General features: G+C 39.8%; 7 protein-coding genes and 1 long non-coding RNA gene across 22 annotated transcripts; 6 read left to right on the top strand and 2 right to left on the bottom strand.

Annotated features, from left to right (window-relative positions):
• Positions 1 to 45,106: 45,106 nt before the first annotated feature.
• ift22 (intraflagellar transport 22 homolog (Chlamydomonas)) lies at positions 45,107 to 49,627 on the bottom strand. Of its 2 annotated transcripts, none has more exons than XM_086172633.1 (5): positions 49,353 to 49,627; positions 48,317 to 48,399; positions 48,034 to 48,117; positions 47,698 to 47,900; positions 45,107 to 47,615 (listed from the first exon to the last, which is right to left on the bottom strand). In XM_086172633.1, the coding sequence occupies exons 1-5, from the start codon at positions 49,389 to 49,391 to the stop codon at positions 47,467 to 47,469; spliced, it is 558 nt and encodes a 185-aa protein (XP_086028759.1). In that variant the 5' UTR covers positions 49,392 to 49,627; the 3' UTR covers positions 45,107 to 47,466. The 2 variants fall into 2 exon arrangements, with proteins under 2 accessions (XP_086028759.1, XP_086028760.1); XM_086172634.1 differs by having other exon boundaries at positions 49,250 to 49,627.
• A 13,708-nt stretch (positions 49,628 to 63,335) lies between these two features.
• Positions 63,336 to 65,579, top strand: bcl10 (BCL10 immune signaling adaptor). The gene is made up of 3 exons (XM_086172529.1): positions 63,336 to 63,659; positions 64,002 to 64,290; positions 64,398 to 65,579. The coding sequence occupies exons 1-3, from the start codon at positions 63,609 to 63,611 to the stop codon at positions 64,805 to 64,807; spliced, it is 750 nt and encodes a 249-aa protein (XP_086028655.1). The 5' UTR covers positions 63,336 to 63,608; the 3' UTR covers positions 64,808 to 65,579.
• A 190-nt stretch (positions 65,580 to 65,769) lies between these two features.
• mcoln3a (mucolipin TRP cation channel 3a) lies at positions 65,770 to 73,820 on the top strand. Of its 7 annotated transcripts, none has more exons than XM_086172523.1 (13): positions 65,770 to 66,549; positions 66,629 to 66,796; positions 66,897 to 67,050; positions 67,296 to 67,377; positions 67,461 to 67,584; positions 67,663 to 67,762; positions 68,713 to 68,825; positions 71,900 to 72,049; positions 72,199 to 72,300; positions 72,396 to 72,518; positions 72,908 to 72,966; positions 73,072 to 73,114; positions 73,211 to 73,820. In XM_086172523.1, exons 1-13 carry the CDS (start codon positions 66,325 to 66,327, stop codon positions 73,355 to 73,357), a joined length of 1,590 nt encoding a protein of 529 aa, XP_086028649.1. In that variant the 5' UTR covers positions 65,770 to 66,324; the 3' UTR covers positions 73,358 to 73,820. The 7 variants fall into 7 exon arrangements, with proteins under 7 accessions (XP_086028649.1, XP_086028652.1, XP_086028647.1 ...); XM_086172526.1 differs by having other exon boundaries at positions 65,770 to 65,904; positions 66,347 to 66,549; positions 66,714 to 66,796; positions 67,461 to 67,557; positions 72,908 to 73,114; XM_086172521.1 differs by having other exon boundaries at positions 72,908 to 73,114.
• LOC147218722 (uncharacterized) lies at positions 73,268 to 74,335 on the bottom strand. The gene is made up of 2 exons (XR_015108705.1): positions 74,197 to 74,335; positions 73,268 to 73,317 (listed from the first exon to the last, which is right to left on the bottom strand). It is a non-coding gene; the product is annotated as an uncharacterized LOC147218722 (long non-coding RNA).
• ssx2ipa (synovial sarcoma, X breakpoint 2 interacting protein a) lies at positions 74,137 to 81,960 on the top strand. Of its 5 annotated transcripts, none has more exons than XM_086172515.1 (13): positions 74,137 to 74,356; positions 75,488 to 75,654; positions 75,857 to 76,066; positions 77,268 to 77,378; positions 78,203 to 78,338; positions 78,433 to 78,508; positions 78,662 to 78,833; positions 79,560 to 79,707; positions 79,844 to 79,977; positions 80,192 to 80,365; positions 80,453 to 80,570; positions 81,052 to 81,214; positions 81,398 to 81,960. In XM_086172515.1, exons 2-13 carry the CDS (start codon positions 75,499 to 75,501, stop codon positions 81,540 to 81,542), a joined length of 1,743 nt encoding a protein of 580 aa, XP_086028641.1. In that variant the 5' UTR covers positions 74,137 to 74,356; positions 75,488 to 75,498; the 3' UTR covers positions 81,543 to 81,960. The 5 variants fall into 5 exon arrangements, with proteins under 5 accessions (XP_086028641.1, XP_086028643.1, XP_086028645.1 ...); XM_086172517.1 differs by having other exon boundaries at positions 81,052 to 81,206; XM_086172519.1 differs by having other exon boundaries at positions 78,662 to 78,704.
• Positions 81,961 to 82,037: 77 nt separating this feature from the next.
• Positions 82,038 to 84,396, top strand: LOC147218724 (guanine nucleotide-binding protein G(I)/G(S)/G(O) subunit gamma-5-like). The gene is made up of 3 exons (XM_086172530.1): positions 82,038 to 82,208; positions 83,072 to 83,214; positions 84,109 to 84,396. The coding sequence occupies exons 1-2, from the start codon at positions 82,128 to 82,130 to the stop codon at positions 83,195 to 83,197; spliced, it is 207 nt and encodes a 68-aa protein (XP_086028656.1). The 5' UTR covers positions 82,038 to 82,127; the 3' UTR covers positions 83,198 to 83,214; positions 84,109 to 84,396.
• A 690-nt stretch (positions 84,397 to 85,086) lies between these two features.
• On the top strand, positions 85,087 to 111,821 carry gpt (glutamic--pyruvic transaminase). 4 transcript variants are annotated; one of them, XM_086172734.1, is made up of 12 exons: positions 85,087 to 85,303; positions 89,578 to 89,764; positions 99,356 to 99,445; positions 99,629 to 99,737; positions 100,057 to 100,190; positions 101,246 to 101,489; positions 102,019 to 102,098; positions 103,006 to 103,142; positions 103,367 to 103,541; positions 105,182 to 105,337; positions 108,372 to 108,484; positions 111,239 to 111,821. In XM_086172734.1, the coding sequence occupies exons 1-12, from the start codon at positions 85,236 to 85,238 to the stop codon at positions 111,327 to 111,329; spliced, it is 1,584 nt and encodes a 527-aa protein (XP_086028860.1). In that variant the 5' UTR covers positions 85,087 to 85,235; the 3' UTR covers positions 111,330 to 111,821. The 4 variants fall into 4 exon arrangements, with proteins under 4 accessions (XP_086028860.1, XP_086028862.1, XP_086028861.1 ...); XM_086172736.1 differs by lacking the exon at positions 85,087 to 85,303 and adding an exon at positions 88,878 to 88,894; XM_086172733.1 differs by lacking the exon at positions 85,087 to 85,303 and having other exon boundaries at positions 89,263 to 89,764.
• Positions 85,314 to 87,785, top strand: fuz (fuzzy planar cell polarity protein). The gene has a single exon (XM_086172737.1). The coding sequence runs from the start codon at positions 85,560 to 85,562 to the stop codon at positions 86,856 to 86,858; it is 1,299 nt and encodes a 432-aa protein (XP_086028863.1). The 5' UTR covers positions 85,314 to 85,559; the 3' UTR covers positions 86,859 to 87,785.
• Positions 111,822 to 136,605: the final 24,784 nt, after the last annotated feature.

The raw sequence follows: 136,605 nt of genomic DNA on the forward strand, positions 1-136,605 counted from the left end.
TTTCAACAGCAGAAACCAGCTTGATGAAATTCATTAGTTATTTCCACTCCTAATCAAAAACGCTTCAACTCGGTGAGATAAGCACTTTTTGAACGAATGGCTAGATCTTTTGAACATGTGAAGGGATTTCACTAAATTTGACATATGTTGTGCAGAATCATGTCCTAAAAAACATATTTCGACAGCAGAAAGCAGCTTGATGAAATTCAAAAGTTATTTCCACTCCTAATCAAAAACACTTCAACTCGGTGAGATAAAGACTTTTTGACCCTATTGCTATATCTTTTAAACTTGTATGTGGATTACATTGAATTTGACATATATTGTGCAGAATCATGTCCTAAACAACATATTTCAACAGCAGAAACCAGCTGAATGAAATTCAAAAGTTATTATCACTCCTAATCAAAAACGCTTCAACTCGGTGAGATAAGCACTTTTTGAACGAATGGCTATATCTTTCAAACTTGTTGCTGGATTACACTGAATTTGACATATATTGTGCAGAATCATGTCCTGAACAACATATTTCAACAGCAGAAACCAGCTTGATGAAATTCAAAAGTTATTATCACTCCTCATCAAAAACGCTTCAACTCGGTGAGACAAGTACTTTTTGAACGAATGGCTATATCTTTCAAACTTGTTGCTGGATTACATTGAATTTGACTTATATTGTGGAGAATCATGTCCTAAACAACATATTTCAACAGCAGAAACCAGCTTGATGAAATTCAAAAGTTATTTCCACTCCTAATCAAAAACGCTTCAACTCGGTGAGATAAGCACTTTTTGAACGAATGGCCATATCTTGTGAACCTGTGAAGTAATTACACTAAATTTGACTTATATTGAGCAGAATCATGTCCTAAACAACATATTTCAATAGCAGAAACCAGCTTGATGAAATTCAAAAGTTATTATCACTCCTAATCAAAAACTATTCAACTCAGTGAGATAAGCACTTTTTTTACGAATGGCTATATCTTTTGTACTTGTGAAGGGATTACACTAAATTTGACATACATTGTGCAGAATCATGTCCTAAACAACATATTTCAACTGCAGACACCAGCTTGATGAAATTCAAAAGTTATTATTACTCCTAATCAAAAACGCTTCAACTCGGTGAGATAAGCACTTTTTTAACGAATGGCTATATCTTTCAAAATTGTTGCTGGATTACATTGAATTTGACTTATATTGTGCAGAATCATGTCCTAAACAACATATTTCAACAGCAGAAACCAGCTTGATGAAATTCAAAAGTTATTTCCACTCCTAATCAAAAACGCTTCAACTCGGTGAGATAAGCACTTTTTGAACGAATTGCCATATCTTGTGAACCTGTGAAGGAATTACACTGAATTTGACTTATATTGTGCAGAATCATGTCCTAAACAACATATTTCAATAGCAGAAACCAGCTCGATGAAATTCAAAAGTTATTTCCACTCCTAATCAAAAACACTTCAACTCGGTGAGATAAGCACTTTTTGACCCTATGGCTATATCTTTTAAACTTGTAGCTGGATTACATTGAATTTGACATATATTTTGCAGAATCATGTCCTAAACAACATATTTCAACAGCAGAAACCAGCTTGATGAAATTCAAAAGTTATTTCCACTCCTAATCAAAAACGCTTCAACTCGGTGAGATAAGCACTTTTTGAACGAATTGCCATATCTTGTGAACCTGTGAAGGAATTACACTGAATTTGACTTATATTGTGCAGAATCATGTCCTAAACAACATATTTCAATAGCAGAAACCAGCTCGATGAAATTCAAAAGTTATTTCCACTCCTAATCAAAAACACTTCAACTCGGTGAGATAAGCACTTTTTGACCCTATGGCTATATCTTTTAAACTTGTAGCTGGATTACATTGAATTTGACATATATTTTGCAGAATCATGTCCTAAACAACATATTTCAACAGCAGAAACAACCTTGATGAAATTCAAAAGTTTTTTCCACTCCTAATTAAAAAGGCTTCATCTCGGTGAGATAAGCACTTTTTGATCCTATGGCTATATCTTTTAAACTTGTAGCTGGATTACACTGAATTTGACATATATTGTGCAGAATCATGTCCTAAACAACATATTTCAACAGCAGATACCAGCTTGATGAAATTCAAAAGTTATTTCCACTCCTAATCAAAAACGCTTCAACTCGGTGAGTTAAGCACTTTTTGACCTTATGGCTATATCTTTTGAACTTGTAGCTGGATTACACTGAATTTGACATACATTGTGCAGAATCATGTCCTAAACAACATATTTCAACAGCAGAAACCAACTTGATGAAATTCATTAGTTATTTCCACTCCTAATCAAAAACGCTTCAACGCAATGAGATAAGCACTTTTTTACTGAATGGCTATATCTTTTGAACTTGTAACTGGATTGCACTGAATGTGATATATATTGTGCAGAATCATGTACTAAACAAAGTATTTCAAAAGCAGAAAACCAGCTTGATGAAATTCATTAGTTATTTCCACTCCTTATAAAAAACCCTTCAACTCAGTGAGTTAAGCACTTTTTCACTGAATGGCTATATCTTTTGAACTTCTAACTGGATTACACTGAATTTGACATATATTGTGCAGAATCATGTCCTAAACAACATATTTCAACAGCAGAAACCAGCTTGATAAAAATCATGAGATATTTCCACTCCTAATCAAAAACGCTTCAACTCGGTGAGATAAGCAATTTTTGAACGAATGGCTATATCTTTTGTAACTGTGAAGGGATTTCACTAATTTTGACATATGTTGTGCAGAATCATGTCCTAAACAACATATTTCAACAGCAGAAACCAGCTTGATGAAATTCAAAAGTTATTTCCACTCCTAATTGAAAAGGGTTCATCTCGGTGAGATAAGAACTTTTTGATCCTATGGCTATATCTTTTAAACTTGTAACTGGATTACACTGAATTTGACATATATTGTGCAGAATCATGTCCTAAACAACATATTTCAACAGCAGAAACCAGCTTGATGAAATTCAAAAGTTATTTCCACTCCTAATCAAAAACGCTTCATCTCGGTGAGATAAGAACTTTTTGATCCTATGGCTATATCTTTTTAACTTGTAGCTGGATTACACTGAATTTCACATATATTGTGCAGAATCATGTCCTAAACAACATATTTCAACAGCAGAAACCAGCTTGATGAAATTCATAAGTTATTTCCACTCCTAATCAAAAACGCTTCAACTCGGCGAGTTAAGCACTTTTTGACCTTATGGCTATATCTTTTGAACTTGTAGCTGGATTACACTGAATTTCACATATATTGTGCAGAATCATGTCCTAAACAACATATTTCAACAGTAGAAACCAGCCTCAAGAAATTCATTAGTTATTTCCACTCCTGATCAAAAACGCTTCAACTCGGTGAGATAAGAACTTTTTGAACGAATGGCTATATCTTTTGAAACTGTGAAGGGATGTCACTAAATTTGACATATATTGTGCAGAATCATGTCCTAAACAACATATTTCAACAGCAGAAACCAACTTGATGAAATTCATTAGTTATTTCCACTCCTAATCAAAAACGCTTCAACGCAATGAGATAAGCACTTTTTGACCCTATGGCTGTATCTTTTAAACTTGTTGCTGGATTACACTGATATTGACATATATTGTGCAGAATCATGTCCTAAACAACATATTTCAACAGCAGAAACCAGCTTGATGATATTCAAAAGTTATTATCATTCCTAATCAAAAACGCTTCAACTCGGTGAGATAAGCACTTTTTGAACGAATGGCTATATCTTTTGAACCTGTGAAGGGATTTCAATAAATTTGACATATACTGTGCAGAATCATGTCCTAAAAAACATATTTCAACAGCAGAAACCAACTTGATGAAATTCAAAAGTTATTATCACTCCTAATCAAAATCGGTTCAACGCAATGAGATAAGCACTTTTTTACTGAATGGCTATATCTTTTGAAACTGTAGCTGGATTACACTGAATTTGACATATATTGTGCAGAATCATGTCCTAAACAACATATTTCAACAGCAGAAAGCAGCTTGATGAAATTCAAAAGTTATTCTCACTCCTAATCAAAAACGCTTCAACTCGGTGAGATAAGCACTTTTTGAACGAATGGCTATATCTTTTGAACCTCTGAAGGGATTACACTAAATTTGACATATATTTTGCAGAATCATGTCCTAAACAACATATTTCAACAGTAGAAACCAGCCTCAAGAAATTCATTAGTTATTTCCACTCCTAATCAAAAACGCTTCAACTCGGTGAGATAAGAACTTTTTGAACGAATGGCTATATCTTTTGAAACTGTGAAGGGATGTCACTAAATTTGACATATATTGTGCAGAATCATGTCCTAAACAACATATTTCAACAGCAGAAACCAACTTGATGAAATTCATTAGTTATTTCCACTCCTAATCAAAAACGCTTCAACGCAATGAGATAAGCACTTTTTGACCCTATGGCTATATATTTTAAACTTGTGGCTGGATTACATTGAATTTGACATATATTGTGCAGAATCATGTCCTAAACAACATATTTCAACAACAGAAACCAGCTTGATGGAATTCAAAAATAATTATCACTCCTAATCAAAAACGCTTCAACTCAGTGAGATAAGCACTTTTTGAACGAATGGCTATATCTTTTGAAACTGTGAAGGGATTTCACTAATTTTGACATATGTTGTGCAGAATCATGTCCTAAACAACATATTTCAACAGCAGAAACCAACTTGATGAAATTCAAAAGTTATTTCCACTCCTAATCAAAAACACTTCAACTCGGTGAGATAAAGACTTTTTGACCCTATTGCTATATCTTTTAAACTTGTATGTGGATTACATTGAATTTGACATATATTGTGCAGAATCATGTCCTAAACAACATATTTCAACAGCAGAAACCAGCTTGGTGAAATTCAAAAGTTTTTTCCACTCCTAATCAAAAACACTTCAACTCGGTTAGATAAGCACTTTTTGACCCAATGGCTATATCTTTTAAACTTGTAGCTGGATTACACTGAATTTGACATATATTGTGCAGAATCATGTCCTAAACAACATATTTCAACAGCAGAAACCAGCTTGATGAAATTCATTAGTTATTTCCACTCCTAATCAAAAACGCTTCAACTCGGTGAGATAAGCACTTTTTGAACGAATGGCTAGATCTTTTGAACATGTGAAGGGATTTCACTAAATTTGACATATGTTGTGCAGAATCATGTCCTAAAAAACATATTTCGACAGCAGAAAGCAGCTTGATGAAATTCAAAAGTTATTTCCACTCCTAATCAAAACAGCTTCAACTCGGTGAGTTAAGCACTTTTTGACCTTATGGCTATATCTTTTGAACTTGTTGTGGATTACACCGAATTTGACATATATTGTGCAGAATCATGTCCTAAACAAAATATTTCAACATCAGAAAGTAGATTGATGAATTTCAAAAGTTATTATCACTCCTAATCAAAAACGCTTCAACTGGGTGAGATAAGCACTTTTTGAACGAATGTCTATATCTTTTGAAACTGTGAAGGGATGTCACTAAATTTGACATATATTGTGCAGAATCATGTCCTAAACAGCATATATCAACAGCAAAAAGCAGCTTGATGAAATTCAAAAGTTATTTCCACTCCTAATGAAAAAGGCTTCAACTCGGTCAGTTAAGCACTTTTTGACCCTATGGCTATATCTTTTGAACTTGTAGCTGGATTACACTGAATTTGACATATATTGTGCAGAATCATGTCCTAAACAAAATTATCAACAGCAGAAACCAGCGTGTTGAAATTCAAAAGTTATTTCCACTCCTAATCAAAAACGCTTCAACTCGGTGAGATAAGCACTTTTTGACCCTATTGCTATATCTTTTAAACTTGTAGCTGGATTACATTGAATTTGACATATATTGTGCAGAATCATGTCCTAAAAAACATATTTCAACAGCAGAAACCAGCTTGGTGAAATTCAAAAGTTTTTTCCACTCCTAATCAAAAACACTTCAACTCGGTTAGATAAGCACTTTTTGACCCAATGGCTATATCTTTTAAACTTGTAGCTGGATTACACTTAATTTGACATATATTGTGCAGAATCATGTCCTAAACAACATATTTCAACAGCAGAAACCAGCTTGATGAAATTCATTAGTTATTTCCACTCCTAATCAAAAACGCTTCAACTCGGTGAGATAAGAACTTTTTGAACGAATGTCTATATCTTTTGAAACTGTGAAGGGATGTCAGTAAATTTGACATATATTGTGCAGAATAATGTCCTAAACAACATATTTCAACAGCAGAAACCAACTTGATGAAATTCATTAGGTATTTCCACTCCTAATCAAAAACGCTTCAACGCAATTAGATAAGCACTTTTTGACCTTATGGCTATATCTTTTAAACTTGTTGCTGGATTACACTGAATTTGAAATATATTGTGCAGAATCATGTCCTAAACAACATATTTCAACAGCAGAAACCAGCTTGATGAAATTCAAAAGTTATTATCATTCATAATCAAAAAAGCTTCATCTCGGTGAGATAAGCACTTTTTGAACGAATGGCGAGATCTTTTGAACATGTGAAGGGATTTCACTAAATTTGACATATGTTGTGCAGAATCATGTCCTAAAAAACATATTTCAACATCAGAAAGCAGCTTGATGAAATTCAAAAGTTATTTCCACTCCTAATCAAAAACGCTTCAACTCGGTGAGTTAAGCACTTTTTGACCTTACGGCTATATCTTTTGAACTTGTAGCTGGATTACACCGAATTTGACATATATTGTGCAGAAACATGTCCTAAACAAAATATATTAACAGCAGAAACCAGCGTGATGAAATTCAAAAGTTATTTCCACTCCTAATCAAAAACGCTTCAACTCGGTGAGATAAGCACTTTTTGAACCTATGGCTATATCTTTTAAACATGTTGCTGGATTACACTGAATTTGACATATATTGTGCAGAATCATATCCTAAACAACATATTTCAACCACAGAAACCAGCTTGATGAAATTCAAATGTTATTATCACTCCTAATCAAAAACGCTTTAACTCGGTGAGATAAGCACTTTTTGAACGAATGGCTATATCTTTTGAACCTGTGAAGGGATTTCACTAGAATTGACATATATTGTGCAGAATCATGTCCTAAACAACATATTTCAACAGCAGAAACCAACTTGATGATATTCAAAAGTTATTTCCACTCCTAATTAAAAAGGCTTCATCTCGGTGAGATAAGCACTTTTTGATCCTATGGCTATATCTTTTAAACTTGTAGGTAGATTACACTGAATTTGACATATATTGTGCAAAAACATGTCCTAAACAAAATATATCAACAGCAGAAACCAGCTTGATGAAATTCAAAAGTTTTTTCCACTCCTAATTAAAAAGACTTCATCTCGGTGAGATAAGCACTTTTTGATCCTATGGCTATATCTTTTAAACTTGTAGCTAGATTACACTGAATTTGACATATATTGTGCAAAATCATGTCCTAAACAACATATTTCAACAGCAGAAACCAGCTTGATTAAATTCAAAAGTTATTTCCACTCCTAATCAAAAACGCTTCAACTCGGTGAGTTAAGCACTTTTTGACCTTATGGCTATATCTTTTGAACTTGTAGCTGGATTACACTGAATTTGACATATATTGTGCAGAATCATGTCCTAAACAACATATTTCAACAGCAGAAACCAACTTGATGAAATTCATTACTTATTTCGACTCCTAATCAAAAACGCTTCAACGCAATGAGATAAGCACTTTTTTACTGAATGGCTATATCTTTTGAACTTGTAACTGGATTACACTGAATGTGATATATATTGTGCAGAATCATGTACTAAACAAAGTATTTCAAAAGCAGAAAACCAGCTTGATGAAATTCATTAGTTATTTCCACTCCTTATCAAAAACGCTTCAACTCAGTGAGTTAAGCACTTATTTGTCCTTATGGCTATTTCTTTTGAACTTGTAGCTGGATTACACTGAATTTAACATGTGTTGTGCAGAATCATGTCTTAGACTAGATATTTCAACAGCAGAAACCAACTTGATGAAATTCATTAGTTATTTCCACTCCTAATGAAAAACGCTTCAACTCGGTGAGATAAGCAGTTTTTGACCGAATGGCTATATCTTTTGAACCTGTGATGGAATTACACCGAATTTGACATATATTGTGCAGAATCATGTCCTGAACAACATATTTTAACAACAGAAACCAACTTGATGAAATTCATTACTTATTTCCACTCCTAATCAAAAACGCTTCAACTCGATGAGATAAGCACTTTTTTACTGAATGGCTATATCTTTTGAACTTGTAACTGGATTACACTGAATTTGAAATATATTGTGCAGAATCATGTCATAAACAACATATCTCAAAAGCAGAAATCAACTTGATGAAATTCATTAGTTATTTCCATTTCATATCAAAAAAGCTTCAACTCGGTGAGGCAAGCACTTTTTGAATGAATGGCTATATCTTTTAAACCTGTGATGGGATTAAACTGAATTTGACATATATTGTGCAAAATCATGTCCTAAACAACGCTTTTCAACAGCAGAAACCAACTTGATGAAATTCATTAGTTATTTCCACACCTTATCAAAAAAGCTTCAACTCGGTGAGGCAAGCACTTTTTGAACGAAAGGCTATATCTTTTGAACCTGTGATGGGATTACACTGAATTTGACATATATAGTGCAGAATCATTTCCTAAACAACATATTTCAACAGCAGAAACCAGCTTGATAAAAATCATTAGTTATTTCCACTCCTAATCAAAAACGCTTCAACTCGGTTAGATAAGCACTTTTTGACCGAATGGCTACATCTTTTGAACCTGTGATGGGATTACACTGAATTTGACATCTGTTGTGCAGAATCATGTCCTAAACAACATATTTCAACAGCAGAAACCAGCTTCATAAAAATCATTAGTTATTTCCACTCCTAATCAAAAACGCTTCAACTCAGTGAGATAAGCACTTTTTGAACGAATGGCTATATCTTTTGAAACTGTGAAGGGATTTCACAAATTTTGACATATGTTAGGCAGAATCATGTCCTAAACAACATATATCAACAGCAGAAACCAGCTTGATGAAATTCAAAAGTTATTTCCACTCCTAATCAAAAACACTTCAACTCGGTGAGATAAGAACTTTTTGACCCTATGGCTATATCTTTTAAACTTGTAGCTGGATTAAATTGAATTTGACATATATTGTGCAGAATCATTTCCTAAAAAACATATTTATACAGCAGAAACCAGCTTGGTGAAATTCAAAAGTTTTTTCCACTCCTAATCAAAAACGCTTCAACTCGGTGAGATAAGCACTTTTTGAACGAATGGCTATATCTTTTGAAACTGTGAAGGGATGTCACTAAATTTGACATATATTGTGAAGAATAATGTCCTAAACAACATATTTCAACAGCAGAAACCAACTTGATGAAATTCATTAGTTATTTCCACTCCTAATCAAAAACGCTTAAACGCAATGAGATAAGCACTTTTTGACCCTATGGCTCTATCTTTTAAACTTGTTGCTGGATTACACTGAATTTGACATATATTGTGCAGAATCATGTCCTAAACAACATATTTCAACAGCAGAAACCAGCTTGATGAAATTCAAAAGTTATTATCATTCCGAAATCAAAAACGCTTCATCTCGGTGAGATAAGCACTTTTTGAACGAATGGCTATATCTTTTGAACCTGTGAAGGGTTTTCACTATATTTGACATATGTTGTGCAGAATCATGTCCTAAAAAACATATTTCAATAGCAGAAAGCATCTTGATGAAATTCAAAAGTTATTTCCACTCCTAATCAAAAAGGCTTCAACTCGGTGAGATAAGCACTTTTTGACCTTATGGCTATATCTTTTGAACTTGTTGCTGGATTACACTGAATTTGACATATATTGTGCAAAATCATGTCCTAAACAACATATTTCAACAGCACTAAGTAGCTTGATGAAATTCAAAAGTTATTATCACTCCTAATCAAAAACGCTTCAACTCGGTGAGATAAGCAATTTTTGAACGAATGGTTATATCTTTTGAACCTGTGAAGGGATTTCACTAAATTTGACATATATTGTGCAGAATCATGTCCTAAACAACATATTTCAACAGCAGTAACCAGCTTGATGAAATTCAAAAAATATTTCCACTCCTAATCAAGAACGCTTCAACTCGGTGAGATAAACACTTTTTGAACCTATGGCTATATCTTTTAAACATATTGCTGGATTAAACTGAATTTGACATATATTGTGCTGAATCATATCATAAACAACATTTTTAAACAGTAGAAACCAACTTGATGAAATTCATTAGTTATTTCCATTTCATATCAAAAAAGCTTCAACTCGGTGAGGCAAGCACTTTTTGAATAAATGGCTATATCTTTTAAACCTGTGATGGGATTAAACTGAATTTGACATATATTGTGCAGAATCATGTCCTAAACAACATATTTCAACAGCAGAAACCAAATTGATGAAATTCATTAGTTAATTCCACTCCTTATAGAAAAAGCTTCAACTCGGTGAGGCAAGCACTTTTTGAACGAAAGGCTATATCTTTTGAACCTGTGATGGAATTACACTGAATTTGACATATATAGTGCAGAATCATGTCCTAAACAACATATTTCAACAGCAAAAACCAGCTTGATGAAATTCAAAAGTTATTATCACTCCTAATCAAAAACGCTTCAACTCGGTGAGACAAGCACTTTTTGAACGAATGGCTATATCTTTCAAACTTGTTGCTGGATTACATTGAATTTGACTTATATTGTGCAGAATCATGTCCTAAACAACATATTTCAACAGCAGAAACCAGCTGAATGAAATTCAAAAGTTATTATCACTCCTAATCAAAAACGCTTCAACTCGGTGAGATAAGCACTTTTTGAACGAATGGCTATATCTTTCAAACTTGTTGCTGGATTACACTGAATTTGACATATATTGTGCAGAATCATGTCCTGAACAACATATTTCAACAGCAGAAACCAGCTTGATGAAATTCAAAAGTTATTATCACTCCTCATCAAAAACGCTTCAACTCGGTGAGACAAGCACTTTTTGAACGAATGGCTATATCTTTCAAACTTGTTGCTGGATTACATTGAATTTGACTTATATTGTGGAGAATCATGTCCTAAACAACATATTTCAACAGCAGAAACCAGCTTGATGAAATTCAAAAGTTATTTCCACTCCTAATCAAAAACGCTTCAACTCGGTGAGATAAGCACTTTTTGAACGAATGGCCATATCTTGTGAACCTGTGAAGGGATTACACTAAATTTGACATACATTGTGCAGAATCATGTCCTAAACAACATATTTCAACTGCAGACACCAGCTTGATGAAATTCAAAAGTTATTATTACTCCTAATCAAAAACGCTTCAACTCGGTGAGATAAGCACTTTTTGAACGAATGGCTATATCTTTCAAACTTGTTGCTGGATTACATTGAATTTGACTTATATTGTGCAGAATCATGTCCTAAACAACATATTTCAACAGCAGAAACCAGCTTGATGAAATTCAAAAGTTATTTCCACTCCTAATCAAAAACGCTTCAACTCGGTGAGATAAGCACTTTTTGAACGAATTGCCATATCTTGTGAACCTGTGAAGGAATTACACTGAATTTGACTTATATTGTGCAGAATCATGTCCTAAACAACATATTTCAATAGCAGAAACCAGCTCGATGAAATTCAAAAGTTATTTCCACTCCTAATCAAAAACACTTCAACTCGGTGAGATAAGCACTTTTTGACCCTATGGCTATATCTTTTAAACTTGTAGCTGGATTACATTGAATTTGACATATATTTTGCAGAATCATGTCCTAAACAACATATTTCAACAGCAGAAACAACCTTGATGAAATTCAAAAGTTTTTTCCACTCCTAATTAAAAAGGCTTCATCTCGGTGAGATAAGCACTTTTTGATCCTATGGCTATATCTTTTAAACTTGTAGCTGGATTACACTGAATTTGACATATATTGTGCAGAATCATGTCCTAAACAACATATTTCAACAGCAGATACCAGCTTGATGAAATTCAAAAGTTATTTCCACTCCTAATCAAAAACGCTTCAACTCGGTGAGTTAAGCACTTTTTGACCTTATGGCTATATCTTTTGAACTTGTAGCTGGATTACACTGAATTTGACATACATTGTGCAGAATCATGTCCTAAACAACATATTTCAACAGCAGAAACCAACTTGATGAAATTCATTAGTTATTTCCACTCCTAATCAAAAACGCTTCAACGCAATGAGATAAGCACTTTTTTACTGAATGGCTATATCTTTTGAACTTGTAACTGGATTGCACTGAATGTGATATATATTGTGCAGAATCATGTACTAAACAAAGTATTTCAAAAGCAGAAAACCAGCTTGATGAAATTCATTAGTTATTTCCACTCCTTATAAAAAACCCTTCAACTCAGTGAGTTAAGCACTTTTTCACTGAATGGCTATATCTTTTGAACTTCTAACTGGATTACACTGAATTTGACATATATTGTGCAGAATCATGTCCTAAACAACATATTTCAACAGCAGAAACCAGCTTGATAAAAATCATGAGATATTTCCACTCCTAATCAAAAACGCTTCAACTCGGTGAGATAAGCAATTTTTGAACGAATGGCTATATCTTTTGTAACTGTGAAGGGATTTCACTAATTTTGACATATGTTGTGCAGAATCATGTCCTAAACAACATATTTCAACAGCAGAAACCAGCTTGATGAAATTCAAAAGTTATTTCCACTCCTAATTGAAAAGGGTTCATCTCGGTGAGATAAGAACTTTTTGATCCTATGGCTATATCTTTTAAACTTGTAACTGGATTACACTGAATTTGACATATATTGTGCAGAATCATGTCCTAAACAACATATTTCAACAGCAGAAACCAGCTTGATGAAATTCAAAAGTTATTTCCACTCCTAATCAAAAACGCTTCATCTCGGTGAGATAAGAACTTTTTCATCCTATGGCTATATCTTTTTAACTTGTAGCTGGATTACACTGAATTTCACATATATTGTGCAGAATCATGTCCTAAACAACATATTTCAACAGTAGAAACCAGCCTCAAGAAATTCATTAGTTATTTCCACTCCTGATCAAAAACGCTTCAACTCGGTGAGATAAGAACTTTTTGAACGAATGGCTATATCTTTTGAAACTGTGAAGGGATGTCACTAAATTTGACATATATTGTGCAGAATCATGTCCTAAACAACATATTTCAACAGCAGAAACCAACTTGATGAAATTCATTAGTTATTTCCACTCCTAATCAAAAACGCTTCAACGCAATGAGATAAGCACTTTTTGACCCTATGGCTGTATCTTTTAAACTTGTTGCTGGATTACACTGATATTGACATATATTGTGCAGAATCATGTCCTAAACAACATATTTCAACAGCAGAAACCAGCTTGATGATATTCAAAAGTTATTATCATTCCTAATCAAAAACGCTTCAACTCGGTGAGATAAGCACTTTTTGAACGAATGGCTATATCTTTTGAACCTGTGAAGGGATTTCAATAAATTTGACATATATTGTGCAGAATCATGTCCTAAAAAACATATTTCAACAGCAGAAACCAACTTGATGAAATTCAAAAGTTATTATCACTCCTAATCAAAATCGGTTCAACGCAATGAGATAAGCACTTTTTTACTGAATGGCTATATCTTTTGAAACTGTAGCTGGATTACGCTGAATTTGACATATATTGTGCAGAATCATGTCCTAAACAACATATTTCAACAGCAGAAAGCAGCTTGATGAAATTCAAAAGTTATTCTCACTCCTAATCAAAAACGCTTCAACTCGGTGAGATAAGCACTTTTTGAACGAATGGCTATATCTTTTGAACCTGTGAAGGGATTACACTAAATTTGACATATATTTTGCAGAATCATGTCCTAAACAACATATTTCAACAGTAGAAACCAGCCTCAAGAAATTCATTAGTTATTTCCACTCCTAATCAAAAACGCTTCAACTCGGTGAGATAAGAACTTTTTGAACGAATGGCTATATCTTTTGAAACTGTGAAGGGATGTCACTAAATTTGACATATATTGTGCAGAATCATGTCCTAAACAACATATTTCAACAGCAGAAACCAACTTGATGAAATTCATTAGTTATTTCCACTCCTAATCAAAAACGCTTCAACGCAATGAGATAAGCACTTTTTGACCCTATGGCTATATATTTTAAACTTGTGGCTGGATTACATTGAATTTGACATATATTGTGCAGAATCATGTCCTAAACAACATATTTCAACAACAGAAACCAGCTTGATGGAATTCAAAAATAATTATCACTCCTAATCAAAAACGCTTCAACTCAGTGAGATAAGCACTTTTTGAACGAATGGCTATATCTTTTGAAACTGTGAAGGGATTTCACTAATTTTGACATATGTTGTGCAGAATCATGTCCTAAACAACATATTTCAACAGCAGAAACCAACTTGATGAAATTCAAAAGTTATTTCCACTCCTAATCAAAAACACTTCAACTCGGTGAGATGAAGACTTTTTGACCCTATTGCTATATCTTTTAAACTTGTATGTGGATTACATTGAATTTGACATATATTGTGCAGAATCATGTCCTAAACAACATATTTCAACAGCAGAAACCAGCTTGGTGAAATTCAAAAGTTTTTTCCACTCCTAATCAAAAACACTTCAACTCGGTTAGATAAGCACTTTTTGACCCAATGGCTATATCTTTTAAACTTGTAGCTGGATTACACTGAATTTGACATATATTGTGCAGAATCATGTCCTAAACAACATATTTCAACAGCAGAAACCAGCTTGATGAAATTCATTAGTTATTTCCACTCCTAATCAAAAACGCTTCAACTCGGTGAGATAAGCACTTTTTGAACGAATTGCTAGATCTTTTGAACATGTGAAGGGATTTCACTAAATTTGACATATGTTGTGCAGAATCATGTCCTAAAAAACATATTTCGACAGCAGAAAGCAGCTTGATGAAATTCAAAAGTTATTTCCACTCCTAATCAAAACAGCTTCAACTCGGTGAGTTAAGCACTTTTTGACCTTATGGCTATATCTTTTGAACTTGTTGTGGATTACACCGAATTTGACATATATTGTGCAGAATCATGTCCTAAACAAAATATTTCAACATCAGAAAGTAGATTGATGAATTTCAAAAGTTATTATCACTCCTAATCAAAAACGCTTCAACTGGGTGAGATAAGCACTTTTTGAACGAATGTCTATATCTTTTGAAACTGTGAAGGGATTTCACTAAATTTGACATATATTGTGCAGAATCATGTCCTAAACAGCATATATCAACAGCAAAAAGCAGCTTGATGAAATTCAAAAGTTATTTCCACTCCTAATGAAAAAGGCTTCAACTCGTTCAGTTAAGCACTTTTTGACCCTATGGCTATATCTTTTGAACTTGTAGCTGGATTACACTGAATTTGACATATATTGTGCAGAATCATGTCCTAAACAAAATTATCAACAGCAGAAACCAGCGTGTTGAAATTCAAAAGTTATTTCCACTCCTAATCAAAAACGCTTCAACTCGGTGAGATAAACACTTTTTGACCCTATTGCTATATCTTTTAAACTTGTAGCTGGATTACATTGAATTTGACATATATTGTGCAGAATCATGTCCTAAAAAACATATTTCAACAGCAGAAACCAGCTTGGTGAAATTCAAAAGTTTTTTCCACTCCTAATCAAAAACACTTCAACTCGGTTAGATAAGCACTTTTTGACCCAATGGCTATATCTTTTAAACTTGTAGCTGGATTACACTTAATTTGACATATATTGTGCAGAATCATGTCCTAAACAACATATTTCAACAGCAGAAACCAGCTTGATGAAATTCATTAGTTATTTCCACTCCTAATCAAAAACGCTTCAACTCGGTGAGATAAGAACTTTTTGAACGAATGGCTATATCTTTTGAAACTGTGAAGGGATGTCAGTAAATTTGACATATATTGTGCAGAATAATGTCCTAAACAACATATTTCAACAGCAGAAACCAACTTGATGAAATTCATTAGGTATTTCCACTCCTAATCAAAAACGCTTCAACGCAATTAGATAAGCACTTTTTGACCTTATGGCTATATCTTTTAAACTTGTTGCTGGATTACACTGAATTTGAAATATATTGTGCAGAATCATGTCCTAAACAACATATTTCAACAGCAGAAACCAGCTTGATGAAATTAAAAAGTTATTATCATTCATAATCAAAAAAGCTTCATCTCGGTGAGATAAGCACTTTTTGAACGAATGGCGAGATCTTTTGAACATGTGAAGGGATTTCACTAAATTTGACATATGTTGTGCAGAATCATGTCCTAAAAAACATATTTCAACATCAGAAAGCAGCTTGATGAAATTCAAAAGTTATTTCCACTCCTAATCAAAAACGCTTCAACTCGGTGAGTTAAGCACTTTTTGACCTTACGGCTATATCTTTTGAACTTGTAGCTGGATTACACCGAATTTGACATATATTGTGCAGAAACATGTCCTAAACAAAATATATTAACAGCAGAAACCAGCGTGATGAAATTCAAAAGTTATTTCCACTCCTAATCAAAAACGCTTCAACTCGGTGAGATAAGCACTTTTTGAACCTATGGCTATATCTTTTAAACATGTTGCTGGATTACACTGAATTTGACATATATTGTGCAGAATCATATCCTAAACAACATATTCCAACCACAGAAACCAGCTTGATGAAATTCAAATGTTATTATCACTCCTAATCAAAAACGCTTTAACTCGGTGAGATAAGCACTTTTTGAACGAATGGCTATATCTTTTGAACCTGTGAAGGGATTTCACTAGAATTGACATATATTGTGCAGAATCATGTCCTAAACAACATATTTCAACAGCAGAAACCAACTTGATGATATTCAAAAGTTATTTCCACTCCTAATTAAAAAGGCTTCATCTCGGTGAGATAAGCACTTTTTGATCCTATGGCTATATCTTTTAAACTTGTAGGTAGATTACACTGAATTTGACATATATTGTGCAAAAACATGTCCTAAACAAAATATATCAACAGCAGAAACCAGCTTGATGAAATTCAAAAGTTTTTTCCACTCCTAATTAAAAAGACTTCATCTCGGTGAGATAAGCACTTTTTGATCCTATGGCTATATCTTTTAAACTTGTAGCTAGATTACACTGAATTTGACATATATTGTGCAAAATCATGTCCTAAACAACATATTTCAACAGCAGAAACCAGCTTGATTAAATTCAAAAGTTATTTCCACTCCTAATCAAAAACGCTTCAACTCGGTGAGTTAAGCACTTTTTGACCTTATGGCTATATCTTTTGAACTTGTAGCTGGATTACACTGAATTTGACATATATTGTGCAGAATCATGTCCTAAACAACATATTTCAACAGCAGAAACCAACTTGATGAAATTCATTACTTATTTCGACTCCTAATCAAAAACGCTTCAACGCAATGAGATAAGCACTTTTTTACTGAATGGCTATATCTTTTGAACTTGTAACTGGATTACACTGAATGTGATATATATTGTGCAGAATCATGTACTAAACAAAGTATTTCAAAAGCAGAAAACCAGCTTGATGAAATTCATTAGTTATTTCCACTCCTTATCAAAAACGCTTCAACTCAGTGAGTTAAGCACTTATTTGTCCTTATGGCTATTTCTTTTGAACTTGTAGCTGGATTACACTGAATTTAACATGTGTTGTGCAGAATCATGTCTTAGACTAGATATTTCAACAGCAGAAACCAACTTGATGAAATTCATTAGTTATTTCCACTCCTAATGAAAAACGCTTCAACTCGGTAAGATAAGCAGTTTTTGACCGAATGGCTATATCTTTTGAACCTGTGATGGAATTACACCGAATTTGACATATATTGTGCAGAATCATGTCCTGAACAACATATTTTAACAACAGAAACCAACTTGATGAAATTCATTACTTATTTCCACTCCTAATCAAAAACGCTTCAACTCGATGAGATAAGCACTTTTTTACTGAATGGCTATATCTTTTGAACTTGTAACTGGATTACACTGAATTTGAAATATATTGTGCAGAATCATGTCATAAACAACATATCTCAAAAGCAGAAATCAACTTGATGAAATTCATTAGTTATTTCCATTTCATATCAAAAAAGCTTCAACTCGGTGAGGCAAGCACTTTTTGAATGAATGGCTATATCTTTTAAACCTGTGATGGGATTAAACTGAATTTGACATATATTGTGCAAAATCATGTCCTAAACAACACTTTTCAACAGCAGAAACCAACTTGATGAAATTCATTAGTTATTTCCACACCTTATCAAAAAAGCTTCAACTCGGTGAGGCAAGCACTTTTTGAACGAAAGGCTATATCTTTTGAACCTGTGATGGGATTACACTGAATTTGACATATATAGTGCAGAATCATTTCCTAAACAACATATTTCAACAGCAGAAACCAGCTTGATAAAAATCATTAGTTATTTCCACTCCTAATCAAAAACGCTTCAACTCGGTTAGATAAGCACTTTTTGACCGAATGGCTACATCTTTTGAACCTGTGATGGGATTACACTGAATTTGACATCTGTTGTGCAGAATCATGTCCTAAACAACATATTTCAACAGCAGAAACCAGCTTCATAAAAATCATTAGTTATTTCCACTCCTAATCAAAAACGCTTCAACTCAGTGAGATAAGCACTTTTTGAACGAATGGCTATATCTTTTGAAACTGTGAAGGGATTTCACAAATTTTGACATATGTTAGGCAGAATCATGTCCTAAACAACATATATCAACAGCAGAAACCAGCTTGATGAAATTCAAAAGTTATTTCCACTCCTAATCAAAAACACTTCAACTCGGTGAGATAAGAACTTTTTGACCCTATGGCTATATCTTTTAAACTTGTAGCTGGATTAAATTGAATTTGACATATATTGTGCAGAATCATTTCCTAAAAAACATATTTATACAGCAGAAACCAGCTTGGTGAAATTCAAAAGTTTTTTCCACTCCTAATCAAAAACGCTTCAACTCGGTGAGATAAGCACTTTTTGAACGAATGGCTATATCTTTTGAAACTGTGAAGGGATGTCACTAAATTTGACATATATTGTGAAGAATAATGTCCTAAACAACATATTTCAACAGCAGAAACCAACTTGATGAAATTCATTAGTTATTTCCACTCCTAATCAAAAACGCTTAAACGCAATGAGATAAGCACTTTTTGACCCTATGGCTCTATCTTTTAAACTTGTTGCTGGATTACACTGAATTTGACATATATTGTGCAGAATCATGTCCTAAACAACATATTTCAACAGCAGAAACCAGCTTGATGAAATTCAAAAGTTATTATCATTCCGAAATCAAAAACGCTTCATCTCGGTGAGATAAGCACTTTTTGAACGAATGGCTATATCTTTTGAACCTGTGAAGGGTTTTCACTATATTTGACATATGTTGTGCAGAATCATGTCCTAAAAAACATATTTCAATAGCAGAAAGCATCTTGATGAAATTCAAAAGTTATTTCCACTCCTAATCAAAAAGGCTTCAACTCGGTGAGATAAGCACTTTTTGACCTTATGGCTATATCTTTTGAACTTGTTGCTGGATTACACTGAATTTGACATATATTGTGCAAAATCATGTCCTAAACAACATATTTCAACAGCACTAAGTAGCTTGATGAAATTCAAAAGTTATTATCACTCCTAATCAAAAACGCTTCAACTCGGTGAGATAAGCAATTTTTGAACGAATGGTTATATCTTTTGAACCTGTGAAGGGATTTCACAAAATTTGACATATATTGTGCAGAATCATGTCCTAAACAACATATTTCAACAGCAGAAACCAACTTGATGAAATTCATTAGTTATTTCCACTCCTAATCAAAAACGCTTAAACGCAATGAGATAAGCACTTTTTGACCCTATGGCTCTATCTTTTAAACTTGTTGCTGGATTACACTGAATTTGACATATATTGTGCAGAATCATGTCCTAAACAACATATTTCAACAGCAGAAACCAGCTTGATGAAATTCAAAAGTTATTATCATTCCGAAATCAAAAACGCTTCATCTCGGTGAGATAAGCACTTTTTGAACGAATGGCTATATCTTTTGAACCTGTGAAGGGTTTTCACTATATTTGACATATGTTGTGCAGAATCATGTCCTAAAAAACATATTTCAATAGCAGAAAGCATCTTGATGAAATTCAAAAGTTATTTCCACTCCTAATCAAAAAGGCTTCAACTCGGTGAGATAAGCACTTTTTGACCTTATGGCTATATCTTTTGAACTTGTTGCTGGATTACACTGAATTTGACATATATTGTGCAAAATCATGTCCTAAACAACATATTTCAACAGCACTAAGTAGCTTGATGAAATTCAAAAGTTATTATCACTCCTAATCAAAAACGCTTCAACTCGGTGAGATAAGCAATTTTTGAACGAATGGTTATATCTTTTGAACCTGTGAAGGGATTTCACTAAATTTGACATATATTGTGCAGAATCATGTCCTAAACAACATATTTCAACAGCAGTAACCAGCTTGATGAAATTCAAAAAATATTTCCACTCCTAATCAAAAACGCTTCAACTCGGTGAGATAAACACTTTTTGAACCTATGGCTATATCTTTTAAACATATTGCTGGATTAAACTGAATTTGACATATATTGTGCTGAATCATATCATAAACAACATTTTTAAACAGTAGAAACCAACTTGATGAAATTCATTAGTTATTTCCATTTCATATCAAAAAAGCTTCAACTCGGTGAGGCAAGCACTTTTTGAATAAATGGCTATATCTTTTAAACCTGTGATGGGATTAAACTGAATTTGACATATATTGTGCAGAATCATGTCCTAAACAACATATTTCAACAGCAGAAACCAAATTGATGAAATTCATTAGTTAATTCCACTCCTTATAGAAAAAGCTTCAACTCGGTGAGGCAAGCACTTTTTGAACGAAAGGCTATATCTTTTGAACCTGTGATGGAATTACACTGAATTTGACATATATAGTGCAGAATCATGTACTAAACAACATATTTCAACAGCAGAAAGAAGCTTGATAAAAATCATTAGTTATTTCCACTCCTAATCAAAAACGCTTCAACTCGGTGAGATAAGCACTTTTTGAACCTATGGCTATATCTTTTAAACATGTTGCTTAATTACACTGAATTTGACATATATTGTGCAGAATCATGTCCTAAACAACATATTTCAACAGCAGAAACCAGCTTGATGAAATTCATTAGTTATTTCCACTCCTAATCAAAAACGCTTCAACTCGTTGAGATAAGCACTTTTTGAACGAATGGCTATATCTTTTGAAACTGTGAAGGGATGTCACTAAATTTGACATATATTGTGCAGAATCATGTCCAAAACAACATATTTCAACAGCAGAAACCAACTATCAAATTCATTAGTTATTTCCACTCCTAATCAAAAACGCTTCAACTCGGTGAGATAAACACTTTTTGACCCTATGGCTATATCTTTTAAACTTGTTGCTGGATTACACTGAATTTGACATATATTGTGCAGAATCATGTCCTAAACAACATATTTCAACAGCAGAAACCAGCTTGACGAAATTCAAAAGTTATTATCATTCCTAATCAAAAACGCTTCATCTCGGTGAGATAAGCACTTTTTGAACGAATGGCTATATCTTTTGAACCTGTGAAGGGATTTCACTAAATTTGACATATTTTGTGCAGAATCATGTCCTAAAAAACATATTTCAACAGCAGAAACCAGCTTGATGAAATTCAAAAGTTATTTCCACTCCTAATCAAAAAGGCTTCAACTCGGTGAGTTAAGCACTTTTTGACCTTATGGCTATATCTTTTAAACTTGTAGCTGGATTACACTGAATTTGACATATATTGTGCAGAATCATATCCTAAACAACATATTTCAACGACAGAAACCAGCTTGATGAAATTCAAAAGTTATTATCACTCCTAATCAAAAACGCTTTAACTTGGTGAGATAAGCACTTTTTGAACGAATGGCTATATCTTTAGAGCCTGTGAAGGGATTTCACTTTATTTGACATATATTGTGCAGAATCATGTCCCAAACAACATATTTCAACAGCAGAAACCAGCTTGATGAAATTCAAAACTTTTTTTCTACTCCTAATTAAAAAGGCTTCATCTCGGTGAGATAAGCACTTTTTGATCCTATGGCTATATCTTTTAAACTTGTAGCTGGATTACACTGAATTTGACACATATTGTGCAGAATCATGTCCTAAACAACATATTTCAACAGCAGAAACCAGCTTGATGAAATTCAAAAGTTAATTCCACTCCTAATCAAAAACGCTTCAACTCGGTGAGATAAGCACTTTTTGAACCTATGGCTATATCTTTTAAACATGTTGCTGGATTACACTGAATTTGACATATATTGTGAAGAATCATATCCTAAACAACATATTTCAACAACAGAAACCAGCTTGATGAAATTCAAAAATTATTTTCACTCCTAATCAAAAACGCTTTAACTCGGTGAGATAAGCACTTTTTGAACGAATGGCTATATCTTTTGAACCTGTGAAGGGATTTCACTAAATTTGACATATATTGTGCAGAATCATGTCCTAAACAACATATTTCAACAGCAGAAACCAGCTTGATGAAATTCAAAAGTTATTTCCACTCCTAATCAAAAAGGCTTCAACTCGGTGAATTAAGCACTTTTTGACCTTATGGCTATATCTTTTGAACTTTTAGCTGGATTACACTGAATTTGACATATATTGTGCAGAATCATGTACTAAACAAAGTATTTCAACAGCAGAAAACCAGCTTGATGAAATTCATTAGTTATTTCCCCTCCTTATCAAAAACGCTTCAACTCAGTGAGTTAAGCACTAATTTGACCTTATGGCTATTTATTTTTAACTTGTAGCTGGATTACACTGAATTTGACATATATTGTGCAGAATCATGTACTAAACAAAGTATTTCAACAGCAGAAAACCAGCTTGATGAAATTCATTAGTTATTTCCACTCCTTATCAAAAACGCTTCAACTCAGTGAGTTAAGCACTTATTTGACCTTATGGCTGTTTATTTTAACTTGTAGCTGGATTACACTGAATTTAACATGTATCTTGCAGAATCATGTCTTAAACTAGATATTTCAACAGCAGAAACCAACTTGATGAAATTCATTAGTTATTTCCACTCCTAATAAAAAACGCTTCAACTCGTTGAAATAAGCACTTTTTGACTGAATGGCTATATCTTTTGAACTTGTAACTGGATTAAACTGAATTTGACATATATTGTGCTGAATCATATCATAAACAACATATTTCAACAGTAGAAACCAACTTGATGAAATTCATTAGTTATTTCCATTTCATATCAAAAAAGCTTCAACTCGGTGAGGCAAGCACTTTTTGAATAAATGGCTATATCTTTTAAACCTGTGATGGGATTAAACTGAATTTGACATATATTGTGCAGAATCATGTCCTAAACAACATATTTCAACAGCAGAAACCAAATTGATGAAATTCATTAGTTATTTCCACTCCTTATAGAAAAAGCTTCAACTCGGTGAGGCAAGCACTTTTTGAACGAAAGGCTATATCTTTTGAACCTGTGATGGAATTACGCTGAATTTGACATATATAGTGCAGAATCATGTCCTAAACAACATATTTCAACAGCAGAAAGCAGCTTGATAAAAATCATTAGTCATTTCCACTCCTAATCAAAAACGCTTCAACTCGTTGAGATAAGCACTTTTTGAACGAATGGCTATATCTTTTGAAACTGTGAAGGGATGTCACTAAATTTGCCATATATTGTGCAGAATCATGTCCTAAACAACATATTTCAACAGCAGAAACCAACTATTAAATTCATTAGTTATTTCCACTCCTAATCAAAAACGCTTCAACGCAATGAGATAAGCACTTTTTGACCCTATGGCTATATCTTTTAAACTTGTTGCTGGATTACACTGAATTTGACATATATTGTGCAGAATCATATCCTAAACAACATATTTCAACGACAGAAACCAGCTTGATGAAATTCAAAAGTTATTATCACTCCTAATCAAAAACGCTTTAACTTGGTGAGATAAGCACTTTTTGAACGAATGGCTATATCTTTAGAGCCTGTGAAGGGATTTCACTTTATTTGACATATATTGTGCAGAATAATGTCCTAAACAACATATTTCAACAGCAGAAACCAGCTTGATGAAATTCAAAAGTTATTTCCACTCCTAATCAAAAACACTTCAACTCGGTGAGATAAGCACTTTTTGACCCTATGGCTATATCTTTTAAACTTGTAGCCGGATTACATTGAATTGACATATATTGTGCAGAATCATGTCCCAAACAACATATTTCAACAGCAGAAACCAGCTTGATGAAATTCAAAACTTTTTTTCTACTCCTAATTAAAAAGGCTTCATCTCGGTGAGATAAGCACTTTTTGATCCTATGGCTATATCTTTTAAACTTGTAGCTGGATTACACTGAATTTGACACATATTGTGCAGAATCATGTCCTAAACAACATATTTCAACAGCAGAAACCAGCTTGATGAAATTCAAAAGTTAATTCCACTCCTAATCAAAAACGCTTCAACTCGGTGAGATAAGCACTTTTTGAACCTATGGCTATATCTTTTAAACATGTTGCTGGATTACACTGAATTTGACATATATTGTGAAGAATCATATCCTAAACAACATATTTCAACAACAGAAACCAGCTTGATGAAATTCAAAAATTATTATCACTCCTAATCAAAAACGCTTTAACTCGGTGAGATAAGCACTTTTTGAACGAATGGCTATATCTTTTGAACCTGTGAAGGGATTTCACTAAATTTGACATATATTGTGCAGAATCATGTCCTAAACAACATATTTCAACAGCAGAAACCAGCTTGATGAAATTCAAAAGTTATTTCCACTCCTAATCAAAAAGGCTTCAACTCGGTGAATTAAGCACTTTTTGACCTTATGGCTATATCTTTTGAACTTTTAGCTGGATTACACTGAATTTGACATATATTGTGCAGAATCATGTACTAAACAAGGTATTTCAACAGCAGAAAACCAGCTTGATGAAATTCATTAGTTATTTCCCCTCCTTATCAAAAACGCTTCAACTCAGTGAGTTAAGCACTAATTTGACCTTATGGCTATTTATTTTTAACTTGTAGCTGGATTACACTGAATTTGACATATATTGTGCAGAATCATGTACTAAACAAAGTATTTCAACAGCAGAAAACCAGCTTGATGAAATTCATTAGTTATTTCCACTCCTTATCAAAAACGCTTCAACTCAGTGAGTTAAGCACTTATTTGACCTTATGGCTGTTTATTTTAACTTGTAGCTGGATTACACTGAATTTAACATGTATCTTGCAGAATCATGTCTTAAACTAGATATTTCAACAGCAGAAACCAACTTGATGAAATTCATTAGTTATTTCCACTCCTAATAAAAAACGCTTCAACTCGTTGAAATAAGCACTTTATGACTGAATGGCTATATCTTTTGAACTTGTAACTGGATTAAACTGAATTTGACATATATTGTGCTGAATCATATCATAAACAACATATTTCAACAGTAGAAACCAACTTGATGAAATTCATTAGTTATTTCCATTTCATATCAAAAAAGCTTCAACTCGGTGAGGCAAGCGCTTTTTGAATAAATGGCTATATCTTTTAAACCTGTGATGGGATTAAACTGAATTTGACATATATTGTGCAGAATCATGTCCTAAACAACATATTTCAACAGCAGAAACCAAATTGATGAAATTCATTAGTTATTTCCACTCCTTATAGAAAAAGCTTCAACTCGGTGAGGCAAGCACTTTTTGAACGAAAGGCTATATCTTTTGAACCTGTGATGGAATTACGCTGAATTTGACATATATAGTGCAGAATCATGTCCTAAACAACATATTTCAACAGCAGAAAGCAGCTTGATAAAAATCATTAGTAATTTCCACTCCTAATCAAAAACGCTTCAACTCGTTGAGATAAGCACTTTTTGAACGAATGGCTATATCTTTTGAAACTGTGAAGGGATGTCACTAAATTATCCATATATTGTGCAGAATCATGTCCTAAACAACATATTTCAACAGCAGAAACCAACTATTAAATTCATTAGTTATTTCCCATCCTAGTCAAAAACGCTTCAACGCAATGAGATAAGCACTTTTTGACCCTATGGCTATATCTTTTAAACTTGTTGCTGGATTACACTGAATTTGACATATATTGTGCAGAATCATGTCCTAAACAACATATTTCAACAGCAGAAACCAGCTTGATGAAATTCAAGAGTTATTATCATTCCTAATCAAAAACGCTTCATCTCGGTGAGATAAGCACTTTTTGAACGAATGGCTATATCTTTTGAACCTGTGAAGGGATTTCACTAAATTTGACATATTTTGTGCAGAATCATGTCCTAAAAAACAGATTTCAACAGCAGAAACCAGCTTGATGAAATTCAAAAGTTATTTCCACTCCTAATCAAAAAGGCTTCAACTCGGTGGATTAAGCACTTTTTGACCTTATAGCTATATCTTTTGAACTTGTTGCTGGATTACGCTGAATTTGACATATATTGTGCAGAATCATGTCCTAAACAACATATTTCAACAGCAGAAACCAGCTTGATAAAATTCAAAAGTTATTTCCACTCCTAATCAAAAACGCTTCAACTCGGTGAGACAAGCACTTTTTTAACCTATGGCTATATCTTTTAAACATGTTGCTGGATTACACTGAATTTGACATATATTGTGAAGAATCATATCCTAAACAACATATTTCAACAGCAGAAAGCAGCTTGATGAAATTCAAAAGTTACTATCACTCCTAATCAAAAACGCTTTAACTCGGTGAGATAAGCACTTTTTGAACGAATGGCTATATCTTTTGAACCTGTGAAGGAATTTCATTAAATTTGACATATATTGTGCAGAATCATGTCCTAAACAACATATTTCAACAGCAAAAACCAGCTTGATGAAATTCAAAAGTTATTTCCACTCCTAATCAAAAACGCTTCAACTCGGTGAGATAAGCACTTTTTGACCTTGTGGCTATATCTTTTGAACTTGTAGCTGGATTAAACTGAATTTGATATATAATGTGCAGAATCATGTCCTAAACAACATATTTCAAAAGCAGAAATCAACTAGATGAAATTCATTAGTTATTTCCATTTCATATCAAAAAAGCTTCAACTCTGTGAGGCAAGCACTTTTTGAATGAATGGCTATATCTTTTAAACCTGTGATGGGATTAAACTGAATTTGACATATATTGTGCAGAATCATGTCCTAAACAACATATTTCAACATGAGAAACCAGCTTGATGAAATTCAAAAGTTATTTCCACTCCTTATTAAAAGAGCTTCAACTCGGTAAGGCAAGCATTTTTTGAACGAATGGCTATATCTTTGAACATGTGATGGGATTACAATGAAATTGACTTATATTGTGCAGAATCATGTCCTAAACAACATATTTCAACAGCAGAAACCAACTTGATGAAAATCATTAGTTATTTCCACTCCCAATCAAAAACACTTCAGCTCGATGAGATAAGCACTTTTTGAACTAATAGCTATATAATTTGAACTTGTGGCTGGATTACACTGAATTTGACATATATTGTGCAGAATCTTGTCCTAAACAACATATATCAACTGCACAAACCAGCTTAATGAAATTCATTAGTTATTTCCACTGCTAATCAGAAACGCTTCAACTCGGTGAGATAAGCACTTTTTGACCGAATGGCTATATCTTTTGAACCTGTTATGGGATTACACTGAATTTGACATATATTGTGCAGAACCATGTCTAAAAAACATATATTTAAAACAGAAACGAACTTGATGAAATTCATTAGTTATTTCCACTCCTAATAAAAAACGCTTCAACTCGGTGAGATAAGCACTTTTTGACCTTATGGCTATATATTTTGAACTTGTGGCTGGATTACACTGAATTTGACATATATTGTGCAGAATCATGTCCTAAACAACATATTTCAACAGCAGAAACCAACTTGATGAAATTCATTAGTTATTTCCACTCCTAATCAAAAACGCTTATACGCAATGAGATAAGCACTTTTTTACTGAATGGCTATATCTTTTGAACTTGTAACTGGATTACACTGAATGTGATATATATTGTGCAGAATCATGTACTAAACAATGTATTTCAAAAGCAGAAAACCAGCTTGATGAAATTCATTAGTTATTTCCACTTCTTATCAAAAACGCTTCAACTCAGTGAGTTAAGCACTTATTTGACCTTATGGCTATTTCTTTTGAACTTGTAGCTGGATTACACTGAATTTAACATGTATTGTGCAGAATCATGTCTTAAACTAGATATTTCAACAGCAGAAACCAACTTGATGAAATTCATTAGTTATTTCCACTCCTAATAAAAAAACGCTTCAACTCGTTGAAATAAGCACTTTTTGACTGAATGGCTATATCTTTTGAACTTGTAACTGGATTACACTGAATTTGACATATATTGTGCAGAATCATATCATAAACAACATATTTCAACAGTAGAAACCAACTTGATGAAATTCATTAGTTATTTCCATTTCATATCAAAAAAGCTTCAACTCGGAGAGGCAAGCACTTTTTGAATGAATGGCTATATCTTTTAAACCTGTGATGGGATTAAACTGAATTTGACAAATATTGTGCAGAATCATGTCCTAAACAACATATTTCAACAGCAGAAACCAGCTTGATGAAAATCATTAGTTATTTCCACTCCTAATCAAAAACGCTTCAACTCGTTGAGATAAGCACTTTTTGAACGAAAGGCTATATCTTTTGAACCTGTGATGGAATTACACTGAATTTGACATATATAGTGCAGAATCATGTCCTAAACAACATATTTCAACAGCAGAAAGCAACTTGATAAAATTCATTAGTTATTTCCACTCCTAATCAAAAACGCTTCAACTCGGTGAGATAAGCACTTTTTGAACCTATGGCTATATCTTTTAAACATGTTGCTGGATTACACTGAATTTGACATATATTGTGCAGAATCATGTTCTAAACAACATATTTCAACTGCAGAAACCAGCTTGATGAAATTCATTAGTTATTTCCACTCCTAATCAAAAACGCTTCAACTCGGTGAGATAAGCACTTTTTGAACGAATGGCTATATCTTTTGAACCTGTGAATGGATTTCACTAAATTTGACATATTTTGTGCAGAATCATGTCCTAAAAAACATATTTCAACAGTAGAAAGCAGCTTGATGAAATTCAAAAGTTATTTCCACTCCTAATCAAAAACGCTTCAACTCGGTGAGTTAAGCACTTTTTGACCTTATGGCTATATCTTTTGAAATTGTTGCTGGATTACACTGAATTTGACATATATTGTGCAGAACTATGTCCTAAACAACATATTTCAACAGCAGAAACCAGCTTGATGAAATTCAAAAGTTATTTCCACTCCTAATCAAAAACGCTTCAACTCAGTGAGATAAGCACTTTTTGAACCTATGGCTATATCTTTTAAACATGTTGCTGGATTACACTGAATTTGACATATATTGTGAAGAATCATATCCTAAACAACATATTTCAACAGCAGAAAGCAGCTTGATGAAATTCAAAATTTATTTCCACTCCTAATCAAAAACACTTCAACCCGGTGAGATAAGCACTTTTTGAACCTATGGCTATATCTTTTAAACTTGTTGCTGGATTACATTGAATTTGACATATATTGTGCAGAATCATGTCCTAAACAACATATTTCAACAGCAGAAACCAGCTTGATGAAATTCATTAGTTATTTCCACTCCTAATTAAAAAGGCTTCATCTCGGTAAGATAAGCACTTTTTGATCCTATGGCTATATCTTTTAAACTTGCAGCTGGATTACACTGAATTTGACATATATTGTGCAGAATCATGTCCTAAACAACATATTTCAACAGCAGAAACCAACTTGATGAAATTCATTAGTTATTTCCACTCCTAATCAAAAACGCTTCAACTCGTTGAGATAAGCAATTTTTGAACGAATGGCTATATCTTTTGAAACTGTGAAGGGATGTCACTAAATTTGACATATATTGTGCAGAATCATGTCCTGAACAACACATTTCAACAGCAGAAACCAACTATCAACTTCATTAGTTATTTCCACTCCTAATCAAAAACGCTTCAACGCAATGAGATAAGCACTTTTTGACCCTATGGCTATATCTTTTAAACTTGTTGCTGGATTACACTGAATTTGACATATATTGTGCAGAATCATGTCCTAAACAACATATTTCAACAGCAGAAACCAGCTTGATGAAATTCAAAAGTTATTATCATTCCTAATCAAAAACGCTTCATCTCGGTGAGATAAGCACTTTTTGAACGAATGGCTATATCTTTTGAACCTGTGAAGGGATTTCACTAAATTTGACATATTTTGTGCAAATCATGTCCTAAAAAACATATTTCAACAGTAGAAAGCAGCTTGATGAAATTCAAAAGTTATTTCCACTCCTAATCAAAAACGCTTCAACTCGGTGAGTTAAGCACTTTTTGACCTTATGGCTATATCTTTTGAAATTGTTGCTGGATTACACTGAATTTGACATATATTGTGCAGAACTATGTCCTAAACAACATATTTCAACAGCAGAAACCAGCTTGATGAAATTCAAAAGTTATTTCCACTCCTAATCAAAAACGCTTCAACTCGGTGAGATAAGCACTTTTTGAACCTATGGCTATATCTTTTAAACATGTTGCTGGATTACACTGAATTTGACATATATTGTGAAGAATCATATCCTAAACAACATATTTCAACAGCAGAAAGCAGCTTGATGAAATTCAAAAGTTATTTCCACTCCTAATCAAAAACACTTCAACCCGGTGAGATAAGCACTTTTTGAACCTATGGCTATATCTTTTAAACTTGTTGCTGGATTACATTGAATTTGACATATATTGTGCAGAATCATGTCCTAAACAACATATTTCAACAGCAGAAACCAGCTTGATGAAATTCATTAGTTATTTCCACTCCTAATTAAAAAGGCTTCATCTCGGTAAGATAAGCACTTTTTGATCCTATGGCTATATCTTTTAAACTTGTAGCTGGATTACACTGAATTTGACATATATTGTGCAGAATCATGTCCTAAACAACATATTTCAACAGCAGAAACCAACTTGATGAAATTCATTAGTTATTTCCACTCCTAATCAAAAACGCTTCAACTCGTTGAGATAAGCAATTTTTGAACGAATGGCTATATCTTTTGAAACTGTGAAGGGATGTCACTAAATTTGACATATATTGTGCAGAATCATGTCCTGAACAACATATTTCAACAGCAGAAACCAACTATCAACTTCATTAGTTATTTCCACTGCTAATCAAAAACGCTTCAACGCAATGAGATAAGCACTTTTTGACCCTATGGCTATATCTTTTAAACTTGTTGCTGGATTACACTGAATTTGACATATATTGTGCAGAATCATGTCCTAAACAACATATTTCAACAGCAGAAACCAGCTTGATGAAATTCAAAAGTTATTATCATTCCTAATCAAAAACGCTTCATCTCGGTGAGATAAGCACTTTTTGAACGAATGGCTATATCTTTTGAACCTGTGAAGGGATTTCACTAAATTTGACATATTTTGTGCAGAATCATGTCCTAAAAAACATATTTCAACAGCAGAAACCAGCTTGATGAAATTCAAAAGTTATTTCCACTCCTAATCAAAAACGCTTCAACTCGGTGAGATAAGCACTTTTTGACCCTATGGCTATATCTTTTGAACTTGTTGCTGAATTACACTGAATTTGACATATATTGTACAGAATCATGTCCTAAACAACATATTTCAACAGCAGAAACCAGCTTGATGAAATTCAAAAGTTATTATCATTCCTAATCAAAAACGCTTCAACTCGGTGAGATAAGCACTTTTTGAATGAATGGCTATATCTTTTGAACCTGTGAAGGGATTTAATTAAATTTGACATATATTGTGCAGAATCATGTCCTAAACAACATATTTCAACAGCAGAAACCAGCTTGATGAAATTCAAAAGTTATTTCCACTCCTAATCAAAAACGCTTCAACTCGGTGAGATAAGCACTTTTTGACCCTATGGCTATATCTTTTGAACTTGTTGCTGAATTACACTGAATTTGACATATATTGTACAGAATAATGTCCTAAACAACATATTTCAACAGCAGAAAGCAGCTTGATGAAATTCAAAAGTTATTTCCACTCCTAATCAAAAACGCTTCAACTCGGTGAGATAAGCACTTTTTGACCTTATGGCTATATCTTTTGAACTTGTGGCTGGATTACACTGAATTTGACATATATTGTGCAGAATCATGTCCTAAACAACATATTTCCAAAGCAGAAATCAACTTGATGAAATTCATTAGTTATTTCCATTTCATTTCAAAAAAGCTTCAACTCGGTGAGGCAAGCACTTTTTGAATGAATGGCTATATCTTTTAAACCTGTGATGGGATTAAACTGAATTTGACATACTTTGTGCAGAATCATGTCCTAAAAAACATATTTCAACAGCAGAAAGCAGCTTGATGAAATTCAAAAGTTATTTCAACTCCTAATCAAAAACGCTTTAACTCGGTGAGATAAGCACTTTTTGAACGAATGGCTATATCTTTTGAACCTGTGAAGGGATTTCATTAAATTTGACATATATTGTGCAGAAAAATGTCCTAAACAACATATTTCAACAGCAGAAACCAACTTGATGAAATTCAAAAGTTTTTTCCACTCCTAATTAAAAACGCTTCAACTCGGTGAGATAAGCACTTTTTGACCTTATGGCTATATCTTTTGAACTTGTAGCTGGATTACACTGAATTTGACATATATTGTGCAGAATCATGTACTAAACAAAGTATTTCAACAGCAGAAAACCAGCTTGATGATATTCATTAGTTATTTCCACTCCTTATCAAAAACGCTTCAACTCAGTGAGTTAAGCACTTATTTGACCTTATGGCTATTTCTTTTGAACTTGTAGCTGGATTACACTGAATTTATCATGTATTGTGCAGAATCATGTCTTAAACTAGATATTTCAACAGCAGAAACCAACTTGATGAAATTCATTAGTTATTTCCACTCCTAATAAAAAACGCTTCAACTCGGTGAGATAAGCACTTTTTGACCTTATGGCTATATCTTTTGAACTTGTGGCTGGATTACACTGAATTTGACATATATTGTGCAGAATCATGTCCTAAACAACATATTTCAACAGCAGAAACCAAATTGATGAAATTCATTAGTTATTTCCACTCCTTATAGAAAAAGCTTCAACTCGGTGAGGCAAGCACTTTTTGAACGAAAGGCTATATCTTTTGAACCTGTGATGGAATTACACTGAATTATACATATATAGTGCAGAATCATGTCCTAAACAACATATTTCAACAGCAGAAAGCAGCTTGATAAAAATCATTAGTTATTTCAACTCCTAATCAGAAACGCTTCAACTCGGTGAGATAAGCCCTTTTTGAACCTATGGCTATATCTTTTAAACATGTTGCTGAATTACACTGAATTTGACATATATTGTGCAGAATCATGTCCTAAACAACATATTTCAACAGCAGAAACCAGCTTGATGAAAATCATTAGTTATTTCCACTCCTAATCAAAAACGCTTCAACTCGTTGAGATAAGCACTTTTTGAACGAATGGCTATATCTTTTGAAACTGTGAAGGGATGTCACTAAATTTGACATATATTGTGCAGAATCATGTCCTGAACAACATATTTCAACAGCAGAAACCAACTATCAACTTCATTAGTTATTTCCACTCCTAATCAAAAACGCTTCAACGCAATGAGATAAGCACTTTTTGACCCTATGGCTATATCTTTTAAACTTGTTGCTGGATTACACTGAATTTGACATATATTGTGCAGAATCATGTCCTAAACAACATATTTCAACAGCAGAAACCAGCTTGATGAAATTCAAAAGTTATTTTCATTCCTAATCAAAAACGCTTCATCTCGGTGAGATAAGCACTTTTTGAACGAATGGCTATATCTTTTGAACCTGTGAAGGGATTTCACTAAATTTGACATATTTTGTGCAGAATCATGTCCTAAAAAACATATTTCAACAGCAGAAAGCAGCTTGATGAAATTCAAAAGTTATTTCCACTCCTAATCAAAAACGCTTCAACTCGGTGAGATAAGCACTTTTTGAATGAATGGCTATATCTTTTGAACTTGTAACTGGATTACACTGAATTTGACATATATTGTGCAGAATCATGTCATAAACAACATATCTCAAAAGCAGAAATCAACTTGATGAAGTTCATTACTTATTTCCACTCCTAATCAAAAACGCTTCAACTCGATGAGATAAGCACTTTTTTACTGAATGGCTATATCTTTTGAACTTGTAACTGGATTACACTGAATTTGACATATATTGTGCAGAATCATGTCATAAACAACATATCTCAAAAGCAGAAATCAACTTGATGAAATTCATTAGTTATTTCCATTTCATATCAAAAAAGCTTCAACTCGGTGAGGCAAGCACTTTTTGAATGAATGGCTATATCTTTTAAACCTGTGATGGGATTACACTGAATTTGACATATATTGTGCAGAATCATGTCCTAAACAACATATATCAACAGCAGAAACAAACTTGATGAAATTGATTAGTTATTTCCACTCCTAATCAAAAACGCTTCTTCTCGATGACATAAGCACTTAAGTTTGTGGAAAGTGAAAGCCACTGGCTTCTCAGTGTCACCAGGCTGAATTTGGGAAAACACCGCATCCAGTCTGAAGTCACTTGTATCTGTGGAGATAACTGCTGTGTTTGGGGTTGTTAGGGGCAAGGGCCGAACTGGCCACCAGGAGCTTTTTAACCTCCTCAAAACTTCTTTTAGCACCTTCAGTTCATATGAATAAGTCAGTCTCTTTGCCACACTCATGTATCGGGGCAATGACTGTAGCAGAGCCTGGTAAAAATAGAGTACTAGCGCAATGCTTGAACTGGCACTTGTCAGTCAAAAAAAAAATAGTCATTTGGCAGACCCTTTTATCCAAAGTGCCTTACAGCTGAGATGCCGGGGATTGAACCCAGGACCTTCTACATGCAAAATATACGCTATACCACTGCGCTACACATCCACCAAAACAAAACTGACCTCTTTATTTTCAGCAGGACAGATCAGTGGCTCCATAAATGATCAAATCTTCCAGGTAGTTTTGTAAGCCAGGTACATCTTCTAGAATTATGGCGATCATTTTCTGAAAGGGAGAGTGTGCCGACGCCAAGCCCTAGGGCTCCCTGCAAAACCTGAAGAGAGCAGTGATGTCTTTAAGTTACTCTTGGAAAGGCAGCTGATAGTATGCATTTGTGAGATGGTAGAAAATACCTTAGCTTCTCACAGGCTAGCAAGTAGTTCATCAGTGTGAGGCAGTGGATAGTCGTCGGTGACCACAATCATTTTTGGTTTCCATATGTCAGCACATATCTGGATTCCACCACTGTTCTCAGTAGTGACCATAATGGGGGAAACCCAGGCTGAAGCATCTATCTTCTCTATGACACCAGCCTTCAGAGAGGGATCCAGCTCAGCAGAGACAGTCTCTACCAAAACTTTCATCTTTTCGCATGTGGCATATAGAGCTCCGGTCAATTTTCAAAAAAGCTCCTTAATATTTGTTTGACAGCTGTTCCATCATTATAAAGTCATAAAAGAGTAAATCAATAACTGCATCCCACAGCTCTCTTTGCTATATGCTCAACTGCAATCATTTCTTATAAAAGCCTCTTTTATCTGTTTTTTTCATTTTTGCTTTTATTTGCATTTTTTGCAGATAAAAATGTTTCCACCGGACCACCGGACCCCAAGTGTAGACCGGGACCCCCTGGTGGACCACCGGACCCCGACCCTGCAAGAACCCCGTTACAACCGGACCCAGCCGGCCGGTGTAACATCGGACCCTGACCTTGTGAGACCCCCTGGTGGACCACCAGACCCTGAGTGTAGACCGGGACCTCCTGGTGGACAACCGGACCCCGACCCTGCGAGAACCCCGTTACGACCAGACCCAGCCGGCCGGTGCAACATCGGACCCCGACCCTGCGAAGACCCCACATCCCATGGTTAAAAATAAAACATCCGAACATACTCTAGCCTTGGTGTGGTTCCCTGATTGAGTCCGCCTCCCGTGACATTCTCATCCTGGAACATCACATAACTAATATATTTCATCCTATTTTTTTGATGACTAAATCCAGCCTCAGACATGCTGAGGGGCAGATGGCAGTTGTATCAAAGAAGGCCCAAAGAGAAAAGTTTTCAAAAAATTTGAATTACTCTAAAATCTCATTTTATGTGAAATATGCTAGTTGTTGCCTTCAGTTTATAGTGGTTGAGTCACGTTTGGAGGAGATGCAGGACTTACCTTGCTGCGTGAACAGTTCAGTGGCAGCCAATGTTTACAGTGGCTAAGTTCTGCTTCCCACAAGCCTCACAACTAGCAACTCCCACTGTTTTGGCGTGACTAATGCTCCTAATGCATAGTCAATGGGAGGAGGCAGTTGAAGAAACAATGGTGGAAGGCCACAGAGGAGGAGAAGGAGGGAATAAACCTGCTGCAGGAAGAAATTCAGAGTAGGCTTACGACACCGACGAGAGTTGAAAACCTCCAAAAGAAGTGCAGAAGGAGCAAACAAGATTATGCTTCTACAAAGACCCCTTCCACTTTGTGAAGACTCTCTTCACGAAGGAAAAGAGTGGAAGTCTCTTAGTGTCAAAGGCTGACCTGGAAAAATATCTAAAAAAGACCTGCACAGATGACCGCCACCATGCAGAGGTTCCACTCCCAACTGACATGCCATCAGTCAACCCACCACAGCATGAGCTAGACATTAGCACACCCAGATGAAGCGATATGGACAGAATTGTGCGTAGAGCAAGAGCCGTGTCGGCTCCGGGTCCCAACAGAATGCCATACAGGCTGTGTAAAAACGCACGATGTCCTGCGATTTCTCTGGAGGCTGATGAGTCGTGTGGCAAAAGGAGATATCGACATCCTGGCGGAGAGCTAGAGGGATCCTTATCCCCAAGAAAAAGGATTCATCGGAAAACTGCAAGTTTCGCCAGATCAGCCTTCTAAATGTGGAGGGAAAAATCTTCTTCAGCGTGGTCGCTCACAGACTGGCAGGATTCCTGAAGGAAAACCACCTGATTGACACATCAATCCAGAAATCAGGCATCTCAGGCTTCTCTTGTTGTGTGGAGCATGCGAGTGTCGTCTGGCATCAGATCCAGGTTGCCAAGAAAAAAGGAAAAGATCTTCATGTGGTTCATGTGGTGGTGCGAACACCTTTGGCTCAGTCCCTCACAACCTCCTGTGGACAGCCTTCAACTACTTCAGCGTCCCACCAGCTCTTACAACCCTTGTCAAGGCCTACTTCCAGGACATTCAGCCCTGAGTGACAATAGCAAAGTACACCACAGCATGGCAACAGCTAGAGGTGGGAATCATGGCCGGTGCACCATCTCCCCCTGGCCTTCACCTTGGCCATGGGGGTCATCATACGGGCTTTGCGGTTGGTGGTTGGCGGACAGCGAAGAAGACCTGGACTGAGGCTGCCACCAGTCAGAGCCTGCATGGATGACCTCACAACACTCACCACAATCAAGGCTTCTACAATACGGCTACTACGCAAGCTCCAAGATAAGATTGAACTGGCTCGCATGAAGATCCATCCGAGCAAGTCCAGAAGCATTTCCATTGTGAAGGGGAAACTGTTAGACCACCGCTCTCACATTGGTGAGGAACCCATTCCAACGGTCTCTGAGAAGCCTGTGAAGAGCCTTGGTCGTTGGCATGATGCCTCCCTTAAGGATAAAGAGCAAATAGAGCAGCTCAGGAAGGACGTTGCCAGCGGCCTGGAGAACATTGAACAAACCCTGCTTCCGGGCAAACTAAAACTCTGGTGCATGCAGCACTGACTACTCCCATGTCTCCTGTGGCCACTAACCCTGTATGAAGTTTCATTCTTAAAGGAAGAAAAGCTGGAGAGACTGGTCAATTCATATGCAAAGAAGTGGCTTGGCCTTCCCAGGTGCTTCAGCAGCATTGGGCTCTATAGCAAAGGGGTGCTACACGTGCCCATTTCCAGAGGACTACAAGTGCGTCAAAGTCAGATTGGAGATGATGCTATTGGATTCGAGCGACCCATTTGTAGCCCAAGCGCCCCCCATCCTGGCAACTGGGAGGAAGTGGACCCCGCTTGCAGCAACTGAACAGGCAAAGGCAGCCCACAGACACAGGGACATCGTGGGCCAAGTTCAGGAGGGGAGGAGTGGACTTGGGCTCGGGGCCAGTACATCAGTCTGGAGCAATGCCAATCCAGCCCAGAGACGCAAGCTGGTGGTCCAGGAAGTTCGCTGGGAAGAGGAAGATGCGCACAAGCGGTGTCTCAGACAAACCAAGGGCAGTGGATGACAAGGGAGGGAGTCAAGAAGCGGAAGATCTCCTGGAAAGATCTGTGGGAGATGGAGGCCTTCAGGGCGAGCTGTCACGGGGCGCGGACACACCTTCAAGGCTGAAATCAGGGTTGAAGCGCTTTAGGTAGACAGGATGTCTCAGGTAGGGTGTCGCAGGCAATTCCCTGGCCCCAAGACAGAGTCGCACAAGGCTGGGTCTCACCAGGACGGGCCCCAGGCAGGGTGGCAGGGAGGGCCTCAGGCAGGATCAAGGCAGGATCAGGTGGTCCCGGTCTACACTCGGGGTCCGGTGGTCCACCAGGGGGTCTCACGGGGTCAGGGTCCAAAGGTCCAGAGGGGGCTCTCACAGGGTCGGGGTCCGGTGGTCCACCAGGGGGTCTCACGGGGTCAGGGTCCGAAGGTCCAGAGGGGGCTCTCGCAGGGTCGGGGTCCGGTGGTCCACCAGGGGTCTCACGGGGTCAGGGTCCAAAGGGGGCTCTTGCGGGGTCGGGGTCCGGTGGTCCACCAGGGGATCTCGGTCTACAATCGGGGTCTGGTGGTCCACCAGGGGGTCCCGGTCCTGACAGGCATCGTGGGGATAAACATGGCAAAGGGGAAGTCCAGGAACCACGGCTAGGTCCGGTCATGGGAATCCACAGTGGTCAGGGTTGTTGGGCAACCGCAATCCCCCAGCGCCAGGCAGAGCGTGCCACTGCCCTTTATAGGGTTCTTGATTAGCGGCTGGTGCTGCAGCTGGCGCCCTGACACGAGCTTTACCATCAGGGCAGCCTATGATGTCCTGCCTTCTCCTGCAAATCTAAACCAGTGGTTTGGCGAAGACCCTACATGCCCCCTATGCTCAAGTTCAGCAACACTGAAGCACATTGTAGTGGGATACAAGACCAGCCTCACCCAAGGCCGTAATACCTGGTAGCACAACCAGGTACTAAAATGTCTTGCAGTGGTGCGGGAAACTCACCGGACGAGAATGAACGCCCTTACTCCCCCGTCATCCTGTTGGCACGCAACTCCATTCGTGCAGGGCAAGCCAGCCTCACACCCATGAGAACTGACCTTGGGCAACTCGCCAGTGCACAGGACTGGAAGCTCCTGGCGGACCTGGACAAGAAACTCTGCTCCCCAGCTGAGATCGCATCCACCAACCTGCAACCAGACCTCGTTCTGTGGTCATCGTCACTCAGGCTCGTCTACATCATAGAGCTCACAGTGCCCTGAGAGGGTGCAGTGGATGAGGCCCATGAACGGAAGAAGCTGAGATATGCTGAACTCGTTGTAGATCAGAATCAGAATCAGAATCATTTATTTAGGCCACGCAACAGTGTTGGTGGAATTTGTTTCCGGTACAGCACATAATGCTCACATCTCTCCTGTGTATGTTCCATCGTCAACAATACACTATAGACAGAAAATCAAGCCAAGCAGACGGGACACATCACACATCAAGACAGTGATTTGTTCAAAGTCCGTATAGCTGTTGGAAAAAACAGCTTTTTTCCAACAGCAACAAGGCTGGAAAGCGAAGATTCGCACAGTGGAAGTAGGCTGCAGAGGTTTCATAGCCACCTCAACATTTAGGCTACTCAGAAAGATGGGAGTACAAGGACATGCCCATAGACAGGCAGTCCCCTTAAGGGCCCTTAAGGACCCCTTAAGGGCTGCTGAGAACAGGAGCAAGTGGCTGTGGTTGAAGAGAAAAGATCCAACTTGGGCCTTCAAGTGAGCTGATGGCATCTAGGGAGTGAACCTGGGACACTAGGATTCACTGTTGAACTCTCTGGAGATGTTGTGGGCCAATCAGCAAAACATTTATGAAGGAGGCTGCTCACTTGACAACCCAAAGGAAGCCATCACTCACTTGAACCCCACAGAGTCTCATCGGTGCCTTAGGTATGCTTTTATCAAGATATATCAACACCCAGTCCTACACAACAGATCCAAAGGCTGATGGAGAGGTGCATGGGGGATATCAATCTCAAAGAAGTCCTCGTATTTTTGGACAATCTGATAATCTTCTCAGATACTATTGAAGAACAAAAAACACGCCTTCTTCATGTCCTTAACCGGCTGAGGGAGTATGGTTTGAAACTGTCCTTGGAGAAATTTAAATTTTTCCAGACATCAGTGATGTATTTAGGACATTTATTTTTCACAGTACGGGGTTGAAACTGACCCTGAGAAGATTAAGACCCTGGAGACCTGGCCTAGCCCAAGGAACCTGAAAGAGCTATGCTCATTTTTAGGATTGCTGGATATTATCAGTGGTTTACTCAGAATTTCTCAAAGATAGTAAAGCCATTACCTCACTGCTGGGTACTCACCACTCAGAAAGAGTGATAAGCCAAAGGAGAAACAGTGGTGAACACTTCAAGCCAAGAAAGCCCTTTGGACAAAGGTGGACAGAGGTCTGCCAGAATGCTTTTGAGACCATCATTGACAAACTCACTACTGCTCCTGTGTTAGGATTCCCCAACCTCAAATTGCATACCAATGCAAGGACAACTGGGGCAGTGCTCTACCAGGAACAGGAGGGAGTCATGCATGTTATAGCTTATGCCAGCTGTGGATTGTCAAAGAGCAAATCCCGTTACCCAGCTCGCAAACTGGAATTCCTCGCATTCATATCTACAATCAGATTTATAACAATGTTTACGCTCTTCTACCAGCACATATCGCAATGCTCTGCGGACTTCTCTGTGTTGTAAGCCTACTCTGAATTTCTTCCTGCAGCAGGTTTATTCCCTCCTTCTCCCCCTCCTCTGTGGCCTTCCGCCATTGTTTCTTCAACTGCCTCCTCCCATTGATTATGTATTGGGAGCATTAGTCACGCCGTGTGGCATACTATTAAACTCCCAGAACCCCAACGAACATACAAAGGCTGTTTTCGGTTTGTTGGTCTCCTCAACTTCGACTTGATAATAGCCAGACTTGAGGTCCAGCACTGAGAACCACTTGAGTGGAGAAGAGGGTTCCTTCAGGTTAGGTAGCACGTAGGCATCCTTGACCGTTTGGAGGTTTAGCTTACGGTAATTGATGCAGTCTTTCAGAGGAACAGCACATGGTAAATGTATTGGAGAGAAGGTCAGAGCAGCCAGACTGAGATGGTTCGGTCATGTACAGAAGAGAGATATTGAATATATTGGTAGACAGATGATGGAATTGGAGCTGCCAGGCAGGAGGTCTTGAGGAAGACCAAGAAAAAGATTTATGGACGTAGTGACAGAGAATATGAAGGTAGTTGTGTGAGAGAGGAGGATACAGAGAATAGGGTTAGATGGAGAAGGTTGATTCACTGTGGCGACCCCTAAAGGGAAAAGCCAAAAGGAGAAGCAGAGGTAGGAGAAGAAGAAGAAGAAAAAGAAGAAGAAGAAGAAGAAGAAGAAGAAGAAGAAAAAGAAGAATCGATGCAGAGTCTTGCATCTGTCTTCTTTCTGACCACCACTATGGGCGAGGAGAACGGTGACTCTGACTCATGGATTACTTCTGACTCACTCAGCCCTTGCAGGTGTCTCTGCACTGCAGCAAGATGTTGTGGACGAATCGGTTGAGGTCGGTGCTTGAAGGGAGTCTCATCACTCAGTTTGATCTGATCTGTTCAACCAAACTCTAAATCATGTGGAATGAACATTTCGGGCATAGCATGCAACTTCTTCTCTATTCTCTCTCCACTCAACTGGAAGCGGAGAGCCATTGAAGTTCAAGTTTAGCTTTACATTTTTAGAAGACCTTGGGAGGTTATCGGAGTGTGCTGGCTTAGCAGAGCTTTGCTTACGTGAAACTACTCCCTGCAGGGCATGAATTTCAGCTATGATACTCTGCTGGAATGATGAGGTCATGATTATTCTCATTGTGCAGCACAACTGGTAGTTTTCTGGTTGGATCATCAGGAAGAGTGAGTAGACAGCTTGTGGCTAGCAAGCCTCCAGGCAAGGAAGATGAGGAAGGGGGTGCGATCACAACCAACGGGTCTAAAGCTTGGCTGTTGACATGACCACTGTTCCCTCTAAGCCCTGAGTGTGCGCAATCGTGCACTGCTCCAGCGTTCTCCGCGAACAGCAAAGCTATGCTGCGCACAAAATAATATTCAAGCTGAACTCCAAATTAAATAAATAACTTTAATTTATCTACAGTTCAACTATGTTGTGCAGTTGAGCAGTGCGCAATTGCGGACACGCGCAGCTTAGAGAGAACAGTGGACATAAGTTAGTCTTTCTATGACACAGCTTTATCCAGCAGGGATGACCCTTGGTTCCTCTCCTGGTAGCCTCACTTGCCCCGAGCTTCCATCTTCTCTCTGCTTGTTTCGATGCTGCATTACTTTCAGGACAGCTCTGTACCTATATGGAGGGGCTTGAAGATGGGTGTTCAGATTGAAGCAGTTCTCATACACCAAGTCCAAGGTATTGGTGCCTGTCAAAAGTTTGTATTGTACATTTGTTCCTTTCCTCTGGGAAAACTTGTGCAAGCGTGGACACAAAGATTTCAGATCCAAAACAGGACTTTGGGAAGGTAATGTCAACTTCTCTGAAGCCTAAACTTATTTAGTTTCAGTATCTCGTATTGAGCTCTATTTAAATTCTGTTTCAGTCTTTGTCCATCATGGTTTCTTATTCAGCTCCTACCTTTCAATCTTTAAGCAATAAGTTATTTAGTTTTAACTAGTTATCTTTCTTTTAAATCAACATAGGGCTATTTTAGTGTAAAGAAATCCAGTATTGGTATTCCTTTCCTAATAGCAGATTATTTCAACTATAGCAACCATTGAGTTACATTCAGCATCTCAATTAACCCAATAGGAAATGAACACCTTCAATAGCTATAACACAGATTCACAGGTCAACATATTCAAGATATGACACTTAAAATGAAATATTAAGGGAATATACAGTTCTATAGTTATCGAAATCTTGGTACTCAATCAGTCCTTTAGCAAGTAAATGCGAGTTGGCTACGACCGTACAACAGTGTTGAGATCCATTCTTGGTAACAGTGAAAAAGCTGTACTCAATCGGATTTGCAGTTCAAAATCCATATTCCCCAAAAGCAAGGAGAACAGAGGAGTGGAAAGGTTGGATTGTTCAAAAGATAAAATAAAAGTCAGTTCCCTTCCTTGTTCACTCACTTGATCAACTCAACAGCATGACTTTCTATATCATGTTTTGTTTTGTTTTTTTGTAACTTCTGGAACAAAATCGCTTTCCGTGTTTTGACTGGCTGATCACTTCCTAAAGCAACAGTACTATTAGCAAAATGACAAAATAATTCACCAACAATATGAAAAAATATTTTAAGTCCTATTTGTCTAATTTAGACATTTTCATATCACTAATATTGCTTTTTTCCAAAGATTAATTTCTACTCAATATTTATTCGTATTTATTCAAGTATTTATTACTTTATGGCTATCTTCCCCTGGGTTACATTGTCCTTATAATTCAAGGTAAATTGAGCTAATTAGTTATTTCATAAGTGTGTACCAAACTACAACCCCTTCACCTCAATCAGTAACCAAAAAGTAGCTCTTGGTTTTCAGAAACATTGGTGACCACTGTTCTATACATTAGAATAAGAACAACTTTATTTATCCTGAAGGAAATTGTTGTGCCAGATCTCTTGTTTTGGTAAATTCTTAACTAAATTGTTTCTAAAGCAAGAAGAAGTAAATAGAAAAAAAAAAGGAGAAAATTTAGGAAAAAGAGACACTAAGGTGAGGAGAAATTCTGGCAGGCAGCTGCCCAAGACGGAAGTGAATAACAAAGTGGGGATAGAAAATGGATGGATGGATGGACTTTTTCTTGTGTTATTTATCAATTATTCTTTTTCATCAGCTGTATTACAGGCATTGTTTGGAAAAAAAAAAAAAAAACATTTCCAGTACGTATTTGTGGATTTTACTGGTATGTATAATTAAAATAAAAAATAAAAAACTTTTTGTGTAACATCTTTCTGGGTAAATATCTAATGTTACAACGTGGGCACTTGCGGCTTATAGAAAAGTACAGCCTATATATGTACACATATATTTATTTATTTATAGCCGGTGCAGCCTATATTTAGGTGTGCTCAATAGTCCGGAAATTACGGTGGTTGTGTTCCATGACTGGTAAATTCAGATATGGGGAAAATGAAGTGTCTGAAATGAAGAAATAAAAATAGGTATAATATACCTGCACCATCTTTAATAATAAGTGTATAAAGTTGTAATAAAACACAATTTTGGAAACTAGGCTTTACTTGCATATTTCACTGCACATTTTCTCCATTCAGGTCTCTTGAAAAAAATGTTATAAGAGCGCACCCTCTTTTGATAATCCTTGAAAGATCTTTTCACACCACGATTTACAACATCAAATATGTCCTGATTCCAGCTCCTGCAGACCAATTTACTGCAGAGATTTTGGGAAAGGGGTGAGTATCCATAGGATGAGCATTTAAAAATGCTTTAAAAAAAATACCCCACGATCCACCTCTGACACACTTTTCTTCCTCCAGTAATTGAACTCATGACCCGTTCCAGAAATCTTGTAGATAAACAGTATGTTGCTCATAAATCTGGTGGTGAAAACCATACAAGCAGTGGTTGGTTTGGTTTTCTGATTTATACAGACCATAATACAAGAATGAGTCATGGTGTAATTTTCCTTGTTTTCTCTTCGAGACATACTGTATGTACACAGCAGTGGTATGTGGTGAGGTTCATGGCTGGTGAGGAACTGATTCTTTTGGAGTCAGATTTACAATTGTAAGAACCCAAGACTATCTTATTTCCTAGACAATCGGCAGCATGCATATTGATAAAAGGTAATGTTTCTGCCCTCATCAGCATTCCTTTTGCTAACTAACATCCACAAACCAACAACAAACATAGTGACATATTTGGCCCAAAAACAACCTTTCCTTCATAGCGTCAAGAGACAATGCATAGAGCCAATGTGCTATGCACCCTTCCATCAGTTTTGAACAATTCATACTCATTCTGAACAAATATAAGTATACAGTGATGTACGTACAACGTTTCAGTTTTGACCCTCAGTCTGGTGCTTTAATTGATTTTAATACAGGATGATAATTAAGAGCATAGCTAGAAAAGAAGAGAATAATTCACTTCAGGTGAAAACCGTAGTATTCCAGTCAGCAGACCTTTTGGAATAATATTTATAAGTCAAATCAAATAGCTTCATTGAAATCATCAAATACAAGGATAATCTTTACTTCTGTCACACTGCAATCTGTAATTTGGTCTAATTTGAACACACTTAATTTTAATGCATTACTACTACATTTTCTGTTAAAGAGCTGTCATCCTTGGGACAAAACATTCCTGGTTCATTTTCCCACAGTCCTCCTAACCTGTCAAAGTGTTGTTGAGCATGACATTGAACCCCTAACTGTACTGTTCAGTAGCTGGCTTCTGCTCACAGTTCATCCATGATGGGTTAAATGCAGGGATCAAATTTGACTGATGTTGTGCTGTATGTATAACTGAAGGTGAGAATAAAGGTATACTTTCAGAAACTGCCTGAAAGGGTTATGGTGGCTTGTTGTGTGGGTGGAAGAGTCGATCTGCAGAAACTCGGTGTAACGGGGGTTATGCTAAAAGGGAGTCATTCGTTGAAACTAAAGGGCAATTTATAGACCCGCCGAAAAACCCAGCAGCTATATTTGGAAACTCCCATACATCTTTAAAGTTGAAGAAGCCTCTCGGATGAGGGGTGAAACATATTCAAGTGAAGAAATTCAAGACCAGTTGCCAAGACAAGAAGATTTTGACAAGAATGCAGCGCACTTTGAACTACAGTTATTAGTGTGTACATGGAGGTTCTCAGACATTAAGGTCATGGTGAATTCTTGTCAGTCTTTGTGTCGTGACAACAGGACTTGAATTTCTTCACTTGAAGATGTTACAAGCGCCTGGTAACTTCTGCTTGAGCCTCAATCCGTGTAATCCAACAGGTTTCACTTTTTGTTTCACATTTTGAGAAATTTGGCTTCATTTTTTCAAATTCTAATCCAGACAAATCCGCCAAACTTGCTCTTTTGTCCCCACCTAACAACACCCCAGTAGCATAACAACCATCTTCGACCAAGTTTTTTGCTGATCAACTCTTTCATTTGCATAAGACATCATAACCTTGGCTGGTCCACATCCCTAGCACTTATATTCAGAAACTCTCCACAAGCCATTGGAACTGAAGAAGGCTTCATATGAGGGGTAAAACTTGTTCAAGTGAAGACATTCACATCAGGTTACCACAATAAGAAGATTTTGACAGAAATTCACCATGACCTGGATGGCCGAGAACTGCCACAGACATGTCTTCAGGTGAAGAAATTGAAGCCCAGTTGCCACGACAACAAGATTCTGACAAGTATTTGGTGTGTATGTAACATTGTTAAGCCTAATCAAATGTGAGCTATTTTATGCCATCATAATAGTGGCACATTTTTTGTCATTTCATTTTTAGGAAGCTTTATGAAATGGGCGGTGACTACTGAGGTGGTCATGTGGTTCTTTATTGGAGAGTGCATTGGTGAAGGATGCATTATTGGATATGATATCTGAAAAGATATATCAGTCAAAAATTCATTCATCTTCAAGTTATGATTAGGAGTTCCTCTTTCTCACGACTTTCTGAAAGTGTATTCACAACATTTCCCAAATATTTACAGAAAGCTTGTCTGAAGTCCTCAGGTTCCTCCTCCAGGTTAGAGTGAATAAGTGATAGTCTGCTCAGCTGTGAAGCTGTATCCGAAAGAAAGACCATCCATGTTAGAAATAGGAAGAACAATTCATGTTACATATTTGTGAACTGCAGTAGGATTACCTAAATGTAGACGGCTGTCTCCTACTTCACAGCCAGGTTTGTGATGAGCAACCAATAGACACTGGCTTTCCTGTAAACTCTGGGATGAGATGAACAATGAATGCCAGGTCTCTATTTCTTTGAGGTGACTTGGAACATCAGGATTAAAAACGATCACCACACCACCGGAGTCCTTCATGAGCGCAGGCCAGCATGATTCAAATCTGCATCAAAACAGTTTATTGTGCTTACATTAAGCGCTCTAAAGCACAAGCAAAATGCTTCAGAAATGAAAAGTAATTTGATTTTCTTAATATAAGGTCATCTATTCATAAGTGGTTCAGATTTTAGACTTACTTGAAGTCCCCCGAACAATCCCAAAGTTCCACATCACATGTCTTTTCAACGCTGGCTTCAGCCTGTGATTCGAATTCTAGAATCCTTAAAACAATTTCAGTAACGTACTGTCTGTTAATACATATAAAAGGTTTAAAAGGTTTTTTGTCTGCTTGCTCGTTTTTGTTTTTAGTAAATGAAAGGTTTTTATAATCACATTTTCTTGTTTATCATTGGTTTTAGAGCCAATACAGCATCCAGTTTTGGATTATAATTGATATGGATAACAAGGTGTGAAGCTTACCTGACTCCTATAGTGGGCTGGTATTCATCGCCCACATTTTCAGTTATATCTGAGAGAAAATTTGCAAGAACAGTTTTTCCACTCTGAAAGAAAGGCAGGTGATTTCAGAAGATTCACTTCAATCACAGCATAAAATTGTTTTTTGTCTTCTGGATTATCAACACTTGTGTTTTTTACATATGCATTTTCATTTCGAAGCAAATCAGCAGCAGATTCTGTTTTAACTTTCCTAATCAAAAGAATATGTTGGTTAATAAAATGAATATGTCCTGCATGTCCTACATCAAGCTGGTATTGCTCACTGGCACATGAATCCTGAAGCTATTGAGACAAGAAATAAAAGAGACTGTGAGGAAAGCTACAGTGAAAGGTATGATTAACAATATATCTCATTGTCAAAACTTATGCATGTAATGATGCGATTACATAATCCGTTAAAACACTGTTTGAAGACGTGTCTCTCAAGCGGTCAAATACTGGAAAAATTACATTTGAATATAAGACAACCTACTATTTTTCTTGCATGAACATTTTTAAAATTCAATTTGAACAGTGACAATATTTACCCTATAAAATATATCAAGAAAATGTAATTATACATTCCCTTGACAAGATCAACAAGTGTGTATGAATAAACTAGTCAAGCAACGTCAAAGTACCATACAATTGAGCGAGGTGCCAAATGCATATTGCTATCGTACAACACATTTTAGGACTTAAAACAAATATTTCGAGCAACTGCATAGTTTCTGCTTTCTCAAGAAATCGAACAATGACAAGAGGATCCTGATCACCCAGCAGTTATTTTTTTGATATGAACTGAATTTTTACTAGTAATTTCAAGCTAACTTCCTATATCAGCGTCTCACAGTAACATGAAATGTTAACTTATACTGCACTCTATTACTGTTTTTCTGATCTACTTTTACATACCTCATTAGGACCACTTAACAGTATCTTAGCTTTGAGCATGACTTGTCGAAGGACGATAACCAACCGACTTTTACCGACGTTTCAATAATCTACTTTGACCTACCTCATTAGGACCAATTAACAGTATCTTAGCTTTGAGCATGACTTATCGAAGGACGACAACCAACCGAGCAGCTTACAACTGACCAGCAAGGCAACGCTTCACAAAAGTAAGCAAGCTTAAAAGATAGCGAGCTATGCACATGAATTATATAGCTATACTATAACTAAGTTGCGGGTTTAAAACCTGAGAAGTGAAATTATCAAAATATTTCTAAACCGTAAATCGATAGTTAGCCGCATACATGCTAACAACAAGCCTCCTTTCCGTTTCTATGGTTTCAAGATGATTATTCTATAGTCGTGTTTTGATTGGCTCTTCACAAATACAGTCAAATTGGATACCGCCTACTTTGCCACGGGACAACAAATCAACTGCCTCAAGAGATGAGACGTATTAGGTTGTTTCTAGGCGGACCAATCCGATCATCTTAAAACGACATCCTTCCGTTTGTGAAGTATCTGCACACGGAAACGAAATAATGGTAACGATTATTTACTTATCCATTGGGAATGTCTCGGAGGTGTTGAACAAGAACTTTGTTAAAATCAAGAATGATTTGTTTCTCCTATCAAATACAATGTTTTCACGCCTTTGCGTCACAAACGTTTTTTTTGACACTTAAACAACTCTGACACGTTCTGACGTTTCTTACTACTTCTAAAGTAGTAAGTACTTCTTACTACTACTGCCTATTGAACATGCCAATTGAAGTCTGCACCAATTACCACTCTCTCATCTCTGGGGATATTCTTTATCACTTCATCTCACTCATTCCAAAACTTCTCCTCCTGTATGCCCTACCTGTGGGGCACAGCCACTAATAACATTGAGCATCAGACCTTCAATTTCCAGTTTCTGACTCATAAGTCTATCTGTCATTCTTTTCACCTCTAGAACATTCCTAACAAACTCCTCCTTCAAGATAACTCCTACTCCATTTCTCTTCCTGTCAGTCCTATGATAGTGCAAACTATTAAAACCTGCCTATAAGCTTCTAGCCTTACTACCTTTACACCTGATCTCCTGGACACACAGTATATCCACCTTCCTGCTGTGCATCATGTCGACCAACTCTCTACCTTTTCCTATCATAGTTCAGTCCCAGACTCTTGCCTATCCTCTTCTTTCTCTGCTTCTGAACTTCCTCCTCTCCTTTTTTGACTTACAGTATCCCAGTTTCCATTGGTACCCTGTAGGTCATTGGTACCAATGGCAGTCGTTGCTAACCCAGGCCTTGACCGATTCAGTATGAGGTTATTAAGTTTGATTAGCATGTTTGGTTTTGGCAAAAGTTTTATGCCAGATGCCTCTCCTGACGCAACCCTCTGCGTTTATCCAGGATTGGGACTGGCTCAGGGAGAGACAGGACTGTGCCACCCTGAGTCTCCATTGAAACACGGAATACTACTCTCACAGTCCTCCTTCATGGCCCTGACCTGAGCTGTGAGTTCATCCATCTTATTTCCAGAGGACTTCACGTTCCCCGTGTTGATCCTTGGGACTGCCGGCTTATGCCTTCTCCTCCTCTCCTTCACTCAAAGGCCCGCAGCATCGCCTCCTCAGTTCCTCCAGGATCACAGGTCTCACACACGCGATCAGATGGTTGCAAGTGTAGACAATAAAGCCACTGTTGTTCGCTTGGTATAGACCAGGGGTGTCAAACACATTTCTCATCGCGGGCCACATACGGCCTAGGTCAGTGACATGCAGTCAGTGGAGGCAGGTGAGCTAGGCCTCCTAGCATCATGGAAAGAAAAAAAAAAAAAAAAAAATTATTTGAATGGTTCTATTTATTCAGTGATCTGTACTGTAAAGTTATTCTTCACCTAACTTCACCATTTTTAGTGTTTTTTTTTTTTTTTCAAAATCACTGAAAAAAAAGGTCACATTTAGCGTTTAAATATGAAGAAGAGCCGTGTGGTGACGTGGCAGCCAGCGGAGCCCACCATGGATTGCGCAATAGCTGCGCTGCTATGCTATGCGGCTGAGACCGTATTGCTGTCTCTGTGGATGTCACTATTAAAATTTTCAAACACTTCAAGCAATAATATATTAACTAAATTTCCATACTTAAACTGATGTGTATCATTTTTTTTGTTAAACAACCGTAACGTGTTTCTCGTGCTGAGCGATCGTAAAGCGGCAGCGAAGACACACTAAGTGAGGCATGCAGTGACGGGGCCTCATGGTAGGGGGCACTGGAGATCCAAGGGATCCTTTTTACTACTCGGCTGAAGAATGGTAGAATTTGCAATAGCAAGGTATTGTAAACAGTTAGCAAGTGAAGTGCAGCCATCCAGGTATTTTTTCCTCTTGCTTGGCTTTATTTCCAAAATGGAGGATGACATAGCTAAACTGAAAGAATTTTCCAAACTGGACTTTCAGTCAAAGCAGCAGATAATAAGTAAGGGAAGACCGACGCTGGCGCTAATGGATTTGCTTCAGACAAGGAGACGGAAGACTCGATCTGTTCAAATGGAGTGGTACACGCACGAAAACGCTGGCTGTGTGGATGTCCAGTAAGAGAGCGCCTTTTCTGCTTTTCCTGCATTCTTTTCTCAACTTCTGACAATAAAACATGAGCGGTCAGCCAATCACATTCAAAGTCAAATCGCGCCAAAAAACATTCGGGACATCCAGGATAGATTTGGCTTTGAATGAACAGCAAAGACTCAACATCAGCATCCACAATGCTAAGGTAAAGGGAAACTACTCAGCCCCGCATGAACTCCATTTATAAGTAAAGGTAAGAGATAATAACGTTTTTTTTAATGTGCTTTTTTTCTATGGTACAGTTTGTGTATGTAAAGAATGCTGATATATTTTAAACAAAATACGTTAACTGCTGTCAATAAAATAGTGAATAAGCTATTCCATAGGGTTCATATGTTTGTAAATCTGACTGATGACGTCAGTGCCCGTTACAGTTTCCCCCAGGAGGACAGACACAGGTACATAGAATTGCAGGTTGGTTTACTCAAGCGTTTTCCAACGAGACCGGACAATCACTGAAACGTTGGGTCGGCCTTAAATACTCAGGCTTGATTAGCTGATTCCCCTCGGGTGCGGCGTGGCCTCCAGGTGCGGAGGATAACCGCAGTGATTACTGTGCGGTTGGCCCGGGGACTCGAGGAATTGTGACAGTACCTTCCCCTCCGACCTCCTCCTCCATGGACGAGGGGGGCGACCGCAGGGACGGTCACGGGGACATGGAGCAGGCTGACCTGGGGATCTGGCGGACTGTGTAGATGGGACTCTCGTCCAGGAGGAGAGGCGATGGAGGAGGCACAGCAACCTCAGGACCGGACCGATCCTGTGGGAGACCATGAAGGGACGATCTCGGCCCGAGTTTCCTCCGAAGAGCCCGCGTCGAGAGCTACACCATCTGCCCCACAGCATAGGTAATGGCCTGTACTTGGTGGGCATTTGCGCCGCGGCGGGGGGAGGCGGCAACTCTCTGAGACTGGGCAGTGGCGCGGGAAGGCGTCGACATGCCGGGACTGGGAAGTGGCGTGGGAAGGCGTCGACACGCCAGAACTGGGGAGTGGCGCGGGAGGGCGTCGACACGCCGGAACTGGGAAGTGGCGCGGGAGGACGTCAACACGCCGGAACTGGGAAGTGGCGTGGGAAGGCGTCAGTCCTCTGTGGCCAGGAGCGAGGCAGCGGCCCTCTGCGGCTGGGGGCTAGGCGGTTGCCCTCTGCGGCTGGGGGCGAAAGCGGTTAGGTCCGGTCTTCTGTTATGGTTTCCCCCAGGAGGACAGACACAGGTACATAGAATTGGAGGTTGGTTTATTCAAGCATTTTCAAACAAGACCGGACAATCACTGAAACGTTGGGTCGGCCTTAAATACTCAGGTTTGATTAGCTGATTCCCCTCGGGTGCGGCGTGGCCTCCAGGTGCGGAGGATAACCGCAGTGATTACTGTGCAGCTGGCCTGCGGACCCAAGGAATCATGACAGTGCCTCACCAGCCATGAACCTCACCGCACGTCACTGGCCTAGGTAGATGTCAAGTGGGCCGGAACATTAAAATGATAGCATACTCAGCAATAATTAACCAAAATATCATGTCTTTCCTCTGTTTTGGTGTAAAGAAGTACCAGGACATTAGGAAAATCTTGGACTTTAATGAACAATCCCTTTATAAAACATTCATGAAACACCTCATATTTCCTTAGACAAACATGTAATTTACTTTTATCATTCACATGGATGCATTGCAACTGATTCCACTGGTCATACAAAGGCAAAAAACTTTAACATTGGTAATTGGTATTGAAAAATATAGTAATGCACTTTACTTATAAAGAACTTATAAAGAAAGGGATATTTAAACCATTTACACATGTGCATATGAAATCTAAATTGAATCCCTACCTACACCTGACAAATTAAAGAGAGTGCTATTAAATGTGAAAGGAAGAAAGTACTCACCTGTCCTGTAAATGTGTAAACTTCATCCATGAAACATGCATACACATACAATACGTACTGAAAATGTATGGAGTTGCATGAACAGTAGAATTCCATCATACTCTTTTGCAGTGAAGCTGGTGACTTACATAAAATTGCACATTTCCACTAGCAATTAGGCAGCTGGCTTTTACTGCTGCCTCACTGATTTCTCGGCTATTGGTGAAAGTGGACTACTGTGTCCTCAGACCCGCCAGCAATTCGCTGATCTTATCTCTTCTCAGTTGTCCTTGTAAGCTGTCATATTTTTTGCTGTGATGAGTCTCATAGTGGCGTAGGTTATTATAATCCCTAAATACCGAAACTTGTTGCAAACACACCAAGCACAAAGATTTCCCGTGCGTCTCCGTAAATAAATAGGATGTAGTCCATTTTTCTTTGATAATTCTACACTCTTTATCTACTTTTCTCTGTTTTGATGACGACACTTTGACTGATGAGGGAGTAGCAGGGAGGTAGAGAACAGGGTAGAAACAACGTCGTTACAAGCAGCAGATGGCACATTGATAACAACTGCTGATTGGTCTGTCTCAGTGATGCGGATTGTCTTCCATTCTGACCAAAGCAGTGCGCCCCCTGGCAGAAAATTCTTGAATTGTATTTAATTAAAAAAATAAAACCTTGTCTTTTATGCATTTTTTCACTTTCAAATTACACTGCTGGGCTGATTGAACCTCCATGCGGGCCAGGTTCGGCCCGCGGGCTGTATGTTTGGTGTAGAAAATAAAGCCGCTGATGTTCATAGGTCTTGCTTCTGATGAGGATGAGGTCATTGTTTGAAACCTACGGCGACGGTGTCATTTGCAAACTTGATGATGGTGTTGTTTGTGGGGTGAATGGCAAGACAGTTGTGGGTAAAGAGGACCGGGCTGAGTACACAGCCCTGCAGCATGCCAGTGTTCAGGATCCAAGGGGAGGATGTAGAGTTTCCCAACCTACCATCTGAGGCTAGTTGGTGAGAAAAGTCATAGATAACAAACACAGGGAGGCAGACAAACCCAGTTTGTGAAGCTTCAAGGCCAACTTAATTGGAAGGATGGTGTTGAAGGCTCAGCTGAAGTCTACGACCACCAATCTGACACAGGTGTTGAGGCACTGTAGGTGGGACAGAGCCATGGGAAGAGCTAGCGAGGCAGTTTCCTCTGTGGAGCAGTTCTCCCTGTAGGCAAACTGTAGACTGTCCAGCCCAGCAGGGATAGCGTCCTTGATGTGTTAAGGCGACAGGGTGGTAATGCAGCTTGACGAGTTCAGTTCTGCATGGGGGTGGGATGAACCGTTGGCTGAAGGAGCTGCTTATCAGCCACAGTTCGTCGTGCAGGGGTTGGCAAGAATTGTCCAGGATATCTCCCAGTTTTTCCTTCACCCTCCCCACTGCCACCAGTTGAAGATGGCCCAGGTTTAGTCCCACAACCGAGCAGGCTTTCCTCACTATCTTTTTGAGCCTATTGACCTCACCAGTCCTGGAACCACCCCACCAGCACACTATACTGAAGAAGAGTGCGCTGGCTAACATAGACTGGAAGAAGGTCTTGAGGAGCCCGCTACTGATGCCAAACGACCTCAGTCTCCTCAGGAAGAACATCCTACTCTGACCCTTCCTGTAAAATAGATCAGTATTGTGTAACAGGTCCAATGTATTGTTAATATGGACCCCAAGATACTTGTTGGAGTAGGTACTTGTAGGAGTCCACTCTCGCCACCTCTTCACCTTGGATGGTCATTGGTACCTGTTTCCTCTGATTCTTCTAAAAGTCCAAAACCACCTCCTTGGTTTTGGAGATGTTGAGTAGGAGGTGGATGTGTTGCAAAATGTCTGTGAGGACATGTGTGAGTTCTTAAAGTCTTTCAGTACATGGCCAGGTAAGTTGTCAAGACCTGGGGGCTTTGTGTGCATTGACCCTGCCAAGGGAGGAGTGTAGGAGAAAGAATTTCACTGAGAGGCAAGACATGGAGGGGACTGAAGAGTGTAGACTAAAGGGGTGTTCGGAGAGATGCAGCACAAGGTGAAAAGTAGAGGTGGCAAAGGCAAAACAAAGGGTGTAAGATGACTTTCATGCTAGATTGGAGAGAGAGACTGTATTTATACAAGTTTGGGAAACATAGAGGTAGGAAGGATGTGCGGCAGATTAGGGTGATTCAGGATAGAGAAGGAAATGTATCGCTGGATACCAGAAGTATGATGGTAAGGTGGAAAGAGTACTTTGGGGAGTTGGTTAATTAGGAAAAGAGATTCAAGAGATTCAAAGTGTTTATTGTCATATCTGCAGTTTGCAAACAAGTTTCCCTGTACAATGAAATTCTTATCTTGCACTGTGAAGCCAGATAGGTAGCCAAGAATATATATAAATAATAAGCATATTAATGAGAGCGAATTTGAGAAAGAACGAAGTATGAACTGTATGATAAAACGTGGAGTGTCAGAGAAGTATGTTAGACTTCAAGTATGAAGTATGTAAGAGTTCAAGGTGGAGATGGGACTGAATCAGGAATCAGCTTGTTTACTGTTGTGATGGACAGACTGACAGGCGAGGCTTCAAAGGAATCGCCATGGACTATGATGCTTCTAGGTGATCTGTTATCAGAGCAGGGACAGATGGAGGAAAATCTTGAGAGGTGGAGGCATGTCCAGGAGTGGAGAGGAATGAAGGTTTGCCACAAGAAGACGAAATACATGTATGCAAATGAGAGGAACCTAAGTAGAACAGTGAGGTTAGAGGAAGTAGAGATAAAGACAGTGGAGCACTATTCAGGGCACTATTCGTCAGTCAGGGTGCTGTAACATTATCTTGCATGCAGCTGGGTACAGGACATTTTCAAAACATTCTGCAGTTTCTTCTTCATGTGTCCATTTGCATGGACACATGAACAATTTAGCAGTCCATCAGCAAATTCTTGTCCGTTACATATTTCATGAGAAGATATTTGAAAGAGAATTACGAGTGATTCAACAGTCCATCAGTAATTAATTTTCCCATTACAATGCATTTATATTTATATTTATATTTGAAAATAACCCATTTTAAGCAAATAAGGGCCGAACGTTTCCTCTTACACTTTCTCAAATAAAACTAAAGGCATGGTCATCTATTGATGTATTTACAAATATGAGGAGCATAAAGATTGGCTACAGGGAATGGAAGGCTGTTATAGTTCCCATTTGTCCTCAATACAAACCACAATTGGTCAAGGACCTGCTTAGCTAAGATGTAAAAGTGTGTCAAGAGGGACCCCGGGATGCTTGAACTCCCCCACTTGTGATATGCTCTCATCCTCAACCTGGGGGGCCACTGAGGACCATACCTTTGGATTTGGAAGAGTAGATTTTCATCCCAGCTGCTTCACATTCAGCCGTGAACCACAATCAGTATGAGCTGGAGATTATTGTCTGATGAAGCCAACAGGACCACATCATCTACAAAAAGCAGAGACCAAATCTTTAGGTCACCATACTGGCTCTCCATTTTGCCTTGAAATTCTTACCATAAAGGATTTGAACATTATCGGCGACTAAGGGCAGCCTTGGTAGAGCCTAACTCTCACAGGAAAAAAAATTATTGCAAGCAATACGTACTAGGCTCTGACACCGGTTATGCAGGGACCATGTTACAAGATCTGCAACACCCCACAGGACTTCCCGAAGAACACGGTTGGATACCTCCTCAAAGTCCAGAAATAACATGTGGTTAAATAACTGGTTAGCCAAACTCCATTCCATCCTCAAGGGCCATGCTGAGGGTGTAGAATTGGTCCACTATTCCACGACTAGGATGGAAATCCCTGTCCAGGGTCCTTGTGAATCTGAGATTTGACTATTCAACTTCGCAGTGCCCCAACTTCAACAGTGTGGACAGTGCACTGCTTCCCCCACCTGAGCCTCTGAATAGTGAACCAGAATGTTCTTGAAGCCATCTGGCAGTCGTTCTCCATGGCCTAACCAAACTCCTCCCACTCCTGAATTTTGCCTCTGTGACCAATGAAGCTCCATGCCGGTACCTGTCAGCTGTCTCTCTAGTGCCACAGACCAAAAAGGCCTGATAGGATGCCATTTTCAGCTTGACGACATCCTTAGCTGTCAGTGTCCACCAAGGGGTTCTGGGGATACCGTATCCATAGGCACCACCTTTACAGCCAAAGCTCTGGTCTGCCACCTAGTCAGGCATGGGACATGGCCCACTCAGACTAGATGTCCCGATGTCCCCCAGGGGACTCTGCCAGAAGTTCCCGACCTTAACCATACCTTAAGTATATGTATAGGTCTGCCAGGCCTAACCAGCATTCTCCCCCACCATCAGAGCCAACTCACCTCAGGGTGGTTGCCCCATGGGTTCAGGCCCAGCCACCGGGCAGTCGTCATCAAACCCCAGCCCTGGGCTCAGCTCCAGAGGGGACGAACAAGTGACCCACACCCAAGAAAGGGAAAACCACCTTACACATGTTTGGATAATTTCTTAGGTGAATTGGAAACAGGTGAGTGTTGTAATTGAGTATAAAAGGAGCATACCCAGGAGCATACCCAAAAGGCCATGTTGTTCACAAGCAAGGATGGGGTGAGGTTCACCGCTCTGTGAAAAACGGCATGAGTCAAACTCATGCAAACCGCATGAGTTTAAGAACAACATTTCTCAAAATGTAATTCAGGGATCTCATCATCTATGGTCAATAATATCATCAAAAGTTCGGAGAATCTGGTGAAATCTCTGTGCACAAGCAGCAAGGCCAAAAAACAATATTGAATGCCCGTGACCGCTGATCCCTCAGATGGTTCTGCACTAAAAAAAATATCTTTGTGTCAAGGATATTGCCATATGGGCTCAGGAGCACTTCAGAAAACCATTGTCAGGTAATACAATTCACTGCTGCATCAAGAAATGCAGGTTAAAACTGTACCATGCAAAGCAAAAGCCATACACTAACAACACCCAGAAACGCCACTAGCTTTTCTGGGGCCAAGCTCATCTGAAATGGACTGATGCAAGGTGGAAAAGTGTGCCGTGATCGGAATCTACATTTCAATTTTTTTTTGGAAATAATGGATGTCATGTCCTCCAGGCCAGAGGAAAAGGACCATACTGGGTATTATACTAACTATTCTCATACATTTCATTTGCATTTTTCTCAGATATAATATTGTTCTTGCTGTACATTGTTTCCTACCAATCTCTTAATACATATTTCAGACAGTTATAACATGGAGACACTTGTGTCACCCCACTTTGTTATCACCACCTCTGAAATAAAAAAATGATTTTTTGACTGAGGGGCTTGGAGAAGAATTGATAGTAGAATATAGATAGTATTGAAATTAGATTAAATGAAATTCATAGCAGGAGTGTAATTCTGAAAAGGAATACTGAATAAACGCATGAAAAATAAACAACTTGATGATATCCACAATTGTTTAGCATTAGCCCGAAGCCCTCAGTGAGCCTAAGGGATTAATAGAAACCTGGCTCCCTCAACAAATCCAAATAATAGGTGGAATAGTGCTCACACATTGAAATACATCTTTTCTCAACATTCTACCAAGCAAGAACATTTCCTGATCTGGAAAAAAAATATGCTTACTAGGGTGCCACATTCCCCTTGCAAAACTTGATGAAAGTTATAACATTGCCTGGGGGGGAACAACCAAATCTTACATCACCTGTGCTTAATCTTTAACCAAACAATTTTTTAAGGCTATATCAGTGCCACTTGCACAGGCTGATATTACAGGCTCAAACCTTCTTGGCACAACTCAGTGTATTATTAACCAGGTAAAAAAATAAATGAGATCAAGATCTCTTTTGCAAGGGTGACCTGGCCAAGAGGTCAGCAGCAGAATAACATTTTTCAGAAGTGATGGTACAATTTAAGAACTTAACATTTACATTGAGTAGCACATGTTCTGAAGAACATTTTAATGAGTGAGATACAGAAGTGACAGTACAATTTGATAACATAACATTTACACTGAAGTTTGATCTCATATACAATTCACAGTGGTATATGAGACGATTACAGCCAGTGACAAATCACAGTGCCGAATGACAAACAGTGTCCAGGAACTTGAGACATTTGGATGACACGCTCAAATGAAGCATGTCCCCATAGTCAAGAACAGGCAAGAAGGTTGCTGTCACTAGCCTCTGTCTGACCTTGAGAGAGAAGCAGGCTCTATTCTTGAAAAAGAACCAAAACTTCACCCAATGTTTAGTGGCTAGAGTTTTTATATGAGCTTTAAATAAGAGCTTCGAATCCATGATAAAACTTGAATATTTGTTATTTAGAATCTGCTCTATAAGTTTTCCTTTAGATGTTTCAATTCTCGCAATGCTCTGCGGTAACACCTTTTTATGAATAACAGAGTCATCTGCGTAAAATGATACAAATGTGTTTGAAAAGTTATTACAGAGACTGTTTATATACATTGAAAAGAAAACTGGTCCCAGCACTAAACCTTGGGACACGCCTTTGGTAATGTTCAAATTGTTCAAATCGAGTTCAAATTGTTTGGTAATGGACAGTGAGGAGAACAGGGTAACATGAATTTTGTTTTTATAGCTATGCCCTCACCTTTTCGAGGGTGATCACATTGGAATATCCTTGTCAGAGACTGCTTTACCTAGCCAGGTTTTTGATAAAATAAGGTTGATTGAATACGCATTTCAACAATACACAATTTTGGGAACAGACTCCTTATAATTAAATGAACTGATCCTAAACCCGACCTAGAATTGCCCTATGAATTGATCAGAAGTACTTACGCAATTCAAAGACGGGCCTGGATTTGGTTTTACATTGACAGGAGCGTTACATTATTAGGAGCAAAAGATTCTTCATTTCATATTGTGAGATGAACCAATAACAGTGTGTTTTGACTCCACTGTGTCAATAAGTGTGATTTCAGTATGGGTAAAACATCTTTTTAAAACAAAAATAAACCATAAACTAAGCTGGATAAAATTATATGAGATTGTCCAAAAGGGGGACATCAATAACAGCACTCATAATGCAGTACTTTCTGAGGACCAGGTGATTGTTATATTTGGCAGTCAAAGGTTGGTAGGGGACTTGATCAGGTACACCACCAATTGTGGAAAAACTGGTCCATGGATAAGCAAGAAAACCAGGGACAATGCAATTGTTTAAATCGTTATTAAAACTGTTTCACCAGCCACCCATGTAGGATGAGTCAATTTCAGAAATAGGGGACTAAAGGATAGGGAAATGGGAGCTTCCTGCAGAAGCAAGGCTGACCGCCAAGGTTCAGGCTGTAGCAGATGAAAGGCCAGCCTGTCGATAGCAGAGGTCTAGTCTGTAGCAGGTAGGTCACGCTGAAATCTAGAAGTTGTCCAAGCTACAACAGGTGGAGGCCAGGTTGAAGCCAGCAGAGGTTCGGATTGTAGCAGGTAGAAGCAGGTACAAGGCCAGGCTAAAGTTAGCAGAGGTCCAGGCTCAGAATAGTGAAGAAGGCATATATCCTATTGTAGTGCTGCTGCCGTAGTTCCTAAGTTTGTCACAACAGGAAGATGTGTCCAGGCCTCATAGCAGCTGGAAACTTAATGGGGTAGATTTCTATCTACAGTTCTAAAAACTTTCAAAAGTAGTTACATTAAGTTACTAAACTGCGACATGAGAACCTTTTTCCAAGACGAAGGAAGGCACAAAAATCCATCACAATAGTTAAAAAACGGGAAATCACTGGACAAACAAAAAGTACATGCAGCCATCATGGATTAAATTTTACTTTACCCCATTTAATTGTCCTTAGGCATGAATGAATTTCACATCCACCTTTAAGCAGAGATATATTTATGTTCTTGTGGATGGATCTAGGAATGGCTGACACTGAAGAATGATTCTCATAATATTAAGTAATGAAATAGCTGTAAAATGATACAAATAAATTGAGTGTCTACCATATGTGACAAAATTTTTTAAAATTTCACTTTTATATCGATACTGTAATAATGTAATGATACTTTTGGAAGGTTACTGTTTGCAGCATCACAGTCCCTTTGTAAGCTAAAATGAGAGAATATAGGCTAATAAGGTAAGTTATTTTGATTTTGAGTGATTTAAATATGCTTATGTAAAGATTCTGCCTTTTAAGGGCATCAGATTACTGTCTCCTTCATATAATTTATGTATTTTAATTGGTGTGTTCAGATTATCATTCAGGGAAAAACGTCACAACAGCCAGGAACTAATCAAGCAAGAATGGTTTATTCAAAGTCAAGAAAATTCACTTACGAGATATACCGGGCCAGAATGAATGTCACCCCACGAGGATCGTTCGGCTTCTCTAGACACCCGCTGAGACACGTCCAATCAAATGTGTAGATGAAGAAGTTCTGGCCCCGATCCAAAGGGTCAGGCTCATTTTATACTTCTTGATCAAAAGGTCAAGGACTTCCTCCGACGCCCTGGTTTTACACACTGTTGGAATGTGGGCACCTGGGGTGCAGGGTATCTTAAACCGCGTTTCGATCAAAGCCGCAGGTCGGAGGAAGTCCTGACAAAGACTTCCTCCGACCCCATGGCTTCACACTCTCTTGGAATGTGAACACCTGGAGTGCGGGGCTGTGAAAAACTTCGCCCCGATCGAAAGCCGCGAGTCGGCTTTGATCAATTACCAGCGGGGGGCGTCAGTGGAAAAGCACGGGGTAGTGCAATTCCTTGACATCACGTGATGAGGTCTCGCAGTTACATTTTAACAGTCTTTACAATTGATACTGAAATAATGGTGTGAGGTAGGAGATTATACGATTTGAGCTAGGGGATTTTGCAAGTCCCTCTCTTGACGTCAGTATCCTCCCGTCACACAAGGACCACAATCAAAATAAGCAGTAAATACAATGAATGCATGTAAACATAGTGCATTATAATCATGACGGAATATCCTAAACAAAAGCTAGCAACAAAGTGGCTGAACTAATCAAAGCAGCCACACACTGTGGGAAAACATTAATGTTATCTGCCAGCAAAAGCATCATAGAAGAAATGCTCAGTTCTGGCACTATTAAAGAAATAGCCCAAGAACTGCTCCCAAATGATACAAGTTACAGACATATTCATGACATGTCTGCAGACAATTGTGTTCTGGAAAAGTTGCACATCAGTGGGACATTTGCATTGCAATTCAACGAATCCACAGATATTAGATATATTGGATTTCACACTGGGTAAGTAAATTGAGACTAATGTTTCAAACTATTTCATTAAAAAAGTTTTTGACATATTTATTTGGCGGTGTTCCGTGTAATTTCTCGAATGTAACATATGTGCCGTGGCTCAAAAAAGGTTGGGAAACACTGGTTTTGAGAATCTGCTTTTTTCGCGTTTCATTTTTGGAGGTTGAACAGCCTCTAGCGGTAACATCCGGAACACTACCACCTGTCGGAATTTTTTTATTGTGCCCCAAATCGGCCAAAAGTCAATGCGAAGATTAGCATAAATGATTGTTGTACTTATATTAAGACGGCATTTCTCAATGGATGTAGAGATCTGGAGTAAATAGACTTATATCTGCCCTGTGTAAGTGGGAGGAACTGGCTTTGCTCTCACGTCGACGTAATCACACAATCAGGAAGTCCGGGGATTAGTTTTTCGCTTCTTGAAAGCGAAACTCAATGGATTCTAACCCTCTCAGCGACTTAAAACGGGAATGAATCTTTTCATCGAATAACAAATACTTTTTATGACTGTTTTTCTTTCGTATAAATTGGTTTACTAACTTGTATTTTTGACCACTTGTTACCCGCTGACGATCCCCGTATTTTCTGTTAGTCCGTCAGAGGGATGGCTGTTCCTCACCTCACTGAAGATGAAATGGCAGAGATTAAAAAAGACGTGAGTATAACGCATATATCAGGTGTAGTTTTCTAGAGGTTAAGGACCAGCCTTATACGATAACGTGTTTATAGAATACTAAAAGATTTGTTACTTTGTCAACTTTTTAATGCTCTAAATATTCTGTAAGCAGGAAATGCTCACTAATGTCTTTCCTCAACCAGTCATGTCAGATGGGCAACATGCGAACAAGTAGTGCTCTTTTTATTATAGTGGTTGTTATCATTAACATATATTTGATTTAATACAGAGATTAGATTTAGATGTGATCATGATCATGATTTCAATAGAAATAATCAAAATCTCTCCTTTTGAGAATTATTCCTATTTGTGGGTCCTCAGGTGCTCACCAGGTTGCGGCACTACCTTTGTGAGAAAATTCGAGCCGAACGCCACCTCGACTTTCTTCGCTCTCGCAGAATCCTGACCCGGGACGATGCGGAGGAAATCAGCTGCAGGACTACACAGAGCAAAAGGACTGCCATGCTGTTGGACATCCTGGCTGAGAACCCCCGTGGCCTCGATGGCCTCATTGACTCCATTCGGGAGATGCGTTCACAGACGTTTATCGTCATTAAGATCACAGATGAGGTGCAGAAGGCAAAAAATGAGAAGATTGAGTTTCTCAGAGGTTTGAAGGCCGATTCTTAATGAAACCAGATGATATTAATATCTTTAACGGGAAAGCTTACTTAATTGCTAAAGTTCATTTACTTGTTTTATCTTCATACTTTGCAGCCGGTGCTCCTAGTTCCTCATCCAGCAGCACAATCAGCTACCTGAGCACAGCCAGTGACATCTCCAGGACATTGTCAAATGACTCCACCATGGTTTTCCATCCTGAAGGAGAAGAGAGCCCCTCCACGTCAGACCTAATAGGCTCACTCAGTCTGCCATCACTACAGAAAGATGGACACTTGTCCTCAGTGGCAGGTGACAGTGTCGTCACAGCTTTGTCCACAACCTCCTCCAGCCTCCCCAGGCCTGGTGACCCAGGTGCCCCCCCACTGCCAGAAGAAGTAATGGTAGGGTCCCCCTCCAACATGGATGCCGGAACTACAGGGTGCACCAGCAGTGGAGGAGACCCTAACTTCCAGCCCCTGCGGTCACGCTCTGTCACATCAACACCACATGGGAACATCTTTTAAGTCTCATTAGGCAGTTTTCATGCACTGGAACCTGCTGGCCAGTAAATTGAGCTAATGTATTGAAACACTTATTGATTTTTTTTTTTTTTACATATTTTACTTACTTTAGATTTTTACTTTTTGTTTTATCTGTGTTCCAAACAGGCAAAAGTTGTTCTACGACAGCTGTTAATTGTGTCTTCATATATCAGTGGTTTTATGTACTACATCAACAATTGTTATTACATATTAAACTTAGGGTGGCATGGTAACACAGTGGTTAGTGCTTCAGGGTTCCAATTGGGTTTCCTCCCATGATCCAAAAAATGCAGCAGGTAAATTTGACACCCAGGTTGCACAGATGTGTAAATGACAGTGAATAGTTCATTGTCTCTATATGTGGCTTTTGGATCGACTGGCAATCAATAAAAATGTTAGATAATTATCTGTCTAAAAGATGCCCACTACAGTTTAAATGTTAGAGTATATACTGAAATATGTGCATTTATATAAATATATATATAGAGTGAGAAAGAGATACTGAACAGATTTTTGCTAATTATATATTTTGACTTAGCTGCTTTGATACAAAGCAAAAAAAATGTTATCTTTCATCATCTGAAATGATATTAGTTCAGCATTAAGTCGAAAAAATGTTACTTTTTGCCACTACAGAAGTCTTGATTGTAAAACAGATCCCATTAAGTATTCCCATTTTACCAGATTTTCTTCAAAATTAATTTTATTGGCCTTAATCATATATTGAATCATGCTCATCTGGTTGGAAGTTTGTTTTTTTCTTAACTAATTAAAATTTTGATTTGGAATTTTTTTCTGAGATCTCTTTAAAACAATGTTTGTGAAATACTTGCCTTGAATATGTTGATCTGATTCTGCAAATTTTAACTCCTATTTTACGACTTAAGTTACATACAGTGTTGACATTCTGTAACCGGTACTCTGCTTTTATTGGAAGAACTGGAAAAGCTCAGTGACGCAGAGGTATGACACTTGCTGTGGCAGAGGCAGGAGTTGTGATCGCATTGCCTGGTCAAGACAGTCTTGAGAAGCAGAAGTGTTAATCTCTGGCAGCACCTGCAGCAACTCAGCCGGTGTTAGTAGGTACTCTGACTTATTTTTTCCTAACCCTTTCCTCAGTCAGTACACAGCTTTTGAGTATTATGAAAATAACAACCAAAAAAATTGCAATACTTACACAAGCAATGTAATTTTAGATTGATTGAAATTTGATTAGTTACACAAAACTGGATGAATATTTTACTAAATATGCTGGGGAAAAAACAAATCACTTATGCGATTTTGGGGAGTTTGACCAACAGATTTGTACAAAATCCAGAATCAAATTTGAACAGGCCTGGAGGTGACAGCCAAGAGCTCATGCAGGTGAACCAGTTTGATAAACATCTGCATAACTGGAATGGCTGAACCTTTACCTGATTATCAGCATATTTTGGGCTCATATTGTACAAGCATTAAAATGATTTTTTATGATTCATTAAGCTCCTCATTTCAGTATAATGGAACATTCTGGGTCTGTAGTCACAAGGTCAGAAGACAGACTGCTAAACAGCTTTTGCAGATGGAACGTTCACTCTCAGAACCTGGAGTCAAAAGTGGTGGAGGACTTGAGACGGAGACTGAAGTATTTCTTCATGAACCCTTGTGAGAAATACAGAGCCCGGGGTCGCAAACCATGGAAACTGACACTTCAAATATTGAAAATTGCTATCACCACAGTTCAGGTATTGACTGTTTTAGCTGCCACCATCATCAAGTATTAAAAGGAACAAAGTGTAATTATGTTTTATTTTTCTCCATAAGTTAGTCTCATTTGGACTGAGTAATGAAATGATGGTCACTTTCAAAGATGAGAATCTGATGACATTCAGACATCTCTTTCTCAAAGGATACAAGGATCAGCAACTGGGAGGCTATGCACTTTACACTAGAGCAGATGTGTATGATCGCATCTATTACATTATCAACAGGGTACTGATATTTTTCATTAACTAACTGCATTGTGGTAAGTTCCAATTTTATAGCCTTACTCAGCGGCAAATTAAATCAAGTTGCTCTTTTTCCTCTTCAGTACTTCAGTCTCCACAATCTTACAGTTGGTAACCTTGCATATGAGAGGGTTGCTGGCATGTATACACCTTTGTCAGTTTGTCAAGAGCTCTACAGGACCAGCAAAATTGAACCTGGAGATGAGACGTTTGACATTGATCCACACATTGATAATGGTAAATAAACAGAGTGGATACATCAGAGCACCCAAGAGCACCCTAGCAGTTTTCAAATGTGATCCATTGTGATGTTTTTATTCATGGACAATGAATCATGGCACAAATGGAAAAATGTCACTGTGGATTTACTTCTGGCTCTGTGAAAGAGGGAGTAAAGTATAGTCACAATGACAAATGTTCAAGTATTCCTCTCCTGAACTGTAACAGCTGCTGACTGTTCTATCTGAATTTCCTCCTTACAGATTGTATTTCCATATTCCCGGTGCAGTCCTATGACAACTGCAGTTTGGTGGCGCATATGAACTTCTCGATAGATTTAAAGAGGTAACTTAACTGGCAATACAAAATTATTGTTAATTTTAACGGTTGATAAAGATGACAAGCCAACTAATGGTCTGTGTTTCCAGACTGCTGACAGTAAATGTGTACTTCACCCTGAAAACCATCAATTTGCAAACGGTGAGGCATCATGAGCTCCCAGACTGCTATATCTTCCGCATCATGGTCAGTGATCACTCTACTAACTGCCAGGTATTGGAGGTGTTAGAGATTAAATGAAATGAAATATATGTACATTTGATTTGACAGAATTTCTCAATTTTTTTATAGGTAAAATTTGACAACTCTGCACACAGTGGAAAGATAAAAGTTGATGTTGAAAAAGATGTTAGCATCAATGAATGCAAAGACTGGAACATGGAAGGCACTTGTAAGTCATGAAGTCTTACTATTGATGACCCAATGAGCCCTAAAACATAAAAAAAGAACACAAAAAAAAAACATTCTTGTTTTAAATTCAAGGCTATCTTCTTCTTCTCCTTTCAGCTTTTCCCTTCAGGGGAACAGCGAATCAACCTTCTCCATCGAACCCTATTGTCTGTATCCTCTTCTCTCCCACCAACTACCTTCATATCCTCTCCCGTTACATTCATAAATTTTCTCTTTGGTCTTCCTTCCTGCCCGGCAGCTCCAAATCCAGCATCCATCTACCAATATATTCACTATCCTTCCTCTGTACATGGCCGAACCATCTCAATCTGGCTTCTCTGGGCTTCTCTCCAAAACATCTACATGTGACATGTGCTGCCCCTCTGATGGACTCCTTCCTGATCCTATCTATCGTCATCATTCACAAAGAGAACCTCAACATCTTCATCTCTGCCTTCTGTCTTTTTGTCATTTTCTAGGCCATACCTCATTTTTGATCACACCACTGTCTTGTACACCTTTCCTTTCATTCTGGCTGATAGTGTTCTATTGCATTGTACATCTAACACTTTTCTCCACCCATTCCAACCTGCTTGAACCCGTCTCTTCACCTGTTTTCCAGACTCTCTGTTGCTCTGGAATGTTGACCCCAAGTACCTGAAATCCTCCAACTTCTTGATCTCCACTCCCTCCACTCCACCCTTGTTCCTCTCATTCACACACATATACTGTCTTGCTACAGCGAACCTTCATTCCTGTCCTTCCTGGTGCATACCGCCACCTCTCTAAATTTTCCTCAACCTGTTCTCTGCTCTCACTACAGATCACAATGTCATCGGCTATATAGACAATATTAAATGAGCCTTTATGCTCTTGTGAACTTACTTTAACTACAACAATAAAGATGATAGTACAACTACTTAACTGAAATCTATGTGTTGTAATTACTAGCTGGAAACAACAATTACATCCTGCTATTGTTTGATTCTGTGGTCATCCTTGCCTGCTTCACCTCTATTATCCTTTGTCTGCGATCTGTCATCAATGGCATCCATCTCCAGTCAGTAAGTAACAAGGAATTATTGATCATTACGAGCACCCTCTGTGAAGCTTAAGTGGCATCTATTAGCTAAAAGTGGATTGTCTGTTGCATGTTGTCTCATAAAAAAATAAGTGTAAATTTTGAATTTCTTGCTGAATTTTGTTTAAATAAGACAACCTGCAGATTGATACAGATGGATTAACATTTACTCAGTAATGCAGGAGAAAGTAATCCAAAACATGAAACATCCATCCATCGTCTGCCGCTTATCCTGTAATCAGGGTCGCGGGGGATGCTGAAGCCTATCCCAGCTGTCAGGCAAGAAGTAGGGTACACCCTAGACTGGTTGCCCGTCAATCACAGGGCCACATACAGAGACAGACAACCACTTACTCACTCACTCATTCAGGGCATTTTTCCAATGACCCTGCTGCATGTTTTTGGACTCTGGGAGGAAACCAGAGAACCTGGAGGAAACCCGGGGAGAACATGCAAGTACCACACAAAAAGGTCCCATTGTCACAATCGAATCAGTGCCCTTCATGCTGTGGAGCTGAAACGCTAACCACGGGGCCACCCCAAAACATGAAACATTTAACATTAATATGGGAATTTTACACATTACCAAATGTAATTCAATTACAATTTTAATTGACACTACTTCTGCCTGCCATACGATGCTGTATTCTTAGTTTTTCCATCTTTCCCCGCTTATCTGGAGTCGGGTCACAGGGTCACCAGCTGGAGCAGTGAGGCCCAGACCTCCCTCTCCCCCACCACATGGTCCATGTCCTCTGGAGGGACCCCAAGGCGTTCCCAGGCCAACCTGGAGAAATAGTCTCTCCAGCATGTCTTGCGTCTTCCTCGTGGTCTTCTCCCAGATGGACATGCCCAGAATACCTCCCCCGGGACGAGTTCAAGAGACATCCTGACCAGATGCCTGAGCTACCTCATTTGACTCCTCTCTGTGCGGAGGAGCAGCGGCTCTACTCTGAACTCTCACCCTATCTCTAAGGGAGGAAGCTCATTTCAACCGCTTGTATCACGTTCTTTCGGTCACTACCCACAGCTCATGACCATAGGTGGGGGTGGTAACATAGATCGACCAGTAAATTGAGAGTTCCACCTTTTGGCTCAGCTTCCTCTTCACCACGACTGACCAGTACAGAGTTCACAGAGTCGCTGTAGACACCGCACCGATCCGCCTGTCGATCTCCCGCTCCATCCCTCCCTCACTTGTGAACAATACCCCGAGATGCTTGAACTTCTCCACCTAGGGCAGGACCTCTTACCCGACCTTGAGTGGGCATTCCACCGATTTGCAATTGAGCACCATGGTCTCAAATTGAGAAATTCTAGAAATTCTCTCAATAAAACTTAAGAACAGATTTGGTGACAAAGGGCAGCCCTAGTGGAGTCCAACTTCAGAAACAGGTCTGGCTTACAACCGTCTGGTCCACTGTTCCACGGCCAGGACGAAAACCACACAGCTCGTCCTGGATCCGAGGTTCAACGACCTGGCGGACTCTCTTCTCTAGCATCACTGAATAGACCTTAGCAGGGAAGCTGAGGAGTGTGATCCCCCCTATAGTTGGCGCACACCTCCAATCCCCCTTTTTAAAAAGGGGGATCACCACCCCAGTCTGCCAGTCCAGAGGTACTGTCCCTGACATCCACACAATGCGGCAGGGGCATGTCAGCCAGGACAGCCCCACAACATCCAAAACCTTTAGAAACCTAGCGTGGATGTGCTACTGAAGAGCTTTTTGACTGCTTCAGCAACTTCAGCCCCGGAAATAGGTGTGTCTGCACTGGAGTTCCCTGGCTCGGCTTCCTCATTGGAAGGCATTTCAACGGGGTTGCGGAGGTATTGGAAATATTCCTGCCACCAATCTACAATGTCTCGAGTTGAGTTCAGTAGTGCCCCACTCCCACTGTACAGTGTTGATGGAGCACTGCTTCCCCTCCTCAGCCACTGGATGGTGGACCAGAATCTCCTCAACACCCACCGGAAGTCGTTCTCCATCGTCTCCCCGAACTCCTCCAATGCTAAAGTTTTTGCCTCGGCAACCACTGAAGCTGTATGCCGATTGGCCTACCAATACCTGTCAGCTGCCCTCAGAGCCACACAGGCCAGAAAGGCCCAGAAGGACTCCTTCTTTAGTTTGATGGCATCCCTCATCGCTGGACTTCACCAACAGGTTTTTGGGTTGCCGCCCTGACAGGCACTGACCACCTTATAGCTCCACTCTGCCGCCTTGACAATGGAAGCACTGAACAGGGCCCATTCTGGCTCAATGCCCCCCCGCCTCCCTCGGGACGTGGTTGCAGTTCTGCCAGAGGCGGGAGCTGAAACTCCTCCTGACAGGGGACTCTGCCGGCCGTTCCCAGCAGACCCTCACATTACGTTTGGGTCTGCTGGGTCTGACCGGCATCCTCCCCACCATCGCAGCCAGCTCACCACCAGGTGGTGATCAGTTGACAGCTCTGTCCCTCTCCTCACCAAAGTTTCTGAGATATGTACCTCTGACAATTCGACCACAAGGTCGATCAATATATATATATACATATATATATATATATATATATATATATGTATATATATATCATTAGAAGGCAGTGTCAATAGGAGGACCTGGACCTGATGAAATTTAACCACATGATTTATTGCATATGTACCCAATATACACCAAGAGCTTTTTTCGGATATAAACACCTAACTTTTATCTATTAGCTTCATACTTATACAGGTATAAATCACCATACCAGCATGCTATTAAGCTGTCATTCTCTTAATATAAATTTTCAGTTCAATTGAATGAAGTGTAAACTGGCCATAATTTTTTTTTGTGTGTGAAGTTGGGAATGAACCTTTATCTCATTGTGTAAAAATGTGTATTATCACAATCAGCTTGCCATGCAAAGCATGTCCAAAACATTTTCTTTGGCAAAATCTGACATTGATTTTCAATTTCTTAGTGTAAGAGTTATTTTATATGTGGTGTTTATATACCACTTCAAGACCTCAAGGGCCATGGCAAAAGCGAAAAGCTCATTCTTAAATGTGTCTGACAAAATATTAATTTGCTCATGTAGGAGTTCTCCATGTTTTTCCATGCCTACTACAATAAAGTTGTGACCCGGTCAGACTGCATGGAGTTTGTCAATGGCTGGTATATCTTAAGCATTATCAGTGATTCACTAACCGTCGCTGGGTCAGCACTCAAAATTGGAATACAGACAAAGGTTTGCTTTTCCCTTTTTTTTTGTCTGTTTTGGTCAAGTATAGAGTGTGTTTTTATAAACAAAGATAAATTATTGAAATAAGAACATACTTAAAAAAGGCTCTGACACTATGTATTGTGCCAAGCAATTTCTACTATTCTTTTTTCTAGTACTTGACGAATTATGATGTCTGTAGTATTTTGCTGGGGACAGCAACAATGCTCGTCTGGATTAGTGTGATTCGTTATCTTGGGTTCTTCAATAAATACAATGTAAGAGCATCTAAGAAGTTACATTTTAAAAATCTAAAACCATTGCTAAAGATGAGATGTATGTGGAGAAACTGAGAACCCTTTTTCTTTTTCAGATCTTAATCTTAACGTTACGAGCCGCATTTCCGAATGTGATCCGTTTCTGCTGCTGTGTGGCCATGATCTACCTTGGCTACTGTGTCTGTGGTTGGATTGTGCTTGGACCTTACCATGACAAGGTACATGCCATGTATTTGCTATTTCAAATCACAGTGTGTCTGATTCACTTCCTTAAAACAAACTGTTCTCCATTATATTCACAAAAAAAAATGAATAGGTCTTCACAATATCAAAAGAAACAGGACAAGATGTTTTGAAACTGGTTTTCAATCGCACTGTACATTGTAATGTCTACTTAGTTTTTATTTATTTTTTTATTTTAGGTGTTTTTTTAAATATCACTTTGCTGAATCATAGGTAAATATGTAAATATTAATCTACATTTATGTCCCGACTTTTTTATATAAAACAAATTCACAGTGCTATCTCAGTCGGACCATATTTGATACATGATTTTACTGCACAACCCTAAATTATACAACAGTAATTATTAAAACTTATTTTCTAGTTCCGAACACTTGACAAGGCTACAAAGTGCTTATTTTCGCTGATCAATGGGGATGACATGTATGTCACATTCCTGAAGATGGGAAACAAGGGCAACATGGTGTGGCTCTTCAGCAAACTTTACCTCTACTCTTTCATCTCTATCTTCATCTACATGGTGCTCAGCCTCTTCATCGCCCTCATAAATGACACGTATGAGACCATCAAGGTCAGACTCCTGAATAGCACATTACAGCATGTGTTTTTCTTATCCATGTATTTCAATTACTTTATTTTATTTTATGTGACACTTTTCTTGTTGCAGCATCAACAGCAGGAGAAACTGCCAGTATCCCAGCTTCATGCCTTCATCGCAGGTCGCAGGGAAGAACCTGAGTCTGCAGGATTCCCAATTGAAGAGGAAACAGCTCCCTGGGGCAGTAGATTCAGAAATTCGGTTAATGGCTACTAAGACATGACCTGATATCCAGGTGTTTATGTGTGTCCCCTGTATAGGTGCACCGGTGATGCAATAAGCTGCGCTTCGCGTTTGCACGAAGGGAGGACAGAATGTGGAGATATCACAAACGCGTCTGATTTCTGTAGCAATTGTAACCCGAGGTTTTCCCCATTTTCACATAATTGTTACAACTAGTGAGAAAATAAAATAAAAAGATCTATACTATAGCGTCGCCCTTGAATCTCCCCACTACAATCTTGAATTGCCATAATATTTTGTTGTTCACTTCATTCGTAGGGCAGATGTAGGCTGTTACAAATGTCATTGGGATTCTTCTGTTACAAATGTAATTCTTGTTTTGACACATCAAGCTCAACATTCAACATTCTGGACATATTTTCTGTTAATAAAAAAACCCTCTTCCATTCAAACAAGATAAATGTATATGTAAATAAATTAACAAAATGAAATCAAACTTCCGGAAAAAAAAGTTCCAGTTGTATATGTATGGCTTTGAGATATAACATCTTTCGGTAATTTTCCGTGTAATATTATCTCTTTTACCGATAATCCGTTTCTTCGGGGATATGATGTAAGGGTCTACGTTGGAGTAAAAGTATGGCACAAGTGCTTTCTTGCATTACCAAGAAATGTGGCGGCTTCACCACCGTGCTTGTCGCTTGACTTTCAATAGGGACATTTCTTATCTGCATAATGTCCCACTGCGCATCTCCGCATCCAATGTGCGCCTTTGTTACTGGATGGCCAACGACAGCACCTCCAATAACAACCGTGTTTGATGTGGCGCTTGCTGCTTAAAGACTTAAAGAAAACAGCTGCAGAATGCTTACCTGCAGTCGGTACGTCTGTGACCTGTCACGTTGCAGTTAAACTGAATTTCTTAACATTTCTGCTGCCCGGTGACAAGTGGTTTCTGGTCGGTTGTCAAAAGATGATGTTATATATTATTGCCTATACATGTTGATCCAATTAGCGCCGTTGGAGTGTCAGGTAAGATTGTGATAATCTTTTTTTTCCGGTTCGCGTTTCAGAGCATATTTTCTTATGTTATTAGCGTTGGATAAGACAGTTTGAAGCACGATGATACTTGAGAGAAGTTATGCTAGCCAATTACTTTACTAGAGTTAAGTAATTGAGTGTAAATACACCACGGAAACAATGGAATGAAAAAACGACACAACTGGCCCTTACCCCTTAACGCGAACAAGTGTGACGTGTTCTATGTAAAGTGATTTGTTAAATAACAACTAACCTCTTTACAATGTGCACATGGAGGTGTGATGTGAGGGAAGCATGGCAAGCCTTAGTCTTTGCCAAGTTTTTTGTGTTGCATGTTGGCTGCCATGAGAAGATACGGTAATGTTTTTCTTTTGGCTGTTTATCGCCTCAATGCTGAAATTTGTAAATACATATCTGAGACTTTTAGCGTTCAGTCTATCAAAAAACAAACACTATGTGTGATTATCTTCAATCCCATCTTGGGACATGACAATGCAATTACGTATTGGGATCTGCATGCCTTTTTATCTGGTTCAATAGAACTTGTGAACGAATTAACTCCTTGAATGTGAAAGTAATTGAAATACATGCATAACCGTTCGTTCTGTAATTCACATTTTCTTTGTTTGCCTGTGGCCAGCACAATTGTACCCCCCTGCAATTTAGTTACCAGTTTAAACCACAACATGGCACATATCTGCTGTTAATCCTGTGTGGGATCAGCTTTGGTCCACTTTATCTGTTGCTGGTATATCTGATGACTCAATGTTGTGCTTTAGGGCTCTGTACCAGTTGGAGCCTCAGGTTTGTGTCTGATAGCTAGCACACCCCTTGGTATACATCCCATGTCACTGCATCCTCGTACCCTGAAGTGCCATTGATATGGGGGAGCGGTGGACAGCTGTGCCAATAGAGGCATCAATAGGCATTGTTATCTTTAATACATTATGTATGTAAATTAATCTCAGACAAAGACAGCCCAATGAGATCCTTTGACTCCTCTGAAGGATGAATTAGGCTGCTTTTCTAAATTGAGATCAGAAATGTAGGTCACATCTGGCAGATCCTCAAAGTTTGAAAATAAATATCTTCAGTTGCCTTTTCTCTTATTTCCATTCCAAGGAAACCATCACATGTCCAACATATCTCATCTGACAGTGTCCCCCCAAAGTCCGAACACTCCTGTGCCATTGCACCCTTCTTTGGCGCTGTCCAAACCCTCCTATAGGAACATGAGCATATTTTGCACAGATGACAATATTCCCCAGTGCATCTCATACATCAACCAGGTAATCTAATGTTCTGGGTCAATATAAATGGTTTATGAATTGAAGCTGTTGCTACCGCTTAAGCATTATTTCCAAGTGTTTTAACTTTTTAAATATGTGTCATGGTTTGGCAATTTTTGTGTTTGACCCCTTTAATGTCTATCAAAATAAAAAATTACGTAAGCACTGAAAGTGGTCCTCTCTCTCTTTTTTTTTTCTCCAGGAATTTTCCTCACTGGGTCTACTGTCCTCATGTATCGAGGCCATTTCACTGGGGCAAGCTGGCCTAAACACCGTGCCAGCTCTGAATGCCATGTTTGTACTGTTGAAGAGTCACAGGCACTGTATGGGCACGTTAGAAGAGCTTGAAAATGAGCACCTAAAGAAATTCAGCACAATGGAACATATACAAATGAGCAACTTCAGACTCAAGGTATAGTATGTATGAAAAGGGGACAAAGAAGTAAGACAGCATCTTTAAAAAGCACACATCTTTAAAAAGCACACACAGACAGGAAATTTGATTCTGTAAAGAAAAGAATCCTGACTGACTTATAGAGTAAAAAAAAGAAATTGTTTGCGTGCGTGCGTGAGTATGACTAATTACTAACAAGAGGCTTAATGTTTTTTAAGATAATTCTATAGCTGAAAATGTCATGGATTGAGATGCATCACAGCAAAGTATGCTGTTTATGGTAGCTATGAGATTGAGGTGTTACTTTGCCTCCCACATCATGGATTAGTGGAGGAGGTTCAATGTATATGTATGATAATGCAGTAGCATTGTCTATTTATGAAATTAAGCTCACAGATGACAGATCCAGGCTTTTCATGAATGAGGCAAAAAGGTACCCCACGGGAGCTGACATGCTCGGAAAGGGCTTTGGGATGGTGGATCATCACTGTGATACCACAGCTGACAATCAATACAATATTCCACTTGAAGGGGTAGCAAAGAAGCATATCTATAGAAGACAGGAAGACGGCAGGTGATGGGAACTTACACTCAAGTCTGATAATATTTATGGGCCAGCCTCAGTAGAGATTACGTTAATAAAAAGTTTGAAACATCCTGGGGCAAGTACACAAATTATGTTTCCTTAAAAAAAAAGTGCCATTAAAAAAGCTGCTGCATCTTGCAGTATGAAATGTTTCCCTATAATGGTTTTTCACAGGACACTTTGACCAAATATGGTACATGGGAAGATTAGTCTACCTATTTAACATTGTTTCTTAGAATTTCTACTTCAGTTTTGTTTTGAGGTGGTAGCTTTGGAAAAACTTCATAGTGTATCAGATTGACAACAAAGGAAATGATTATGTTTTTGGAATTCAAACCTGCACCATTAATATGAGCTCCTGTTTTTCAACTTTTTTGATTTTAAATAAAGGCATTGTGTAAACCATATGTGCCGTAGCCCATAGAAATGTTGGTCAGCCTGTTTTATACATTCATCAGTGTTCTTTATCTGATTGACCTGCGTTATCCAAGGGCTTTATGGGCAGATATTTCAGTTAGATAATGTGGTTGCTTTTGTCGTTTTATGTTTGAAAAATGCTGAATTTCTAAACTCATATTACTTTTGCAAGCATTATCTCATTTATTTGCTGTGGCTTGTTAAATTTTCTTCCAGGATCAACTAGAGTTGTCCATCAGGGAGAAATTGGGTCTACGTGAGACTGAAAGGCAACTCCAACTAAAAATTAAGACATTGCAAAGCTGCCTACAAACGGAAAAAGAGGAGGTAGGAAGCTGTTTATTCTAAAGTCAGTGTAATGCTCTGCATAACATAAATACTAATAAATAAATATGGGCTCCTTTCAAAAGACATTCTTACAACGTAGAGTTTAAACTCAATGCCATCAGTCACGCAGTAGAACATGGGAATAGAGCAGCGAGAGAATTCAACATTAACGAATCAAAGGCGTAGAAGTGAAAGAAGCAACAAGATGACCTGCGCCAAGTAAAGACTAAACAGAGTTTCCGAGGAGACAAAGCAAGATGGCTACAGTTAGAGGACAAACTTGAACAATGGGTTGTTGATCAGAGAGCAGCAAGTAGAAGTGTCACCACAGTCACTATTCGAATAAAGCAACAGTGCTAGCACGCGAACTTAACATCAAGGAATTTAGAGGCGATCCTTCTTGGTGCTTTTGTTTTATGAAAAGCTGTGAACTGTGACAAATTGAGTTGGAAATATGTTGTTTTCAACCAAGTGGGTGCGAATACCGGTAAGAGCTACTGGTACGTATGGCACCGTATTGTGAATGCACTAACTGTTTTGGGAGTGAAGGGAGTTGACAGAAAGATGGATTGTATTCTATTAATAAAATCTGACTGACTTGTCTGACTGTTTTGTTTACATTCCCTTTTGCGCAGCTTCATCTAGTGGATGCATAACGCAACCCCACCCACTACTGTAGCTTCTATTCTATGCACCTTATAATGCAGCGTGCCATATGTATTAAAAGAGTTTTAAAATAGGCCATTCATTGAAGATGCGCCTTATAATCCGGTGCGCTTTATGGACAGTATGGTAATCAGACTGATTTAATTTATTTTGGATAGGTTCAAAAGCTCCAGAGTATCATTGCCAGTCGTGCCTCACAGTACACCCATGATGCCAAGAGAAAAGAGACAGAATCGTCAAAGCTCAAGGAACGGCTGAGCAAACTACTGGTTGACAAAAAAGACAAAAAACTAGGTGAGTATGTGTCTGTATTTATAGTTTGTAAATATATGAATGCTTTGCTTTAAAACACACTGGTTTTCCTGGTACTCCATTTTCTCACGACTAGCAATCGATGTACTGAATTGCCTCGGACAGACAGATGGAAAAAGGAGCCACTGTAAGACAACAAAAGTCACTGTCAGGTATGATTAAACCTATTTTGTAAGTGAAAATTCCCAGTCATCCAGGTCATAATACTCAAAAGTCCTGTTGTGGCTAATGGCCTTGCTTGAATTTCTTGAATTCATCCATTTGATCTGTATCTGCCACTGGTCCTGGTTGACTGTTTTTTGCAGCCAAGAAAGACAGATGTACAAGTCAATGCTGTCCGACTATGAGGTGAGTCAGAGGACCCTGATGTTGGAGAATGCTGAACTTAAGAAAGTACTGCAGCAGATGAAAAGAGAGATGATTCATATAATGAGTCCACGCCAGTCATTCACCAGACAAGATTCTACTAATGGCAAGGTATTACTCTTTACGCAGTATTTGGACTAAAACATTAATCCAGAAAAAATACAAGCATTTAAAAAACACGAGTTACTTTCTGAAATGAGATAATCTACCGTATTTTCTGGACTATTGAGCACACCTGAATATAAGCCGCTAAAAGCCGGCTATAAACAAGCCATGTTTATATAGGCCACACTTGTCTATAAGCTGCAGGTGTCCGCTTTGTAACATGAGAGATTTACACAGAACATTTTTTTTAACATTTAATTAAAAATATACTCTCTAATATCCACAAATACTTCCTGGAAATGTTTTATGTTTTCCAAACAGTACCTGTAACATGGCTGATGAAAAAGATAAATAATGAATGACACAAGGAAAATTCTATCTATCCATTTTCTATCGCTTTGTCCTACTCTAGCTGATTACCATCGTCCAGTCCACTGAAACCATTAGTCGTCGTCAGTGTTTGAATTGAACAGCCTCAGAATTCCAAGGTAATTTCATAGGTCCAGTGTGACGAGGCTAAATGTTCGTTAATTAGCGGCATCATTGTTTATGCCGCAGTGTTCAAAGCAAGCAAGTGTGTGTGTGTGGGAGGGGAGAGGGTAGCAGCGGTTTATAGTCTGGAAGTTACAGTACATATTTGGTTTGACTCACCTTATCCTCACAGACTCTCATTAGAAGTCATGTATACAGAGCATACACAGCGCTGATTTTTTGATCATTGGGCTTATACAGGGTGATTCAGGTGGTGAAGAAAAGACTAGTGACTCTAGCAAGGAAGCACTGGACCATTCATGTGACTATGCTAAGGAGCAGCTCACAAACAGTATTCGCCAACAGTGGAGGAAACTGCAAAACCACATGAAAAAATTAGACAGTCAAGGTTTGTAACTTACTATACATTATAGATTTGCAAAACTCTTGTTTCCATATTTCAATAGGATGTTTTCAAACATACATCATTCAGGTTTACTGAACATTAGAGTTGACAACCTCAGGTGTTTCTATTTTCCAATCAGCTCAAGTTCACAATAAGCAAGAGTCTGTAGAAGAATTGATACCAAATGCCACCCATGAAGACGAAATGGAGAGGATGAGGTGTGAAGTTCAGCAGTGCAAAGAATTTATTCATGCACAGCAGCTACTCCTCCAGGTCAGACACATATGCAAATTCCTCTAACCAATGATGTCCAGTGAATCCAAGCAGCACCAAAATTGAGGATCCTCCCTCTTACTTATGTATATACTCAATACAGCTACATTATTTGTGCCATATATGTGCCATATAAATGAGTGACCCATCCAGTGATGTTAGAAGTCATGACATTTCAAGACCTAAAAGAATGTCTTTGTTTATGCTGATTCAGGAACACCTTAACACGTCTTTTGATGATGATACTGCGGCCCTTCTTAGTGATTGCTACACTCTGGAGGAGAAAGAGAGACTTAAAGAGGAATGGAAACTCTTTGAGGAACAGAAGCGAAACTTTGAGAAGGAAAGAAAGAACTTTACAGAGGCTGCTATCTCCTTGGGCCGAGAGGTATTCATATCTTAAGACGTGTCACCATTTTTTAACTTAAATTAGTGCTTTATATTGTTGACCTTTGCCTTTTTTTATTATCTACAGAAAAGGGCCTTTGAAGAGGATCGTGCCTCTTTGCTGAAATGTCAGTTTCTGAACATGACTCCTTTTGCTGACTGTAGGAAATGCTTGTCACCTGATAGTCAAAGTACATTTTCAATCAGTAAGTGTTTGTGTAAGTATTTGTGTTCAGTGACATCTGCTGGCAATGTGCAAAACCTGTGATCATAGTTTATTTTTTCTTTCCCTTTTGGCATGTTGCTTTTATGGGGGATTGGACTAAAAGAAAATGCTTAATTGGATCTGGTATTGACAAACCATCTGAATTGTTGTCTGTTCAGCCCATGTCTCCTGAAAAGAATACTGATATCTAATTACAGGCATTTTTATATGAGGTCCCTTATTTTCAGACTGAATTGGATCTTTTGATAAACAGAACTACAATGGTCAGTATTTGCCAGTTCCCCCGTTATACATGATGCATTAAGAAGGTGAAAGGTCTAGTAAACAATATATAGGCAGGTCTATATCAACACCAAAGAAGTATCTCTGAAATACTGAAGGAGCTGAAGAGGTAAAACTCTTTAAACTCACAAAAATAATTTCAAAGTTGATTTCTAATATGGTTCTGCCCTTTATTGCAGGAAGTGAACCAGAGAGAAGGGTGTTTTTGACAAGTAATCCCCCAACCAGCTCTTTCCCCTACAATACATTTTCTACTCTCAAAAATGCAGATTACACACCTGTCACCATGCCATCAACAACTGAACTTTACAGGACACTCCGCTTGATACCAGAGGTTAGAAGGTATTGTCTTAACCCCTTTTGGGTTTTGATCATATTTAATTCTTTTTTTTAATCCTTTTCGTCCCTCTTTAAAAGTTTATAACAGTAACCAAGTAAGGATCAGACAGTGTTTGTGTATTGTCACTTCAAAATATAACACTGTCTGCATATGTGTTTTTTTTTATTTTTTTTATGTAATTTCAGTTCCTCAAGACATTTGAATCAAAGACTTTGCAAGGTGTCCAGCCCTATTCATGATGGCCACTCTCTGGTCAAGTCAGAACACAGTGACTTTTGTGGAGACTTGAGCATCTTCTCTTTGGGTGTTTATGAGAACTGTCTCATTTGATGAACAGATAAATGTCTTTTCTCTTATTTTTTGCAAATCGGTTTTCAGAAGCAGTTAATAATTGTCTATATTTTTCAGAATTACTAAGTTGATTTTCCTTACCATTTATCAATGCTGAACAAATAAGAATGCCTTTTGACTCATTTCTTCTTTTCTAAGTACAAATCAACACTGACACCATATATGAATGAATACAAAAGAGGGTTCCAAGTACATATTTGAAAACTAGATAATGTTTTATGTCATTTTTGTACTTAAGTATTAAGTTTTAGTTCAAGGTTAAATGTTAACAATGTGCTAATTTATAAACTGAGTGTAATTTTAATGAAAAGTATATTTAATCTATCACTGACAGTAATTGTACCTTTTGTGCTGGTAAAAAATGTAATAAAAGTCTTTTTTTTTTTTAAGAAAAAAATATACTTCTCTAGTCTTCTGAAATGGTGCCTACCATTGTTCACAAGTGGGAACAACTTCACAAGCTGTGACTTACCGGAAACCGGAAGTAGTCATTTGATCAGTTCTCGTCAAACCTAAAATCCCAGCCTTCGCCCAGCATTTATTTCTTACAAATCCGCATCGAACATGTCTGGGTCTTCGAATCTCGTTGCAATGAAAAAAGTCGTTCAGCAGCTCCGTTTCGAGGCAAGCATAAACAGAGTGAAGGTAATTGTTTCAACATTAATTTTGTTCCCGTGAAATCTAAAGCGCTACCTTGATCCTTTAGCATTGCTAGCCGTGACACTGGTTAGCGCAATTTCAGAACTAGTAGCCGGTGAGAAAACCCATTCCAACACCAGGGCGCTGTAATTTAAGTAGTAGTACTTAAAACTCGTCAATTCACGAGTTACTACTTGGCTTAAATACTATTGGATTCTTTTACCACTGGGTTGCGGTATTTTGAACACAGCGTGTTTTCAGTTAGGGAAAACGATCAAAAGCATAGTCCGAATTGAAAAAAGCCTCTTGAGAGGTCAAACGTCGACAAAAAAACCGTTTGATCAACCATGACCTGAATGACAGAACCTTCACAGTAACAATATTGGCGATCTGTCGATTGTGTTGATTTTAATATCCTGCCAATTATCCATCATACTGCCTTATCAACAATTCTTCTGAAATGCACATAATGGTATAAATTAATGTACTAATATACACACAAGTGTGATCTTGTAGATCATATTATCAAAAAATAGGAATGGGCATACATTACATAAACATTTTACCATAAAAACCCTTGTCAAAATATTTTTTGGCAACTAGAATATCCTTTAAGATGTTTAACGACACATCTTAGAGGCTTCTTCAGTAGGATGAAATGGAAGAAATTCATTTCCAGTTGAAATGAAATAAACGTTGACAAGGATAAACCATGACTCAGACAACTGAGATCTATGAAGTGTCATTACATCAAATCGTTAGAATTTGGTTTCCTGCCTTTTTTGTATAATTTTATGTGCAGAATTATTATCCGTATCTTGTTTTGATGGGTACTGTTATCTGGATTAAGTATTTGATCCTTATCTAAGGTCTCCCAGGCAGCAGCTGATCTTCAACAGTTTTGCATGCAAAATGCTTTGCAAGACCCTCTTCTCACTGGGGTATCCTCCAGCACCAACCCCTTCAGACCACAGAAGGTCTGCTCCTTTTTGTGAAAACACTGTGGTCATTGGTGAGTATGCCTCCCCGTTAGTGACATTCACACGAATCCTAAACTAAAATTCTAAAGTGGAATGTTAAGCAATACAAAGTAGATTGTTTTGTAGAGATATTTTGAGGTGTATTGAATGAGATGGCCTTTTACTCTAGTGTTCATAATATACTGTGTTGCCATTGAATTTATCTTTGGAAGTGCCAACTTGATAACACAGTTACAGACATACATTGATAGGAAGAGCGTGAGGAGACATTGGCTGTTCAGTACCTTTCTTAAAGACATCTCAGCATGATCTGTATATAGCCCTAAAGCCATGCATACCATCATGGAAGTAAACGCTAGAAATACTTGTCTATAATTGTTGAGTGGTTAATAAAAAAAAAAACACCTTTTGGTAGCATATTTTGTATTGTTAGAAATTAAACACACTCAAAGATTACTGTGGACCCATTTCATCCAGAAAGGTATCAATGGCACAAGTGATGAACTCATGAATCAAATAGTTGCACAAGACAAAGTACAAGCCCTTGACTGCATGGTAAGATAATTACCCCCCCAAAAATTAAGAATTAAAGGGCTTTCCATCATTGTGTTAAAACCACAAATTCAGTATGTTGTGCTTGTGTACTAAGCAACTGCAAATAAACTGAAGAACAGCAAAATATGTCTTCAACACCATGCTTTTACTGAAGACCAATGGTGCATGGCTTTTTACATATGTAAATAACATCACATAAATTTGAAGAAATGTGAAGAAACACATTGGAAATGAGATTTTGGATTAATTGGCCATCAGATTAGGTGTAGGGTAGCGTCAATGTAATGAAAAATAAATTACTCCATGTCACACAAATCCCAAATGCTCATTCATCCTCTGTATTTGCTCAACCTTTATTCTCTTCTCTGAAGGCCTTCATTTGATGCTACAGGGAAAAGTTGACCTCAACACTGCTCCACATACCAAGCCATTATACTGCCACGAGATCTCCTGAGTGTAGAACACATTGGAATCATGTCGGGACGATAACCATTTAATTTCAGTCACATTACAAGAAAGGAGACGGTTTTATTTTTCATGGCACAGTGTGATTTTTTGAGTAAATTATTGTGCCTTTTCTATTGTTCTATTTTAGTCATCACTGTTCTGGACTTTTTTGTATTTAATGAATAAAAACATCATTTATTATTCCAATGGCAGATTGATTGTGGTGCTTTTTCTGTTAGTCTAAAGGATATTGTGATTTTTACAGCTTGGCATGGGTAGTTGTAAATACTTGTATTCACTGTCAGATAAACTAAAAATAGGTGACTGAGATTTTCGGTAGGCTCATGATAAAAAAAGTTTGAAGTCCTAGAAGTCCCTCTTTTCATGTTCAGCAACACAAATAGATCAATATGGCAGTAATGTAGACATAAAAAAGGAAAAAGAAGCGCATATAGGGCTTTGACCTCACAGCAAGAAAATTCCTGATTAGATGCAGACAGGGAGCCTATCTGTGGAGTTTGCGTGTTCTCCCTGAGTGTGGGTTTCTTCTGGGTTCCTCAGGTTTCCTTCCGCACCCTATATGTATACACACACATATGTATATATATATATATATATAACACACACACACATAGTATAGGCTGTGTGTATGTGGTCGATTGCCTTATTGATGACCTGATGAAAATGTACATTAAAAGTAAACCTTACAGAATTTCCCAAAAGATTTAATAACATGTTATCATAACCACTGTATAAACTGCTCAAGCGATTGTATCACAAACCTTGCAAATCAATGACAACTGAATGATATTGCTGCCAGACGAGCTCGAAAACAGCGCAACCACTGGCCAAAATGGAGAGCCCGTGATCTTCCGAAATTACTTGGTTTTAAGGCTCTCGCGAGAAGTGAGCACCGCTGTGGAAACCAGCTTCCATTACACATAGAGGACGGTTCAAGCGCCATCACAAAATAACTTAGTCAGATCTTTAAATCCCGTGTCTTAACAGCTGCACTTGCAGGCATACCGCACAGATCTGCTTGGTCCCCGTAATGAAACGTTCATCCTCACCACTACTAGGAGAAATTGATCATGGAACTGCGTTGCTGTGGAAACGACGGTAACCTGCTTCATTGACCTAGCAATATATAACGAAAGCTAACCCCGTAGCTGTTCGCTAGCTCAATTAAATCTTTTTTCTTTCAAGTTTAGCTAAGAGTTGATGTATTGTTTCCCATGATATAACTGGCTAACTAGGCTTCTGGTCATTGCTGATTTTGTTTTCGAGCAAGAAGCTTGTTAGATGTTGAACCATTAATGTAAGGGAAACTATCCCAGTGGGTACTGAATTTTTTTCGAGGTCGTCCTAGCCAACGATGATGCTCCAGGATGGGTCCATCCAGCTTATTTGCCTTACAGCCAGCAGTGGAGTCCCTCTATTTACGAGGGGGGTTTGGAGGCAGCTTCCTTTCTCAATAATCGGGTCCCTGAATGGCGTTCACATGTTTGGAGGTGGTCAGGGAGTCGCCTTGTCCTGCTGTGAAACTGAAAGCAGGGGGAAAGTGGTCTGGAGAGTTTTTCAAGACAGCGTGACGCTAATTGCTGTGATTGGAGGGCAGCCGACAGAATGGGGTTCAGAGGGAAGCGAAGAGGAACACTTCATGTTACAGCGTCTACTGGAAAACGTTTGGAGTTGCATGGTGATGGTACTTGGGTTAGATGAGCTGGCAAATGTAAGAAATGTGGAGCGGCTTAAGAGGGACTTGCGCTCGTGTTTCAGCCTCATTGATCAACTGTTGGATGATAAGCAAGAGGGCATCCTGGGTAATCTAACTCATTGCGCCGACTCCCTCCTCCCGACGAACCCCACTCTTCTTCAAGAGGCTGTTGAGGGCTTTGCTCAAGCTGCAGAAAGCCAGTTTGGCTGCCTCCTCCTACATGGCAGAATAGCAGCAGCAACTGAAATGTGGTGGCATCTTGCGCCACAGGAAGTTATACTTCTCACTGCCTTGATGCGCTCCCTCTCAGCCTCTGGATCTGCTTCTTGTGACTTCCCAGTTTTTCTTCCACAGGGCAGCCCCACTGTGGCTCATCGCCTTCTCCGTTTCCAGTTGCTTCCAGGGGTGGACGTATGCGTGATATGTGGCCCTACCCCTTCCCTACACAAAGCTGAGCGTGAACTTGTGGGTCACCTCTGGTCACCCCTAGTAGAGACCTTGAGAGACTGCCTGGCTGTTGAAGAGCACTGCTTACCAGGTTCAATATCCCTTCATCCTGACATTTTGGCATTTCTTCTAATCAACCGTGAAACACACCAAGCTCTGTCCTTTGTGCGGACAACAACTAATCCTCCTGACAGTGGCCCCGCTTTGCCCTCCAGGGCCCGCTGCTGGGAACTTCTGAAGCTGTTCTACACTTTCGGTGTGACACGCTACTTCAGCAAGAGTGTCTCCCCTAAGGAGAGAGCTCAGAGAGGCAGCATAGAAGACCTAGTGCAAGGATACTCTCACCAGCCTGTACAGTGCTATTTAGTGACCGATGAGTGTAAATGCTATGGACTGCAAACACCACAGCACCAACTTTTTATGCTTATCCCAATGTCAGTACCTACATTTGCTCTGAACACATTTGCTACACAAACTCTTTCTGATATAACTGCGGCCACTAGGTTCTAAGTACTTTCTTGACAGAGTGATTTTTTTTTTTATATTTATTTACTGTATATGATAGCTATTCACTAGGACTCTAACAATAAACCATTGCCACATCTTGCTGTATAGAAATTGTATGAAAATGTGTTTCACATTGTTAAAATAATTAGATTATGACCTCCAGAAGCACAAGGGGGAGCCAGTGTATCTCCCTCTTTTGTTTGGCTGGCCTGTTTACTCTGAAATTTAGTAAGATTCTGTTTTCATAGGGAAAAAAGGGTTTTGTATTTGCATTGGATTTTTTCACAGAATAAGAAAGAACCTTTTTTCAGAGGAAATATTTTTTCTGTTAAGTACATAATGACCAGTAAATGACAACAAATCCAATTTAAGTTTTTTGTTAAAGATGCAACCTAAATGTCTGAGTATTATTACACCCCTACTATTTATATGTTATTTACAATTAATGATATTAGAAGGGATAACTCTGTATCTAACAGTATTATCAGGGAGTGTGTTATATTAGAAGATTACACTGGGCTAAAAAAAAATGCTTGCTGTTCATTGTTTTCAGTTTGCTTTCTCAAAGATCACAATTGTAAAGACAGTGTCATAAAATATGTGCCACTGCAAACTACAAAAATTGACACTAATGAAAATAATCTTCTTGACTGACAAGTCCTTTCATCTTTAGTTCTTATATTTTTAAATGTCTGCTAATGAAGGAGAATTATATATGTTGTGTTTTTTTCTAGTTTCTATGCAATAAAGTGCTGGGTAAAAACAGACTGCTAATTATATGGTTTTCATATATGTAATATTTTAAAAGCAATGAAAAAACATCAACTTTGGCTGTATGTAAATGTATGTAAACACAGTAAAGTGAATGAACTTGAGCAGCTTCAGTAGTGTTGTCAGCGACTGTTAATAAAAGACACCTGATTATTAAATTACATCTTTGCATTGTGAATTGCATTCTGTAATTTGCATTGCTTTTACCAATTTAGCAATTTCAAGTTTAAAGGTATAGTGCATGATTAGCCCTACTCTTCATCTTACTGAGTAATAACTCCTGAGAACAACTTGACCAACTACATTTTTCTAATCAGTTATTAATATACTAGCTAAAGTGTTTTTTATCAAATAACATACATTAAAAATGACTCACATTAAAATGCTGCCTTGGCTGAATTTTGGTCCCTTGATGGCTTATCCTAGGTGGCACGGTTGCACAATGATCACTGCTTCCGCCGCACAGCAAGAAGGACCCCGATATGATTCCCACTGGGGGTACATGTAGTTTGCATGTTTGTAAGTTTCATCTCACAGTCCAAAATATGCAGAAGGTTTATTAGAAAAATTGCCCTAATGTGTGAATGAGTGAATGGTTAGTTGTCTCTGTGTGGCGCTGTGATTGACTGGCATCGGTTGAGGGTGTACCCCACATCTTGCCCAATGTCAGTTTGGATTGGCTTTAGCAATTCCATAATGAATGATTGAATGATGTCAGCTGTATGCGTTGTAAAACTAGGAATGTCAAGGATCATCACACATTTAGTGTGACCTGTTTCTGATCGAGTAGTGACTTTCTTCAAAAAATAAAGGATAACAGCCTCTCACTCAGATCAAACCCGACTGTGGTCCCACAAGATGGCAGCCTCATCCCAAATATGACATTAAAATATCTATAATAATGAACATATTCAACATAAGTCTCTAGAAAGGTTCTCCGTTTGGGCGGCATGGTGTCACACAGTGGTCAGCCCTGTCACTTCACAGTAAGAAGGTCGCTACTTCGATCACGGCGGGAGTTTTCTGTGTGCTGTTTGCATGTTGTCCCTCGTCTGCATTGGTTTCCTTCAGGTTCTGCGGTTTCTTCTCACGGTCTCAAAACATGTAGTAGGTAAATGGGAGGCTCTAAAATGGCCAAGGTGCACTTCACCTCTTGCCCAATGACATGTGGGATAGGCTCCAGTGAACCCGCCGACATTGATAGTGACATCACAGTTCTCATTTCTTCAATTCTGAAAACAGAACAGAGGAAGTCTCTTGGATGAGAGGTAAAAAATCCTACACTGAAATACAGTTGATACCACAATGAAAACTTAGATGCCATACCTATAAACATGTTATACATATTTAATACATAAAATGTCATCGGCGTTCAAGTCTGTGTTCCAAGATATGTGAAGGGCCAATTTAAACAAGGCTCATACTGAGAATGCCAGGGAACAAGGGTACGCTTGCTCAAGTGTCACCACCATGTGGGCCGAGCGCACACACCAGAAGCGTTCGGAAGGCTGAATGTGCAACAAACGGATGTTGCTAGGGCTCCCAGAAACACTCTGGAGTGTTTTTTCCACAGTTTGACGGAAACCCATTACCACCGCGGAGAAGTCCAAAGGTCTTGGCACTCCTCACCAGACAAGTGCGGTGGACACGTTGCGCAACTCAGTTTTATGCTTATGTGGAGCAACTGATTCGGCCGCTACGCAGTTTTCTGTTTCCCCTCTTTTATTATTATCATTATTATTTTTTGTCATTACACTTTACTTTCAACCTTTTTTAACAGCGCGTGAGGCATGTCAGCCATGCGAATGCACCTCCTGTCGCCCCGAAACGTCCGTCTTGTAACCCGGGGGCGAAACGAGTTGCTAGCCGTCAGCAGTGGAGCGCAGTGGCCCGGAGGTCCCAGGGTCCGTTCACTGACCTATCCCCTCCTATCCTCCCTTTTTTCCGGCAGAACCCTGTCAAGTCTCGGTGAAACGACACGTACCCCCCCAAGAGAGAAAATGCTCGTGAATGGAGTGGCCTCGAGGACGAAGGTGTTGACCATTGATACCATGAACCCTACAGTAAAAAAAGTGGAATATGCTGTGCGGGGACCAATCGTGCAGCGCGCAGTGGAGCTGGAGAAAGAACTCCTAGAGGTCTGTGTTGCAGCCGTCGGGTGCCACATCCTATGCAAATCACACTTTGGATCACATTTTCTTTAAACATCTCACATTTCCCGCGCTTGTTAATTAAAATGCCACTCGTTCTTTGTTTTCTTTACATCCGTTGACTCATGTCACTGATGTGCAAACTCGTTGTAGTTTTTGTATCAGACAAAATAACATTGCATTTATTATATTCATGAATATGAGTAATAAAATATTAAATCACATAAAAGTTTGTACAATATTTTTTCGACCCAAAGATTGTTTGCAAGACAAAAAGTAAAGTATGTCTCGACATGTAAGCACTTATAATTATTTGAAATGTTAATATCACGAAACTACCTTGCTGAAAGAATTTAGTTTAAGTGGTCTGATTCATGCCTATTTTTAACCCTTTGTCCACCTAGACATATACTCTCCCAAATAGAACATTTCTGTTATCATTTCTGTCCTGTGCTAAAGCCCTCATTTCAAAGTCCATAACTCAGTTATTCATTAATGAGGTTTGTTGCCCAATTTTTAGGCCACTTAGTCATACTGCATTTCATCCTTCTCTTCCTCTGTGATCTGCATGGTAAATCTCTGAATATCGACCACAGTCAAATATTTGTGATTGTAAGGGTTTCATTTTCCTGTTTGTTTTTTAAGATATTTTAAAAGGACAACGTTTAAACAAGATCGAGTGTGGTTTTTGTTCAGCACATAAATGTTACTGTGTGACTGATAGATGTCATTTCACTTTAACAGCAAAATCACAGATGTTACAGTGTACATTTTGGTTCATTTTCCATCAGGCACTAAACAATCACAAGAGTCATCGGGAAATCTATGTTAAGTTTTTAACTCTCCCTGATTTTTTGAATATTTCAATATATAATAATGAAGTTTTATTTATAATTAAACCTAGTGTGCTCTCTTAATAAGAAAGATGTCATATTTCATAGTTCTTAGCTGTCCTAAAATCGGACTTGCTGTTCATTTCTCTTTTCTCAAATGCACAGGCAGACCCCTTCCCCTTGCACTGTTTATGGTGATGTGGGAACCAGCTGCTGGTGTACAGAGTGGAGTATGGTGTGAAAACTGTCTCCCATTGAATAATTGCTCAGGAGGAGATGAGTAAATGAACAAGTTCCTGTCCAAGTTAAAGAAACAGCAACATGGCCATCAGGAACGGAATAGACACCTGTGACTTTTAAAGCAGATGGCTTACTGACCTCAAAGATATTCTCTGTTGTTCACTTCTCAGGCAGGAATTCTCCTCCTCTCTATGGGATGGTTATTATCCTCTCAGCTGAAAAGTTTGATCATGCATTGTCTGAATTTTTATTTAGAAGTTCAAAAAGCAGAAGGAATTGCATTTGGACTTAGTAGCTAATACCAATCATGATCAAGAGGGATGGGGCATTTTCAGTGTGGAATCGTATTTCCCCTCAAGACAAGAGAAGCACTTTAATTTCTTTGCTTAGTAGCTTTAGACAGCACCAGCTGTAGTCTTTTCAAGAATACAGGAATCAGTGAGGTGACAAAATGGGAATTAGGTCATGGAATGTTCCCACAGTATGTGAATCAAATTCTGCATTTGTATACACTCATGCTCTTCTAATGGGCCTCACTCAGTGTTCTGCTTGAAATATTTTCCTTTCATATAGTCTTAGGCCTAATTTTTCCTCAAGGTTGTGTGAACTGGTGCAAATTATGAAACACCTACAATGCTACAATGCTTAACAAGCTCATGAAAAAGGCAACACATCACAGGCCAACAAATGTGATATTTTTGAGGCAGATGCTAATTCTATATCACAAAGTACTTCTTGATAATACTGCATCTAGGAAATTGATTTCAAACACTAAAGAAATAAATGGAGTAAAATAAACATGTTGAATGTGAACTGTGAATAAACTGCATCAATATAATGAATCAGAATCATTTTTGTTCCAAGTTCGAGAGAACAAGGAATTTTGTTTCCATGTTGGTATTGCTCACTGTGCAGGGAAGGGAATAAGTTAGATAAGAAAATATAAAATAAAAATGTGAATGACAAAGTATCTTGTATTTTTAAAAACACAGACAAAAATCATAGTTTATCAATCCCTGCGGGGAAGTTCATTCTCTGTAATTGACCCATCATGGATGAACCATGAGCTGTCGACCAGCACCAGGGGAGCAGTTAGAGGTTCAGTGTCTTTCTCAACAACACTTTGAAATACTAGGAGGAGCTGAGAATTGAACTGGGAATGTATGGTTTCAAAGACAATTGCTCCGCCTCCATGTGTGTGCAAAATGATATGTACAAATATGATATGTACAAAAATGTGCAATTGTGATACAAAGTGCAGCTTGCAAACAAAATGTTCAGTGTGGGTATTTGGTTTCTATTTCTTGACACTGACTATTTTCAGTTCTTCAGAGTGACAGCGACAGTGACTTGAAAGTGTCCACAGTAGACATTATTTCTTTAGGATGGTGAGGAGGGAGAATGGGTGGGAGGGAGAATGAGGGAGCTTCTTCCACTGTCATCTCTGCAGTCTTCTGCAGGTTCAGCCCCCGCAACAGTGGACCAGCTGCTCTGCCTCCTGTCTGCACGCAGACTTGTCACCATCTCAGATTCGACCAACGACGGTCGCATGGTCCGCAATCTTCTGGAGTTTAACAGACGGTTTCCCTGAGGTGCAGTTGTTGTATAGAGGGATAAGAGCAAGGCCACTATTTCAACCTCCCTTTGAACTTAAGCATTGTTAGCGCTAGTGCTTTATCAGTGATGGATGTCACAGGCATTTGAGTGAAGACCAGGAATTTCAAGGATCCCACTGATGGGGCAGTCCCCCTGATGGTGAGATGTGATATACTCTCATATTATTGGTGGAGACGCCCCCATTGTTTGACCAATGGGAGAAAAGCAGCCTCAAGTTATTAAAAATCTGAGCAAGATTGAACAAGTCAAACGAACAGATTGTTTTAATACCCACAGGGTGTCCTTTTTCCCAATTTCTCTTGCGATCTCTTTATTTTTCCAGCTTCTAACTGCTGGCTTAATCAGCATGTGTGTCTCGATGGTTGTATGTTCACGTGCCGCATGACATTGCTATTTATCCCACATCATTGGTCTCAGCTGGCCAGGAGATTATTTTACTTTTCATTATTTATTTTAAATGTTTTTCAATACTTTTAACTGTTGCAAATGTTAAATGATTCATTTAAATGTTATATTACTGGCCAAGAACACCGTCAATATATTCCCCCATATCAATATTACATTTACTTCAGTATACGACTTAAAACCTCTGTGTAATGAAAGTTTATGTGTGTCAAAAGATAAATGGTTATTGACAAAAAAAGGTACTTAGCCAAAATTAGAACTTTGCTCCCATGTTTGTACATACTGTAATTTCCAGACTAATAGCTGCTACTGTACGCTTTGAACACTGCAGCTTAAATAATGATGCAGCTAATATATGGATTTTTACGGACTAACAAGATTCATGAGGCCAAAATATTTAGCCTCATCACACCAGATATGAGTGGTTTACACAAATGGCTTTGAGAACGACAATGAAAGAGAGGCTAAGGAAGTGTGTGACAGAAATTCTTTGGCTGGGTAATTCCAACACTGAAGAAGACAACTTTAGTGGTTTAAGTGGATACAGGATAAAGATGAAGATAGTGATCAATGACTTTTCATCAATGACCTAATTATTTTAGCATGGTCTGCTAATCAGTGTTAATCCAAATATGACAAAGACAGATATCAAATCTTGCATCTATTTCAAAGACACTTTGTGTATAAGCCATATAAATTATTTGACCACTGGGATGGTATATTTTAGTACATTTGTAGTGCTCGCATGTTATGCAACTGAGGTGCAACTTGTAAATATAGCAGCATCCATGTCTTGATTGTCCTCTGTATCCTTCAGTTTTAAATATGCAGAAATATGCAGTGATTACCCCTCCTGCTGACACCCCTGTACTTCTACCTCCAATGGGAGAAAGCTCTTTTTTAGCAGTTGGTTACCTTTGTTTCATATTTCCAGTGCCTTCAAATTCTCTTCTCCCTCAGTTTTCCTTATAGCATTCCTTCTTCAGTTCTTCTGTCATCTTCTTGATTATTTTTTAAAATTTCTGTCATTATTGTAATTCACACCCATTTTACATTCATTTCTATCTTATTTGTCAAGCCCAGTTAGTGCTTAGTGGATTAAAATGTGTTTTTAAAAGCTGTCTCCAAACAGAATGTTACATCTGTTTTTAAAACCTTCTCTGCCTGTGCTATTGGTTGGTCATGGTCTGTCTCTCAAACATTTCCTACATGTAGAAAGTGTAAACTTGCTTTTTTTCAGTGTCAAAACCACAAAAAATGATTTTAGAATCAGGACCCCAAGTCTTTGAATTTCAGCCCACATTAATAAAGTTATTAATGCCCCAAGGTCATTGCAGCAAGCTAATATTTTTATGCCTTTCTACTGCTGTAAAACAGACATATTCTTCTTCTTTTCCTTTCGGCTTTTCCCGTCAGGGGTCGCCACAGCGAGTCAACTTTCTCCATCTAACCCTATTCTCTGTATCTTCCTCTCTCACACCAACTACCTTCATATCCTCTCTCACTACGTCCATAAATCTTCTCTTTGGTCTTCCTCGGGACCTCTTGCCTGGCAGCTCCAATACCAGCATCCATCTATCAATATATTCACTACCCCTCCTCTGTACGTGACTGAACCATCTCAGTTTGGCTTCTCTGACCTTCTCTCCAAAACATCTTAACATGTGCCGTCCCTCTGATAGACTCATTCCTGATCCTATCCATCCTGGTCACTCCCAAAGAGAACCTCAACATCTTCATCTCTGCAACCTCTAGTTCTGCCTGCTGTCTTTTGGTCATTGTAAGTTTCTAGTCCATACATCATCACTGGTCTCACCACTGTCTTGTAACACCTTTTCTTTTATTCTGGTTGAAAGTCTTCTATCACATAGTACCCCTGACACTTTTCTCCACCCATTCCAACCTGCTTGGACCCGTCTCTTCACCTCTTTTCCCCACTCTCCGTTGCTCTGGACAGTTGACCCCAATTACCTGAAATCCTCCAGCTTCTTGATCTCCACTCTCTGTAGCCTCACCGTTCTACCTGAGTTCCTCTCATTCACACACATATATTCTGTCTTGCTGCGACTAACTTTCATTCATCTCCTTTCCAGAGCATACCTCCACCTCTCTAGATTTTCCTCTACCTGTTGTCTGCTCTCACTACAGATCACAATGTCATCCGCAAACATCATGGTCCATGGGGATTCCTGTCTAACCTCATCTGTCAGCCTATCCATAACCATTGCGAACAAGAAGGGGCTCAGAGCTGATCCCTGATGGAGTCCCACCTCCACTAGAACTTCTCTGTTACCCCTACGGCACACCGTACCAGTGTCTCACAGCTAGCATACATGTCCTGCACCAGTCTAACATACTTCTCTGCCACTCCAGACTTCCTCATACAATACCAGAGCTCCTCTCTTGGCACCCTGTCATATGCCTTTTCTAGGTCTACAAAAACACAATGCAGCTCCCTCTGGCCTTCTCTGTACTTTTCTATTAGCATTCTCAACGCTAATACTGCATCTGTAGTACTCTTCCTAGGCATGAAGCCATACTGCTGTTCACAAATGCTGACTTCTGCTCCCAGTCTAGTTTCCACTACTCTTTCCCATAACTTCATTGTATGGCTCATCAACTTTATGCCTCTATAGTTGCCACAATTCTGCACATCCCCTTTATTCTTAAAAATAGGCACCATCACACTTTGTCTCCATTCTTCAGGCATTCTTCTCACTCTCTAAGATCCTGTTGAATAATCTAGTCAGAAAATCTACCGCTGCCTCTCCTAGACACTTCCACACCTCCACAGGTATATCATCAGGACCAACTGCTTTTACACTCTTCATTCTCTTCAATGCCTTCCTTACTTCACTTTTACTAATTTGTGCTACTTTGTGGTCTACAATAGTCACCTCTTCTACCCTTGCCTCTCTTTCATTTTCCACATTCATCAGCTCTTCAAAGTACTCTTTCCATCTTCCCATCACTCTTCTAGCATCTGTCAATACATTTCCCTCTCTGTCCTTAATCACCCGGACCTGTTGTACATCCTTTCCATCTTTATGTCTCTGTTTCGCCAACCTGTATAGATCATTCTCACCCTCCTTACTATCCAACCGAGCATACAAGTCATTGTACGCCCTTTGTTTTGCCTTTGCTATCTCTATCTTTACCTTTTGCCGCATCTCCCTGAACTCCTTTCTGTTCTCTTCAGTCCTCTCAGTATCCCACTTCTTCTTCGCTAACTGCTTTCTTTGTATATACTCCTGCACTTCCTCATTCCACCACCAAGTCTCCTTATCTACTTTCCTTCCAGATGACAAACCAAGTACTCTTCTACCTGTCTCCCTGATAACACTAGCTGTTGTTGTCCAATCATCTGGAAAGCTCACCCTGACCACTCAGACCCTTTCTCATCTCCTCCCTGAAAACCATGCAACACTCCTCCCTTTTCAGCTTCCACCATTTTGTCCTCTGCTCTGCCTTTGTCATCTTCATCTTCCTTGTCACCAGAGTCATCCTTTAAACCATCATCCTATGCTGTCTGGCTACACTCTCACTTACCATTACTTTGCAGTCACTGATCTCTTTCAGGTTACCTCGTCTATACAAGATGTAGTCTACCTACGTGCTCCTACCTCTGCTCTTATAAGTTACCCTATGTTCCTGTTTTTTTCTGGAAAAAGGTATTCACTACAGCCATTTCCATCCTTCTTGCAAAATGTACCACCATCTGTCCCTCTGCATTCCTATCCTGGACACCAAAGCTGCCCATCACTTCTTCATCCCCTCTATTGCCTTCACCAACATGTCCATTGAAGTCTGCACCAATTATCACTCTCTCATTTCTGGGAATATTCTGCATCACTTCATTCAACTCATTCCAGAACTTCTCCTTCTTTTCAGATTCACATCCCACCTGCGGGGCATAGCCACTAACAACATTGAGCATCACACCTTCAATTTCCAATTTCAGACTCATAAGTCTATCTGACATTCTTTTCACCTCTAGGACGTTCCTTACGAACTCCTCCTTCAAGATAACTCCTACTCCATTTCTCTTCTTGTCAGTACCATAATAGTACAACTTAAAGCCTGCTCCTAAGCTTCGAGCCTTACTACCTTTCCACCTGGTCTCCTGGACACACAGTATATCCACCTTCCTTCTCTGCATCATGTCGACCAATAAATGCATGATCATTCTATATAACAAATAGCTTTCCTATGGTAGAAAGAACATTTTCATCTCAAACTCAGAGGTGCTCCTACCTTTAAATTTGGTCTAAAAACTCTCCTTTAATGTCATATTTTTTTTCTCCTCCAGCAGGCAAAAGATTGATGGATTCATCTCCCCCCCCCCCCCCCCCTCCCCTGCAACATGTCCTTTTATTTCCTCCACTTCATCCGAATTGTACTTGTCTCTCCTGTGAAATGTTTTTCTAGGTTTGTCTATTCTAATCTCTGGATGAGCTTTTTTTTTTATTGACTTTTTGGATACAGCCCCCCTCCCCCCATTTGCTAATTATCCTTCCTAGTACCTGTAAAATTCAGTATGTTACTTCTATTTTAAATGTTTCTCAATTCTTGTTTCTCTATAATAGTACCACCTTTGACACTGTTTTAGCTTTTTGTTGGCTTTTTGACTTTATTGCCATAGTCATTAGTCATCATTATATTTGTATCATTATACTTAAGTGTAGGCATTTTTACATTTATGGCCAGTATTCTTAGTGGTCATTGATATTCAAATATTTGTCTTGCATCATGTTTTATACAGATCACTCGAGCGAGTGATCAGGAAAGATACCGTATTTTCTGGACTATAAGTCGCTCCAGAGTATAAGTCACACCAGCCAAATAATGCATAATGAAGAAAAAACATATATAAGTTGCATTTGGGGAGGGGGGGGATATTTGATAAAATCAGAGACCAAGAACACCCATTCGCCTTGAAAGGCAAGTTGCAGTGTAATGTCTGAGTGGATGTCCTCAACGATGACAATTAGCTGGTTAAACCTTATCTTGATTAGACCAATTGTCACAATTTAAGCGACAGCGGCTCCAATGAATTTTCTCTGTCTCAGCACTGTCTCATCCCAAAACACATCCACAGCCAGTAGGAAATCACAGAAGTCTGAATATTCATCTAAAAAGTACTGCGGGGTTGTTACAATAGTAATAACAACAGAATAGAGAGCAACAGGCTGAATAGGTGTCTGGTATCTTAACGTTACATATTAAGGGCTATTCAGATAAGTTTAGCATAAACAACAAATCATAAAAGTCTCACTTAAAATCACTAAATCCGTTGAATTTTTCATCCTGTGTCACATCTGAGCAACTCCGCCAACTCTGGAGGTAGACGGCGTGCCGCTTTCTCTTCTGCGTGGGTGTTTTTGGGACATGGTTGTCCATGCTCTGATAGAGAGGTGGTTGTGTAGCATGAAGTGGTAAACACCATGAAGGTCCTCCCGTAAAGTCATTTATATTAGCCGCCTTGGCAACTACTTGGGCGTGGAGACGTAACTGCGCTGTCGACAAGCCTCTGCCGGCAACACGTTGTTCAAGCACCCATTTATGAACTTGTTCTTCGAGCTTTAGCCATCTTGCTTTTAGACTGCAAGTTCCTTTTTTTGCTTTCTTCATTGCAATTAGAGTATCCTCCGCTCTTTGCCAGCCCCTCACTAGTTTCTCAGTCACTCCAAACTTTCTTTCTGCCGCTCGATTAGCGTTTTCGGCTTCATATTTCTACCTGCAGTTTATAATCTGCAGACTATGATTTTCCTGACACACAAGCAGGGAGCGCACTCTCATGGCTGTCAGTTTGAAAATAATGCACATGTGAAATTTCTGTAGATATTTTAGTATGTAAGTTGCACCTGAGAATAATTCGCAGGTCCAGCCAAACCATGAAAAAAGTGCATTTTTTAGTCCAATAATATAGTGATTCCTTGATATCAGCTATCAAAAGACAAAAGTCCATCTAAAAACTCTTTGATCCTGTATCTGACTCCTCCAATAACTTCCCTTGTCAGTTAAAAAAGTACCCCAAACAATGATTGCCCTATCGATACTCTCTGTCTCTTCTGAAAAAGAAGCATTTTGAATAAGAGGTGAAATATCTTCAAGATCAGATGCCACAATAAGATTTTGAAAAGGATTACCCATGAGTATTCTGTTGTGACACCACTTGCTTACTGCTTGCTTACACATACTGTTTTGTAGACTTATTTTCAAAAGTTGGAATAGAAGCTCGTAGCTCCTGAAACAGGAGGAGTGGTTTCGATATGGATTATTCTTAATCCAACGTAGACCCACAAGATACATAAGATAGAATCATAATACAATATGTTATATTGTATTGTGTTGTGTAAAAATGTACTGTGTAATGAAATATTGGAGCTGAATAGGATACAGTTACAAAGCCCATAAAAATCATATAAATAACAAAAATGAACCTAAAAAAATACTTTTTCCCTCTTGTGTTTGTGCCTTGAAGGGAATGAAAAAACCTTTTGAAGAGGTCATCAAAGCCAACATTGGTGATGCACATGCAATGGGCCAGCAGCCAATCACTTTCTTTCGTCAGGTTTGTTCCAATGCGTTTCCCTTAACCTACTATAATGTGGCATCCCCATCTGACTTGCCATTATCTGTTTTATTAACTTAGTTATCATTTTCTATAAGTTGAGGTGATAAAAGTCAACAGCAGTGTTGACTGTTGATTCTGCATATTATCCCACCTCTGTTTGTTCTCTTTTTTTGTTTTCAGGTATTGGCTCTCTGTTCCTACCCTGACCTACTGAATGATAGCACATTCCCTAGTGATGCTAAAAGTAGAGCACATCGCATTCTGCAGTCCTGTGGAGGGAACAGTATGGGTGCGTATATTAAGTCCCCTAACACACACACACACACACACACACACACATTGGTGGTATATTGTGTCTTGGCATTTACTTTTTTGAAACAGTCTTTTGTTTTAAAGTTTCAGAATTCAGGGACATTAATAAAGAGCCATATTCAAGTTACGATACAATGACTATTACCAGAAACTATTCAAAAAAGAAAGTTGAAAAAAATATATCCCTGGTGGATATGCATGTGACAAGCTCATAACCATAATAAAATATTTGGAAATTGCACACATTTGTCATTTGTAGCAGCTGCCTTGCTGATGTCTCTATGAATCTCCCACAGGTTCCTACAGTGCCAGTCAAGGAATAGACTCTGTGCGTCAGGATGTTGCCCGCTATGTAGAGCGAAGGGATGGTGGTATCCACTGTGACCCAGACAATATTTACCTCACCACAGGGGCTAGTGATGGCATTGTGGTAACTTGAACATGACTTCTAGTCTTGCTGTTTTTCAAATTATTAATTAAAAAAAATGAATGACTGCTACATAGTACAACATAACAAAAATAAGCGACCCATATTACTCACATTAAACACTTTATGTAACATCGACTCTGGCACAAACCACTGAACTGAAAAAACTAACCATTTGGTTTGGAGCTGTTATCAAAACATTTTTTTAAATAACTGCATTATTTCTACAATTGTTACCAGAATTGGTTTAGAGATGTCCTTTAAGAGCACCCTGTTTTTCTCAGGTGGATTGTTGTGCTTTGAGGACAGTGTGACCTTTAGTATAGAAGTAGTAGTACCTTTAGTTTATTGTCACACACACACACACACACACACACACACACACACACACACACACACACACACACACACATATATATACATACATACATATATATACATACATATATGTATATATGTGTGTGTCTGTATATATGTGTGTATGTGTGTGTGTGTGTGTGTGTGTGTGTGTGTGTGTGTGTGTGTGTGTGTGTGTGTGTGTGTGTATATATATATAAAGGATATATATATATAAAGGATAAATTTAACAATAAGTACAGTGCAGAGCAAGACACTGAACCCCAAACTCAGTGGTCGGGAACCTATGGCTCTTATTGTTTGATATGTTACTTTTTTCAACCACTTAGTCACTTTTATCGTTTGTTTTATTGTTATTATTTTTATTGTTTCTTTTTCATCTTTTGTATATGTATATGTTTATACAATGTACACTATGTATCATACTTGTAGCAATAAGGAAACAAATACGCCTTTGTGGACAAAATAAGTTCTAAATGAGGGCATGGGTCATTGGTTGAACTTGAATGCATGTCCATGTAGAGAGGCAGTGCTCCAGCAACATTAGGAGACAAGGATGTTGAGTGTTCCCTTTCTCAGATACAGTGCAAAATGTGTTCAGATGTATGCAGGCAACACTTCTTAATGTGCTTGTTTTCTTAAGTCTTTCCTTTATCATATCTTAATTTTTCTTTTGCTTCTTTTCACTTCTGTGGTCACAGACTATGCTGAAGTTGTTGGTGTGTGGAGAAGATGAAACTCGCACTGGTGTCATGATCTCCATTCCTCAGTATCCCTTGTATTCTGCTGCTCTGGCAGAACTAGGTGCTATTCAGATTAACTATTACCTTCATGAGGAAAAGTGCTGGAGTCTGGACATCAGTGAACTGCAGCGAGCTTTGGGTGAAGCCCGGCAGTATTGTAACCCTCGAGCATTGTGCATCATTAATCCTGGAAACCCCACTGGTAAATATATTTTTTCACTAATAACAGGACTGCATTTTTCAAAATGTATGGTATAATGATGATAGTCAAAATATGGATTATTGAATCAACCTATTTAGGATTTTGATTCATTGTCCAGACTCTGGGTGATATTCAGTATTATAATTTTTATTTTCCAATCTTTTCATTGTCTTTAATGGACATTTACATAGTATGTCATCTCTTAAATTTTGTTGACAGATTTGTCTCCTTCATAGCTTATCTTTTAATATTCATAATTTTCAGCCTGATTCATTGCAGGGGATCCAGGGGGACGGACTCTTTATGAGTCCGTCCCCCTGGGTCCCCCCTGGGATTCATAGAGTCAATGCCCCATGCTTCATCAAATGCAAATTGTTTATCTGTTGTATGCCGTATGTGACAGTTGTGCTACAATAAAGAAAATACATATTTCAAAAATGAGCCACTCAATAGAGGCAAAAGAATGCAAATGCTTGGGTTATAATGATTTGAAACCTGTGCTAATAATGAGCCTTCCTCTTCTCCAAAGGTCAGGTTCAGAGTAGGCAGTGTGTTGAAGATGTAATTCGATTTGCAGCAAAGGAACGTCTTTTCCTAATGGCTGATGAGGTAATGTCTCTTAACTTTAAACTTCCTTATTCCAAGTTCTGTGTTGTGTACAGAATATCCTGAGATACCGTACCTAGGTGTTGATGTATTTGACATAGCTTCTTAATGTGTGGCTTCCACATCAGATACATAGAACAGAGTAACGATAAGTTTCCAAAGCCTGATGGAAGTAGTTGTATTCCATATCTACATTATCTGTGTGCAGTTTCCTGCTGACTTTTTAGAAATTTCTTAACCATTTTTATTTAGCCATTTTTTTATTTTGATTTAAGGCAATGTCTTCTTATATCACCATATCTCTTGTATGTTTAAGAGTGACTCACAATTTTCTCTTAGTGAGTGAGTGAATATCCTTATCAAATTGATTAAATAAATGAAAATGAAATTTAACTTTGCTGTCCCAAAAAGATAATGTTTTTTCTCAGACTGTAATCTGTCTGAATTTGAATTAAATAATTGCATGTCACAATTTTTGACATGATTATCTCTGGAATAGCATTATAGCATTATAATCATTTGCCAATATCAATTTATCTCTCAGTCAGTTTACTTTATTGTCTTTACTGCCATATTTTTGACAGATACAGAGGATTGAAATTGCATTCTAAGACCCACAGTGCAGTAGTAAGAAAATGCCAATATCACAGTCAACAAATTATGACAAAGCCAAAGTTATTGATGAAACCCAAAAAGGTAAAGCTGCAGTGATTTTAAAGTGTTTTCTTGTGAAAGTAGTTAAAAAAAAGTGCATATACTGAGTTCAGAGTACAGTGCAGATTGTGGAGGATGTGACCCCAGAGTCTGTATTTATGTGTATGTGTGTGTCAATTAAACAGTTCTTGCAGATGACGAGGTCAGATGTGTGTGCAACCCAGCCATATCCTTCATTCTTTCCTCCTTATACTAGGTGTATCAGGATAATGTGTATGCTGATGGTTGCCAGTTCCATTCTTTCAAGAAGGTGTTGTTTGAGATGGGGCCAGAGTTCTCAAATACAGTAGAACTGGCATCCTTCCACTCCACTTCCAAGTGTTACATGGGAGAGTAAGAATGCTCCTTTTTTTATACAGAAGTGTGTCACATTTTGACATACTCACTTATCTTACCTGCACGGCTAATATCAGGGACTAAGTTGTTAAGTTGGCATTCATATCTCCCCACTGTAAGTACCATAATTAAAGTACTGCATATGTGTATTATTGGCTATCGGATTTTCTTCAGTATCTCTTGTATTCAGCAGCACTCTAAAATCTCACTCACCTGTCCAGGTGTGGTTTCCGTGGAGGCTACATGGAAATCATTAACATGGATGATGAAGTTAAGGCCCAGTTGACAAAACTGGTGTCAGTGCGTTTGTGTCCACCAGTTCCTGGTCAGGCATTGATGGATCTAGTGGTCAACCCTCCACAGCCTGGGGAGCCATCGTACGAGAACTTCATAAAGGTATACAGAATCTCATGATTACAGTTGTGTAGAATAAATAATCCTGTTACGTGTTTTCAGTAATACATTTTCAGTAACACCCACAGCAGATTATCTAAAAAAATACTACAAAGCTGTTGTAGCATATTTAAATGGGGTAGAAAAAGCTAATGAGAAGGATCTTAGAAGTATTTGGATTTTTTTTTTTCATTTCAGGGAATTTGACAAGCATTCAAGCAAGTAGTAAAGGTAGCTTTTAAAATCACCCTCACATACAGAACTTCCACCTTACTCGGAGTGCTGTTGTTCACCTGCTTTGTCTGCACTGGTGATGTTTCACTCTGCATTATCTCTTGTCTGCAATCTCGAAGCTACTCTTGGTCATCTATGTGCAGCCGAATTAAGTCCTGTATGCAAACAAGGCCACCAGTAGCATCAGCAACACAAATTCAGTTTGCCAACTTCAAGGAAGATAAAAAAGGCAGGCTGAGGTAGTTGATTTATTGTTGTAAAAAATTTTACTTCTTTTCAATACCATGTAATGACAAATACCATTGTCTGTAAAACCATTCATTCTATACCTTGTGGTGTTTACATGATCACATGTCTGTGAAGGTTCTCAGTCATCCAGGCAATGGTGAATTCTTATCAAAATCTTCTTGTCTTGACAACTGAACTTGAATTTCTTCATGTTTCACCCTTCATCCAAGAGGCTTCTTCAGTTCGAATGACCCATGGGAAGTTTCTAAATATAACTGCCAAGTTTTTGGGCAGGTCTAGGTTGTGGTGGCTTGTTGTGTAAGCTGAAGAGTTGATCTGCAGGTGGTAGGGGGGTTGTTATGCTAAAGGATGTCATTCATTGGAACAAAAGAGCAATTTAGTGGGATTAACTGGATTGGAATTTGAATTGGTAAAGCTGAACAAGGAGTGAGCCCTGTTGGATCACATGAAGTGAGGCTCATGTGGATGTTACCCATGGTTGGTTCTGGTGGTAGGCTGTTGTAATATGAAGTAGATCAGCCTCAGATGAGATTAATAGATCATGAGACATGAAAGATACTCTCCGCATCATCTACCTTCCTAACTTCTATCTATTTGGACTAGTTGTATCTGACAGCTTATTTTTCATAATAATGATGATCAGTGTCTGTTTTCAGCCCTGCGATTGGCTGACAACCAGTCTAGGGTGAAACTCACCTCTCGCCAGCTGGGATAGGCTCCAGCATCCCCTGCGACCCTAAGTGTAGGATAAGCGGTGGATAATGGATGGATGGATAGAGTGACTGTTTATCATGTTTCAAATTTCTCTCAATTTGGGTTATTATCCCTGATTCATTGTTCAGCTTCACCCTCTATTAAAATAATTTCCCTTTATTTTGCTCTTTCTTTCAGGTGTAGTACTCATGAACAGACCACATTTAATTTGAAATGTGATACGAATGTCATGAAGGTTATAGATCAGACAAAAAATCCTCCATATGAGAATCAGTGGGATCAATTGGGTATGCAAGTTGATTGACACAGCGCATTTTAGAGTAGAGTTTTTCTCTGCATGCTAGACCCAAATACTGAAAACCAAAGTTATTTATGCGTCCTGATTCTTGTTGCATCTTTTGAATTCATATTCTTCTCATAATCCACACTCTCCACCTAATTTCCAGGAGCGCACAGCAACTCTAAGTGCCTTAGCGGAGAAGGCCAGGCTGACGGAGCAGGTTCTAAACACTGTACCGGGAATCAGTTGTAATCCTGTTCAGGGTGCCATGTACTCCTTCCCTCGCATAACAATCCCTGAGAAAGCTGTGAAAGAGGCCACGGTCAGTCTTCCTCTTCTCTTACTTTCAGCTTTTCCCTTCAGGGGTCACCACCTTCTCCATCTAACCCTATTCAATGTATCCTCTTTTCTCACACCAACCGACTTCATATCCTCCTTTACTTCATCCATAAATCATCTCTTTGTTCTTTGTCGAGACCTCCTGCCTCGCAGCTCCAATTTCTGCATTCGTCTGCCAATTATTCACTGTCTAAGTCTGGCTTCCCTGACCTTCTCTCCAAAACAACTCACGTTGTCCCTCCGATTGATTCATTCCTGATCTTATCCATCCTCATCACTCCCAAAGAGAACCTCAACATCTTCATCTCTGCAACCTACAGCTCTGCCTCCTGTCTTAGGCCATACAGTATCGCTGGTCTCACCACTGTCTTGTACACCTTTCCTTTTATTCTGGCTGAAAGTCTTCTATCACATAGTACCCCTGACACTTTTCTCCACCCTTTTCAACCTTCTTGAACCCGTCTCTTTACCTCTTTTCCACACTCTCCGTTGCTCTTGACTGTTGACCCCAATTACCTGAAATTCTCCAACTTCTTGATCTCCACTCCCAGTAGCCTCACCGTTCTACCCAGGTGCCCCTCGTTCACACACATATATTCTGTCTTGCTGTGGCTAACCTTCATTCATCTCCTTTCCAGAGCATACCTCCACCTCAAGATTTTCCTCAACCTGTTCCCTGCTCTCACTACAGATCACAATGTCATCTGCAAACATCATGTTCCGTGGAGATTCCTATCTAACCTTATCTGTCAGCCTGTCCATCACCACTGCAAACAAGAAGGGGCTCAGACTTCATCCCTGATGGAGTCCCACTTCCACCTTGAACTTCTCTGTTACACCTACAGCACACCTCACAGCTAGCATACATCCAGTCTGTCATACTTTTCTGCAACTCCAGACTTCCTCACATAGTACCAGAGTTCTTCTCTCAGCACCCTGTAATATGATTTTTCGAGTGTGATGCAGCTCCCCTGACCTCATCTGTACATACATATCAGCATTCTCAAAGCAAATACTGCATCTGTAGTATTCATACTGCTGCTCACAATTGCTGACATCTGCTCTATAATGACTGCAATTCTGCACATCCCCCTGATGGGCACCATCACACTTCTCTGGCTGGATTAACAGGATCTTAGAGAGTGAGAAGATGCCTGAGGAACATTCATCCACCGGTATATCATCAGCACCAACTGCCTTTCCACTCTTCATCATCTTCAATGCTTTTCTGACTTCACTTTTAGTCACTTCTTCTACACTTGCCTCTCTTTCATTTTCCTCATTGATTGGCTCTTCAAAGTACTCTTTCCAACTTCCCATCACTCTTCTCACATCTGTCAATACATTTCCCTCTCTAACCTTAAACACCTGAACCTGCTGTACATCCTTTCCATCTCTGTCTCTCTGTTTTGCCAACCTGTATTAGTCATTATCTCCGTCTTTACTGTCCAACCGCGCAAACAAGTCATCGTACACCCTTTGTTTTGCCTTTGCTAACTCTATATTTGCCTTATGCTGTATCTCCCTGTACTCCTGTCTGTTCTCTTTAGTCCCCTTAGTGCCCCACTTCTTCTTTAATAAACCGCTTTCTCTGTATATACTCCCGCACTTCTTCATTCCACCACCAAGTCTCCTTATCTACTTTACTTCCAGACGAGACATCAACTACTCTCCAACCTGTCTCCCTGATTAACACTAGGTGTAGTTGTCCAGTCATCTGGAAGCTCCCCCTGACCATCCAGAGCCGTTCTCATCTCCTCCCTGAAAATCATACAACACTCCTCCCTTTTCAGCTTCCACCACATCGTCCTCGGCTCTGCCTTTGTCCTCTTGATCTTCCTTGTCACTAGAGTCATCCTTTAAACCACCATCCTATGCTGTCTGGCTACACTCTCACTTACCATTACTTTGCAGTCACTGATCACTTTCAGATTATCTCGTCTCTGTAAGATGCAGTCCACCTGCATGCTCCTACTTCCGCTCTTATAAGTTACCCTATGTTCCTGTTTTTTTTCTGGGAAAGAGTATTCCCTATAGCTATTCCCATCCTTTTTGCAAAGTCTACCACCATCTGTCCCTCAGCGTTCCTTTCCTGGACACCAAATCTGCCCATCACCTCTTCGTCACCTCTATTGCCTGCACCAATATACCCATTGAAGACTGCTCCAATGACCACTTTCTCATCTCTGGGGATATTCTGGATCACTTCATCCAGCTCATTCCAGAACTTCTCCCTCCCCTCAAACTCACATCCCACCTGCGGGGCATAGTCACTAACAACATTGAGCATCACACCTTTGATTTCCAGTCTTAGACTCATAAGTCTATCTGACATTCTTTTCACCTCCATAACATTCCTGACAAATTCCTCTTTCAAGATAACTCCTACTCCATTTCTCTTTCTGTCAATACCATGATAGTACAACTTAAAATGTTCTAGCCTTACTCCCTTTCCACTTGGTCTCCTGTAACACAGTATATCTACCTTCTTTCACTGAATCGTGTCAACCAACTCTACTACCTTTTCCTGTTGTTGTCCCAATATTCAAAGTCCTTATTCTCAGTCCCAAATTTGTTTTCATCTCATGTTTTGGCACAAGTTTTCCGCCGGATGTCTTTCATGACGCAACCCTCTGCATTTATCCGAGCTTGGGACTGGCTCATGGAGACCCTGGCCTGTGGCCCCCTGAGGCTAATTCAGGGAGATACTAACCTATGCCCCCCTGAGGCTGCATTAGTCTTTAAGCTAAAATATTTATGTGATTCAAGTTGACCTGTATTACTCCCTCAAATAAAATCACATTTATCCACAAGAGAAATTAAATTGGAGTTTTCACAAACAAGGTTAAACAAGTGTGCTATTAGTTCCGATGTATCATTTCAGTATAAAAGCTGATTCATCAGAACTGTCCTCATCACTGACAAACAAAGTAGAGACTACAAGCTCTTTCTTGAAACTGTGTCATGTATTCACATTATGCTCCATCTTGCTCAAAAGGTTTATTCTCTTCTGTTAGGAAAACAGACAACAACCAGATATGTTCTACTGCATGAAGATGTTGGAGGAGACAGGGATTTGCCTTGTACCTGGAAGCGGCTTTGGTCAGAGGAATGGAACTTACCACTTCAGGTTTTACACCTTCATGAACTCTGATTTGCTATTTATTCAGCAAACTGTTACCTAAAAAGAAGTGTCCTAACTTTGAAAAATAGACCTTTGGTCTTTGAAACTTAAGGCATGTAGCTGAAGCTACAGTATTTGTGTAGTCAAAAAGACATAATTCAATTTTACAGTCTCACAGTAAAAACACATTAGTTTATCAAAATAGTTTGGTCAATCAGTTATCAGACATCAAACACAATAGGAATTGACTCTCACTGTCCCAATCATGACAGATTTGAAGAAACTAAACGTGACAGTTATAACAATTTTGAAGATGATGTCGAAATTAACTGGGGCAGTCTACTAATGCTAGGATTGGTGTGATAGTGTCTCAGTTTTTGGTGTTATTAAACTTCATTCATAAAGTGCTACAGCTAAATTTCTTAAATGTATCACAGGTGATAATAATCACTATAATAATTTTGTCAATTTTCATTCCACAGGTTATTCTTTACAGTAGTCTGATTTAATATCTGATTATATAATTTCAAGGAACGCTGTCAGACTCAATCATAGAGATGTTAAAATTAAGAAGGAAATGAAAAGTAGACTGCAATGAAATATTATTCAAAAAGATTTAACAATTTGATAGTGCGTGATTATTAATTTGTATCTTTGGAAGATAAGGGATTTTGGTAAGTCGAGGCAACCAAAAAAAGCATTTATTCATAATCAATACTGCTTATCCTGCACGGTCACCAGTCAATCACAGGGCCACATAAAGGACAGAGAAAAACAACAATTGACTCCTACTGCATGATTTTGGACTGTGAGAGGAGATCGGAGTACCTGAAGGAAACCCATGCAGAAATGTGGAGACCATGTAAACTCTACATGGCCCCTAGTTAGAAATGAACCAGGGATCTTCTAGCTGTGAAGCAGAGGCTTAGCTAAGGCATTGGTGCCCTCGGTTAAATCCATCATTAAGAAATGGAAGGTACTTTTCTAAATCTGCCTAGAGCTTGCTGTCCTCACAAATTAAAAGATAGATAGCGATGAAGACTGGTAAGTGAGGCCGCCAAGACACATACCTTCCTCTTAAGGTGCTGAAATCTTCAGTGACATACCACAACTGTTGCCCGGATTCTTCATCAGCTGCACGGTTATGGGAGAGTGGCAAAGAGAAAGCCACTGTTGAAAAAAGGTCACTTGAAATCTTGGAATTTTCTTTCAGATACAATTGGAAGAAGGTTCTTTGGTCTGATAAGACAAAAATTGAGCTTTTTGGCCCTCATGTCTGATGAACATCCAAGATATCACCACATGACTTATTGTTTTTTGCTTCACTGCCTGTCAGTCCCTCATCCAGTATACCCGGGGGGGGGGGGGATCTTTTAAACTTCAGTCATTAACTATATGATATTTCAGTCTTGGAAGTTTTCCCAAACTTTAGGTTGGGGAGCTGCAGAGCTATGGAAGACACTCATGAAACACTGGGGACTCTATCCATTCTGCTAGTCAACCGATGGCAGCAAGGATTTTGACCTACCCTACTATCAATGCATCTGGTTGACGTTTGCTCCCTTCTTAACTGAAGTTTCTCAATAGTACAAACCCAGACTATAGCATATCTGCCACCCTTTGCATCATCAAGTCCTGGCTTGTCGATCACATCCTGGTTCAGTGACTAGGGGTTTAACTTTCCCACGTGGACCACAATACAAAGCTGATGGGAATGGGGACGGGAAGTGGATTCTGCTTTTATATTAACAAAGGTTGGCGCACAGATGTTACAGTGTCATTCAGTCCTCCCTTGGAGACAATCTTTCTAAACTGCAAGCCCTTTTATTAACTGCCAGAGATCCCATTTATCTTGGTCGTTGCCTAAATCCTGTCATAATCATGTTTGAGTGAGACTTTACAACACCAGACCAAGTAGGTAACTAAGATGGAGCAGAAATATCCAGATTCCCTGCTCAGTATTCTTGGGGACCTCAACAGCGCAAACCTCAGCCCCAAACTCCTAAAGTACAGACAGATGTTGAGTGTCATAGTCTGACAAGGTACACAGTATTAAAGGATGGCTATTACTCTGTCCCTCATTTAGCTTTGGGGCTTTCAATCACTTAATGGCTCATCTTCTCCCAAATCAGAGGCAGGAACTAAAGTCTGCTAAGTAATTATTGAAGACTGTGAGGCAATGGATCACTGAGTAAAAGCAGGAACTTTAGGCCTCCTTTGACTGACTGGAATGTCATCAAGGCTGCAGCAACAGACCTGAAAGATTTCACAGATAATAGGACATCCTACATCTTTTTTGTGAGAACATTTGTGTGCACACCAAGACGTTCTGCACAAAGAACAACGACAAACTTAAATAACATTGCCAGGCCAAGATGCATGTATCTAGAGGCGGGTTAGAGTATTGTACACAACCAGCCCAGAAACTTACTGACCAAGGAGTTCAGAGCAGCAAAGACATGCTAACAATACAAAGCACATCACCACAAATACACCATCTCCACTGTGAAGTACTGTGGTGGCAACCTCATGCTCTGGGGATGCTTGTCAAAAAAGCAATATTAAATTGACCATGTATCTGCCCATACAATCATTGGGCAGATAGATTTGAGCTGTAAAATATTAGATTAGTAGCTTTGCTTCCTTTATAGTCGATTAATTGTCTATTATTTGTTTGTTTTTTTAATTTTAAAGGCGAGTCTTTAAAGATTCAGGGCTTTATTCTAGAGTCGTAAGCTTGTTTCTCTCTTTCTTCCCTAGAATGACCATCTTGCCTCCAATCGATAAACTCAAGGTTCTTCTCAACAAAGTTAAGGAGTTCCATCAGAAATTCACACAACAGTATTCCTAATTTTCAACATTATTCTTCTTTGTGCTTAAAGGGAAAATGCCAAACACAGAAAGACAGAATCAGCTAAGTCAGAATTATCATGTTTAGGAAGTGCCTTCATGTCAGCTCTGTGTGCTCTGTGATGGTGCACTACACCTTTTCTCATGTTGACAGTCAAGGATGGTAAACTAGGCAACATTTTGTGTCAAATAACAAACTGCAAAGAGGTTCATTTAGAGGTGTGACAGTGTTTGTGCCAGGAAATTGTTTTAATTTGCATTTGTTTTAGCTTTTAAAGATGGAAAGTATGTATTAAAATAGATGTAAAGGTACATGTAAAGTCATGTGTGCTATGCATAACAAGGTGGACTGAAAAGAAACTTTGCTGCTTTAAATCTTCACTTGTTAACATATTCTCTTCCTGCAAACAGTTTATGACAAAGAGTATGCAGAAAATTTCCATTGTCTGATGATTCAGAAACTGTTTTGTAAATCACAAAATAAATTCTCCAACTTATTGATCTCCACTCCCTGTAGCCTCACCATTCCACCCGGGTTCCTCTCATTCGCACACATATTCTGTCATGCTGCAATTAACCTTCATTCCACTCCTTTCCAGCACATACCTCCACCTGAAGAGTTTCCTCAACCTGTTCTCTGCTCTCACTACAGATCAATGTCATCTACAAACCTCATGTTCCAGGGAGATTCCTGTTTAACCTGAACCGTCAGGGTGTCCATTACCACTACAAATAAAAAGGGGCTCAGAGCTGATCCCTGATTGAGTCCCATGTCCACCTTGAACTTCTGTTACCCCTACAGCACACCACACTACTGTCTCACAGCCAACATACATATCCTGCACCACTCTAACATACTTCTCTGCCACTTATGATTTCCTCATACAATGGAGTCCCTACTGCTGTTCACAAATGCTGACTTCTGCTCTCAGTCTAGTTTCCCCTACTCTTTCCCTTCATTGTATGGCTCATCAACTTTATCCCTCTATAGTTTGCGCAATTCTGCCCAGCCCCTTATTCTTAAAAATGGGCACCATCTCCAGTCTTCAGGCATCTTCTCACTCAAAGATCCTGTTGAATAATCTAGTCAGAAAGTACCGCCATCTCTCCTAAACACTTCCACACATAGCAGGACTAACTGCCTTTCCACTCTTAATCCTCTTCAGTGCCTTCCTCACTTCCCTTTTACCAATCTGTACTACTTTGTGGTCTACAATAGTCCCCTCTTCTACCCTTGGCTCTTTCGTTTTCATCATCACTTCAAAGTACTCGTTCCATCACTCTTTAGCATCTGCTTATACATCTCCCTTTCGATCCTTAATCACCTGGACCTGTTGCACATCCTTTCCATTTTTGTCTTGCAACCCTCCTTACTGTCCAACCGAGCATATAAGTCATCGTACACCCTTTGTTTTGCCTTGCTATATCTCTTCACCTTGCGCTGTATCCCCCTGTACTCCTGCCTGTTTTCTTCAGTCTTCAATGTCCCACTTCTTTGCTAACCTCTTTCTCTGTATATACTCTTGCACTTCCTCATTCCATCACCAAGTCTCCTTATCTACTTTCCTTCAAGATGACACACCAAGTGCTCTCCTACCTGTCTCCTTGATAACACTAACTGTTGTTGTCCAATCATCTGGAAGCTCTCTCTGACCACCCAGAGCCTCTCAACTGCTCCCTGAAATCCATAAAACACTACCTTTTCCACAAACCACCATCCCATGCTGTCTGGCTACGCTCTCACCCACAACTACTAAGCAGTCACTGGTCGTTCAGGTTACCTTCTCTATACAATATGTAGTTACTCAGGAGGTAGGGCGTCTGAAGGGGTTTATTAGTGACGAAGGTGAATGTGGGCGGGGCCATCTTTTGGGGGACTGCCATGAGGTCTCAGGAACTAGCCAGGGGCCAGCAAGGAGGGGCGTCAGGGGCCACAGGGACCAGGAGCTGGTAAGGCTCCTCTTAACCTCTGCTTGATGAGGCCTGATCAGACACAGGTGTGCCGACATCCCCAGCTGGAATCATTCACCTGGTCAATCAGGCTCACTGGTGACGGTGGCTGCACCCAGATTCCTAGTCCCGGATCCCAACAACCTACAGTCAGAAGTGAACCAGGGACCATCTTTGTGAGACAGATGCAATAACTGCTGTGCCATAGCAGAAAAAATACCTTCAAAAGGAACACATGATTTTATTTATTTGACCATTTCCTGAAGCATTAGTTGCCAGTTACTTTCTTCTTTTTTCTTTTCTTCCTCGTGGACATGTTGCTTTACTTGCCATGGGAGACCTCTCATTTGATTCCCAGAGCTGACCCTGCCTTTCCCCGGTTCTACTGTCAAGACTTCAAGAGTTCCTGCTCTCTCTTGCTGGACCACGAGAGTCAACGCTCTGCCTGGTGTCAAGAATTGTTCTCCCACTACTGACTCTCAGTAAAGTCTTGAATTCTTACAATTTCTTGGTGGATTTATTGATGCACTTGGGTTCATACCCCACCCATCACACAGTGTCATGAGCAAATATTCAGAAAATAGCTTTTGCTCAATCTGTTGCTGCTGTTTTCAACTTAATGCTATTGTTTACATTCTGAAATAATTTGAATAAAATAATACAGAAATTGCTTAAATTGTTACTCAAACAAGAAAACCTCCTGAAGCGATTAGCCAAAAGGAAGATATTTTATTTGACTGTAAAGGTATGGTATGGCTAGACACAGTGGCTCAGTGCCTCATCCTTGAAGTAATGTTTGAGTACCACCTTTCTGCGAGGGGTTTTCATATTCTGTATCTGTGTAGGTTTACTGCGGTTTCCTCCTGCAGTCCAAAACATTGAGGAAAGTTAATGAATGAATGTGAATGAGAGGGTTGTTTTTCTCTTTATGTTGCCCTGGGATTGACTGGCGATAAGTTAACGGTGTAGCAGCAGATAATTGATAATTGGTTTTGTGGTCTGTAGTATATTTTCATGCTGAATAATGGCACGAGTTGTCTTTCAGAGACAGAACTGTGGATTCAAATAGCTACAAAAATTTAGAACCAGATTTTTATAGCTCGAGGCTCACATATCAAAGCATATGAATTACTCAGATTCAGGGGGGCTACAGCCAGTCTTCCCCTGAAGCAGCCTCAGAGGGGCACAGGAAAGTGTCTCCCTCAGCCAGTAACAAGCCTAGATAAATGCAGAGGGTTGCGACAGGAAAGGCATCTGGCCTGACACTTTTGCCAAAATCAAACATGTTACTCAAATCTAATAATCTCATACCAGATCGGTTGAGGCCTGGGTTAACAATGACTTCCATTGGTACCAATGACCTACAGGGTACCAGTGGAAACTGGGCTACTGGGGCTCGAAGGAGGAGTAGAGGAAGGCATGTTCGGAAGCAGAGAGAGAAGAGGAAAGGCAAGAGAGTAGGAACTTTGAATATCAGGACTATAAAAGGAAAAGGTGGAGAGTTGGTCGATATTAGGCAGAGAAGGAAGGTGGATACTGTGTGTCCATGAGGCCAGGTGGAAAGGAAGTAAGACTGACAATAGTCAGCATTTGTGAACAGCAATATGGCTTCATGCGTGTAAAGGGTACTGCAGATGCAGTATTTGCTTTGAGAATGCAAACAGAGACGTACAGAGAAGACCAGCGGGAGCTGCATTGCATTTTTGTAGAAAAAGCATACAACAGGGTGCCAAGAGAGGAACTCTGGCATTGTATGAGGAAGTCTGGAGTGGCAGAGAAGTATGTTAGACTGGTGCAGGACATGTATGCTACCTGTGAGGCAGTGGTGAGGTGTGCTGTTGGTGTAACAGGGATGTTCAAGGTGGAGGTGGGACTCCATCGGGGTTCAGCTCTGTGCCCCTTTTTGATTGCAGTGGTGATGGACAGGCTGACAGATGAGGTTAAGGTATGGTCTGGAGAGGAGAGGAATAAAGGTTAGTTGCAGCAAGACAGAATATCTGTGTGTGACCGAGGGGCACCTGGGTAGAACAGTGAGGCTACTGGGAGTGGAGATTGAGATGTTGGAGAATTTCAGGTAATTGGGGTCAACAGACCAGAGCAACGGAGAGTGTGAAAGAAAGTTATAGAGATGGATTCAAGAAGGTCGGAAAGGGTGTAGAAAACTGTCAGGGGTCCTATGCGATTAAAGACTACCAGCCAGTATGAAAGGAAAGGTGTACAAGACAGTGGTGAGACCAGCGATGCTGTATGGCCAAGAAACAGCAACAATGACGAAAAGACAGGAGGCAGAGCTAGAGGTCGCAGAGATGAGGATGTTGAGGTTCTCTTTGGGAATGATTAGGATGGATAGGATCAGGAAAGAGTCCATCAGAGGGACAGTACATGTTAGATGTTTTGGAGAGAAGCTCAGAGAAGCCAGATTGGCTTCATGTACAGAGGAGGACTAGTGACTATATTGGTAGACGGATGCTGAAATTGGAGGCAGAGGAAGACCAAAGACAATATTTATGGACGTAGTTAGGGGGGATAGGAAGTCAGTTGGTGTGAGAGAGGAGGATACAGAAAATAGGGTCAGATGGAGAAGGTTGATTCGGTTGAAAAGCTGTCTAAAGGACGTGTCCTGATACCACAACTCAAGAGAAGCTCAAATTAATCTCGAGAAAAACAGCAAGGAGTGTTCACACATTCACTGAAACGCTGCCACAAGGGACCCAAGACGACTACCTTGTGGTGCAAAGAGCTTTGCATGGGGAGCATTCCCTCTAAGCTGACTAAGCCTTTGCCACCCTTAATGCCTTCACCATCAGGTTCCTCAGAGCGGGGGCTGCAACATAAAGTTTGTTATGTTCACAGTATTCGCCTCCTCTATCTAAAGACCCCTCAGTACCTACTTGTTTGTCTTTGTTCTTTTATCTCTGCCTCTCCGTTCTGTGCTGCCCGGTTTGGTTGAGGACTAATTGGTCGGCTAACACACTTCTGCTCTTCATGACATCTTAATGCACTCAATAAGGCTTAAGTATTTAGTTCAATGAATACTATTGTAATAATTTGTTTATGACTAATAGCATGTTGATAATGATTGCACATGAATGGAATGCTGTACAGCAGGGGTCTCAAACTCAATTTACCTGGGGGCAGCTGGAGCTAGGGTCCGCATTAGGGTGCCCCTAAGACACCTCCTGAGCCGGTCATCCACCACACTTTACACCCTCATTTCCTGTCCTTCCCGGGAGGGTCTATAGGGGCAACACCTGGCGCATCTACAAGCATGTGATGGTCAGGGTCTGCACCAACGTTCCTGCCCTCCTCAGCTTGGGCTCCGAAATCAGCATGGTAAGCAGGCCCTAGGGAAACCATTACAGAGGCAAAACTGTGACGTCAATACAACCAGTTACACACAGGACAGGTCATGCATCACCAAACGGGCCTGGGTTGACCTCACCTTCCAGGAAATGAATCTCGTTCAGTCTTGCACATCTGTACACTGGACATTGAACCATTTTTGATTGGTTATTATCATCTGGACCTGCTGGCGCCACTCATTGACTGACACAAAGGTTACATATGGGGTCAGCTTGCCACACCAAAACCACATGGTTCGGGGAAAGGCACACCAGACCCAGTGCCGGGAGCTGACCCAGGTAGCTGTCGTTCGAGAATCCAGAGGACTCCTGCTGATGCTTATGCCTCTTACAGAGCCAGCAGCTGATTCTGAACTTCTCGCCGCACCGGCAAGTACTCAGCGACTGCCGGCTGGTCACCATGACACTTTGCACAGCCATGAGTCCTTCCTTTGTTCGTTGAAAAGCATGGACCCCAAGTTGTACTGCCCCCAGGTAGCTGGTGGTGCCCACCTGAATGATGTCCCTGCCCTCCACACCTTCCGAGCACTGTGATCATCAGTCAGGACCTGTATAATGACCCATGCCGGCCCGATCCTCTCTTCATGCAGTGAAGCCATCTTCTGCTCTCTGCACAGGTGCCACAGACCCCTATTAACGCAATGGGTGTATGTATGCCGTCTGTGTGCATTGGGAGGAGGGAAGTCATGCATTAAGTAAGCTTGGTTCCCAATCTGCAACCCCCATTGCTCTTGGGGGCGGATCTTCTTGTCAGACTCGATGCCCAGCTAGACACAGTTAACTCAGTCTTATGATCTCAGATTAGCACTGAAAAAAATCCCTTGTGTTCCTAACCAGAACACATTCAGGACAGACTGTACCTCATGCCTGCCAAGTAGCAGCTGAAGTCAATTTGACTCCCCCATCTGCCTTGTAATCATGAAGGGCCAAAGTATAATTGGCTCACAGGCCTTCCCCCAACCCTCCCTGCTATTTAGGAAGCTTAACTTGTCACTTTGCAGCACGCCTCTGCTTTTAGTGAACTATCATTCAGCCTACCTGCTGGTTCAAAACCTCACCAATGTCCCAATTCAGGTGACAGTAAAGCAACCACTCAGGAGAGCGGTTAACAGCTTCTTCCATAACTTCAAACTGACAATTCTGGTCATAGGAGAGCTATCCCCATGGACCAGACGAGGTCCTTTTCACCTTTCAGACCAAAATTATCTCCATCTCTCATCATGATGCTGCAAAATGAGGTGATCTGATCTGTAGTGCCACCTTGGGTACCGAGGGAGATCTGGTCGTGCACTCTCTCGTGGCTCAACCAAGGTGCACACCGTCCAGGGACACTGTGGTTTATCCCTCCCCAGAGACACATAGTCCTAACTTTGAGTCTGGAATCTATCAGCAGCTAGCTAGGGCAGATGTGCTAACAACAGATGAACAGAGAGATGCGCTTAGGAAGTTGTTTCATGAGTTCCAGCACGTCTTCTCTAAAGACTCCCATGACTGTGGAGTCACTGATCTCCATACAGTTTGCATTCCCACTGATCCAAGGCATCCCCAACAGTTGTATGACAGTACAGAATTCCATTGGCAGTGAGCAAGTCCATACAAAAGATCCTTGACTCGCTGTTGTAAAAACACATCATTCAGGAATGCAACTCTACCTACTGCTCACCTATCTGGCCGATGCTAAAACCAACAGGCAAGTGGCAAATCACCATCAACTACTGTTCATTGAAAAAGCAAGTTCCACTCCCACGGTGGCCCATGATCCTTCCGTCCTACATCGCATCTGTAGTGCCAAATCATTTCCGTCCAACATCGCATCACTGATCAAGTCATTGCAAGAGGCTAGTATTAGTAACTGGGCAATCATAAGTCATTCATCAGTGCTATGTTAGTGTTGTAATTGCTGTTTTCCTGCCATGGGTGATCACTGTATTCCCATGCCATCGCTATTATTACCTTGCTAACTTAGCACCATTCCTGCTCGTGTGATTCTATCTCTGATTTCCTTTCTTTCCTTTCTTTTCCTAACAAGAACGCACATCCATGTACATTTACACTCACCTGCCACTTTATTAGGTACACCATGCTAGTAACGGGTTGGACCCCCTTTTGCCTTCAGAACTGCCTCAATACTTCATGGCATAGATTCAACAAGGTGCTGGAAGCATTCCTCAGAGAGTTTGGTCCATATTGACATGATGGCATCACACAGTTGGCGCAGATTTGTTGGCTGCACATCCATGATGCGAATCTCCCGTTCCACCACATCCCAAAGATGCTCTATTGGATTGAGATCTGGTGACTGTGGAGGCCATTTGAGTACAGTGAACTAATTGTCATGTTCAAGAAACCAGTCTGAGATGATTCCAGCTTTATGACATGGCGCATTATCCTGCTGAATGTAACCATCAGAAGTTGGGTACATTGTGGTCATAAAGGGATGGACATGGTTAGCAACAATACTCAGGTAGGCTGTGGCATTGCAACGATGCTCAATTGGTACCAAGGGGCCCAAAGAGTGCCAAGAAAATATTCCCCACATCATTACACCACCACCACCAGCCTGAACCGTTGATACAAGGCAGGATGGATCCATGCTTTCATGTTGTTGACGCCAAATTCTGACCCTACCATCCGAATGTCGCAGCAGAAATCGAGACTTATCAGACCAGGCAACGTTTTTCTAATCTTCTATTATCCAGTTTCGATGAGCTTGTGCAAATTGTAACCTCAGTGTCCTGTTCTTAGCTGAAAGGAGTGGCACCCGGCGTGGTCTTCTGCTGCTGTAGCCCATCTGCCTCAAAGTTCGACGTACTGTGCGTTCAGAGATGCTCTTCTGCCTACTTTGGTTGTAACGGGTGGTTATTTTAGACACTGTTGCCTTTCTATCAGCTCGAACCAGTCTGGCCAGTCTCCTCTGACCTCTGGCATCAACAAGGCATTTCCGCCCACAGAACTGCCACTCACTGGATATTTTTTCTTTTTCGGACCATTCTCTGTAAATCCTAGAGATGGTTGTGCGTGAAAATCCCAGTAGATCAGCAGTTTCTGAAATACTCAGACCAGCCCTTCTGGCACCAACAACCATGCCACGTTCAAAGTCACTCAAATCACCTTTCTTCCCCATACTGATGCTCGGTTTCAACTGCAGGAGATTGTCTTGACCATGTCTACATGCCTAAATGCACTGAGTTGCTGCCATGTGATTGGCTGATTAGAAATTAAGTGTTAACAAGCAGTTGGACAGGTGTACCTAATAAAGTGGCCGGTGAGTGTATATAGGCCATAATCAATTGCCACCCCATTAATTCCTTTCATTCCACAATCAAATGGTCACACCAGGTGATGGACTTTAGACTACAACCGCTGCCATTTCAAAAGTTTTTCACTAAGGTCAACTTTTTGCAGTTTTTTTGAGGCCGCCACCATTTTTGCAGTCCTTTTTTGCAGCTGTGTCTCCTCTCGGCAGCGGAGAGGAGACATGGCTGGGTTCAATTCGTAATCGGCGCCAGCTGCAGCAGCGGCCGCTAATCAAGAGCCCTACAAAGGGCAGCGGCACCGCTCTGCCTAGTGCTGGGGGATTGTGGTTGTCTAACAACCCTGACTACTGTTAATCCCTGTCACCACTAGACCCCTGCCCTGCGAGAGTCCCCTCTGGACCTTCAGACCCTGACCGAGATCCTGCCTTGACCCTGCCCGGGGCCTGTCCTGGTGAGACCCAGCCTTGTGCGACTCTGTCTTGGGGCCAGGGACACCTTTTCTTGAAACTGTACTAGTTAGTTGTTATTTTCGAGCTTTGCTGGTGGTGTCCCAAACAGAGATGAATATCATTATGTAGTCAATGATATTCAAATAAATTTGATTAATGAAAAATAATTATCATTAATGATTATTAGTTATTACTAATCATATTAGTTATTACTAATTTTAGCCTCATCCACCACACCACAAATGGTGCCTTGTGTGAGGCTGGAATAGAACAGTGCACAACAGATGTTTTGTATTAATAATGGTGAAACTTGTCTATTAGTAGCAACCTTTGGTGTTTTTTTAACATTATATGCCATAATTATCTGTAATTATTCAGGTAATAACCAAACTCCTCATGGGAAGCTAAATATTGAATATTATTTCAAAGTTGACAATGAACAGTTCAAGACATTGCTGGTTAGATAGGCTCCTGTAACTGTTTTGTGTGATATTATTGATGTTTAGCCCAATTGAGAAATATTCTATTGGCCTTGGTTTTGATTTGATTGTTTCTAATCTGTTTTATAGCTTAGAATGCAGTTTCTTGACAAGAGGATACGATGGATAGCACACTACATTAAGTGTACATTAGGCAAACATTGAAAGAATATAGCAGGGGAGAGAGAACTAATCATTCAGTTTGAAGGAGTTTTCTGCTTTCTTCATTGCCACCGTGCTTGTCAGTTTCAATTATCGCTGACAAAGGGCTTCTTGAATCCTAATTACACTGAGCTTTGTGTCTCCTCAAGCCCCTCAGCATTCACTCCAGTAGCATGATGTGCTCACATGTTTCAGTACTCTTCAGCCTAAATTAATTGAGGTAATTTGCATTTTCCCTCTCTTCTCTTGACACCTTTGGAAAATCAGAGGTCATAATTAGTTTGGATGACGATGCCGGGAATGAGAAAGATGGTCAGGCATCAGCACTGTCATGTGGCTGTCCTGATTATGACAACAATCAGTGTACGGTCTCATGTGATTGAACAGAACATCTTCTGACATCAATTCACATGTGTGGACTGGTTGCACTATAACATCCTCTGGGGTTTATGGGAATTATCATGAGTCCTTCAACTTGGGAAGCTGTCCTTTAAAGCGAAAAGATAATTGTTATGATAGATCCACCAAAGATCTCTTCAGATATGATTACCATTATTGATTCTGAATGTGTCTTGATACACTCATGCAGCCATCAGTGTTATAGTTGGTATTTTTACTCGTATTAGTGAGGGTAGTAATATTTGTGGCCTTGTGGTGAGCTGGTGGAGGGAAAGAGTGTTGGAGAGGATGTTGTTCATCAAAATGTGCAATTCTTAATTGAATGAGATATAAAAGGGAGGAGGGTGGCACGTGGCGTGTTGGTTAGCGCTTCCGCCCCACAGCATGGCCCTGGTTCGATTCCAACAAGGCTAGCTTTCCATCTCGTGGTTTGCATGTTAAGATCAAATAAACTTTATTGATCCTCACACTGCCATCTCCAAGTACTGGACTGTCAGCTCCTTCGGCTGTCAGATGAATCATCCCAGTCAGAGACAGCATCCGTGTCTGTTCCTGCCGGAGGACTGGTTCAACACGTTCTGTTATCATCGGTTGATGAAACCTTAACCCACACCAGCTTCATTCCCGCCATCCAATGCCTGCTCTGTTCATGCCGCATCAACGCTGCAATAGGCCCCTTTCAGCTTCTCTCCGGACAATATCCCACCGATATCCCAGAGCTTTCTACCACAATCAACAGCTTCACCACAGCCTCTCGTTTGCCTGTGGACAGCATTGCGTCCATTATCTGTGTCAGTGTGTACAGGTTATCCAAGGAAGTGACATTTACCAGGAAGATGAATGTCATAACTGGTTCCCTTGTTACCCAATTTGTTCAAAAATATCAATATTTTATGTGAAATAATAGTTCCTCCACCATTCAACACAAAACCTGCTCTCTGCAAACGTTTGAAGATTGTCATTGTGTATTCCTCTTCTGCTTCCTCTCCTTTTGTCTTTCCCTTTAGGGGTGCCACAGTGCATCAATCTTCTTTTTTTAATGTTAATCAGGATACAAGGCTAGGCAGCAGTGAAATTATATCAATTTTATAGACAATACTACTAGATACTATTTACAGTTGTGGCAGAGTAGGGTGTGTGAAATGTTTTCTTCTTTCGAGGGGGGGAGCGTAACAGAAAATAATTGAGAAGCACTGATCTCGAGTAAATCACTGTCTTTGTTCTGATAAGATGTCATCATGATAAATAGAAAATAAAGATAACAACAACAATATCAATATTCGTCCACTGATCTGTGTTAGAAATGTATTTTCTGAATGTTTCCGATAATTTTTTTATATTTTCTTAGGTAAAAATCACTGTAATCCGCATGTCCTATCCTGCATTGAACACAGGATACAAATCAGAGGTGCACAGCTGCATGCCCAGCATCTGCACGTGCAGTCACAAACTGGGCTGCATGTTGCCTGCTTGTCTGTTTCTCAGCAGTTGCCAATATAATGTTTGTAGAAAGCTTTGTCGAATGATTATATGCATCATGACCTTCTTTAAGAGGAGTACGAGAGCAAGCAGGCGCTTGTTGCTGCTGTTCCTCTATAATGCAATGGAGGATACAACCAATAAAGTAGATTTGCAAATTCAGGAGGACTTTTACAACAAAGTAACAGACCCTTCTGTGGATAAGGATAGCCGCATGGACTTTGTATACGAATAAAGGTAAGACCACAAATGGTTTTATTAAATAAAGTGAGACAAAGTAAAAAAAAAATTAACAGTAAGTGAATATTTCTCAGCTTTTTCTTCTTAACCTCTTTATTGGCAACCTGTGTAAAATTAATTAAAGCAGCAGAATTCAAAGTTTTCAGAACTAAAGGTTTAAGCCAGGATCAAATTGTAATTGTGTTGTACACCATTCTATACTTTTGTTTATTTAGAATGAGTATGAATTGTTTAGAACATATGGAGGGTGCACAGTAAATTTGCTCTGTCCATTGTCTCTTGTCCTCTAAAAGCAATGTTCTTTCACGGCCAAAAATGTTCAGGTATGTGTTTATGTGTAGGTATCACGATTCCTCGGGTCCCTGGACTAGCGGCACAGTGATCATTGCGGTGATCCTCCGCACCTGGAGGCCACGTCGCACCTCAGGGGAATCGGCTTATCAGCCTGAGATCCACCACCACCACAACCTCCACGCCGGCCGTCATAACCGCCACAACAGCCTCTTTCACTGCTGCGCCCGTGCAGCCAAGTGGCTTCAAGTTGACAATGGCGGCGATGACGACGCCACAGCCCCCTCCTGCCTCACAGGCTCAGCCCACCTCTTCCGGCGTGGAGCAACCCTTCGCCTTCACCCAGGTGCTGGGCCGGCTCCCGAAGACCCCCCGGGCAGCAGTTGTATCACCTCTCCTCCTGGACAAGGGCCCCATCTACACAGTCCGCCAGATCCCTTGGTCAGCCTGCTCCGCGTCCCCGTGACCGTCTCCACGGTCGCCCCCCTCGTCCATGGAGGAGGCGGCTGGAGGGGGGGTACTGTCAGGATTCCACGGGTCCCTGGACCAGCGGCACAGTGATCACTGCAGTGATCCTCCGCACCTGGAGGCCACGCCGCACCTGAGGGGAATTAGCTTATCAGCCTGGGGACTATTTAAGGCTGACCCATGGTTTCAGTCGGCGTCTGGTCTCGTTCAAAAAGCCTTGACTAAACTAACCTGCAATACTACGTACCTGCGTCAGGCCTCCTGGGGGAAACTGTAACAGTCGGTGAGAGAGAGGAAGGCTGATGAGTTATGAAACATTACCAGTAGTCAATATGCATGACATCAATTGGAAAGGTAATATGATACTCTTTTGAAATCTTACAATTGTAAATCTGACTCCAAAGTAGTCATTACCTCACCATCCATGAACCTTACTGCAAGCCACTGGTATGGTCAATCTATGCCTTGCACAGAGGTCCAACAGGAAAACATGATTCAGGTTTTGATCAGGCAGGCTATTCCTTCCTATCACCCCACCCCCCTCCATGCTGAAATCCACTATAAGGTCTATGGTGTCACCTAGCCAAGTTAACCGACTACTCTGACAGGCTGTTTGATGCATTACACAAACAGCTTTCCTTCTCTTCGCACATCAACAAATTAATACCATTTCTTCAACTGGGAAAGCTTCAACACACTGACACTCAGTAGAGAGGTTGTGTGTGTGTGTCTTCACACACAGCCGATGTGCAACCCTGAGTACCTTGAGCAATTCCAAAAAATATGAGACAGCACCTTCTCTCCAGGGGTCTTGTTCCATAGCCAATACCATGCACAGAGGTGAGTCACAGTAATTCTTGTTGGCATCACTTAACTTCTTGCCTTGCACAAGCTCTGGCTCCATAGGGGCACACAAGACCATAGGGACACACAAACTCCTCGATAAGATAATAAGATAAGAACAACTTTATCTCGAAGGAAATTGTTGTGCCAGAGTTTCAAATAAAACATAATAATAATAATAATAGTAGGAAGGGGGGAGAATAAGAAATACAATAAAATATAAAGTGTCAAAGTTAAGGCTATCAAGTGTTTCAAGGTCTTAAAAAGTACAAAGATTTTAATATTCCCTTCGGCTGAAGGAAGGGGAATTAAAAAGTCTGATAGCCTCAGGTAGGAAAGGCCTCCTGTGGCGTTCAGTGGAGCTCCTTGGTGGTATCAATCTACGATTGAAAGAGCTCTGACAGGATGTCAGTGTGGCATGCAGGGGGTGATGGACGTTGGCCATGATGCTGAGGAGCTTCCTCAGCATCCTCCTCTCTGACACCTGCACAAAAGACTCCAGCTCCACTCCAAGGACAGATCCAGCTCTCCTGATGAGCTTGTTGAGTCTGTTGGTGTCAGTCTTGAGCCTGCTGCCCCAGCACAAAACAGCGTAGAAGATGACGCTGGACACCACCGAGTGGCAAAACATCTGCAGCATGGTCCTGCAGACGTTGAAAGATCTGAGCCTCCTGAGGAAGAACCGGTGGCTCTGACCCTTCTTAAAGATGGCATTTGTGTTCAAAGTCCAGTCCAGTTTATTGTTCAAGTGGACACCCAGGTACTTGTAGGTGTCCACAATGTCCACTTCTGTACCCCTGATGGTGACCAGATTCAGGTGGGTCCTTTGTTTCCTGAAATCCACCACTAGCTCCTTTGTCTTAGACACATTGAGCTGCAGGTGGTTTAGTCCACACCACTCCACAAACCTGTCCACCACGCTCCTGTACTCCTCCTCCTGGCCTCCGTTGATGCAGCCCACGATGGCATCTGAGAATTTCTGCAGGTGGCAGGACTGTGACGAGAACTAAAGTCTGAGGTGTAGAGCGTAAACAGGAAGGGAGACAGGACCGTCCCCTGTGGCGCCCCACAATGGTGTCCGATGTGATGTTCCCCAATCATGATCAATTAAGATCCAAAGAGAAATGTAACATATAATATAATAATATTATAATTATATAATAATAAATAATTAATAATAAATAAAAACAATGATTAATAATTAATAAATACATATATTATAATTAATTATATTATATCATATATTATAATATATGAATACATAATCTTTATATTAGGCCAAAATTCTTCATCTTTTCCCTTGTATAGCACCCTTCAGGAATGAAACAGTGAATCAACCTTCTCCATCTAACCCTATTCTCTTTATCCTCTTCTCTCACACCAACTAACTTCATGGCCTCTTTCACTCCACCCATTAATATTCTCTTTGTTCTTCCTCTAGGTCTCCTGCCTGACAGTTCCAAACTCAGCATCCTTCTATCAATAAATTCACTATCCTTCCTTGTGAATGACCAAACCATCCTAGTCTAGCTTCTCTGTTGTTATCTCAAAAGCATCAAACATGTGCTGTCCCTCTGATGGACTCATTCCTGGTCCCATCCGTCCATTTCTGTCAGGGTGTACACCTGATCCCCATTGTAATCGGTGCCAGCTGCAGCAGATGCCGCTAATTAAGATCCCTATAAAGGGCAGCGGCACGCTCTGCCTGGCGCCAGGGGATTGTGGCCCTCACAGACCACTGTGAAGCCCTGCCACGGCCGGACCCCATTCCTTGCCAGCACCGGACCCCAGGTGTGACCTCTGTTCCCTTCCCTCGTCACGACCGGACCCAGTCGGCCGGTGCGACCTCTGTTCCCTTCCTTCGTCATGACCGGACCCAGTCGGCCGGTGTGACCTCTGTCCCCTCCCGCAACCCGTCCAGTCTGCCACCCTGCCTGGGGCCCGCCCCGTCTGCAACCCCCGTCTGCAACCCGCCCTGTCTGCAACCTGTCCCGGTGAGACCCAGTCTCTGCAGTCCCGTCTGCAACTCGTCCTGCCTGCAACCCGTCCCGTCTGCAACCCGCCCTGCCATGTCAGTCCAAATAAAAGCGCTTTCAACCACCCATCTCTGTTCTGAAGTGTGGTTCCCTGCTGAGTCCGCCCCTGCGATCCGTGACAATTTCACTCCCAAAAAGAACTGAAACATATTCATCTCTGCTACCTCCAGCCGTGCTCCCTGTCTTTTCTTCAAAGCCAATGTCTCTGAACCATAGAGCGTCGCTGGTCTCACCCCTATATACCTATACCTTTTCTTTCAGTGTAGTCACTACTCTTGTCACATATTACGAATGACACTTTTCTCCAGCTGTTCAAACTTCTTTAACATGTTTCTTCACTTCTTTTCCACATTCTCCCTTGCTCTAGACCAGGCCTGGCCAACCTGTGGCTCCCGAACAACATGCGGCTGTTACATCCATGTCGATTTTTGTCTTTGTGTGTTTCTTTTTTGCTGTGCGGGAAGAAAGCTGGAGCGGCACGTGATTGCACGAGTAAAAAACACACAAACACAAAATTCAACATGAACTTAATAGCCGCATGCAGCTTGGGAGCCACAGGTTGGCCAGGCCTGCTCTAGACTGTTGAATTTAAGTACTTAAAATCCTCCACTTTCTTTATCTCCACACCCTGTAGCCTTATCATTCGACTTGGCTCCCTTTTACTCACCTATGTGTATTCTGTGTTGCTGCGGCTAACCTTAAGTCTTCTCCCTTTGCCTCTCTAGATTTTCTCTACTTGCTCCCTGCTCTAACTAAATATCACAAATTCATCTGCATACATCATGGATCAAGGATCATGATTCCTGTCTCATATCATCCGTCAGCCTGTACATCATCATCGCAAACAAAAGGGCCTCAGAGCCAATCCCTGATGTAGCCCCACCATCACCTTTCTCTGTCATAATTGGAGCACATCTCACCACTGTCTCACAGGTCGCATATGTGTTCTGGCCCAGTCTAACATACATCTCTGTCACTCGTTACCTTCTACTGGCGTTCGAAAAGCAGATATCTGTAGTACTCTTGCTAAGCATGAAATCATACTGCACTCCCACTTCTTCTCAATTCATCAGGCAACTTCTCACTCTCTAAGATTCATCCCTTCAGTGACCCATTTCTTCTTTGCTTACTTCTGTATCCTGCACTTAATCATTCCACCAGCAGGTCTCCTTATCTACTTTCCTTCAAGATGACACATCAAGTACTCTCCCTGTTCGAATTGGCTGTAGTTGTCCAATCATCTGGAAGACGTTCCTGACCCACCAGAGCCCTCTCAACTTTTTCCTGAAAAACATACAACCTCCCTTTTCAGCTTCCACTGCTTCTTCCTCTGCTCTGCCTTTGTCCTGCTCATCTTCCTTGTCACCAGATTCATCCTGCAAACCACCATTCTTTGTTGTCTGGCCACACACTCACCTACTCTGCAGTCACTGGTCTACTTCAGATTACATTGTCAATATAAATGTGTTCCACCTGTGCGCTTACACCTCCGCTCTAATATTATATTCTTGCTTCTTCTGGAAAAACGTATTTACTCAAGCCCTTTCCATCCTTTTAGCAAAGTCTACCACTATCTGCCCCTCTGTATTCCTGTCCTGGACACCAAACCTGCCTGTCACTTCTTCATCACCTCTATTGCCTGCAACATGTCCTTTGGAGTCTACACCAATTACCACCCTCTCACCGCTGGGGATTTTCTTCAACTAATCCAATTGCATCACATCATCTAACTCATTCCAGAATTTTTCCTTCTCCTCTAGCTCACATCCCACCTGCGGGGCATAGCCACTAACAGCATTACACCTTCAATTTCAGTTTCAGACTCATCAGTCTATCTGACATTCTTTTCACCACAAAAACATTCCTCACACACTCCTCCTTCAAGATGACTCCTACTCCATTTCTCTTCCTGTCACTTCCATGATAGTACAACTTAAAATCTGCTCCTAAGCTTCTAGCCTTACTACCTTAACATCTGGTCTCCTAGACACACAGTGTATTTACCTTCCTTCTCTGCATCATGTCAACAAACTCTCTAGCTCCTCTGCATCATGTCAACGAACTCTCTAGCTTTTCCTGTCATCATCCCAATATTGAAAGTCCCTATTCTCAGTCCAAGATTCTTGCCTTTTCTCTTTTCTCTCTGCCTCCAAACATGCTTCCCTCCTCTCCTTCTTTGACCTACGGTAGCCCAGTTTCCACAGGTACCCGTAGTTTGTTGGCACCAATGGTGGTCGTTGTTAATCTGGCCCTCGAATGATCTGTATGAGATTCTTTAAGTCGCATATTTGGTTTTACACAACTTCTTAAGGATCTGCGGATGTGTTCTCACTGCTTCTCTCTGAATGCATTTGATGCATTTTGCTGAGCTAAGCTACTGTCAGCATCAGGAACGGCAACCAAACAAGCAAACATAATAACCAGATCATACCGGAAGTAAGCATTTGTGAGCTGCAGTATGACTTCATGCCTGGAGAACTATGTTAGACTGGTGCAGGACATGTATGCTAGCTGTGAGACAGTGCTGCGGTGTGCGTTAGGGGTAACAGAGAAGTTCAAGGTTGGACTCCATCGGGGATCAGCTCTGAGCCCTTTCTAGTTTGCAGTGGTGATGCACAGGCTGACAGATGAGGTTAACAGGACTCTCCATGGACCATGATGTTTGCAGATGACATTGTGATCTGTAGTGAGAGCAGGGAACAGGTTGAGGAAAATCTTGAGAGTTGGAGGTATGGTCTGGAAGGAGAGGAATGAAAGGTAGTCACAGCAAGATGGAGATTATGTATGAATGAGAGGAACTCAGGTGGAACAGGGAGGATACAGGAATATCAGGAAGTTGGAGGATTTCAGGTACTTGGGACCAAAACTCCAGAGCAGCGGAGAGTGTGGAAAAGAGGTGAAGAGACAGATTCAAGTACATTGGAATGGGTGGAGAAAAGTGTTAGGGGTCCTATGCAATTAAAGACTGCCAGCCAGAATGAAAGGAAAGCTGTACAAGACAGTGGTGAGACCAGTGATGCTGTACGGCCCAGAAACAGTAACAATGACGAAAAGACAAGAGGCAGAGCTAGAGGTCACAGAGATGAAGATGTTGAGGTTCTCTCTTTGGGAGTGACCAGGATGGATAGGATCAGGAATGAGTCTATCAGAGGAACAGCACATGATAGACATTTGACGAGAAGGTCAGAGAAGCCAGACTGAGATGGTTTGTTTCATGTACAGAGAAGGAATGGTGAATATATTGGTAGACGGATGCTGGAATTGGAGCTGCCAAGCAGGAGGTCTCGAGGAAGACCAAAGAGAAGATTTATGGATGTAGTGAGAGAGGATATGAGGGTAGCTGGTGTGAGAGAGGAGGATACAGAGAATAGGGTAAGATGGAAAAAGTTGATTCACTGTGGCGACCCCTGATGGGAAAACCGAAAGGAGAAGCTGGAGAAGATGAAGAAGGAAAAAGATACTTGGGAAACAAGTAAGCCCGCTTGAAGAGATACAGGCAGAAGATACTGGGTGTTCTCCTGCGAGGATGTCAACAACCTACTGCAGAGGTAGCATCTGATGACAACAGATTGGGCACCGGCATAGTCACAGTAAAAGCTGATGATGATTCAACCAGCCTGTCAGCACAGTGGTCCGTAAGTCTGTGTTACACACAGGAGGCAGAAACAAGTATGTCACATGTGATTTATTCCTGGAATACATAAGACAATACGTTTTAGTCAGAGTGGCGAGTGATTGCTGGCAGCCAGACGCCGACAACAGCTGTTTCTGCACGAGGCTTGAGCAGTCAACGTGTTATGACTAGAGCTAACGGTAGCTTTTGCTTGCGCTTTGCGATTACTCTAATAACGTAAAACACACTACAAAATTGGTTACAACACCCAAAACGTCTCCTTCAACCCATAAACTCCCACACTGATGCTACATATACAACTACCTGGACACTCAACCCACCTGGAATACACAAGTTAATACGTTTTAGTATCAGTGGCAAGTGACTGCTGGCAGCCACACGCCGACAACCACTGTTTGAGCGCGAGGCTTGAGCAGTCAACATTTCCAGCATAATGTGGGCAAGTGCCATCTGAAATCAAAACAACAATATACACACAAAACAAAAATGTCGGGGGGTGTCTCCACATCCAACAATACCAATCCAATTATCAAAGTAGTCCTGGGTGCCACATCTTCAGTGAACAGCCGCTGGCAAAAAGTGGAACTCCTTACAACAGACCCCCTGTCTCTGTTACCAAAGCAACACAGTTGACGCAAGCACATCAGCAACTTTTGCTGATTCTTGCCTCTTCACGTCTTTGTTCCTTTTCATTTTGAAGCTCATTTTTGACCTCTGTTTAGCGTTATCCTCCTTACCCACGTCTCTCTCGGGCTCAAATTACCATAGGGAAAAATGAATGGGACCAAGCCCTGGGCAACGTCATGACATGACTACCCAGACAGCAATGTGACATAAACAACGATAGCGGTATAAGTGAATTTTTTTTTTACAATTTTATATGAACCAAGATAGAAATGAGAGATTGTATTGTAATTTTTATGTAGCTGGTACAAATATTGATCATATCAGAACTAGAACATTTTGGTAATCAGGGATTCCTTTTACAACAAACCTTCATTTAAACTGTATTTGTTACAGGTTGCTTTGATTGCACTTGTCTTTTACAGCCCATTCGGGGCAACAGATAATACATGCATTGGATCATGAAGCTTTCTTTTGAATTATAGACCCTGCAAACTATTTTTCACATTGACAGTTGTTTTGTTATTTTGCCATTGAATTACACCATTTTCATTTAAACTGAGATAAGCAGAGATAGCTAAATCTGAAAAAGTAAAAAGGAAAAAAACGAGGGGATGCAATAAGGAGGAAAATATCTGGGATTGTGTGATACATCTTTTTCTGATCTGGTGTCCTCTCACCCCAGTCTCTGTTTCCTGGTAATTAATCAGTCTCAGACCTTAAGTATTGATCGGCTTAATATGGCCCCTGTAATGTTCAGACTCCTCGATTGTATTTGCCACTGAGCCTTTCATTGCTGCTCTATCTCATCGGCAGAACATGTGACACTCTGTCGTCTAATTCGATCAGCAAAACAGTGCATTGACTGACAACTTGATGAAAATCTATGTATTTATTTATTTATTCATTTTGTTGGACTGGGGATTTGGTTTTGTAATTATCCTAAATTGTAATATTGTCTTACCTGGCGATAAACAAAATCTTTCAAACGAAAAGAGGTACTGGAATTCAGGGGCCATTGTTTGTCACTAAGCAAATAATACATCACTTTGTCTTATGCAAATCTTCTTTTTCTTTGGCTTTTCTCCAAGGAGTCACCACGGGGATCAACCTTCTCCATCTAATCCTATTCTCTTCGTCCTCCTCTCTCACACCAAGTAACTTCATATCCTCTTTGACTATATCTATAAATCTTCTCTTTGGTCTTTCTCTAGACCCCCTGCCTGGCAGCTCCAATTCCAGCATCCGTCCACCAATAGATTCACCATTCCTCCTCTGCACATGACCAATCTCAGTCTGGCTTCTTTGGCCTTCTCTCCAAGACATCTAACATGCTCTGATGGACTCATTTCTGATCCTATCCATCCTTGTCTCTCCCAAAGAGAACTTCAACATCTTCATCTCTGTGACCTCTAGCTCTGCCTCTTGTCTTTTCGTCATTGTTACTGTTTCTGGGCCATACACCATCGCTGGTCTCGACACTGTCTTGTACACCTTTAATTTCATTCTGGCCAATAGTCTTCTATCGCATAGGACCCCTGACACTTTTTCTCTACCCATTCCAATGTACTTGAACCTGTCTCTTCACCTCTTTTCTACACTCTCCGCTGCTCTGGAGTTTTGGCCCCAAAGTACCTGAAATCCTCCAACTTCCTGATATCCACTTTCGGTAGCCTCCCTGCTCCAAGAGTTCCTCTCATTCATACATAAACTCCATCTTGTTGTGACTAACCTTCATTCCTCTCCTTTCCAGACCATACCTCCAACTCTCAAGATTTTCCACAACCTGTTCCCTGCTCTCACTACAAATCATAGTGTCATCCGCAAACATCGTGTTCCATGGAGATTCCTGTCTAACCTCATCTGTCAGCCTGTCCATCACCACTGCAAACCAGAAGAGGAATATATCCCTCTATATTTACCACAACTCTGTGCATCCCCCTATTAAAATTGGCATCTTCACACTTCTTCTCCATTCCATTCCTTGCTCTCTAAGATCCTGTTGAATAATCTAGTCAGAAACTTTATCTCTGCCTCTACCGGACACTTCCATACCTCAACAGGTATATCAGCAGTATCAACTGCCACTTTCCACTCTTCATTCTCGTCCATGCGCTCCTCACTTCACTTTTATTAATCTCTGCAACTTTGTGGTCTACAATAGTCATGTCTTCTACCCTTCCCTCTCAAGTCTACCACCATCTGTCTCTCTTGCTAACCTGTATACAAACGCCGCCCATTACTTCTTCATCCCCTCTATTGCCCACACAAACATGTCCATTGAAGTCTGTACCAACTACCACTCTCTCATCTCTGGGGATATTTTGCATCACTTCATTTAACTCATTCCAGAACTTCCTCTCCTCAAACTCGCATCCCACTTGTGGGGCATAGCTTCTAACAACACAGAGCATCAGACCTTCAATTTCCAGTTTCAGATTCATAAGTCTATTTGACAATCTTTTCACCTTTAGAACATTCCTCACAAACTCCTCCTCGCACTCAATTTTCTTCCTGTCACTACCATGATAGTACAACTTGAAATCTGCTCCCAAGCCTCTTTGCTTTACTACCTTTCCAATCCTGGAGACACAGTATATGCACCTTCCTTCTCTGCATCATGTCAACCAATTCTACTTTTTCCTGTGATAGTCTCAATATCAAAGTCCCTACCCTCAGTCCCAGAATCTGCCTTCCTTTCCTCTTCTCTGTCTGCTTCCGAAAAATGCCTTCCTACTCTCCTTCCTCAACCCACAGTATCCCAATTTCCACTGGTACCCTGTAGTTTATTGGCACCAATCGAGGTTGTTGTTAACCTTGGCCTCAACCAATCCAGTGTGAGATTCTTAGGTTTGATTGACATATCAGGTTTTTGCACAAGTTTTATGCCAAGTGCCCTTTCTGGCGCAACCCTCTCTATTTATCCTGGCTTGGGACCAGCTCATGGAGCCTGTGCACCCCCCTCCAGGCTGGCTCAGGGAGATAACTGGCCTGTGCCCCCCTGAGGCTGCATTATTTTTTCTTGATAATAAAAAATATCATTGACTCTTGGAACATCATTCATTATCATTTATGTCCTCAGTGTAATGTTTCTCGGTTCGAGAAATGTACCGTGTGTACAAGAACGATCAGTGGGACGTTAGAACAGGTGTTTGCTTTAATGGCAGAGCATATTCCAGAATGAGAATAAGAAGAGGAAGAAGAAGTGAAGTATCGGTTGGATGACACCGCTTATATAGTATACGTATCGTCGACATTAAAGCATCAACATCGTGGGATCAACATTAAGGCATCAACATAAAGGCAGCAACATATTCCCATAGAATATTACACTCAGAATTATTCAGGAAACAATGTGTCAAGGGGGTGCTGTAGCCAGACTCAGCAGACATTGGGGGAGGTTAAAACCTGGATTTGTTGCTAGTAAATCAAAATGTCCCCTATAGGGACATTTAGTTATTTGCTCTTTCACTCCCGATCTTCAACATCAAACCACTGGCCTAATTCCCTCCCGGAGCACAAATGCAGGCAAGTAGATTTGCAGGGTAGTTTAATGCTTTCTCATTTGGGAGCATTTCCACACAAGGGAGCGTCAAGACCCCATGGACTCCTTCTTCCATCATCTTCAAACAAGACCAGACAATCACGGAAACCTTGGGTCCGCCTTAAATACTCAGGCTTGATTAGCTGATTCCCTTCTGGTGCAGCGTGGCCTCCAGGTGCGGAGGATAACCGCAGTGATTACTGTGCAGCTGGCCCGGGGACCCGAGGAATCGTGACAACAAAACCTTATGTCTTGAATATTGAATTTTGTACAGGTGAGAGATGATATAAAGGTAGCTGGTGTGAGAGAGAAGGATACAGAGAATAGAGTTGGATGGAGAAAGTTGATTCGCTGTGGTGACCCCTGAAGGGAAAAGCCGAAAGGAGAAGAAGAAGAAGTACATTTATCATTGTCATCATTGGAATTAATCTGTTCCTCTGATGTTACCCCATCTTGCGCTAACCGCAGGTCAACCCCCATAACAGACTACTACTCTCATTTTCAGTGAAACTCACTGTCTCCATTTCTAAGACGCCACATCTCATATCATTCCAGAGAAAAAAAGATCAACCCTGCCACTCTCACTTTAAGTATCCTCTCTTCCCGCCTCCTTGACATCCACAGTATATATTCCCCTGATGATCTGGTTTCTCACTATAACACTGGTCTTCAAAATATTATTAACTCTCTTGCCCCGCTAAAACTAGATCCGTTTCTTTCTCAGTCTCTGCTCTTTGACCACAGCCTTTGTCTCAGAAAAGCCAAAGGTTGGCAACTGGAATGACTTTATGAGAAAACTGGTCTCACTGTTAATAAAGAAATGAACAACCACATTTTCCTTTATAAGGACTCCATTACCAACCCATTACTACTCCACATCGTCACTGAAAATAAAGGAAACTCTAAGTCACTGACCTCCCTACTCAAAAAGATCTCCAATCCAAGTACCCTCTCCCACCAATCAACAATGTTCACCAGCACCTTGGCTGAAACTCTCGCCTCAACATGTCAGCTGACTTTTACCCATCAACACAGTCATTCTCCTCCTTCCTGTTCACTGCTCTTGCAGAAATCACAGAACTCATCAAGAAATCCAAGCAATCCACTTGTCAACTGGATCCCCTCCCCACCAACTTGCTAAAGCCTGCCTCTCCTATCCGCCCCCCCCTTCGTTTCTGCCATGATCCTCCCTCTCACACCATTGGAGCTGTCCCTGCATTCTCCTGCTGCCGCCATTGCCCCGATCTTGAAAACACCTAATGCTGATCCCACCAACCTCAGCAACTACCGTCCTATCACCAATCTACCCTTTATTTCCCAAATCCTTGAAAAAAACAGCTACCGCAGAACAACACTCCCACCTATCACATAATAACGTACATAAACAGCTCCAGTCAAGTTTCTGGCCACTCTACAGCACTGAAAAAACACTCACCAATGACCTCCAGAAAGCTGATTATATAGATGTATATATAAATATATACATATATATCTATGCATATGTTTTTTCATTGTTTCTTTGGATCTGTACTTTGTGTACATGTTGTGTTTAATAAGGTTAAATAAAATGCATAATTATTTTTATTATTGTAATTTGTTATATTATTATATTATTTATAATTATTTTCTCGGGCCCTGCCTTTTTGTCAACGTTTTTTGAGAATGTAGTCTTGAATGAGTTTTTTTGTATCTATTGACAAATAAGCTCTTTTGTCACTTCAGTCTACTTTTGGGGCAAATCATTCCACTGAAGTTTGATGGACTTGAAACGTGGTGAATGATTAGTTATTGGTAGTAAACTCAGTCATCCATTGTTTTATAATTAGACAAGAGTGCTGCTTTTCATACCACGAATAACTCTGTATTTGACATACTTGGGAACTTTTTAGGTCAGTTTTTCCACAGGCTTTCATACTTGTCTGAGAGCTCTCACAAGGCTCTGGTTGTTAATTACCCCCTGTGAGCCCTGTGGGTGAAGTTGCTAAGGTGGTTATAAAGCTCCTCGGTGGCAGAGCCCCAGTGGTAGTTGAGATCTTTGCAAAGTTCCTCAAGATGCCGGA

This window comes from Fistularia commersonii, chromosome 25 (assembly GCF_037954325.1).
Source record: "Fistularia commersonii isolate RoL2024-O1a breed Wild chromosome 25, RoL_Fcom_v1.0, whole genome shotgun sequence".
Lineage (NCBI taxonomy): Eukaryota > Metazoa > Chordata > Actinopteri > Syngnathiformes > Fistulariidae > Fistularia > Fistularia commersonii.

Bases quoted from the DNA above. Each gene is read 5' to 3' on its own strand.
- mcoln3a (XM_086172521.1), top strand. From the start codon at position 66,325: ATGGAACATTCTGGGTCTGTAGTCACAAGGTCAGAAGACAGACTGCTA. The intron at 66,797-66,896 runs GTACTGATATTT...TTTCCTCTTCAG, and splicing joins TCTATTACATTATCAACAGG to TACTTCAGTCTCCACAATCT. The intron at 72,519-72,907 runs GTACATGCCATG...CTTATTTTCTAG, and splicing joins TTGGACCTTACCATGACAAG to TTCCGAACACTTGACAAGGC.
- gpt (XM_086172733.1), top strand. From the start codon at position 89,417: ATGTCAGCCATGCGAATGCACCTCCTGTCGCCCCGAAACGTCCGTCTT. The intron at 103,143-103,366 runs GTAAGAATGCTC...TCACCTGTCCAG, and splicing joins TCCAAGTGTTACATGGGAGA to GTGTGGTTTCCGTGGAGGCT. The intron at 105,338-108,371 runs GTCAGTCTTCCT...CTCTTCTGTTAG, and splicing joins AAGCTGTGAAAGAGGCCACG to GAAAACAGACAACAACCAGA.
- LOC147218724 (XM_086172530.1), top strand. From the start codon at position 82,128: ATGTCTGGGTCTTCGAATCTCGTTGCAATGAAAAAAGTCGTTCAGCAG. The intron at 82,209-83,071 runs GTAATTGTTTCA...TCCTTATCTAAG, and splicing joins CAAGCATAAACAGAGTGAAG to GTCTCCCAGGCAGCAGCTGA.
- ssx2ipa (XM_086172515.1), top strand. From the start codon at position 75,499: ATGTCCAACATATCTCATCTGACAGTGTCCCCCCAAAGTCCGAACACT. The intron at 80,366-80,452 runs GTATTCATATCT...TATTATCTACAG, and splicing joins CTATCTCCTTGGGCCGAGAG to AAAAGGGCCTTTGAAGAGGA. The intron at 80,571-81,051 runs GTAAGTGTTTGT...CCTTTATTGCAG, and splicing joins TCAAAGTACATTTTCAATCA to GAAGTGAACCAGAGAGAAGG.
- fuz (XM_086172737.1), top strand. From the start codon at position 85,560: ATGATGCTCCAGGATGGGTCCATCCAGCTTATTTGCCTTACAGCCAGC.
- bcl10 (XM_086172529.1), top strand. From the start codon at position 63,609: ATGGCTGTTCCTCACCTCACTGAAGATGAAATGGCAGAGATTAAAAAA. The intron at 63,660-64,001 runs GTGAGTATAACG...GTGGGTCCTCAG, and splicing joins TGGCAGAGATTAAAAAAGAC to GTGCTCACCAGGTTGCGGCA. The intron at 64,291-64,397 runs GTTTGAAGGCCG...CATACTTTGCAG, and splicing joins GAAGATTGAGTTTCTCAGAG to CCGGTGCTCCTAGTTCCTCA.
- ift22 (XM_086172633.1), bottom strand. From the start codon at position 49,391: ATGCTCAAAGCTAAGATACTGTTAATTGGTCCTAATGAG. The intron at 48,400-49,352 runs GTAGGTCAAAGT...CCTTTCTTTCAG, and splicing joins TGTTAATTGGTCCTAATGAG to AGTGGAAAAACTGTTCTTGC. The intron at 47,616-47,697 runs GTAATCCTACTG...TTTCGGATACAG, and splicing joins AGACAGCCGTCTACATTTAG to CTTCACAGCTGAGCAGACTA.